The 144,179-nt window shown below is 30.2% G+C and overlaps 5 protein-coding genes across 5 annotated transcripts; all 5 read left to right on the top strand.

Moving 5' to 3' along the window:
• The first annotated feature begins 7,488 nt into the window (after positions 1 to 7,488).
• On the top strand, positions 7,489 to 14,357 carry LOC129963283 (cuticle collagen 144-like). Its single transcript, XM_056077550.1, has 3 exons — positions 7,489 to 7,630; positions 9,537 to 9,900; positions 13,813 to 14,357. Exons 1-3 carry the CDS (start codon positions 7,622 to 7,624, stop codon positions 14,121 to 14,123), a joined length of 684 nt encoding a protein of 227 aa, XP_055933525.1. The 5' UTR covers positions 7,489 to 7,621; the 3' UTR covers positions 14,124 to 14,357.
• Positions 14,358 to 51,457: 37,100 nt separating this feature from the next.
• On the top strand, positions 51,458 to 55,937 carry LOC129963694 (uncharacterized). Its single transcript, XM_056078200.1, has 3 exons — positions 51,458 to 51,616; positions 52,588 to 52,896; positions 55,565 to 55,937. The coding sequence occupies exons 1-3, from the start codon at positions 51,608 to 51,610 to the stop codon at positions 55,910 to 55,912; spliced, it is 666 nt and encodes a 221-aa protein (XP_055934175.1). The 5' UTR covers positions 51,458 to 51,607; the 3' UTR covers positions 55,913 to 55,937.
• Positions 55,938 to 67,294: 11,357 nt separating this feature from the next.
• LOC129963797 (histidine-rich protein PFHRP-II-like) lies at positions 67,295 to 70,804 on the top strand. Its single transcript, XM_056078358.1, has 4 exons — positions 67,295 to 67,529; positions 68,013 to 68,336; positions 69,181 to 69,514; positions 70,682 to 70,804. The coding sequence occupies exons 1-3, from the start codon at positions 67,521 to 67,523 to the stop codon at positions 69,499 to 69,501; spliced, it is 654 nt and encodes a 217-aa protein (XP_055934333.1). The 5' UTR covers positions 67,295 to 67,520; the 3' UTR covers positions 69,502 to 69,514; positions 70,682 to 70,804.
• Positions 70,805 to 95,340: 24,536 nt separating this feature from the next.
• On the top strand, positions 95,341 to 102,975 carry LOC129963796 (histidine-rich protein PFHRP-II-like). Its single transcript, XM_056078356.1, has 4 exons — positions 95,341 to 95,402; positions 96,787 to 97,110; positions 99,356 to 99,689; positions 102,825 to 102,975. The coding sequence occupies exons 1-3, from the start codon at positions 95,394 to 95,396 to the stop codon at positions 99,680 to 99,682; spliced, it is 660 nt and encodes a 219-aa protein (XP_055934331.1). The 5' UTR covers positions 95,341 to 95,393; the 3' UTR covers positions 99,683 to 99,689; positions 102,825 to 102,975.
• Positions 102,976 to 133,953: 30,978 nt separating this feature from the next.
• On the top strand, positions 133,954 to 143,880 carry LOC129963907 (NTF2-related export protein 2-like). The gene is made up of 4 exons (XM_056078497.1): positions 133,954 to 134,125; positions 135,392 to 135,478; positions 138,911 to 139,055; positions 143,637 to 143,880. The coding sequence occupies exons 1-4, from the start codon at positions 134,120 to 134,122 to the stop codon at positions 143,813 to 143,815; spliced, it is 417 nt and encodes a 138-aa protein (XP_055934472.1). The 5' UTR covers positions 133,954 to 134,119; the 3' UTR covers positions 143,816 to 143,880.
• Positions 143,881 to 144,179: the final 299 nt, after the last annotated feature.

Below are 144,179 nucleotides of genomic sequence, written 5' to 3'. Positions count from 1 at the left end.
CATAATTTAAAAAAAAATTACAGATTATTCTGCAATTCATTGGATTAAATTATTGCAATGTACCTGTCTGAGTTGCCGTATTTTTTTCTTCCTGAATGTTTATCATAGCATACGTAAAACATTAGCCTTGTATGTGTATGGTTGAATAAATGATTTTTTAGATAAACTTATTAAAATTATTTCCTTGTCTTTGCCAAGCAATCTAATCTTCGACTGGCCAATATAACCAATGTTAATGTTAAAATGAGCTATTGCTCTCGAATACTACCAATCATTTTCATCTATTATCACATGTATAATTTCTTAAAAAACTGAAGCGGATAGTTTTTGGTTTGAAGTGCCATCGTGCAGACCTATTCTGAAGTGCTTCCAAATGCGGCTGAATTGATGATTATCATTTGTCACGCAAATATTTTACAAGCAAATACATTAAAAAAAATGAATTATTATAGTTATCGTGGAATTTTGTTACCATCTTTTCTTAAATTCAGTATCAGAAAGTTGAGTCAAAATAAGTCGAATAATAATTAAAAAATCGAAATAAGTCTTCCAAATAATAATTAAAAAATCAAAATAAGTCTTCCAAATAATAATTAAAAAATCAAAATAAGTTTTCCAAATAATAATTAAAAAATCATAATTAAATCAAAAATAAATTTTTAAAAAGGTGACTACACTGCCCTGCAAAATTCCAACAGCATTCTTCGGGAAGAATATCTCCTTCTAGTATACTTTCCATTCTGGATTCAAATATGTAAATAGCTCATCTCCATCATTCATAGATGATTTTTTGTCTCACTTAAATTAAATGAAAATGAAATATGTGCATTTACAAGTGTTCAATTTACATACAGCGATGCGGGTGATTTTTTTTTTAATGTGTGACATTTGGAAATGTTCTTCTGCGATGTCCGGCCGACTTTCAATGTCTTTCATCCCGTTCACTCAGCAGTTGTTCCGAGGAATGCATTGAGAGAACATTACGACTAAGAATTGAGGGGGATATGCGAATTTATTTTTTTGCTTCTTAATGCATTCCAACCCAATGCTTTTTGTTTTGGCGCAAAGGAATTTCTCACCATTAATCAAACATCGTACTTTTGGATCTAAAAGAATCCCATCCTTCATTCTTTAAATTCGTTTACATTCGTTTTTTTTTTTTTTTTTTTCATTCAGTTAATGAAATCCAGCTAATTTTAATCCATTAACATAACTAAGTATTAAGAAATCCGAGCTTAATACAAATCCATAATTTTGTCAGATTTGATTAACGAAAGATGAGGAATATATTTCCCCCCCCATCCCGCACATTCATTCTTAATACAATGATTTTTCTAGTTCATAATCTTTTATTTGCTCAAAAAAAAAAAAAAGCATAACCGAGCTGCAAACATATTAATAAAGCAACGACTTTTAAGTAAAATAACATCCCAATAATACTTATCATACTGAATTTTTATTATTAAGATTTTCACATGTTTCATTCACGATGGTATATATAGTACCACTCTGAAAATTAATTTTTGATGAATCTGTGAATAGTGCCCATTCTGTTCAGGAGCTGAGAGTTTCATCATGAACCAACTATCATCACAAAAAGTTAAATCATTTTCTGTAGGAAAGGAATATAATCTTCTTTAAAAATAATTCTAATAATTCTAATTTTAAAAAAAAACAAGCTTTCCTCTTTATACGAACGATTAACTTGCTTTTTTTTTGTTTTAATTTTCTTGTGTATGAAGTTCATACAAACAAACACAAAAATGCTTTGTCATCGTCAGAAAAATTCAACCTCGAGATCTTTCGTTTTCAGGCTTTCCCTAATTCGGGGGAAAAAATATTTTTAGAATTAGCTGTAAAAAAAACTATAAACCCAAACATAATGAGCTACATATATGTAACTGAGTGTACAGTAATTATATAAATAGCTACTATCAATCTGTATGAAAGCCATATACGTAAAGTTTGTTTATGTATTTGTTAATATGTCTACGTGATGGCTCAGAAAAGCAAAGAAATTAGGTTGATGATTATTGACATGCGGTTTTATCATTGAAATTCGGGATTCAACTGAAATTTGGATCAAATAAGACAAAGGGTTTCCCGCCTGTCATTTAGTCTGTTCGTGTATTTTTAAAGGCGATGATTCAAAAGTACAAATGGCTGTGTATAAGAAATTCGTTCGTAATCTTGACGCCAAAATTTCAGATCTGTATGAAAATATCCGGCTAAAGAGCTTGCAATGTGCTAGCTCGATTTTCTTTAATATTCAACACTGCAAAACCTAAAATGAACCACTTTATGCCAGGCAGCAAAAGTATGAACTCTCCCAATGGTTTACCAAACGCAATTGTTTTTGAAGTGAAGAGTACCAACACAAAACCACCGACTGCAGTTCTCTGCAACTCTGTGGAAAATATGCTAAAACATAACGATGACAAGAGAGCAGTGGCATGAATACAATATCATTTCCAAATGAATGCCTCCAATTTTCGTAATATGATCTTGTTTCACCAAGTTACACTCTTGGAAAGTGATTGCCACACTTTAGAGTAACGGGGCTATTTCGTCTGCAGAAAGGGCGTGTCTGAATGACCCTGCCCTTTCGGCCCGACAAAATGTGTCATGACCCACGAGCCAGACACTTTCTGCTAATCATCGTTCGATGAAAAGGTCTGCACTCGCGTCCACGCCTTACCAGGACCCTCGGAATTGAGTTCGTCATCTAGCCGAAGGTTTTGTCAGACTGGACGGAAATGGGTCGAAACACTGTCCGTGTATCGAATATCATTTTCAAAAAAAGCTTTATTTGTTTTTCTAAAATTTGCATTTCATACGAAAACAGCTCTAGAACAGGAATACTACAATGGTGTAAAACGTTGAACTGTCCATGAATGCAATGGCGTAAGCTAGTGCAAATTGAGTCCGGCACATGCGAAAGGCCCGATTTAAATTTGGATTCACAAATCTGCACTAATGTTTCATCCCTAAGAACTTTCTGTCTTGGGAATCAACACATCTTTAAAAGCATATTTTGGTACTTTCAGTGCAACTACTAAGTGATATCGATCTTCTCTGAAAAACAGAAAAAGTACTTTGCTCTCTTCATTTACTCTAGACGGTGTACCCCTTCCTTATTTCAATTACGATATAATAAGAAAACAAATTTGAAAAAATCTGTTGACCCGGAATATGCACTAATTCATAAACAGCGGGATTCAGCAAAATTTGAATTATGGAGACATTTCAAGGATGACTCTTTTGGTAATGATAATATTTTCACTTCGTTCATGAAAAAATAAGAATTTAAAGGTAAATGGTTAGATTTAACCCTGTTACTGAACGTCCGGAAATTTTCATCGGTCAATTTATCTAAGTAACCTCCGCAGACTGCCCTTGAATGTTATTTTACATTTTTACTGTGAGAATTCACAAAGAATTTCAAGTTGAAGGGGAAAAAAAGAGAAATATATAAGAGCGATGCTTGCGAACACAATCTATATGGTGAGACTTCAGAAAAAACGAACACGAATTTCATCAGATCCGAATGAGTGTATCTTAAAGTCTGCGAAAAGCACAGTTTGGAAATTCTTTGAGACACACCATATTGCATAAAGACCATTTCCCTATAAAACAGTTCTTGCAATCTATGAATCATTCCGAGAAATAAACATCCGATAGAATGTTTGTATTAACACATAACTTAATGAAAATGCTTTCACTAGGACATTGTTTCTGCGCATCTCTTTTATCCATGATTTTTTCTTAAAGACCAATTGAGTAAAAAAAAGTGTATGCAGTAAAATAAAATAAAATATTTACAGACTTTTTCCAGTCTTCTATCATTTGAATAATCATGAAAATATAAAAATATTTGGAAATTTTAAAAAGACAAAATCTTTTTTTTAATTCAAATTGTTACAATAAATTGTTCCCTTACAGCTGAAATCTTCGTGTAATTTTCAGCAAAATATGTATGTGTAATGTGGAACTTCATCTTTCGCTCAGCACTGTTAAACCTCAGATTATGATGCACAATTAACTCACCATGAATATAAACTTTTCTATTGTAGAAATTTGTCGCTCGTCTGCGGGATTGTAGAAACTACTCGAGAATTTAGATATTTAATGTTGAATAAAAAAAAAAAAAACATCGTATTCGAATTTTAAATTATTCGAAATGAATCAGCGAATTAAAAATTTACTGATTATTTTCCCACCAAAAGCACATAATTATAAAGATCCCTATTGGTACACAATAATGTAGAAATTATCACACGCTATTTTTTCCCCCCTTGTTTAGATTTAAATTGTGTCTAGAGTTAAAACTGAACCAAATAGATTTCACAACCAAAAATAAATAATATTTTTCGAAACAAATTGCATCATATATCATAGATAACCTAGTTTATTAATAATTAAAAGAATGCTGAAAATGTTGCATTCATTAAACAAATCAGCCCGATTTCCTTCTACTAGCATTTCGGTACAAAAACATTTGAATTTCAGCTTCATTACCTGTCAGCTTTGTTTCAATCTGCCGGACATTCATTCATTAATAACAAATGTTTTTCCTACAATCTCGTGCAGCACCGAGAGATAATTATCCCACTGCCCAGAAGACGGACACACTCATCACTACGAGAGCAGACATGATCGCGTTGCAGATTTCTGGCTATAGGGCGATGAATTTTAGTAACAGCGTATTTTGACTGTGAGATTAATGTGCATTCATTCATTTATTGTTATTATTGTGTCTTTGCGATCCTTTGCAAGGTATTCATATTCATCTTGATTTAAAAGTAAGCTGAGAACACATGTGTGATGGAGAGATATGTTTTAAAATTGAAATCCTTTACTAGAAAGTTCGATTAAATCAACTAAAAAGAAAACTAACGATGTCATTTTCCAATTTTGAATTGAAATTTTAAAATATTTTAATACATATTTCAATACATTACTAATATAAAATGCCAATTAAAATTTCTTGTAAATGAATATGCATTTCAACTTCCACTTGCCAGGTACTGAAGCATGCTATTCTATCGAAAATGCAATAGATTTATAGATGGTTGCCCTAACATTTCGCCACCGAACAGTTTGCGCTAACATAAAAGCCACCAAGTGCTACTTAAAATACCATCCAAAATCATATGACTAAAGATAAAAAACGAGATAAAAGTGTATTTGTAATTAATATATTTATCTGTTATATTTTGCTGAAAATAGTAACAGTAATTTTACTTTTAATTCTCTCTTCACCAGTATTATCTCATGACCTGAAAAAAAGAATACATTTTATACTCATGCTGGTTTCCTTAAATATGCCTAATAAAAGTACGACTTCCAAATGCGTCATAGTTGAGTATCCCAATATTTTCCAATAACTGAAACGGCGACATTATTTTAATTCATTTCTTAACAAGAAACTGCAAAATAAGCTTAGTCATTCATTTTAAAAAAAAACTACAAATGTTGTTGCTATGCGAATTAACTTAATTTTGAATTGCGTCTCTAAAATATTTTTAATTATTTATACTGATTTGGAACGAAAAATATAGTGGTTTTCAAAATGTTTGAAAAATTATCCTAATGATTTAACACTCCTCGGCCAGCTTCGAATATATATATATATATATATATATATATATATATATATATATATATATATATATATATATATATATATATATATATATATATATATATATATATATATATATATATATATATATATATATATATATATATATACAGTACACTCTCGATTATCCGCGGAATTGGGTAGCGCGGCCGCCGCGGATAACAAAAATCGCGGATAATCCGAAAAAAGCTAAAAACGGGTATAGCAAAAGAGAAAACAGTCATTCCAACTTTGAAAAATCGTTTTATATACAATAAAACGTAAAATAAACAGAAGGAAATGTTTAACTAACGCTTAATATTTAAGTATATCACTCAAAACTAACCTAAAGTGCATTTTGTTAATGAAAACAGAAAAGTGCTTTGTACTTACGAGAGGCGTCAAGGATACAGAAAAATTAATACATATGTACTGTTTTAATACAGTAATGTATTATGTAATTACAAAAGCATAACTGTAAAACTGCACCTTTTTGAAGAGATCAATCAAAAAAAAAAAGCTTTGTGTGGCAGGCGCGGATAATCGGGAGTCTACTATATATATATATGCAGGTGTCATCTTTTTAGAATGACCATAACAGTTGAGAGGCAAAAATGGGAAAAAGGCTAGATTTAGTTCTAGGGAGACTTATAGGGATTTCAAAACCACCCTTCCTCCTCCCCGCACCCAAAATCGGATTTTTTTTAAAAAATCTGTTTAATATATATATAAATAATTTGCAAGTAGCAAACATTACGATAAATAAAAATGTCTCAACATTAAATTGAAGATTGATTTCGATGGAGCCGGTTCAAATATCTCATGTGTGAAAAACAATAAAAAATATCAACAACTTTTAAACAATCTCGATTTTCTATCATAAAGTTTGCTAAGCTGTCGATTTGTGAAATGGATCGCACCTATCCTGAAATCAATTCTGAAAACAAAAGAAATACTAAGAATAATATTCTGAAATTTAAACGAATGTTAATTATAACTTGAACGTAACGACTCTGTAATTTTTAATGAACTTTTTCTAAAATCAATGTAAAAAAAATCTGGGGTCCTCTGTACCCCCAAATTTGAGGAGTTCCTTATCAAATCTCTTATTTATTACAGTCCGAGGTGCTTCAATCCCATAGAGAATAGAATCCCTTTAGAATTGAAAAATAAATAAAGTGTTGATTTAAATGTATAAATTATCACGCAGAGCGCGTAAACATCTCAAAGGACTGTTTTAATAATCAGTGATACTGATGTGTGTTAATTTTAATAACCCATACTCTCTGGTAACATCATAAGATTATCAACAAAATAAGTTTGAAAAAAGACTACAGTTACAATGATTATATATTGAAATAAATAAATAAACAAAGAAATGGATCGTTTTAAAAACACCCATCTGTATCCCTTGTTGAATTTCTTCCACGCAATGGGTAATTTAGACCCATCTGCCTCCATTCTAAAAACTTCGACTTCTGTGTAGGAGGACTCGCACACTTGCATTTCACTACACAAAAAAAAAAAAATGATGAACTTGATGACCTGCGCAATGAGTGACCGCACGATCCTTGAACATTTAATCTGGAACGAATGGCAGAAATCACTACCTTGGCACACATCAAAGACCATTATATCCCTCTTCATTGGTTATTTTAATTGCGTGATATTAAAATGTAATGATGAAGCGTTTCATCGCCAAGAGGCAAGAAACATTGCCAAGTATTGCAAGGTTGTGCAACCCTCTTACCTATTCCTAATTGCAGATGGAAATCGAGATGGGAGGGGGACCAACGCCAAACCGGGCAGTAATGACGCCAACGGGGTCAAATCTTTCACATTGGGGAAGAAAAAAAAAGAAAGAGTTTTCTTCGCGTGATTAGACTGGTATCTATAGAGGGCGGTACAGTCTGGGCGGCGTATTCTAATTCCCTATATCTGCCTTACTGAGATCAAAATTTTGTTCAGATATACTGCAGTGTACTAACTACTGACAACATGAACAGAGTAAGTGCTCATTTTTGTGGGTCTATGCCTCTTGTCACAGAGACATTCATTTCTCTTATATTAATGTTATTCAATTGAGTCAAGTTTTATTTTGTAAATGCTATGGAAGTGTTTTATACATTCTTCACGTCGATCTAAAATCATTCAATGAATGTATCTAACTACTCAATAGAAATCTATGCTAACAATAGTTTCCATTCAATCCATTTCTATTATATGTCTCAGATTTAAATTCTATTTTGAAACTTGATTTCATTTAAATATGGAATTTGAATTAGGAATTGGTTAAGTGAAAAATAACCCATGATGCCAAATTAAGTACGTATTACATATGCTCTATAATTATTTATACACGAGTATAAGTTTAAGTTCATCATTCATTTATTCACTCATTTGTCATCCTGTAATTACTTGAATCCAACAATGGTGGGGAAGGGGTTTTTATGTCAATGATTCAATATGTCAATTTTTTCCTTATTTTAATCTATTAAAAGTCAGTTGAAAAACATATCAAACTTCTTTCCTAAATGAATATTGTATTTTACTTCTTAAATTTCAAACTATGCATGCTTCTTAGAAATTAGATAGCCCGGGTTATGTGAATCTTTCTGAAGATTTGTTTTTCTGTTTCTAAAGTATTATTTATGTGATACTATTCATTATTTAACTATGTCAACATTACGCACTATAAATTTCGGTTTTGTCAAAACTTGAAATTTTTTGAAAATACTTTTCGAAAAGGGAAAATAAATTAAAAAAGGAAAATTTTAAATCATTCTTGACAGTGGATAGAATTGTAAGTGAGGACGAGAATAAATAAATTTAAACTTAAATGTTAGGCATTTAGCAAGTATTGAATTGAATTAAACAGTAAAAGGGTAGCCTACTTATCAGATTTAATAATATAGGCTGCCAAAAAATAGTCACGAATTTTACTTTGAAAAATTCATAATTATAAAATATTTTGCAGAAAGTGCAATCTTCGTAATATTTACATATTTTAGATTTGTAATTTAGCATAATTTTTATGCCAAATGAATCATTGCCGATCGGAGATAGTTCCTCACATGTGTGTGTAAATTATTAACAAATAAATGATACGTACAAATTCCTTCACTAAAGTCCTATTTCATATGCATGGCCATAGACATAATTTTAAAGTCTTCATTTCATCGATCCAGTATCAATCTGATCTTTTGTATGCTCTACCAATTAATTATGTATTATTTTTGGGTGTGAAGAAGTACTGGAAAATTTTCAACAAAAGCGTAGCATCTCAATAAAAGATTCCGGTAGCTTTTTTTATCCAATCTTTTGTAGACTTGACTCCCACTTACAATTATAAGTAGTACTATTTCTGGTATTAGATTTTGAAGAGTAGAGTTTAATACATTATGTAGCTCTTTTGTCCAGCATAAAAAAAATATCATTATTATTTATTTTTTAACTTATTTTTTTTTCTTATTTTCTGCTTTAAATTTTGTGTATGTGTGCGTGTGTTTGAAAATCTTTTTAAACGCCGTTTCTTTAAAACTGTAACTTTTTGCGCACAAATTTCAACGAAATGTTGCCTCATTACTATAGTCTAATGCCTGTTAATATTCTAAATGTTTCTAATATTCTAATGTTTTAATATTCTAAATTCTAATATTCTCTATTCTAAGTTAATATTCTAACGTTTTAATATTCTCTATTTTAAATTCTAAGTTAATATTCTAAATTCTAATATTCTCTATTTTAAATTCTAAGTTAATATTCTAAATTCTAATATTCTCTATTCTAAATTCTAAGTTAATATTCTAATGTTTTAAAATGTATACTTCAATAATTTATTTTCTTTAATAACTTCCATCATTTTTCTAATTCTCTTGTGAACATTCGTTCATTGTTCTCTCCGAACGCACAGCTGTTTTCTTGCGCAACGCTCCTCTGCGTCTTAGCGGTGACGCTCGCCTCTCTGCACGGCGACAACCGATACGGCGGCCATCAATCTGGAAACTCCCTCGGACACAGGAGCTACTCTTCAGGATTGCACTCTCGTGGGCCCTACGGAGGACCCTCTCGACCAGGAGCACCTTCCCACCCAGGAGCACCTTCCCACCCAGGAGCACCTGCTCATCCTAGGTCTCCAGCACATCCCGGTGCACCAGCAAGACCCGCCGCTCCCGCATACAGTGCACCCAGGCACTACGGAACCGGACCAGCCCCCTACGCCCCAGCACACCACGCCCCAGCACCCCGCTCTACCTACGGAGGACAAAGTGCCTACGGTAAGTTATTTTTACGCGCACATTTCAAGATATTACTTGTAAAAATATGTGCATTCCGTTTAACAAGTTAACAGAATTTGAGTAAGAATTGTGATTAAACAATTAAAAATAAAACACAATATTTTTTATATGAATGCATGAAATTCCTTGATTGGAGTAATTGTTTCTAAAATTATATATTATCATCATGAAAAAATAAATCGGCAACGCTTTCAGAACTTTTGTATCGGAAGTACAAAACTGGGAGCTATCTAATGAAGATATAAGATAATAAGATGGATCCTCTCACCACGCAAAAAGACATGTTTGAACAAAGCCAAAAACAATTAAATCCGCTATGAAAAAATTTGAACATCGTTGCGGTTGCTTTTCTTTCGGATTAATTTATTAAAGCGAATATGCTCTTTGTATTGCGGAAGTTCTAGGGGAAAGCCCTTTTTAATCATCAAACTTTCAAGGTAGATTTTTTTTTTTAATATGAGCTATTAACTTCTCACTAAAATATTAAAATATTTTAATTTTTTTTTTTTTTTTTTACCTATCTAAGATCAGCATCCGGGTCGTCTTCCCAAAAACTCTTCTCTTCTTGACAGAATTATTTTAGATTGTTCGCTATTAGCTTAGCTTTTACTTCTATATGGGGCATAAATTTACTCGAATAAACTCACACAGCTGTCGTATTTTCAGCCGAATATGTATATATAAACAAACTTTTAAAAAGTATGACCATCTCAAACAGAATGGACTTTAAATTCATATACATTTAAATACATATTTGTGCAATGTTTTATGTGTCCAGGGATCTTTCTAATCTTTTTAGATCGAATTACAATCCTTAAAACGCAAAATGAATGAAACTTTTGAATTAATAACTAAAAATTGACAAAAAATTGAATCGACAGTAACTAATGCATGTGCTACAAGCTGTAATAAATCGGAGAAATTCTTTTTATGAAACGAAAATATAGCTGCTTTATTTAACACGCTGGTGAAAAGAGAATGAGTAATCCATATCCTTATTTTGGATGAGGATTGTAAGAATCGTAAAACATTTGACTTTATTTAAAATACTGTATAACCAATAACTGTAGTTAATATTAATAAATATATGTAATTATTTGCATGAATGTATTCAGTGTCTTAAATGAATGAAAAGGAGATGAATTGTTTCCTATTGTATATTGTTTTATAAATAATATATGCCATATATCAGTTTTTAAATGTGCATTGCATTGCGGACATTTCATTGTAAAAAATATCGCCTCGTAATCAAGTTGTATTATTTTAGCGAATGCTTTTCTTTTCCCTCATACAATTTTGAAAATGAAATTTCTGGTTTTGAAATTTCTGTGCCAATGAACTATGGCACAGAAGCACTTTTAGAATATTTTTTATAAAAAATTCGAAAAGTTTAAAAATATAAAAATTCATAAGGTTCATTTGAAAATATAAAGGTTGGTACACAGTGGTATTTCTAATACCAATGGTGACGTATTTTTACCTGGTACTTATATTCTTTTCCCATGCCGACATTATTTTTTAGATGAAACTCGTCAAAACATAGTCAGATGACGATGATGCCATCTGAACTTGAACCCCTTCATTAAACTGTCGCACGACTCCATTTTGAAAAATTTTTGACGTCCAGTTTTGCACCCGTTTAATACATGAGAGTCTTTCTGTAGAATCAGATTTCGATCCTCCGGTATGGAAAAATAATTATACACCGATAGATTATTAGATCACACACTTCTAAATAACAAAAAAAAAAAAAAAACACCGGAGCATTTTGAATGGTTTGCTTTGAATTTCTTAGCAAGCACTTCCATTCTTGCACAGCCAATTTATGTTGTTGAATTTTCTATTTTCAAAATGTAAATAATTTTTATAAAGAAATGTTTTGTCATATCTTGTAATTTTATTCAAATAAAAACATGTTAATCTAATGCATATCGATATTAAAATGTGCTTAAAAACCCCATCTTTAATTTAATAAAAAACAGTTATAAAAACACGCTTCAAAAAGGAACTAAAATATAGATTTTTTTTTATCTCAATTATTTTTTTACACTTTGTTTATAAATTCATAAATGCAAATATTGCGACATTCTCAAACCATCTTTATTTTTTATGGTCTTCGGCAACAAATTGTTCTTTGATTTCATCTTTTGTGAGGTTGTGACGAATGGGTTCGACAAGTCACCCTTCACAACAACTATCTGGTCAGTTTTATTTTTGAACCAGGATCCTTTATAGAGGAAATCGGGACTAATAGAAAATCTTGTGAAGCACGCTTTTGTAGCGGTTGGTACAAAAGACGAAAAGTCGTTGTTTGTAAAGGGAGAAAAATCATTTTGATGCAAAATGTACCTCTTTAGATGACTTTTCTTTCCTCCTCCTGCATGCTTCTAGCTACATTTGTCTTAATCTTTGGAATATTGTCATCAAATAAGGATAGAGCAAGTTTTCGGGAACAAAATACCAAAGATGAACTGAAATTTTTTAAATAGTAACCCTATCTGAGAAAGATCTTTCGGCTCCAAAAATTTGTCATCCAGAAAGGCGCCCAGGGGAAAGGCATTCAGGGTTTCAAAAAGGAAAATTTTCAGCACAATGAACTTCGTAACAGGAATTAAGGTAAACAATGTAAATCCGCCGAAAATAAAAAAAGAAAAAAAAACTAAAAGATTTTTTTTTAAATCTGAAAAACGACTTTCCAGATGAAACTTCCAATACTTTATGGTCAATGAGGATCGCCTGGCATTTTTCTATTTGAGCTAAAATTTTACATAGATAATTTTTTGATACAACAGTTGTTTATTGATACAACAATAACAAAAAAAAATGTAGAATACACACTACACACACACAACACTTACACTAATGTGTCCATTTAATAGAAAAGCTTATATGTATTGTAACAAGAGAAAATTTTTTGAATCAGGAAAAAAAAATGTCTGTCGTTAAATTGCAGCCCAAAGCAAGTTACAACATATTGAATACGGTGTTAGTCCAATCATCAAATCCTTCTAAATGGCATTGTCAAAAAAATCTCACCAGAGGAGGTCACATAAATCAATAAGGAAACTTACGATTGCATGACTTCTGAGTGTCATGCATGCTTTTTTATTTCTCAGCCTAAAAAGTGAGTTGAAAGCCTAACGTGCATTTCACCTTGGATAGTTGACTGGAAGTCGGATGATTGATGGAAATTAGAGGATAAGGAAATTCACCCACATTTCTTAATGTATCTTTGCACTAGTTCGTTCGCTTGTTCTAAGAAAACATGCATTTTTGAATTCCATATTTAATTTTCTTTCACTTAGTTTTTTTTTTTTCACTTTTTACTATATTTGAAACATTCGTATTATAAGGAATTATTTTAAACCAAAATTGATAGTGAATTATTATTTATTTTATTGGCACTTATAACATAAAAAGTTAGCATATAAATACTTTTTCAAGGAATTAAAATGCATTTCAGACGTAATTCTATCGGAGGAATCATGGGATACTTTCGAGAGAAAGTCTTTCAGTTTCTGTTACTGGTGTTCGTACTGCTCCATAATTATAATGAAGAATAAATTTGAACACGTCTGAAGTAAATTTTACCCAAGAAATCTCAGACCAGGGTTTCCTGAACCATTGTACCAATCATCTTCATGATATATCTGTTTTTGTGGTGGATAAAGTTTATTTCTGTTTCTGTAATAATTAAAGTTTCAATTCCAGAAAGACTTTATCTTCGAAATATTTCATGTGTCAAGAATCTCGGGAATGAATGTAAAAAAAGCCAAGTTATAAAACTTACTAAATTCCATAACTTGGCTTATTCCTTGTTAAAGCTCTTGATCCAGGAATTAAAAGCTTCAGTTTGTGAGTTGAAATTGAAAAATCTCTCTCTTTTTTTAGGTTCCGGACCCTCCCATTACGGTCCCAAGCGCAGCGTTTACCAGCCTCAGCAGCAGCATTCCAGCTATAGCCAGAGCAGCGAGAGCAAGTCCCAGAGCCATGGGCGGGAGATGAAGTACACCATCAACGATCCCCACAGCCGAGGCACCACACATGTGACCGAAACCCACATCGTGAGCAACAAGGAGATGCATGGCGCAGAGGCAGAGGCAGCCATGAAGAAGCTCATGGGATCTATGGGAAGCAGCGGTTACGGACACGACGGCGGATTCCAAGACTTCGTCAAGGGAATGGGACTGCCCTTCTATTGAAAGCACCTTCTTGGACAATCTTAATTTATTTATTTTATTCTCGTTCAATATAGTTTATTCGTGACTGTGGCTTTTCTACATCTTATAGTATTTTTTTGTTAAAAAAAAGGGTAATTATCATAGAAAAATGTTTGTGTTATCTGTAATCGTTATTTTAATCTTATTTGGTTTATTTAATCTCATGGATATGTATCTGAAAGATGAATTGAAAGATGAAAAAGGAAAACCGAAAAAGTGTTCCGAGTCTTTTTTTCGCCTCTCTCTCTCTCGCACTCACCGAACGATCACATGTATTCATCTTATCTTGGGGCTAGCACTACTTATGCACCCCTAAACATGGTTCACTTAGTTTCGCGCAGTCTAATGGTACCAATAACCCGTAATTCGTAAATTTTGTTGAGGCTTAGTTGCTGCATTCACCATTCGAAATGCTTTCCAATGTAAACACTCTAAATATACGCACATACACATACACACAAAATGTTGCACTTTCGCAGCCAGACTTATTATTCTTGGAGTCAGCTGCAAAGCAGTGCGGCTAGACTTATGCCATTTGAAAAACCTTGTGTAGAATTTTCATACGTTTGAGATAAAATGATGTGTTCCCAACAGAATTTCTTTTTAAATATCAATTTTTGAATAACAGAATTACCGAATAACAATTCATCAGCAACCGGAGTTATAATGAAATATCACTATATGCTTTCAGTAACTTTGAGAAACATTAGTTATGTGATGGTGTAGTATTCTTAACACGGTTTGCATCAGTTTTTGTTGGTTGAGATTTTTCCCAACTTGATGCCAAAGCAATCAACATTTGAGTAATTACTTGAAACCGCTCCTCAGTAATTTAAATTTAAAATATACAAATCTAGTGGTTGCCAAGGCGGGTCAGGGTGAAAAGCAATTAAATCCTCTTTATTCAAATCCTTTTAACAAAAAAGTCGGTTGGTGGAGAACAATTGGAATATTCAAGATTCAAAAACATTATTTAAATACTCAAAATTGCTGCAAAAATTCTAATTAATTAATCATTTTTAAAATATTAAGAAATAAAATAATAAAATTTCCGCCAATGAAACTTCTTTTAGATAAATAGTTTTTTTGCTGAAATCGATTGTATTATATGATATTTTCAATAACAAGTTTTATTGTTTGAATAAATTGTGCATGTAAACGCATACAATTTAAATATTTTTTTTTATCTGAACACCGTTCCCGGTAATTTATGCATTAAGGTTCGGATATCTGTTGTTACTGTTTTTAATTAAAAACATTTGACAGTATGTATAAGCATATGAGTTTGAATAATACCTTTGTTATGATAGAATTTTGCATAAGGTTAAGACTGCACACAAAATTCTGCGAAAAATAAGGAAATATGTTTAGCTGCATTTTAATTAAATATGTTTCCCAAATTATCGAAATAAAAATAATTATATGAGACGAATGTAAACAGCATATGTGCGAAGGAAATTAGAAGCTTCCTGATTTCAAAGCTCATCCTGGCGTTACAAATTAATGCATAATATTTTTTACCAAATTTTTTCAAACGAACTATACAATTTTTAATCATATTAAAATTTTATATATATTTGATAAATTAAAAGTGATACAACATTGCTATTTAAACAACAAAATCACAAACTCATTAATTTAGGAATAATTTGATCCTTCATTTTCTTGGATTTCAAGTCATATTGAAAAAAAAATAACTGCATTTCAGTCTGAGACGAAGAAGAAGAAAGAAAACCCGACTGCTCTCTCCTTGACTTTTTTGCACAATAGGGCGCACTTTGTGTTAAGCGCTGTAGTACATTAACGACATTTCTTTAATGTGTTAGACTTACTCTTAGCTAATGGAGTTTCTGAATTTTCTACGTCCACATGCGCATGGATATAAAGGTCCGACAGACAATCCATTTCTTGCAGGATTTGTTTTAAAATATCTTACATAGATCCATTTCTAATGTACAGATCATATGCTAAAATTCGATTATCTAGTTTGTTTTGATTATAATTTGCCACATTTATATACTGATTAATGAAACAGATTGACAGATTTGTTTCTATGAATGATAGAGAGGTACACTGCCTTGCAGTAACAAAATCATAGTCATTTTTTCATATTTTTATTTATTTATCTTTTTATCTAGCCAATATCGCTTTAGAGTCATTACGTTCGTATGCATATGGACCTTTGTATTGACGCACAAATCGGAGAATTTTATTCAAAATATGAGATTATTGAATCGTAAAGACAGGACAGATAATTTCGCGTACGTGACTCAATATGTCTAAGAATTATGTGTTCTTTTTTTAGACTTTTTTAATTCAGTAAGGCCCGAAATATGAATATTCCCCGTTCTGATTCATGAAGAAATAAGCAGATTCACATTCAATTAAAGGTTGATTTTTTTATGATTATCGTGCTTTGTTCATGAGAAAGTAAAAATTGGGGAAAAAATACACCAGTTATAACTATAAAAAATACTATATGAGCACTCTTAAATTACATGGTGTGAGAATGATTATGACTTTTCATACAAACTTAACGATAAAATTTGCACATACACACACACACACATATATATATATACTCGTTGTTAAAATTAGTGAGAAATCGGCAAATTAAATGAGAATAAATTAATCAGTTGAACGATTGCCTGTCCGGAAAAAGTACTATGTTTTAACTTGCTAGATTCTAAATGAAAAGCTTGTCAACCTCATGCGTCCAAGACAATATGTGATTTCCTTAAATATCCTTTTGAATTGATTCGTATTTTTTAATGTTTCTTTTTGCCCACCCTTGAAAGCCGTTTCGCAAGTTATGCAATGCATTTCGAAATATCACAGAAATTTTGAGTTTTCATTGGATGTAATCTTTATTTAAACAAAACTGAAAGCGAGGCACGAAGGTCGATTTCGATCGTTATTAAAAAGGCTGTGCGCACTGTAAGCGCGTCAAAGGGAAGAAACGCATGTCTACAGAAACGCGTCTTTTTGTGTTCACTTTTGGTGGTTTTAAAATAGATTCATTACAAGTTAATGTTGTTAAAATTTGATAATACTATCATGCATTGTCGAATTATAAAAATTTATTAATGATCACAATTATTTATCTTAAATTCATTGCGCAGTATTCAGCAATTTCTTTTTGCGTAGAATTCTTCTTGAAAATTTGATTTAGGAATATATGATTCCCAAAACACAGAGTATGATTTCTGCAAAACCAGTACCTGTATAAAAAAATTTTTTAAAAATTCTCAAATGTGCCAGAATTGTAAGCTTCTCAACTCAAATAAATAATTTGTGGTTTCAGTGGATGCGAGCTTTCAAATAAAACTGTTTCAAGTTTAAAACAGCTGTAAACCAAGTGCAAACTTTTATCAGATATCACTGGCGTAGCAACAAAGGTGAAGGAAGGAGTATAGTAGGTGACCGGGGAGTCAGTCTTTGGAGGTGACATAAAGAAAAATGTGTGTGCATTTATATCACTTATTAAAGAAAATTTTGATAAAAGAAGATGAGTAATAACATATCATGGGGGGGGGACGCCCGTTAAAGTAATACCACTAATGATGACTTTGGGACGAGAAAATCACATAGTACTCTTGGGAACCATTTTTCATCTCCACTAAGATCTGCAACTTTTGACAAATATTGTTATGTATGAAACGAAACACTGTCTTTGCAGATTGCTTTGAGTGAAAAACTTTCGTGATTCCGTTGTCGGTTCCATCATTCGCCTTTAGAAACGATCGCTAAGAAATCACTGCTGTCAGCGCCATCTTACGGCTCCTATTATTTCAATATGTATACGTGTGTGCGTATAACAATTATGTACGAGGCACAGAAATCTCTGTTATTTGATACTGTCGAATGGCGACAGTTAAATTTTAACAAATCATTACGAAAGTGTCTAACTACTTCAGTGAATGTTTTTACAGTAGCACTCAAAGCTACGCTCATAATGAAGCTGAAAAATGCTCTGGATAAGACTGATAAAAAATTTAGACATTCAGAAGAAAGAAGGTTAAAAAAAACCAAAAAAAAAAAACAGGTGTTTTATCGGGTCTCAAAAGTAGGCTCCACCATTAGCAGATGAGTCATCGCCTATGGATATAGATTTAAAACTCAAAAAATAATAAACTTTAAAAAAAAGCATTGCTTTTAAACCAAAGCATACATTAAAAACATGATTGAAATTTATATTTTAAAAAGATGCTTTCTTTGGACATTAATTCTGAAGTAGGAATTTCACTTTCATTTCAGCAAAAATTACGGCATACACACTTCTTAACTTGCAAACATTACAATTTGTTGTTGCTTATTCAATTAAATTCATGTTTGTCGGTCTTGTCAAATAACTAAGTGAATTTTTTAAAAAAAATGCATTCCAAATCAATATTTAATAATAGCACTAGTCAACTTTGGCGACTAGTATATTATTGTCATTGTGGTTCAGATAATCAGATATTCTTGATGACTTAAGCTATGACTGCAATTTGCAAATCTAGATCCTTAGAAGTATCAAGCGAAGAGTCTTGAAGTGAGCTTTTAAAGTCGCTTTAGTCTACCACTTCCCTACAATAATATATTCTGAGCTTTTATCTGTAGTCAAAGAAACAGAGTTACAGGGTTTGAAGTTGTTAATTATGAATGAATGATTGCATATTATTCAAATTATGGAAAAAAGAATTTAAAATGTGTGATATAAATTTCGTTTATTCCAGACAGAATGGACAATCATTCTCAAAATTTAAATACAATAAATATCCGACTTTAAATATAAATATATATGGGTAAAATATATACAGTATCTTTAAATATATATCGGCAGTTCGTGAATAGCTTTTCGTCGGGGAATGTTCACAATATTGAAAATTATAATCAGCAATACTCAGTGAGCTAAAAATTTCCAATTTTTCCAATGCAGAACCTTTGACGACGAACCCAACTTTGTTCCGATCTATTCGCTAAATCTGCAGCAAAACGATTACAGAAATTTGCGCAAATTTGCTATTAATGGCTATCTGCTGATCGACAGCTATTCCAAGTTGCAGCAGTGCGAATGTTCAAACACGGATGCTTCTAACTAACAAATTCAGAACTAAACTGACCGATTGCTAGTTTTGCAATTCATTCAATTCTATATAAATCTGAATAGGATTACGACGCTTCATCTCCTCACATAAAAGTGAATGATTGGCCTCAAGAAATGTGGCGCCAAATTGAAATCATTTTGACAGTCCATTGACACCGATGTCTGTGGATTCATAAGAATACAAAAAAAAAAGTCTGTTATGAATTTGTATGCCTGTAGAATGGAAAGAAATTAAAATATGCACTTAAATACTCATAAACTAAAGAGTAAATTATTCTTTCGATGGATTTCACTAAAGTGCATGAAAAGTGAAATTTTAAAAAAAATGTTCCGATAACATGCATTAATATAAAATTATATATACGCCAGCCTGTAAGTAACAAAACAAAATTCGTAAACAACTTAAGCATAGTAAATTGTCACTTACTAAATTACTTGATTTCAAGTTCTTACAATATTTATAATAATCAGTTCTAAATAAAAGATTAAGAAGTAGAAAACAAGTACAATAAAAAAGGACATTATCATTAGATGAATAAAACAGTTCAATGAGATGATTAAATAATTCATTACTTTAAAAACCAATTGATTTACATTCCATTTTGAGAATTTTCTGTCATCCACGAGTCGGAAATCACAGCATTTCACAGATGCCGATTTCATATTTCTTTCTCAAGATTTCTTCAAATTTATTTGGAAGCGGAAATCTTAAAACTATCTATTTTTTTTTATTCCAATGTTTGAGCTTTAAAAAAGCTCAAACATTGAGCTTTTTTATTGACCATTAAAAATTAGTTTCATGAATAAAAATTTTACTTATTCGAATTTAAAAATAAAAATTCGTTTATGTAGGTAAAGTTCAAGACACAAAAATTGAATGAGTCAATTTATTGAACCGTTGTTCGATAATGAACTCATTTGTAATCTATTAAGAAAAAAAAATCTACTTTTTTTTTTCTAATCAACCAATTATATTACGAAATTTAATTTCATTCATTAAATGTTTACTGGATAGGAGATCGTTTACTATAGTTTTAATTTAAAAAAGTACTTCTTAAGGGGAAAAAAAGTGGCATCAGAAATAATTCATCTTAAGAATGAAACGAGGAAATATACGGCATTTTTTCCTGCTATAACTCGTGACTGGAGATGTCAAATCTTTTTTTTTTTTTTTTTTCTGTCAGCTTAGACAATGACCTTGGCTGTCTGAATTCTTCTTCGATTCCTTATACTTTTGTGAGAAAGCGCTGTGACTGTTGCCTAAAATAAATGGTTGTGAAGCGATAGCACAGTTTAGTGATAAAGTGAAAATGAATTTGCAAGTCAAATTATTTCTATTAAAAATTTATTCAAATAAATATTAACAAGTATGCTTATAATATTGCAAGAATGAATTTTATAAATAAAGCTTCGGTCAGAAGATGCAGCAATTCTTCGACAAAGATTTCATTACAAGTTACTTTTTATGAATTCGATTTAAGGAATCGTTATATACAACTAGCCAGTTTTAGCTAGTAGGTGATTTTTCTAGTTTATTAGTTTTTCAGTTAATGATTAGGGCAGTTCATTTATCAAAAAATTTAAACATTTGTGTTTAAATGAGTAGTAATTTTTCTTTTATTGTTTACTAGCTGGTACCCGGCGCATTGCTGCCGCAGAAGAAATAATCTTCGAAATGTCGTACGAAATTTGAGTTAGCTATCTTGTTTAATTAGGAATGATAAAAAGAATAGTATTTATGTTCTTGTAGACAGTGAATACATTCATTGAAATTGAATGATATATAAAGGAAAAATATAAATAACATTTATTCTTTTTTTTACTTTAGATATAATGTATTAATTGTACTAAGCCGATAATCTTCCCAAATGCAAGCAATAAGTTAGTAAAGTTTTATAGCAATCGGATGAACGGTACGACAGCACATGAAATACAAACAAACAAGAATTCATTTTTATATATTATATTTTCTGTTTGAATCAAACTTATCCAATGAAATAGCTTCCATCTGAAGTTTCCTAAAATTACTAGATAGTTCTAACAAATATAACCAAGTAAAATGTTTAAAATCTTGATAATTTTAGATTTTTTTTTAAATGAAACGATTAGTTCAAAAATAAAAATGAAAGTCAGAAGCATCAAGAATCAATGAACAAAGACAGATCATCTTTAGCTTCATCATTTCAGACTTCAAAATTGAAATTAATACAATAATCGCTGTCATTTCTCAAATACTGATTTAAATTTCTTGGCACGTTACTGAAACAGTTTGAAATGTATTTTAACTTAAAATAATATAATAAAAAATTATTATTATGATGATGAATTGAAATATTTCATTATTAATATTACAAAATAAATCTAATATATAAAAATCTCGTGTCACGGTGTTTGTGTTCGTAATCCTCCGAAATGGCTCGACCGATTTTTTATGAAATTCTTTATGTGTATTTGATAGGTATGAGAATAGGTCGTAAAGTATATTTCATAACGCTAGGTAATTAGGGTGTCCTTATCCACGTTCAACATACACTGATGAGATCAACGCTTGCTTGAAATCCTTGCCATTGTGGCGTAATGTTGAAAAAGTCCAGCTAAAAATAGGCATGCGCATCCAAATGGTACAATATCCATTTGCTGATATATTCTCGGACCAATTGTTAGATTTAGGCTATGGAAAATTTGCTGTCTATAAAAATACCGGATGCATAAAATTGCCCACTAAATTCTGCGCGGTCGTTGATTTGCAAAATGCTCTCAGTGACCACATATTTCCCGACGTAGGCGCACAATACCTAAATCATATGTGGCTGGCAGAAAGAGCCATTTTGGCAGCAAAAAATGTGAACGTCGACGATTTAAACTTCAAGATACAGCAGTCATTGCCAGGCGACTTGTTATTATATAAATCGATCGATACAGTTTGCGATGTTGACGAAGCTGTAAATTATCCAACAGAGTTTTTGAACTCACTGGATTTGCCAGAAATGTCACCACCAGAGGCGGCGGCAGAGATTTACCGGAGGGAGGCAGGACAAATCCGATAGGGGGGCAAGCACAATATCTCTAATTTGGCTTCAAAATAACTCGTAATAATTAATTTTACATTTAATTACAGAGAATAAAGAATTATTTAGCTTCTTTTTTATCCAGATACTGACCCTTTCTTTCATTGGTAAAAATTTGCAAAGATATTTGTAAAAAAAATGTTGTTCTCAGTTTCTTTTATTGACTGCCAAAATATCGCTAATATTAGAGCATATTTTTTATGAGACTCTTGAGATTTAATTTTAGAAAAAACATGGTTATATTTTATTCTAGGTTGTAGTATATAGATAGAAACATAGATTGCGCCAGAATAGCATTCTATGTTCCTGCAAACAAATGCATAAGAATATTCTAAGAAATGCATAAGAACATGCATTTGTTCATTCTAAATGAACAAATGCATGCTCTTATCTTGGAATCTATACAAAATGCATGTTGAAAGAAAAAATTGTGTAAAAAAAGCTTTTTCAGAAATCCAAAATAATAATTAATAAATATTCGATGTTTTCACCAAAACATTGATTTTTCAACGCAGTTCCCTACTTAAAATATTTGCAAATAAGGATTGCGACAACGAGCAAAGTTGTTTCGAATCTGAGGAGAATAAGTGTGCGTACTTAACAAAAATTGACTATTGTTCAGACACGAACAATATAGAATGGGAAAAGATGTTGATGACATGATGTTGATGAGATAGTGATGTTGTTTCTTAAGAAGACTGGACAAAATATTTTCTAAATTTATGTATAAACTTACTATTTTATGTAAGTGAAATATGAAAAAGATTCCTATGAAATTTTTATGACTGTTTAAACGTTAGATACCCCAAATATTTATTTTTTCAATATATATTTAGGCTTAAAAAAAACAATGCATTTTATTTAAAAAACAATTAGATCTTGAATATGAACTCCTCTTTCTTCATTTTTAGCCACACGTTCTTATGATTAAGTACTTTTTTAATTCGAAGTTATTCCAAACTAACACTCCGCTCCAAAACGTGAGTTTTATCCCCTCAGTTGCATGCATTGGTTTTTCTTAACCTCTTTGCGAACGGCGAATCTGACTCGCTTATGGAATTAATTATTGAATTTTAAATTTTAAATCTGAAATTAAGTGTAAGCATTAAGTAATTTAAAATGCAAAAATCACTTGAAAATGCATCATTACCTCAAATGTCCTTATATTATTCTAAGGATTAAAATAACAATAATTGTCCCAAATATGATCTATCGTCTAATTAGGAAGTTAAGTAAATCCGTATTTCAAGAGGTTAATGTGTTATTTATTAATATTCTAAAAATAACTATTTTAATCATCTTTTTACCAAGGCATCTTTATTCAAAGTCTATTAAAAATTTAGAAGCATCTGAAATTATAGATTTTGCCGCGAATAGTAATTGAAAGAAAAAAATATATATAAAACGATACGTTCCCCGATTACATAGTCATAATATTGAATGGAGAGTTTGAAGCTAGGTAGTAATTTATTTATTTAACAAATTGAATGCATACTTAGGTAAACTCTTTTAGTGTAGCTAAAAAGTTATCATACCACAAATATTTATTTATTCTTGTCGTCAACTGTAATCGGTAATATTTCTTTAGTGTGATAATTGTAGCCGGATAAATGAGATTGCAAAAGAAAACAGATATTTTACTGTTAAATAAATTTAATTTACAATTATACAATTTACTTACTTTATTTAGTGATTTATAATGAATTCACATAATATGGCTTCAGCAAAATAATTCCATTTTCACAAGAGTGTCAAAAGAAAAGAACGTTTTATTAAATTTAGTTTAGCCATTAACCAGATTTTAGTCAGACCATTCTCATAGTGAAATGAATAAAATAAATTTACCAGTTCGTTACTGCGGAAGTAACAATTATATAAATAAGATGACGATTAATTTTAGAACTTGAATTTGAATGATGAATTATCGAAAACAACTCTATCGTCTTATTCATGAATAATATAAAAGCATCAATTTTTCTAATAATTCCACTCAAGGTAATCGAAGTGATGATTTTTTTTTTTTTTTTTGCATAATTTATGATAAAATCTTATCCGAAGGAAAAATATTAGTCAGAAAAAATGTGACGTCTTCATTTGCCAGCTTATTGATTATTCTACTAACTTTAGTATAAATTAAATGCTGACTGAACGTTATGACATTTAAATAAAATAACTGAGAATTGGAACTCGTCGACAATCATTCGCATTAAATTCTTAGTCGACCGATCAAAATTTTTTGACAAAATGGGATATATCATATGTCTTATTCACATGTCGTCTTGTCGGTTATATTGCCAAAAGTAGTGCAAATTAAAAGCTTGATGAACGATATTTGAATCAAATGTCTGAAAATCAGTGGATAGAATCTTCGACATTCATCACATACAGTTCATAGTCGATCGCCCAAAAATTGTTGGCACAATGCGATATCTTACTCACTTGTCTGATATATTGCCAAATCTAGTGTAAATTATAAGCTAAATGGACGACATTTCAATCAAATGTCTGAAAATCTGCAGATTTAACGTCTTCGGCATTCACCGCATTGAGTTCATAGTGGGGAGACCAAATATTCCAGCAAAATAAGAATATCACCTTGTTGATATTTTATTCACTTGTTACCTTGTCGGTTATATTGCCAAAAGTAGTACAAATAATAAGCTTAATGAACGACATTTGAATCATATGTCTGAAAATCTGCGAATTTAACATCTTCGACATCCATTGCATTCAGTTCTTAATTCGGTCTATCAAAAATTATCCGCAAGATACGGCATATTATTGGCCTACCGCCTTATTGATTATTTTGCCGAATCGAGTCAAAATACTTTACTTTGGGATACTTCGACTGTTTACAATATATTAGCTAAAGTGAATTTTAAATAATCATATTCGGTAATGTGCAACTCCCTACAACCATCCTGAAATGATGAACACTTTTGCCGACGAAACTCTCAGTCTCTCGCCGACGGGGGGGGGACAAGAGGCTGCCGACAGGCAGACAATTGTTTCCCTTGCCCTCCTGCTACCGCCGCCTCTGGTCACCACACCTTCTAAAACTGAAAGTTGGATCTCCGGTTATTTTACTTCGGAATTGGAACCCACCACGGCTATACAATGGCACGCTATTGGTCATTATAAAATTGATAAAAAACGTTATCGAAGCCACCACTTTGAATGGCAAATTCCGAACCGAAAATGTTTCGCTGCCACGAATTCCAATGATTCTCTCAGAAGTGCCAATTGAATTCAAACGCGTTCAATTTCTTATTAGATTGGCATTCGCAATAACAATCAATAAGTCGCAAGGCCAAACGTTGTCTGTTTGCGGCTTAGATTTGGGCACACCATGTTTTTCACACGGGCAATTATACGTGGCATGCTCTCGCGAGGACAAACCATCGAGCTTATTTGTGTTGGCTAAAGACGAACTGACAAAAAATATCGTACACTCAATTGCTCTTCGAAATGAATATTTTTTATTTCATTTTTATACTTTAGGATAAAAAAAATATATTACTTTTTTCACTTTACGTTTCACTTTTAAGAGATTAAAAAATGTATATCTTCGTTACGTTAATAAAATACATTGTATTGAGAAAATGAATGGTGTTTTTTTTTTATCGGCGATTATCGTCTACAGCGCTCCATTCCTCTTTCTGCCACAGATCCCATCCCCACACACTTACAATACATTCGTTATTTTTTAATTAACAACCAAAATATTCACTAGAAATAATTTATATGGCAGAACAACGTTTGCCGGGTCAGCTAGTATTTAATAATATTTTAAATACAATGAACATTTACATTTTCCCTTCCCAATTCTACCGCCTAACACTTTTTCACCCTACTTTTTTCTTCACAAGTGGCGTACTTAGATAAACAGGCGAAAAGGGAAAGTGACAAAACTGCGACCTTCCCTCTATTCTTTTTTTTTTTTTCTGATTTTTTTACCGAGGAATGCATAGACTGAAAATGAAATTGAGTCTAAGCAATAATGTATAAAATATTTTTGGAAATGAGACGGTAAAACATTTATACTACAAATAACTTCATAATGATTGTTTTCTATATAGACAAACTTTGAAAATGAAATATATCAGAAGAGTATTTCAAAAATTGTTTCGGAAATGAATTTTATAAAATCAATCTGAAAGCTTTATTTAAACGTGTACTGAAAATTCTCTCCTTTCTTATTTTAAAAATGTACGTAAGGCCTAAATAATAAAACACATAGATGTAGAGTGGAGCTTTTAATACAAATTAAAAATAATTTCCTTATATTAAATTTGAATATATATATACAGGGTTAACAAGGAATAAGTTACCCACTTCAGAGGACTCTAAAATGCGTTCTATTAGTTAAAATAAGATAAAATTTGAACTACAGATTATTCAGATGATGAGCTTTACATTTATTAATTAAAAAAAATATCTGGTACAAAAATTCACCAATGGAGGGCGCTGTAATACAAATGGCACTTATTTGCATATATTTAAAATGTGAAACATAATTTGAGTTACAGCGTTTGTCTATTACCAATTTTCTTTGGATAAAAAGAAGGCTGATTCTGCACGAACATTAGTTTCTTCTCTGTTCGTTATGCCTAATTTTGCAAGAAAAAGCGCTACTGCTGAAATTGTTCTACCAGAACTAAGAAAACTCGGTTGCAGCTCTAAAGGGATGAAGCAGATACGAAAAGGTCCAATGTATCTAGGTACCCTACGCAAAATGATGCAAAAATTTAAAAAAAAAAAATTTTAAAAAAACTGGGCAACTTCCAGATAGAAGACAAAAAAAAAAAAAAATCCCGTCTCCCAGCATCGAAAATGTTGCGACCGCGCTCGTTGAAGCCAGCAGTCAGTCGCCGCATAATAGTGCGAGTTTGCCAGCTGTTTCCCGTGTTCTGGATATGCAATATTCAACTGTACGAAAAATTGTACGGCAGATTATGCATTTTTATCCATACAAAATCAAGTCTGTGCACCTGTTGCAGGGTGGAGACTTGGAGGTCCGTAAAACTTTTGCACTTCAGTCGCTTGCTCCATCACAGGACAACGGTATAATGATATGTTTAGGGATTTTGCAATCCAAACTCTTCTATAGCGTGGAGGCCTTCAAGACATCACTTTCATGCAGGATGATGCACCACCTCATATTGATAGTCGTATAAAGCGATTGTTAATACAGCATTTTACAGTAGCGCGAGTTATTAGCCGGCCTCCCATAGCATGACCTACTCTCTCGCCGGACATCATCCCTTGCGACTTTTGGTTGAGGAGTTATTTTAAGGACAATATCTACCATCAAAGGTTATCATCTCTACCATATCTGAAGGACGACATTCGGCGCCATATTCTTAACATTCCGGCAGACTCACTCCGGTCGTCTATAGAAAATATGGTTCTCCGATTAGAGCATATTGTTGAAAATGAAGGAAGACTTATTGAGCAATTTTAATTTTACTTTATTTAAGAATTATAGACCATATTAAATATTTTTATGTGTATTACAGCGTCATCTAATGGTAAATTTTGGTATTAATTATTTTTTATTTAATAAATGTAAAGCACATCATCTCAATAATCTGTCATTCAAACTTTATCTCATTTGGTCATTTGGATCCATAGTATGCATTTTGGAGCCCTCTGAAGTGGGTAACTTATTTCTTGCTAACTCTCTCTCTCTCTATATATATATATATATATTATATATATACAATACATAGAGAAATATCATTGGGAATATAGTTGGAAATTGATATAAGAATTATATTCAATCAATAATTCTTTCGTGAGCTGTCGGTGAAAAAGTTACCCCAAAAGTCTACAATTGGCTTCATTTTTTATTAAATAAAACTTGAAGGCCAAAAAATAATTCAGAGTATCTATTTTCAATATCCAAAATATGCTCTAACCAAATTTGGTCTATTCAGTAATAAATAGACAGTCTTTTCGCTTTATTAGGATTTAAAGATTGCGAGGTAAAATTATGAGGCATTGTTTTAGAGTTGCAAATAGACATTATTGAAAAATTTTCGACCTACTAGCAAGCAAACTTAGGAACCATTTGAATAGAAAAATCAGTTTACTTATTTATTTTGATTTTATAAACGTATTATTTTAGTTTCGTCATTCTTTGGAAGTCGCAAGCAGTGGAACAAATGGAACAATGGGTTAGAGACACTTCTTGTTGTTATCGTGGAATCTTGAGAAAATTGAAAACATTTCATTCATGATTCTCATTGGAAATTAAAAATTTGAAATCTCAGGTGAATTTAAACATTGAATTGGGCAAAAATTATATGAGAAATGTCACCTCTTTTAGCAACTCCGTCATTTATAGTGCTTATGAAAATGATAAAAGAACCCATATTAAAATATTGACAGAACTGCAATGGATCATCAGAAAGGCTCAATGATCAAAACCCATTCTTACCTTTAAAAATTAAAAATTCTTTATGTAAAAGATCTTTAAAAATAAAAGTCAAAATCTACAAGAGATGGCGGAGCATATCTTCTGGTATCTTAAGGCGGACATTCGAGAACAGAACTCGAGATGATTATTATTTTTATTTTATAAGAAAATGAATTTGATATCAGCTATAAGCAAATACGTAAAATCGATTTGATTACATACTTGTGGCCACACACACATAAGGATAACATTAAATTCATTTAGTAGGCAGCCTTAATAAAAACTTTTCGCACATCTTAATTTGTGCACTTAGGAATTTCGTGAAATAGAAATGAAAATGATTGTTCCACATCAGATTTTGACCCTAATATTTGGTCAAGTATTCACATCATTCAAGAGCTCCACGCCCAATCATTTGCATAAACTCTTGAACTTTCATAACTGGAGGAATAACTGACCGTATACTAAAGAGTGTTTTAAAACTTGTATTTAGAAATGTTGCAAGGGATATTCTGAAAGGGATTCTTTTTTTTCGATGCCCAGTAGTAGCAAGTCGCTTTTACAGGAGACTTCAAAGCAATTATTAAACATTCATGTGCACAATTCAAATAACAAATGACACCTAAGAAGTAAAATTTAGACTCCTGTTTCTCTATTCGTTACTATTCTCCTTTGATGGCTTTGCCAAGACCATGGTTGTATTTCATTTCAGTGTCATTTCAATGCCGTGTAAAATGACTTGTCTTACAAATTTTTTCTCATAGTTTATATGAATCTTTCTAATGATGATCAGCACTTTAATATCATGACGCTACTAAAAGCGCAAATGTGAGGTTCATCTGTTTTCTAAATCTCACGGTATTGCTATTTTAAATATTTTTTTCGCATAATAATTTCACTTTGTAAACTACACAGGTCTCTAGTAATAATAAAAATGTGCGTGCGTGCAGACGTCTACGGGATAAACAGTCTGATTTAGAATTACCAAATTTGGCACAAATATGCATATGTAGCAACTCGAAGCGAAATTCTTTGAAAATTTTAATAAAGATATAGTTAATTAAAATTCAGTGAAATTTTACAGTTTTCCACAATAACTTCAGAAAATAGTATCGCACAAAATAGATTTTTACATCATTTTAAAATATGAAAAATTATCTTTTCAATAGTATCAATTTAATTATTGTATAAATTGTGCTAGAATTTCAGCAATTTATTAAATATATTTTTTAATAATTTTCAAAATTAGATTGTAAATCAGATAATCTGTCTCTTTCATTACTTCGTAAAAGATGCACGTAAAAGATGACTTCCTAAAAGGTGATGATATAATAAAAATAAGTAAGGATATTGTTGTTTCTTGAGAAGCTGGAAAAAATATTTTGTAAATATATGCATAAATTTATTACTTTATATTAGATATAAAATATGTATTTGTGAAAAATGGATTACTTAAACATTAGATTTCCCATGTATTTAGCCTATATTTAGGCTTAAAAAACCAATGCATTTTATGGAAAAACAATTAGATCTTGAATATGTACTCCCCCCTTGAATATGAGCTTCCCTATCTATTAATTATAGCACATGTTCTTATGGTTAAATATTTTTTTCCTTCAAAGTTATTAAAGCTTACTACTCCCAAAAAATGAGTTATATCCTTCAGTTGGATGCATAGTTTTTTTAACCCCTCGTATACAATGACGAGTCTGACTGGCGAATCGAATAGCTAAATTTTTATTTTTAAACCTAGAATTAAGTAAAAGAATTAAATAATTTAAAATGCAAAAATCACATGAAAATGCATCATTATATTAAATCCCCTTATATTATTCTAGTGATTAAAATAATAATAATTGTCCCAAATAAGTTGTATAGTCAAATTAGGAAGTTAAGTAAATTCGTATATCAAGGGGTCATTGTGTTATATATGAATATTCTATGAATAACTATTTTAATCATCATTTTATCAAGACATCTGTATCTAAATTTTTAATACAAATTTAAAAGCACTTAAAATTATATAGACTTTGTCAAGAACAATAATTGAGAAAAAAATGAAAAAGAAAAAAAAATTCGTTTCCCGATTACATAGTTATAATTCTGAGTGCAGAATCTGAAGAACTTAGGTAGTAGTTTAACAAATTTAGTATGTACTTCGATAAGTTCTTTTATTAGAACTAAAAAGCCACCATACCACATATATTAATTTTTTTGTCATCAGTTGCTGCCGGTAATATTTCTTTAATGTAATAATTGCATCCTGATAAATTAGACTGCAAAAAGCAGATATTTTACTGTTAAATAAACTTAATTTAATAATGTACAATTTACGTATTTCAGTGATTTCTATTGAATTCACATAATTCTTAATAATACTTCTTGGCATGAATATTGCTCAAGAATGTCGAGAGAAAAGAGTGTTTATCAAATTTAGTTTAACCATTAACTAGATTTTAATCAGAGAATTCTCGCAGTGAAATTAATAAAATAAATTGATTAATTAACTACCGTGAAAGTAAAAATTAGATGAATAAAACCACGATTAATTTTAGAACTATTATTCATTAAATTCTTAATTGGGGAAAATAATTCTAGCAATCCTATTCGAGTATAGTATAAAAGTACAATTCGCTAATAACAGGTAATTGAAATACTCGATGAGAACAATTTCTCTTTTCATAATTTTCATGACAAGACTTCAGCTGAAAGACAAAGAACGGAGGACAAAAATACGGCGCCTTATTCTGCTTATTATCTTATTGATTATTCTGCTAAATATACTGCAAATTTTAAGCTGAATGAACATCATTTAAATCAAAATCTGTGGATAACGTCGTCAACATCGATCCTTTAGTCGGTAGGCTCTAATTCACCCATAACATTGTCGGTTATGTGTCTAAAAGAAGTGCTCGTTGTAAGCCGAGTGTTAAATCAGATGGTGGAAAATTTACGGATTTAACTTCGCTGATACCCATCACATTCAGTTCATATTTGGGTGCCCAAAAATTGTCGGCAGAATGCGATATATCATTCATCTTTCAGATATATTGCCCGAAACTTGTGCAAAAAATTGCTAGCTGAATTAACGACATTTGAATAAGATGTCTGAAATTCTGCGGAGAGAGTCTTAGACATCCATTGAATTCAGTTCTTTTTCAGTCGATCAAAACTTGTCCGAGAAATGCGCATCTTATTGTCCTGCCAACCTATCGATTATTTTTCAAATTATAGTCAAATATAGTCAGACCGCTTTAACCGTTACTTGGATATTTCGATTGACTACAATATATTAACTGTAAGGTGACTTTTAAATTGTCCTATTCGATAATGTGCAGCTCTCCACAAGCTTCTTGAAGTGATGAAGATTTTTGCAGACGAAACTCTGCACTGCTAATCGTGTTGGAACTTTACTTACAAGAAACAGAATTGTTACAGTGCTTAATAACATCAAAATGCTTTATCCTATTTCAAATATTTTAAATTTAAATTGAAGTGCATTTCATGTTGCTATTTTAAATATTGAAATTTATCTTAAGAATTGTTTGATTACTATGTATATTCAAAGAGGGGGAGTGTATGATAAACTAAAATGTATTAAAATGATAAAGAATACGAGCGGGCTTTTGGGAGCATTTTGTAATTTTTCTTTTATTTATTTTTCTTAATGATTATTCGTAACGATTTTTGTAAAAAATTTATTTTTGAGAATAAATTTACAGTTGATACGAGAACCCCCACCCACCCACAATTTCGAATAATTTTATTTTCTGTACTCATTTTTTAAATAAAATGTATCATAGCAACAAGGAATTTTTTGCATTAGTTCAAGTTTAATCACTTCCATTTTTTTAAATTTTTAGATGAGATGACAGAAAATTAGAGAAATGCATCGCATCGTTAGCAGAGAATTGCAGACTTTTAATACATGTTACAGGCCGATTAAAAGCTAAAGTCTAAAAAAATACTGTGCTGAGTAAGGACAGAAAGAAAGCCTGCACAAAATATCCCGGCCGATCGCCAAAGTGTGGGTAGTAACACATGTGGAAGGAAATTGAATTTTGCTGATATTTCACCTGGATTATCATTGGACAGAATAATTAATATGTAGAAACATAATTTATTTTTATATCAGTAGACTTTCCTCTTTTATGTACTCATGCCATTATGAATGCCACACCTTTCATTATATACTATCTATCATATATAAAATATATCTATATATTAAGCAAATAATCATTTAAGCATATCTTAGCAGAAAAATTTCAAAAAGACTTTATTTTTTTTTACCATATACTACTTTCCAGATTGATTTACTATCTCATTAACGGGAATTTCTTATAGTGTTTTCTTAGTCATTAATTCAGACATTTGAGCTACAATAGCTTCATTTAGCTGAAGAAAGAAAACCCTCTTTAGTGGCCATATTAAAGTACATGAACTCTTGAATTCGGACGTATTGTAATAAATTAATTTAAAGGAAAATATGCCAAAAACGAATGAAAGCTAAGGCTTTTCGAATAATTAAGATTAAGTCTTTAAATTTTTGTAAAATGGAGAATTGATAGTATAAAGCCTGCTTTCTAATATGTTGAAAAATATTACTTTTTTCTATATTGGCGTTTCTCTTATAGCAGAAGAAATATTATTTTTTTCATGTTTTCCTTCATCTCTTTTTTTTATCTTGTTCGTCGCAATTTCTCTCTAATGAAACATAATGTGGAAATATTCTAAATCGACCTATTTTTTTATTAAAAGACTTTTCGGATTTTGCTAAATTACGCAATTGGTGATAATATCTGAAATGTTGCAACCTCTTCCGAAACTTATTATCATCAGTCATATAACTGGCGATCAAAAGATCATTGATCTACAGGTTTATATCACCTAGTCTTGTCCTTGAATGTAAGAGTCAGGATAACAATTTATGCGTTTTTAAATGTCTCGCTTTTTCGACATTTTTTTTTTCTTTTTTCTAAAAGACGATAACAATTTCAGGGATTCTGAGAGAGGTACAATAAAGTACACCTTTTTCAAAAGGAAAGTAATATCTACTTTATATAGTGATATTATATCAATGACCCGAAGACATAAGACAAGACAAAGAATTCAACATCTTGGTAAAAATCATCACAATGTGGAAATATACATAACAGGTTTATTGATTCAGTTGTTGGATTAGATATACAAAACTGTATCTTCCACGTAGGTAAGTTGTAATCAGTTTTTCACTTTTAAATAAAAGTCTACTAATCTGAGGAAGTAGAAAAATGACATCACAGCCGTCGAGACCGACTACGTAATGAGTTGTCGAACACTGAGGCAGTGTATGTAATTAGATCGGAATACAGTTTTAAAAATACTGCAAAATGTGGTTACAAATTTGTTAAAAATCGTGGAAAATATTGTGTTGCAATAAATTAGTATCACCAGAAAGACTTTTTTTATTTTATAATAACGTAAAAATAACTTTTATGGGATAGTCCTTGGATAATGGGATATTTGCCAATTTAGACATCTTTTTCCTACGGTCATCATGAAAATAACTTGTTTGGACGCTTGCGGTTACAATTTGACTCATAAGCGTTTACGTGTCCTAAAACAAGATGAATACGCAAGAATAACTGTTAGTGTTTGGCTCACCTTTTTTATATTAAAATTTTTATTTTGTTAGTTCATTTCATTTATCGATCATTTAATATAATAATAAAAAAATGCAAATATATTTTTACAGTTCAAAATTCCGGAAGGATTGAAATGAATTTGATCAGTTATGTAGGATTAAAAAAATACTGGTAACGCTTTCTCTCGTGAGTAACAAGTGTCAGTAAAATATGAAAGCTCTAAAGACATTTCCAATTACCTGGATGGATTATTTTGAAAATTTTGCTGAATTTGATGCAACTATTTAGTAAAAAGAAATCTCTTGGAACTTTCAGTAGTTAAAGACAATTTGAAGAGATGAAGAACATAATTAAAGTCGTTCGAAGCGATGTAAAGAGAAAGAGACAATAAAATATACTGCCCACAATTCTTTATCGCTCTTCTTTTTTTTCAATTTTTTAAATATTTACTCTTTCTATTGACAATGATTCATCTGTAATCCAGAACAACAATGTATTTAAATATCTTTACTTATACCTCCTTCCCCCCCCCCAAGTTGTCATTTGAAACATAATTGTCATATTTAACCCTGGAACTGCGATTATGTTGCATTACTGTTCCTACCTTCTGTGATGAAAAGAATACTCTAACTGTGAAAAGAGAAGGTCGTAAAAACTGTAATTGGTTATTTAAACTCTCCTTGATTAATTAAAGCGAATCGGCGGATCCAAGATTGGTTAATTGGGTTTTTTATTCAGCCAAACAAGTCCGTGCTTCACTTGAATGGGACACACATTCGTGAAAAGAAAGAGATTAGGTCAAACGTTCACTAAACGCTCACCAAGTACGCGGCCAAAGTGCTTTTGTTTTCATCTCACTAATATACACACCCCTGTAAATTTAAGCTAGTTGCTACGACAGTTATTCTCTTAGGTTTATGCATTTTTTTAATAATTTTAAAACAACTATCTTCCCTGAAATTGTAAAATATTTATAAAAAAGAAAATGTTTATATTTATGAAATCTTCTTCGAAATGAATTACTTGAATGTATTTTGAATCAATTGACATTGAGTCAATATTTAAAAACTATATCGAAAAAAAAATCTGCTTAAGTTAAAGAGTTTATTTAGAAAAACCTTAAGAGATTCAAACATTTGCTTTGTTATCGTATCGTTCCTATTATTAACTGTTCGTTTGGCGTGGTAGTCGTATGCCTCATACAGGCGCAATAATCTTTTAAATTACATGGATATTTTTTGCGAGCAAAATCACAATTTTTAATTCTTATTATTAAATACCAAAAGCATATTTATTTTTCTGCAGATAAGTTTATTTTCACAATGTTGCTAAGACACATTCTAGATGCCTTCAAATTGTTCCCTTCGCAAAGGTTTTATTTGTATTAAAGGTTGTCTGCTAAAAAAAATTAGTTGAATCGATTTTAGATTGTCACCCGCAATTTTTAAAAGAAATTAGCCCACCATGTTAAATCTATTTTATAATAAGCAATTAGCTTTATATACAAATTAAAATATATATCTAAAAAAATGAGTGAAAAAACTTGCAGTTTTAGTTGCTGAGGAAACAGAAGTCTGGCTTTCAGCGGAGGGAGATTAAAGCCGAAATTTCATTCATCCGCTCAAAAGGCGACGAAGATGAGAAAAGAAAGAAGGATGGCGAGAAAACTTAGGCAACTCTTTTCAAGTAAAAATGCAAATTACATCCAAGCGATCAAAGAAATCACTCAAAACAAACGGGCATCCGTACTACCAACAATGTTTCAAAAATAAAATCCCTTGAAGCAATCCGTTTATCGCTAGCGATGGTGGGACAACACCAAAACTTAGCCATACTATTTTTCAAATCGCGTTAAGAAAAAGTCCTGGGTGGCGTTAAAATATTATTTCTTTGCAGTAGGAAAAATATGATTTTGCTGAATGCGTTAAATTTTATTAACCGTGATCGAAGTCTTGCAACAGTGAAGATCGCGCACATGTGTGTGTGAGTGTATTGGCGCTCTAGATACCAGACTGCTGATATAAAACTATCAATTGTAACCCATGTACCTTGGAGGATGAAAATGCTGGATGATTTTTTAAAATTTTATTTAGAATTTTAATTAATTAAAAATGAAGCAAAATTTTGACATTTTTCCACCTTAAGTTATGAAAATATGATAACACAAAAATGTCGTTACCTGGAAATTTTTAAAAATTATTTTTAATGGTTCAAATTTAATAGTCATGCAAGTGTTTTCTAAATTGTGGCCATTTTTCACAAATATTTTTTGCTCAGTTTCGGAAAGTAGATTATGTTGCTGCTTTGAAATCCGAAACCGTTTTCATTGTTTTGTCAAATATATATTCGTAGAAATTTTCCATTGTTGAAAGCTAAAGAAGAGTGACTCTGTTAATTAATAAATAAAAAAGCGAAAATACTCTATAGCGAAAGCTCGAAGAAGAACGAACTGAACATTTAGATTTTTAATAGAGCAGTGATATCATAGGATTGGAAAGAGAAAGAAAGAAAAGAAAAGTTCATGTGATCAATAAACAAGCATATGTAGAATAATTCAATTAGCACGGCTTTAATGTCTGACAGCTTGGTGGAATCACGAACATGAAGTTATATCTGAGGAATTTTACAGAAATTAAACATAATAATTCTCCTTTGTGGTTATGAGTGAAAAAAGATATTCTATTACGAGCAAACAAACCAAAGGATCGATTTGAATGTCTGTGAATGGCAACCTCGCGGTCCCGAAACTCGCCATTCATTAATCCTTATAATACGTTTTGGCTTGCAATCTATTCCAGATAAGACTTGTTCGAAAGCATTGTCCGTAACAGATTTATATTCTATTCCAATTGTTTCCTGAATTTTTCATTTCTGCGGATAATTGAACAATTAGTATATTTACAATGCAGATGAGGATGGAGAATGCGATGAAGATGAACATATTTGAGGATGACTGTTGAAAATAATGGGCGCTTGAAGTGAAGAACATATTTGGAAGTTGGGGAAAGAACAATAGTGCCTGTCAATGGCAAATGTCTGCTTGTGAAACGCGTTTGATCAGTTCATAATCAAGTAATAGCTCTTAATTTTTCAACAGTTTTTGGAAACATTTTAAGAATTGAATTGAAAACATGTATGATTGTCACTTTTCATTTGTTAAACCATTTTAAGGATTGGACTGAAAACACCTTTGATTGTCACTTTTCATTTGTTACCATTTTAAGGATTGGATTGAAAACCTTCTATGATTTGACACTTTTCAATTGCTATCTTTTATACATTTTATTTCCAAAAAGTTATACTCTTCAAAATGAGAGGGAAAAGTTTAAAAAATTAAAAGAATCACATAAAGACAAAAATAATAGGTCAATTTCCACCTCTCTGAAAGTTTTTTATGTTTTACACATTTGAATGAAATTATTTCCAATCTCTTCGCCGGTTCCAACAGTAATCTGCAATCAGATGAGTATCCCGTATGCTTTTTTATTGGGCTTCCTTTTCTTGTTCATTTCTTTGTATAGTTACGGGCTTATGACAGGAAAAAAAATGAAACTTTTCCCTAATAAATTTTGTGAGACAATTCAATTAATCGAGAAAAAAGTTGTACTCTTGCAAATTGCAGTAATTTAATTAAAAATTAGAAATGAGGAGTATCAAATAAAAGTAAAATGAACAGTTGTTTTGCTACACTGCCAAACATTCTTTGTTTGACAAACAAATATCTTCACAATATCTTTGTAAATTCCAGAAGTTATTTTTTATCACATCAGTATCCATCTGCCCTAGTATCCTGGTGAAATGTCATTCGTTTATAATATTTTTTAGTATCGCCTAAATTTTCAGGAAAATGGCTATGAACCTTTATGCTCATGCTACAGTTTAAATGTTTGAAGCTATTGAGTTTGTTGTTTACAAAACCAAAATAATTTTCAACCCCGTGATTGACAATAAAATTCTTACTACATGAATTAAAATAAAATCCCTTTTAAAGAATTTTTTTTTATTTATTCCAGACACTCTCTTTTTTTTTTTTTTTTTTTTGAGTATCAAGAATTTATTAAGATGTTTCATTGATTCATTAGCTTTATATGCAGCAGAGACAGGATGAGTCTGTTTCGCCCGAATAAGTGTTTATGAATGGCATTACTTTCTCCAGTAATGATTTCCTGTCATTCTTCTTTGTTCCGATAGTATTGTTCAGCTTTTCTATTTCATTAGCATAAAAAGCGAGGTATCTTGTTTGGTGCTGATCAAGGATCATCCTCAAGTTTGCTCCGATCACCCACTGATGCTGACTGAAGATCATCTATGACCAAAGTTATGTGTCGCTTTGTTTTTCTGTACATTAAAGAACATTACTAAAAACTTTCTTTAATTTCTTATAATTATTCTGTTCGAGCAACAACTTGCTCTTTAAAGTTTTAATGTTTATTTTATAATTTAGCTACACTAAATCTCAAAAAAAAGTAGAGCTACCGTAAAAAATCTACTTCCATATTTAAAATCAACACATCAATCACACATTCAATTCTAGGCAATCACACATTCAATTCTAGGCAATCACACATTCAATTCTAGGCAATCACACATTCAATTCTAGGCAATCACACATTCAATTCAAGAAGCAAAAAAAAGAAAAAAATGTCTTGTGTAATGTTACTTTTCCGATAAATTATTTTTTCAGCTTCTTAAATATAAATGATTTCGAATACATCAGTCGAATTTACGAATACAACAGAGAAACAAAGAATTAATTTAATGCCTATATCTGTCATCGCATTTAACAGTAATCGTAAACAATAAAGGAAACATTCTAAAACAATACATATTCTTCATGCATTCTTAAAAAATACATAATAAATCATGTGATTTAAGCATTTGAAGTTTTCTTCAGTTCATTATTCTGATAACATCATATCAGATAAATGAGGTGAAATATCGGTAATTTTTAGTTTAAAAAAATTATATAAAATGTCTCAGTATTCGAAAATGCACATTCTTTGCTGGAACAGGAATATCCTTTCTCTTTTGCATTAACAATTTTTTCGTCGCTATCATAAGATGGCATGAAATTAAAATTTTTAAATCTGTAGTATCCAAAGCACGAAATGATATCTTGACACGACATGACTCAAAATTTGCTCTACAGATGTGAATGTATAAAGAAATTATTTACTTGACAATATGATGCAATCACAAGAAATGAATTATTTTTGTTAACTATTTTTGAATTCAACCCCATGTTTTTTCAACTAAATTTTTTTTCTTTTTTACAATTACATGGTTATTATCATTATGGCAGAATACATTATATCTTTTTCTTTTAAATAAAATATTAAAGGTAATAGAAAACATATTTATAAAAGCTTTTTAATAGTATTACTCCATTATTATTTCTAATGAAAAATTTTAAATATTAAAAATTAATCGTGACATCTGAAAGAAAATAAAAGTGTGATTGACTGTTATCAATCAGACAACATCAGGAATGTTACTGAGTGATCAGGAAGGTTATTGAGTGAGGGTATTAAAATTAGTTCGATTAATTTGAAAATCTTTTGCTAGAAGGCAGCTTTCAAAAGTAACATGGGTTGAATGTGAATTCTCTTGATATCTAATTATTTATGCAAATATAAAAGTAAAGCAACAAAAAGAAAAATTGGAATGAAATATATCTTTCAACTGGAATCATTTGTTTTCTGAACTGCATTCTCTGGGAAGTTTCTGCATTTATTCAGAGGTTCGGGGAAATTTTTGAACTTTCTATAACTTCTTAAAAAAGCTATGTGATATATATATATATATATTTCCATTTTACATTCCTGCTTAAAAATCCTTTTGTCGGGAAATAAAAAAAATAGTGATAAATTTAGTTTGCAACAAAATATTTTTTTCAAAAAATTAATGAGCCTTTTCTAAACCGAAAGCAAAACGAAAACGGATGGAATTATCAATATATTTCAATTCATCTTCCGAGTCACAATTGCTTATTTTTAGAGACAGCGAACAATGTCTTCAATAATTAGAAACCTGTTTCTCAATAGTTACAGCACCAGCGCCTATTAGTGTAATGTGGCTCTTTCACTAGTTGCTTAAAATTTCATTTTGTTGCCACACCTCTTCATGAGGCAAAAGCCAACAATGTAATGGTTCCCCGCAGTTGCATCAACACTGCATGCAGGAAATGTTGCAACATTTCACCTCCGTTCGGAATATCTCCTTCTGGACAAATCGCCTCTGTAAATGTGAAACGAACAGACATTGTGATTATTGCAAGTCAACTGAAGGGTTTGATTCTACAGTAAATATGCATTTGAGGAGAGGCAATTTTGAACGAGATTGAAAAGTGAGTTATTTGCGGACGTTCCATAGTCTGTTTGGATAAGTCGTGAAACTTTCCGGATGAAGAAACAAGAACATATGTATATTTTTTTTCATATGTAGCTAGTTGTATGAAATTAAAATGAAATTAAACCAGCACCAGAGCAGTTTCTACTTACTTATGAATACGAACTATTCAAAAAGAAAATATCATTATCTCGGCATCGATAATTTTAGGTTTCAGATCTTTCTAACTATGAAAAAACATTTTTGCAATTATATCTTTCTGTAAACTCAAAACTGAAACAGGCTTGGTGATATGTCTACCCAGAATTGTGTTTTCCCTATCAAATTTTGAATGGAATTTGTCTCTCTGCAATGCTTGTTTTCCACACAGTCATCCGATTGTATGGAACAATCATTTGGCGATATAATTAGAACTTTGTGAAATTTTGGAGCAAATCTGCCGATCGTCTATATAATTCGCGAGATTTTGAATGAAACTCAATCGCTCGTAGCCTCATTTTCTGTTCTTATTCTTTGTTTCATGTTAGCAAACCGCCAGCCATTTCAGAAATTCCAAATGTTTTGGGTTCCTAAATTTAGAAAGACATAATTAAAATAATTTCTTTCAATAATTATTCCAATATTATTTAGTAATAATTATTTCCAATAATTTATTTAGAATTTAATGTCACAGAAGTCATTTCTATATTTTGATTTTCTAAATATTCGTCTTTTTTTTCGTTAAAGGGCAATTCAAATACATTACATCGGAAGCAAGAGATGAAAAGAGTTTTCATTAATCTATTGATCGAAATGAAATAAATGCAATGCTACATGAACTGCGTGTTAATTTCAAAATTAAGACATTTGGGTTTCGAAAGTATTGACTTGAATTTCGGAAGTTAAAACATTTGAAAATAAAAAAAGGAAGAAAAAGGTTATTATTGAATGAGTCGAAGCGTCATCTGAACAGTTTCTACATACTTATGAATACATCCAGCAGAATTATTTGTTATTACAACATTTTGACTTCAATAGTCAAGTAATTAATAGTCTTCAGTTGTCATGTTTTGAATAATCAAATAATTTATTACTTTATTACTTACTTGCAAACTACGGGAAAGCTTGCCCTCGCGTGCAAGTTACTTCATAGTGGAGGACCTGGTAGTAAGGTCTCGGCTTCGGAAAAGGAAGGTTTCAGGTTCGAGACCCGATTCCACTAAAAACACTGGTTTAATGCACATTAAATCAATCGGGGCAAAACGTACTCCCGCCGCTGGCCTGGTGTGGAAGTTCGGAGAGAGGGGTGGTGACAGCTCACGTGTCGTCCTCTTCACCTGATCGCGGTTCAAAATTAGGTGGTATAAATTGCCCTATCGTTGCTTTCAAACGGGACGTTAATCAACTAAATAGGACGTTTTAATATAACTAAACTAAACTAAATTGCTTTTGTGGAGTATGTGCATTAGCGAATGGGGAGAGAGAAAATAGTGACCTCGAGGATCACGGAAGACAGTGACTGCAACTTAGAATAATCAGATGACTACGATGAGCGTTAAGCAATGACCAGCTCGGAAATGTTACATTAACTATTATTGAAACTTTAATATTTATGCATAAAGAGGTACATGATTACATGCCTTAAAAGTGATATATCAATCTGTTTTATCCTGGACACTAAAATTTCGATATCAGAGTTAGCTATACTTCTGACAATCAAGAATGAACCTCCTTTTACATGAAAATTCATTTTATAGTATTTAAAGATGCAAGTGTTCTTGATGGATGATAGTATCGTGTCTGCATTTTTTACTTGTACTGCACCTTCTCGATTTATTTATCAAGGAAAATATAACAAAACAGTTATATTGTGGATTAATAAAATTCAATGAAAACCCTCTAAATTTTACATTTTTATCAGGTTTGCAATTTGATTATTTTTGCATAGATTCAGAACTAAAAGTAGAAAATTACACAAATTTAGAGTTTTAATGAATCGAATTTTAGCTGTATTTCTAAAGCGAAGACGTTGATATAATTTGAAACCAACTATTGCTTTTGGCATTCTTTATTGTGAATTTTTTATGAAGATTTCACAATTTCAATCCTACTGCCCAAAAGAAAACACTAATTAATTGTGAAGTCATGTGTTAATTAATCCATATTATTATAAAAAAAGCTGCTGTTTTAAGATTAAAGCATTCTAATGAAATTAGTTATCACGTTTTAAATTATTCAGTACTGTTTATAGTGCAAAAAATTATTTTGGAGAATACCAACATTAGGATTTTTTTCTGCACATTCTGCAAAAAAAATTTTGTACCAAAATTTGTATTTTGAAGGTTTTTAATTACCTGCAGTTGTTATTTGCTTGAACTTTTGAATGTCAAAATTGGGAGATGATGGGTTTATTTTTTTGTAAAATATTGCAACTACCACATTATATTCAATCAAATAAACGCTATAATTTTAACAGCACATTAAAATATCGGGTAGCTATCACAACTAATTAATTAAAATTTAATCCAAACCTGATATTATTCATTCTTTGGTTGTTAGTAGCATATGAACAATATCTCTGATACGAAAATCATCGCGCAAATTGTCATCAGTATAAACATCCGACACTTCTTGATTTGAAATTTGCTTTTCATATAATGAATGTTTCTCCTTCTATTGTTCAGAAAAGAAGAAACTCGTCCAAGCGCAAAGAGAAACTCTTTATTCTAAGAAAACAAGGAAGATATTAACAAGAGAAAATGGTGTTTTTACTCGATGGACAAATTAAACGATGAGCATGTCAAACATCTAAGTTAAGTATAATTTCAGTACAATGGACGTTTAAAACTGAACCTATCTAATTCTCAGATCTATTGCTCTGAATGAATTTAATATACCGTTATAGTGGTTATAGTGCTGTAACAAAAATTAAAAATTCAGCAAAATGTATGATTAACATTTTTATTTATTTAAATTCATCACATTCTGATGGCATCCCGCTTTAATTTTGTTTTCAAAGCTTGAATGCAATCAAGTGAATTGTATCTTTCACACACAATTAACATAAAACGAATTCAACGATTTTGTTATTGATCTGAGGGAAAATGTTTGAGAAAACAAGGATATTATGTTGTCCCTTCTTAGATTCGTTTAAGATTTTGTTGAAATATTTAAATACATATGATTCCCAAATAATATTGCCTTGAATTCCTGCTATAGGAATTTTAGAGAGTTTAACAGAATTTAATGAAAACTAATGATACAATTAGTTACATATATGGAAATGAGTGTGAAACTCGAGAAGAAAGAAAAGAAGAAAAATTTGAATTGGCAGGAAGAAAAATTTGTTTACTACTTTAAATATTTCAATCGTCAGTTAGAAGATACACACCGAAAACATTTAGGTTGAAATCAAGCTATTAAAATTAGCAAGAAGAAGGATTAAGAAAGCTGCTTGGATACATTAGAAGATATCAAACGGTCAAACGTCACTATTATCAACATTCGAACATCATTTCAATTTTCCTCTTGGTAAGAGCCTGGAAAAAGAAAGGTTAAGCGTTCTGACGTCATGAGCACTTGAAGTGTTGCCCTCTGAAAGGACTAAATTCCTATCCTGTATAAATAAGTGAATATATTAGAGATATAATTTTGTATAGTTCGAAATATTCATGTAAATATTTCTCTTCAGTAGTTACATATAATGTAAATATTTTTTTACCATTATACGATAATTCTTTTCTTTGTGAAATTATATGATTCCTTTATATGAAGCTCACTTTCTTACAGTGTTGTTCACGATTCAGATAACTCGCAATGTCTCCTTCACAAATAATCACGTTCAGTTATCTGATGAGCCTTCAAACATGGAGAACTATGAAAAGAAATAATTAATTAATTAAATAAATATAATTTATTAAGTAATAACTACATAAATTATATAATAAATTATATATGAAAAAAATAAATACATAAATTATATATGAAAAATTTTACTAAAAGAATTATTCCTGTATTCTTTCTTTCAGTGACTCCTTTAGAACAAAGGATTTTTGTTTTAATTTTCTGTCACTAAAAATAATAATTTAATGAACAAGGCCGCAACTAATTTTAGCATGTGAAAGAAAATATTGATGTGGCTCTTCAAATAAGTGTGCAATATAATAAATGTAATTAGCAAGCATAACAGTTATTCTAAAATAGTTCTAAGAATATATTTAGAATCTTATTTGTATTAGGGTATTTAATTGAAAAACATTTTTTTCCCGAAAACTCTGTACATTCAATTTATCTATAAATGAATTCTCTAAAATAAGTCAATGTCTCCTTCAACACTAATGAATCTGTCATTGTTTCTTACTGCTCAAAAGTTGTGCAGATACTATAATTCATTAGCAAATCTAAATAATCTAAAAAGAATTGTCTGCACTGTTGTTTGAAAACATTATTTTTGGAAAGATTAAGCACTCGCGTTTCTACGGAATTTCAGAAATATTAGCTAATCAGTGCAGGCAAGTAAAGGTGCATACGCCAATGGCTTCGGCTTTGCATAACTCTTTCACTGAAGATCATGAAAAAACTTCTGACAAATGAGTAAAATAATACGCAGTAGTGGATATTAAAAATGATTCAAAGGGCACATACCCCACCCAAAAGTTTTAACCATCCCTCCAAGGTTCCACACCATCTTCAATCCGCAAACGACTGTAAATAACTAATACTCAACTTACCTGTCGCAGTACTATGCTTACCTGCAAAATAATTGAATTGAACCGTCACATCAACGGCCAGATTGTGTTCGAACACACTAATCCAGGTATCAGCATCAGTCGGAACCATGTCCATGGATCCAGTCTAATTTCTCCTCTCACAATGCATCAAGGTTTTCATCGACTGCGTATAGAGGCACTTCATGCCACAGGAAGCTCTCAAGTTCCCAGTGATCGCTGATGATTGTGGTTGACGCTATGTGCCTAAAAATTCTGTAATAAAAGGAAAGTTAGAATGAGAAGGGGGCCAATGCTGCTCTACCTACATACATTTTGAAGTATATGACAAGGTAAAGCAACAATATTTTGTTCAGTATTGAGGAAAATTATTCAAAAATTTAAAACAACAGTTTCTTCAAATCCAAGAAGTGATAAACTATCGAAATCAATTATAGATGTTCAGGGAGTAAAACTGTGTCTGCTGTGGCATGAAGTGTGTCACGAAATGTCCATCCAAACTAGCATTTCGTTCGGGCATATATGGAGATTAATGAGAATTATCTCTAGCTGATAATTCTGAATCTAACTGATAACTGATACCCCTGAGAGATTCTTAAGAATTTAAACCTGACGACTTCATCATTCATCAAAATCTTGCGTTGATATTCAATAAAGCTTCGATTAGCTTAGCACATCAAGCTTGACAGTGTTTTCTGGTGCGTGCAACTATAGTTGAAGATCAACGTGTATGTGTTTAACGGTTTCTACTTCAACTAAAATTTGTCTGGCGTATTTTGGAAGCTGATTTCTTATTCTGAGCCATTTTTTAAGGAAAGGTAATTTCATTATTTTCATATTAGTTAAATTAATTGATGTTATTGATAGCATTCTTATAATATAGCATTATTTTATAATTGCAATCACAACCAGCTCTGTACACAGTTAGTTATTTTTACCACGGGTTAGCGTATCTTGCTCAACTTATGCAATTGATGCTATGTTTAATGTTTGGGAAGAATGTCTACTCGATCGATCCTTCGTGTATGCATGAGATCTCTTAATGTAACACTTTATACTTTAAAGCTGAAGAAATTCTTTAAGTTAATAATATACCGATCAATGGTATATTGTCATTGTGGTTGAAAACTATCAAGCTTTAGTATGTCTCTACCCTATTACGTTACTTCATTCTGCCTGGCATTTGATTACTAGATGAGGCTAGGGATTGCAATACCGGGATACCGAATACCGGTATTTTAAGCCATTTCTATAATTTTGTAATACTGGTATTCACAAGTTTAAATAACGTTTTTTCGGTATTTACTGGAATTTTTTAAATTGTCTCCACTATATGTTCAGAAATCGCCAACATAGCAAAATAGTATACGTTTTTGTTTTTATGTTTCCCTAACGGGCGAAATTGATTAGACTGTGAACACAAAGTTGCATCGTACAATCAAGAGAAGTGATAAAATACTGTTTGACAATGGATTGTAAAACCCTCCGTGCTTTTGCACATGCGTTAGGATGGGTTTAATTCGACAAAATAGGGGTGAGATGAAAGAAGAAAGGAGGAGATGTTTACATTTAACAATGAAGACTCGCAGTTTTATGAGACATAAAACTTACAGATAATTAGTAATACAGAAGGAAAAAGGTGCTAATGCACAGTAAAATATTTCAGAGCAATTTTTATTTAATATAAGAGACATAAACATTAAATTATGAAGAATAAATAAAAAAATTTGGTTCTTAAAATTTGGTAATTTTTCTTTTTTTTTTTTTACAAAATAATAATGATCTTCTTTATATTAAAATGTTTCTCTTTTATATGTTATTAAATTTTTTCAGAAATACTTTAATTCCCCGTTTTCTGCTTCTTGGTCACAATATTTAATGATGTTATATAAAATTTTCTTCGTACCATTCCTGAAACTTTTTTATCACTTTTGGCTACACATATTAATATGAAATTTTGAACACAACACTCACATACACGAGAAAAAAAAGTATATCGCTCATTGCTAATAGTACCACAGACTAAATAGTTTATTTATGCTTTTTTGTGATTTAAATAAATAAGATTTTCCTTTACTTTTTTGTGATTCTTTATATACTTATTTATAAGTTACAGTTTATATTACAATTTATAAGTTACAAATTATTTTTTGTGATATTTACACTCTCTAATAAAACTTGCAAATAAAGCAAAGAAACTCCTGTGTTTTCATTCTTTTTCTAAAATTTCTACTTTTAGTCCGATATTGCAATCCCTAGAGGAGGGACAGCACCTTGAATAATTTTTGTTGAAACAAGGTTTGGCTGGGAAAAAAAATTACAGCGTCATCCGTTGGTAAACTGTGCGGTTGGTTATTGAGGCAGTAAAATTCAATTGTTTGTCAAAATTCCAATTTAATTTTTATTCATTAGTCACCATAGCCTCTTTTTAAAATTCTTCTCCATTTTCAGTTTTTCTGTCCGTATGTTACTTCATTAATTGAAATAATAATAAATAGATAAAAATGATAATAAAAAATAGAAAAATAACAATAAAAATTTGCATAGAACTAAGATTAACCATTTTTCTCAGTGGCATGATATTTTTTCATGATCAGTTTGTAACTTATAACTGTTGCAAGTAAATTCTGTACATGTTATTTTTACATTTCATCTGCACATTGTCGCTCTATGAAATGCCAGAAATACATCTCACTCTACACTCATTCGTCTTGATCATATGAGGTAGAAATATCACCATTCTACCTTTTAACTGCATTTTTAGAATTTATGTTTCACATCTCTTTCATTCCCAATATCTTCAAATATATATATATATATATATATATATATATATATATATATATATATATATATATATATATATATATATATATATATATATATATATATATATATATATATATATATATATATATGTATATATATACACACACACACACACACACACACATATATATATATATATATATATATATATATATATATATATATATATATATATATATGTATATATACACACACACACACACACACACACACACACACACACACACACACACATATATATATATATATATATATATATATATGTATATATACACACACACACACACACACACACACACACATATATATATATATATATATATATATATATACAATGAATTTTTGCTGTTGTTCGAAATGGAATGATTTCATTGTCGATTAATTTTGTCCAATTTTTGCATTTTAATGTCACATCGAAAGGTGCAGGAAAGTTTCAAGGCTAAATTCGTATTTCGCGTTTACTATTTTCGAAACCTCGTTCCTTAATTCTGAAATAGAATCATTCTTGTTATCTACTCACACATGTCAAACAAACGATCTTAAAGTTAGATTTGATTAATTTAAAGGTGCGAACACTAATATTCACAAAAAGTACCATACATTTATTTTATCAAGCTTTTGGGGCTCAAATGAAAGCAATTGTGCAATTAAAATCTATTTCGGTGTAAAATTTTTCCTACCTTTGTTGATCTGAGAAACCAATCAAACTGTGCAAGTTTTACAACAGGTTACTTAAAGTGACTGTTAATTTTGGATAAGGTGCAACAGTTGAATTTTTCCGTAATGTTTTACCAAAATAACAAAATAATTGTATCTAAAAATGTGCGCATTGGAATTGATTCCAAACTGCAGAATTTCGGCCAAACACCTGAAATTGGAAAACCTAAAAATACTTGAGTTTATTCTTTTTTTCGATTATTATCATCATAAAGGACGTAGTTTTTAAGAATGAGGTGTTCTAATGTTAAATTGATATTTCATTTAAGCGTATATTAAATATAAGATTATTTAAAAAGAAGGAGCAGATATAAAATATTTATTTCTAGCAAACTATAATCTGTAGAAATACATACGATACATGATTGAACCAAGGAAAGTTGAAAGTTTTATTCTATGTGTTCAAAATGAGTTCCTTTAATTATGGGACAAATATCGAAACTGAAGTTCATTCCTTGTCTCAAATGGTTACTGAATTCCCTGCTGTAATAATTCAGTCTTGTAGATTACTTGTAAGTACAGCAAGCACAGGTCTTAAGCGCAAGCTATACCCTGGTTGTGAAATTCCACTGCTGGTTTTCTACAGTTGCATTCGAAAGCAATTCGGATATTTCCGTCATTTTCATCCGGCGTACATGTAATCATCTTTCACAAATATTTGTACCTTGTTCATGACGGCTCTTTGGTTAACTCAAAACGAAATGCACTACAACAATGAATTCGTTCTTTGCATAATGCAGTAAGTAAAATAACTTCTGAAGCCTCGTCATTTCCTCGTAACACCGTTTTCACCCTTAATTATCCAAATAGAAAAAAAAATGAACTTTCTTTTATCCAATATCGTATAAGTGTCTCTATCTATTGTCGTTCATTAGAAATAAATATATAAATCTGCTCTTTCTTTTTAAATAACCTTAAATATTTCATTAAATCTATAACCTTATAGATTTCATGAAATCTATCTCACTAAAAAGGCGAGACAAAATCTTAAGAATTTATTTGTTTAAAATAATTATTTAAAAACAATTTTTCTAATTTGAAAATCGAACTATAATAAAACACACTTGTGGTAGCGTCAGGAATCATGGAGAAGGGCAACAAGTGAGACCATGCAGCTGGTTTGTTTGGATTGCTTCATTGGCGGAAATTCAGATGCAACGGAGAGTTGAACCTATTGTAACCTTCTGGCCCTTTCGGCTGTGTCAGGTCTTCGGAATAGGTGCGACTCCGTGTCTTTTCAATCTGATATTTTCTAATAATTCAATTAAATCGTTGAGAATTTTGCACAGCTCCTCGGCGTACTGAATCATCGATTGACTCGCGCTGAAAATTCACAGACCTTTTATTCACCATGCCCTCGGATTCACAAACGGAAGAGAAGCGATTTTGAAGTGCTATTATTATTATTTTTTCTCGTTTGAGGGGGAAATATCGCACGCATTTTCATTTATTGGCGCTGAGATTAAAAACGAATATTTTGGGAATCCCGTTTCTTCGACGAATACGGTCTCAGTGAAAAGTATCAAAATTACAAAATGGGAAATGAATAAATCTGTAGTAGGCAAGACATATAATTTCAGAAGACAAGTAATGAAAAAAAAGCATCTCGATTAATAATGTTTTCCCTCTATTCTGGAGGAAGGAGATGGAAATAAATGCAAGACTTTTCTATCGAACTTCAAACTTTAATATCCTATGTTGCCGAAAGTGGTTTGTGAACTTTATTTCCTGATCTATAACATTTGTTTGGACAATATCTAAGAAAAATACTTTTAGGATCCCTTTGTAAGCTTCCAATCCATCTCCCTGCTCTTTATCCTCAGAGTCACATTTCGTTATTTTTGCATAGGAAGAAATTCCCTGCAAATGAATTTATCATTTAAAACATATTCAAAGGAGCTAAATTAATACTTCAGTTTTGTTCCTGCAAATGAAAACAATCAATTTTTTCAAATTCATTTTTCAACACTCAAAATTTGGAATAATTCAAAAGTTACTTGTTTTGTCATATTTTCAGTCTTTTTTAAAAGTCTCACTCTCGCGCAAATCGTGGGTTGTGCATTCTTTTGAGTGAACCCTTTACAGATAGCTGAAGAATTAAGATTGAATCGTTCGTAACTGAAACTCTGTTTTGATGCCCTGAATCAATAATATCACGATTAATCTTTTTTCAACTTCCGCTTTCTTTCTGCCGTATCTGTCAGATCTTTCGCCGAATACTTTATCGCTTCACCGAAAAATTTCTCCCCAAACAATTTGTAAAATGTCCCCAGTAGACAAGAGTGAAAGGGGTTTTCCTCCTTGACCCTTTCATCTCAATCTCTAAAAGCCCATTTTCCTATTGTATGGGCTCTCTCATAATGGGTCCCTCACTCCGGAAAACTGACCTCCTTTAAACACAGATCAGATGGAGAGACAATTTGTAAACTCGGGTATTCGCTTTCGCCTTATCTCGCTCCGACCACGCCAAGCCATTGTTAAACACGCATTTCTTTTATTCCTTGTTTTGTTTTGTTTTTTCCTTAATTTATTTTATTTTATGTCCACATAACGCTTATTCATTCTTTCGCAAAGTCGGCCCCCGTTACATAACTATAAAAGCTGACCACTGGCCCGAAGCAACTTACATTGCAACAGGTGCTCTCTCTCCAGCCTCTCGACAAGATGAATGCGGTGAGTTGCTTTTAGTTTCAGGAAAGTGTGATCCTCTCGCTTTCGTTTGAAGTAATAGTTATTTTGCAGGACGGAAACAGACAACTGTCGGGTAGACTTAAATCGACGAAATAATAAGCTTGTTTTCTAGTATTCTTCGTCCTAGTGAAAATTTATTTTTAGAATTGAATAAGAAATAATCGAAAAGGCTTATTTTCCTTTTTTTTTTTTTTTTTTTTTTCAAATTTTTTCTCAGTTTCCAGTTAACTTCATCAAAAGTTTTAGAAGAAAAATTTCAACCATATTAAATTCTAAATTTTTAAAAAAAGTTAAATTATCTTTATAGCTGCGTTTTTCTTCCGCATTCGTGAAGTGTTTGAAAGAAGTATTTATGGCTCTTTTAGATGCAACAGTTCGAAAGAACTGAGATGTCGAAACGGAATCTTAAGAGAATTTCATGAAAATCATTTAGTATTTTCTGGCTCCCTCTGATTTGAGAAAGATTCTTAAGCTGAAATGACAGTTTTGTTCCTCATAAAAATAAATATTACAAGAAGTTGGGATTAACTTGAAGATATTGAAGAAAACCTAAATGGAATTCAAAATATTTGTCTTTGTTAACAGAATCGATAAACAAAAGTTCTACTTCAGCTGTGTGGCTTTAAAGGCGAAAAAAATGGACCTACTGAGGAAAATAAAAATTTAATATGAAATGGTCGTTAAGATAACCAACAATTCGTCTCACTTTTCATCTCGATTGAAACATTACAAAAAATATCTTGAAGCGTAGAAATCGATCGTTGTAGCGTGCTGTGATTTTTTATTTTAAAAACATATTCAATTCATTTAAAATTATTCATTTGTTCATCTAAAAACATGTGAAAAATTTTGTTTTAAATATGATATTTTCGTTTTTCGTACAAATCTAAATTTATGTCAACATTTTTGACACCTTAAACATGGTAATGACATTCGATTTATTTTTCCTTCAGCTCGTTCTTGCAAGTTTGCTCCTCTCGGTGGCCATCGGGGAAGCCCACCCCCTTCTCGGTCATCTCGGAGCCTCCTCCGCCCACGGTCACCTTCTCTCCGGACACGACGCCCATGGAAGCAGCGCTTATGGTGGTCAGAGTCATCACGGAGACGCGGGATATGCTACTCATGGCAACCACGCACTCTCATCCCATGGCGCTCATTCTGCTCATGGTGCCCATGGTAACCACTTCGGCAAGTACAAAAATGTTGGTGCGTACAGCCACGACAAAGGAGAGGGATACGAGAAGGCGTACCATTACGATAAAGTGAGCAGCTTTCTATGAAATTAGCAAATTTTGACTATTACCTTAATAGCGAATTTCTCTTAATCAGTTGTTACTGTCGCACGATTGTGGCTTGCAGATTTGCTACAGCAGATTTTTGATACTATTAGAATCTCCTTTCAAAGAATAATGAATGTACATATACCTATAGACAAGCTACAAAGGTTTTAACTGTGCATTTTTTTAAATAGCTAAAATTGAATTATTTCATATCACAAAATGTTTTCATTCTGAAGGCTAAATGAATGTGCTTAAAGCTAAATGAATGAAGCGAGGATGCAACATTTCATTATTTTAGTGCACTTTAATCTAATCCTTTTTGAAAATGAATTGTATGTTGTTCATCACTTTACACATGAAATATACTATAGCAAAAATTTAGATAAAATAAATAAAACAGATCGTAAATGCAACAAAAAAATCGATAAAGATTATATAAATGCTGATAAAGGCCATATCATAACAGGGAATTTAGAAATGATTAATTCCAGCTCTTTAAGAGAGTTAATGGAAAGGGGAACCAAATTTATATTGAGATAAAAAATAAACCATAAAAAATTTTAATTTCTATTGGTAAAAATTTGGATATTTGCTAAATTATCTAGAAAATACCATTGGCCTGCAGAAGATTTCGAAGAACGGAAAGTGATAATTTTGGAGGAAATGAACACAAAAAATTAATATAGATATTGGCAGAGCTAAAGGACGAGGAATTTTCTTTAGCAAAACATTAAAAAAAAAGAAATAAAAATTTTAAAAGAGAAATTTGTTATTACAGTAATATATAAATCAGCAAATAATTTCTGTTTAATGTGTAAATATTACTATTGAGAGCTATTAATTAATGAATATATCTCTAATGTAACTTACATTTTAAAGAATAACGGGAAAAAGGAATTAGATAAAAGAATGCTAGCTTTCGCGAAAAAAACCTAAAATTAAGACTTAACTAAAACTGTCCTTATTTGTTCCCAACAATAAAATTTCATTAAAAAAAGCATTAAAATTTAGATTTTTGACTTGTAGCACTGGCAGTTATAATTACTATATGGAAAAACATTTTTTTTAAATACTTGAAAATGATCCTGAATAAAATGAAAGATGAAGATAACTTTATAATTAATAGTAAAAAAGAAGTTTTGGATTTTCTTAAAGATAACAGCATTAATAAACTTGATACTTATGATTTTGAAAATTTATACACTAATCTGCCTCATGAAAAATTAATAAAAGTCTGTACTTTTATATATGACAAATATTGGAATGAAGATATTATTACAAAATATAACTTGCTAGAATTATGTAAATTTAATATTACAGAATATTACATTTTTAATGGAATTAATTTTTATAAAAAAATGAAGGACATTCCAATGGAAACAGCTTTCTCAAGTGCATTAGCCAATATTTTCCTACATTACTATGAGGAAAAAATAATTAAACACAATTTGATCAACGGATGGAGATATATTGATGACTTGCTTTTGTTGAACTTGGATGATAATAATATTGTTACTAATTGGTATCCAAAAGATTTAGTGCTAACTGAAACAAACAAAAAGCTACTACAACTTGAAGCTACCTTTCTGGATTTAAAAATCGAAATTTCTAATGGTAAAGCATTAGTTGGTAACTACGATAAAAGGGATGAATTCAACTTTAAAATAATTAAGCTTAGTAATTAACCATTCTAATCTAGACTCTAAAATTTTCACAAATTTAATTTTCTCACAATTTAATAGGATTAAAAAAGTTTGTAATAACAAAATTTCTTATATTGAAGTAACAAATAATCTCATTAAAAATTGAACTACTAATGAATTTCCCAGAAACTACTGCAATATAGAAGTTTTAATAAGAGAAGAATTGACATCTTACTGACTTACTTTCGGCAAGGTTAAAAATAGATTTTCAGTTACATGTCAACTAACTCAATAGATGGCGCTGAAACCTTCCAATTACTTATTGCTTTGAATGACGGGGCGTTTTTATAGAGAAAGGACGCTGAAAATGTGATAAAAGTATTTTTTGTTGAGATTTTACCTGCTACTGGTATGTTCTTTTGCTTTTGTTTCTATAATTGGTCGTGAGTGTTCTTTTATAGTTTATGTTATTATAATTTTCGCTTAAATTGGAGATTGTAATTTGTTGTTTTATTTCTGTAAAAAATGGTTTACCTCTAAGGCCTCAATTTCAGGAGATTTTCGGGTCACACGGGATCAAAATAGTTGGACAAAGTCAGACGCCTCACAGAAAAAATCCCTAGTTTGAATTCCTGCCTGCCCTTGAGAATGTCTTCAGGCCGGATTCTTAATTTCTTCATTTTTGAATCTATATTTATTCCTTTTCGCTATTACTGACTTGGTATTTTCACTGATTTTGGAATACTTTTAAAGCTTCTATTTGGCGTATGCGTCGTGTCATCGCTGAAACTTATTCACCGCTGACTTTCTCCAGCAATTAATAATTAAGCTGCAACAAAGAGAAATAAGCAAAAAACCTTTTGTGAAGGCTTTTTTTCTCTGTGTTCCCAGACAACTGCCATCCATTCAGACAAAAGTCAACCACTTTGAAATCATGGATCACTCAGCCACCCCTTAAATAATTCCCTCTTTGTCATAACATGAAATAATTGACTGCCATATTTCAGGTGTCAGGACACCACGACATCATCGCTGATCACGGTGGTCACCATGCCTCCTATGGCGACCATGGTGTAAATTCCTATCACGATTCTGGAGCCCACGGAGCCAGCGGACACAGTGATTACGGATCTCACAACAAACATAGTGGACACAATTATGGCACCCATGGATATCTTAAATCTGGTCATGGCGGACATGGTAGCTACACTTCTGGTCATGGATTGGGAGGATACACTGCCATACATGGAGGGTACCCAGCAAGTCATGGAGCCGGTTACAGTGCTGATTACGGAAGCAGTCACGGATACTCAAAAGTCTATTTTAAAGGACCCGGCTATGGCTACCATTATTGAAGAAAGAAAATCAACCCAGAGATAGGTAAAACTTTATGAATTCCATTTATCTGTTTCAAATCGTTTGCGTCTTTGAAAACTAAATCTAAATTTAATTTTATACTCGGAAGGAATATTAAATTCTTCACGTCTATAAAAATGAACAGATCCTTGAATAAAATGTTGGAATAAATTCTTCGAATGAGATACATATGAATAAATAAAACAAGAAAAAAACTTTTTCGGTTAACTTCATTCAAGAAAGAAAAGAAATGTTAATAAATGAAGAAACTTAAGAATAAAAGCATTATTTTCCTCTTTTAGTTTTTAGAAAAATTATCTGTTGTCTCTTTTTTACTCTCATCTAAAATTTTTTTTCTTAATATTAGAAAATATTAAATTTCTTTGAAAATACTGTAAGTTGATGAAACAGATATTGGTTGCGCACCACGTACCATTTCATTGTACAATTATAGTGTGGTTTAGAGGTAATGAATTAGAAAACTTTATCAAGTGCATTAAATAATGTTTTTTTTAATTAAATGATTCTAAATACGATTTCGTCGGTGATTTCGAAAGTAGAATCGCATTACACTATTTTTCATTATTTAAACTTTTTTAGGCAATCGCTATTTGTATTGTATATTTTAAATAAAGCATTAATTGTGCAAATATGTTACTGAGAAATTGATTCAACATTATCGAACTTAAGGATGTTTTTAAATTATCCCCAATTTTCTTTTCTCTTTTCAGTAAGAAAAACGGATCGAAGATTCATTGACAGCCAAAGGAAAAGCACCGTTCAGGCTGTGTATGAGTCCCTGAAGTTCTTGAGAGAAGGTGAAAGCACACTGTTCATATCAGAATCAGGTGCAATGTACATTTTTAAAAATAAATTTTTATTTATATGAATTTTATTGTTATGCTGTAATTTTTCTTAATATTGCAGTTTTCATGAAAGAAATTCCTTTTAAATGTTGAAAAACAATAAGCATTTTAAGGTGTTAATGAATGCATAATATTTATAAACAAATTCTCATACACACTTTTCAACGAACATCCTTGATAGAATTAACGATATATAGCAACAAATTTAAAAGAGCTTTAAGGAAATACAAAAAACGAAATTTGGAACGTCTTTGTGAAATGAAATGAAATAATTTTAAATAGTTCGTAACATAAATTCGTTTGAGAATATTAAGGAAAATAATATCATCTTATAAAATTTTTGATAATTTTAACTCATAAAACATTAAAACTTTAATGATTATTCCTTGTTTATACTTGTTTAATAATTTAAAATGTCAACCATGGTTGAAATGTTTGGGATTAACTTTTAACCTTCCAATTCAATCATATTAAGAATCATATATTGAATCATATTATCTTCTTCTTTCATAAATATTTTAGTAAAAATAAAATTACGTAAGAAAAGATAAATTACAACAATTAAGAAGAGTTCTTTCTTCATATTTTAAGAAAAAGGTAAATGTTTAAAATTTTAAGCTAATGCAGAAATATACCTGATTTCAGGCAAATTAAACTTTTGAGTGACTGACATGTAGTACATTAGAAATTAATAAATTCTCCTGCCATACAATTTTGTTTCTTCCATTGGCGAATGTTCAATTGATATATCGGAAAAGTTTCCTATATTTCAATTGCGGCTCAGAAAATGAGGTGGATTCACTTTTTATCTGCAATTCCAAAAAAATCTTCTTGCCTTGCTTTCTCTTTTTTCTTTTTCTTTCTTTATATCTCAGCTATTTGAAAATAAATAACTCGTTCTGAAATTGAATATAAGTTAGGCCATCATATGCTTTGTAAAATGATAGATGTAGAAAATAGGACTCAATAAATTTAAAAATAAATAAATAAACATGAAAAAGGCCTGCTTCTGTAATAGCCGAATGGTTTTCAGTTGAAAAAAGCAATTAACTGAAAACCACTTACTTGTTGATATATAATAATGCGCATTAAGATCGGCTGTTAATTGGAAAATTCTGTAAAACTAATCAGTTGAACCATTCATCTGCAGCTCCTAAGAAGCTTCATTCAGCAACAAATAATTAAATAAATAACAAATAAGATAGTTCTGACAAAAAAGATATTGAATGCATACATACAGAATTTTGAATAATTTTTGCCCTTCATAAAAAAGGGACCAATTTTAGCTTAGTTTTATATTGAGGGTAGATTATCCATCGTCTTTCAAAATTTAAAATTAAAATCAATAAATCAGATATCTAGAAATGACAAGAAAAGACCAGCGAATTTCGCGGAAAACGAAAAATTCGTTTGCATGATGATTAGAAAAGATGATATGATTCTGGAATACATCTTATAATCCTAATTTTTTTTTCAATTCTAAAAACAAGGATTCTTTAGAAGTTGATTCTTTGAGAAAAATTAGAAATTTAGGTCACTGATAGAATGTAGGTTAAAAGCTGGCGAGCTTACATTTCCCTAAAGTTTAAAAAAAAGAAAGCATATTGTATTATTTTATAAAATCCAAGTGGTCTGCTTAATAAATAAAACTAAATTAAATTAAATTGCTTAAATGATTTTTTTCTTGCAACTGCATCAAGTCTCTCCAGAAAGATAGGATAGCAATTTTTTTTTTTTTTTTTTTTTTTTTTTTTTTTACATAAGAGTAGACATTGACAAAACATTAACAAAATCATCTAACAGATGCTTCTAGAAACACTATCTAATATCTATCTAGAAGAACCACTGCCATTCGACGTAGACGAAGACTATCGATGCCGTATCTACAAATGGGCCGGGTATGACAACAGAAGAAACTTTACGGTATTTTAAAATTTCTAACAATGCAACTTTATCTTTATATAAAAAAAAAGTGATTAATAGAATAAAAATGGACTTATAAAGACAAAACTTTTTTTAAAAAATTTTATATACCGAATAGAAACAATTTTTAATTTTAGTGACAAACATCGGAAAGTATGAAGAAGGCAAAAGTGTTCAAAGTTTCATCCAATTTTGAGACCCTTCTTTCACTAGAAATCGATAACAAGTTTCTGGTTGATTATTTTAGGAATGAAAAAAATTAAACTCGAAGACAGCTGAATCGAAATAGTAATGCAAAATTTATTATTCCTTATAGTTTTTTAGGCTAATTTAAAAGCACTTCACAGGTTTTCAGTGACGACCAATGGAAGAAAGCCTTATGTAATAAACAAGATTATATTTATGTATGTATAAATAAGAATTATACAGAGTTTCATTTCATTCCGACATTTTCACGTTTATTTCTTTAAAAAAGAATGGGTTTACAACAAAACTTCTGCATCCAAGAATGCTCTAGCAAGTAAAGATATTGTATGCTTTGAGAACTTTCTGAACTGTGGATTTGGATCAGTGATATAACAATAAAAAATGACTTCAGGGACGAAGTAAAATTGTTTCGCTCCTCTTCTGTGATATTTCTCTTTTAAAATTGCCGTAAATGTACAAATATTTTGTCCACATATCGTCAACTAAGACTGGCCCCCGACCACTTTGCTCCCAGATCCTACCTTGTTCTGCTCAGTTCTTGGGATATTCTTTGCTTCGACATAGGAGGCCTCCGAAAAATTCTTCACATTCTCATTCCTAACGCATTACACCACTTCTCTGACGGCTGCACCTTTTTTTGCTTTAAATTTGTGATGCTACTCAACAATATTTGAACAAGAGAACGTTGCTTTCTTATGCTTCCTTCGATTACTTCGTTACATTTGAATATCGGATTTGTCTCAATAAACCACGTGACGCATTGACATTCTTCTCAAGAAGTGCCATTTTCAATTAATCTTTCAGTTCTTTCAAGTGCTATATGTGACTCAAAACCAACTGAAAAAAATATTTTTTTTTCTTTTTACTTATTCTGTCCATAGCTGCAAAGTTTTGTTGTAGATCTATTTTTTAAGAAGGAAAAGTTGAAAGTAGTTCGAAGGTACAAAAGGTGTAAAACGAATACATTATACCAATGATTTCTAAATTTTTTAAGAAATAATTTTACACAATCGTATTTACCTTGACATAGTTTCACGAGTGTTAAGACAGAATTTTGCAATCGAATTTTTCCTCTCTTCTTGGAGAGTTAAATTTTTGTGCACTTTCGTATTCTAGGTGATATAAAAAATTTTTAAAAAATTTCAGAACTTGATATTTGTTAATCTAATTAAATTACATGCTTGTTGCATCCTTGCAGGATCCTTGTGGCATCCTTGCAGGGCATTTGAGAATGAACCGATTTCAAAATATTTATAAGAATGAATTATAAATTAAAGCTAAAAACATTAAAACAATAATATGTCTGCTTTCTAGCTGATGAATACCAGTGCTTCAATTAAATTCGTTCTGCTGTTGTGGCTCATTCTCTTCCTAAAATCTCTATTGTACCACGACTCCTTCTCTGTAACACTTTAGTTCAACAACTGTCATTTGTTTTTAAAAGAATTAAATTCAATATAAATGCACGTAAAAATGTGTCATTTAAGTGCTTCACCTCTGTACTAATATCTCTGTCCAATAAATACATTTAGGTCTCTTTTTATGATAGATGATATGCTTCATTTTTTCCATTCACCCACCAAGTACCGAAAGCATAAAAAGAATCACAGCTCTTTTAAATTTCGAAACCTCGACAAGAAAGAGAACTCCTATTTTAGAGTGTGGCTTAATATATATGTGAATAAAAGAGCATTAAATTATATTGTTAAATAAAATGAATTGATAATACATAATTGTTTAGTTCATAAAGTATGAGGTGACGATGTTTTACGCAAATTAGCATGTTTGAAAATGCTCAATTTGTCTCGATTGTCGTGACGAATTCAAAATAAGGATCCCACATTCTAAATCTGTATACTTGTTTGAGAGTTGGAATTCATTCAGCGTGTTCAGGGTAAATTTTAGGGAAATTTAACACACATGTACAAAATTATGTTTAAAAAATAAAATTACTATAAAAAAATAACTAATAAATTATATATAAAATTACTTTTTAAACAAAATAATACTCATATTTGATCAAATGAGTAAGTAAACAAGAATTTTTAAAATTAGAACTAATGGAGCATTTAATTTAAAAGAGCATTTAATGAAGTTGTAGAGAAATCTATCAATATTAAAATATGTTATATTTATACACCAATAATTCTGAAAAATCCCTCAAAGCCTTTGGGGACTATCAGGGCTCGAATTCGAAAGGTCAATCGCCCACAATTTTGGAGGGTTTTAAATCGATTCATGAGAAAGTCCGTCTTCATAAGAGAGTCAATAGACATCGGCAAACATAGTTACGAAAGAATATATTAGAATGAGAGTTTTTTGACTATTAATCGCTGATATGGAGTTAACACAAGCATTCCAAAATCGGTTTTTGAATGCATTTTTTTCCGACTGATTGAAACCAAAATCTGGCGCACCACATTCCATCTATTTAAATCGCTGTATTTCTTTTATTTATTTATCGCCTTTCTTATGCCCGTGACAACGGACAGACAGGAAGGACGGTCTGGTCCGAATGTGGCATCGATCCGCACTTCAGCAGGTGCCGAATTCGCTCTTTTCTCGATCATTCATTCTCTGGAAAAATCATGTGTATTCAAAACTTGATCAAAATCCACCAATTTCTAATAATGACCGGATATAAAATTTCGTCTGCCAACGATAAGACGTCATGTTCAGAAATGGACACAATTCCAAAAACGTTCGACTCAGCAAGGACTGAAATTTGGATCTTCGTGAAATTTTCGAGATCCAAATCTTCGTGAATGTTTTCTTTTTGTATATGAGAATTTAAAAAGTCGAAAAATTAGAGGAATGACCATCAATAAAATATATATCGCGATTACAAACGAAAGTCCATTAAATTGTCAAATCACTCCATTCGTGCGATAGAAATTCTCAGAAATTTTAAGACAAGACTTGATTTTACCTGTTTACAAACATAAAATCAAATGAACCAAAATATAATTTTTTTTTATTTCACTTCTGAATTTATTTCAACAGACATTTTATGCATACAAGAAGTGCTCTGGTACCGATTGTGTTTGAACGAAATCGTATAGTCCTGAATCGACTATTTATGAATTTAGGGCTCTCTAGTGTGAACGTAATTCATAATGCAAAATGAAACCAACAGCAATCCGACGCACAATATATTATTTATTATATATTTTAATAAAAAATGTTATATCTTCACAGATATGCTTTGGAATCTTGCATAACTCAGCAATTTTTAAATAGAAATTCAGTAACATTTTTATATCATTTAATGCAGTAATAAGAAAAGGAAAAAAAAAGTAAGGTTGAACTTCGTTATTATAAGATCTGATGCTCTTAGAATGCGAAGTATATTTTATGTATTACAAGATCCATAATTCGTAAAGTATTTTTATTTGAAATTAACAGCTCAGTGCACGAAAAGTATTGACATTTAAATTTCTAGATTTGTATAACAAGAAGTAGAATGGTAAATTGCTAAGATGTCGCATTTCACTAATCCGTGAATAAAAAATTCGGCGAACTTTAAAAGTATTTTGAATTACGAATTTTAGTAAGATATATTAATTGCAAGTTTAATTCCAATGTCAAATGTTATAAGAGATTTTTTTTGATGAAATAAAACTTTTACATTGGCAGCCCTACCATTCATTGAATTGACTGACGTAAATTGATAAATGATTTTTTTAGCAAGAATTCGTTTGGAAAGAGGAGACGGAAGAAAAAGAAAGTTGTCAGGATATGAATAAGGTAATAATCTTGAATTTCGATTTTCAAATCAGCGAGTTATTTTTAAATGCAATTTCATAATTATTATTTTCAATTTACGGGAGTCAAATATGATATAAATTACAGTGATCTGTATAAAAAAGATGAATGGAGAAAAATTCTTTAATTTAAAGGAATGATGTTGCTTTTGATGGGGACCCTCTTTAGTAATCGCAGTGCTTCTAAAGAAAATCTCCAAATAGGGGAGGGGTCTGAAGTATTTGGTGAGACAAATGCGATAATCCTTCTGCAGTTATAGAAGATGATGAATAAATCCTTGCAATAAGAACCGCGGTGGCCTGGGCCCACCTTTGGGACCAGAGGACACCAGGTTCGAGACCCGATTCCAACTAATAGCCGCTTTGAAGATGGGTCTGGTGCTCGTTAAAATGTTGTCGGGATGAAATGAACCCCCTGGTGTGGTGACCGAGTTTGTAGAGGACGATGCCAGCTCTGGTACCATCCTCGTCATTTGTTAAAATTATAAGACCCACTCCAAAATGGTTCCAGTGTTACTTTAAAACGGGTTTCAATACAATTAAACTAAATCAAGGCCTTGAAGTAATTCCTCATCCAGGAGCTTTTTTGTGTGTGTGTTTCAGATTTCAATCAATATTACTAAGCTAGATCCATTCTATTCCAGGTAAAAAAGTTAATTAGTGGTTTTTTTCTCTCTTTAAGTGTCAAAAACTCTTTACAGACGGACATATCTAAGCTATTTATGAAGAATTATGTGGAAATTTTACATATATGGTGACAGTTGATACGATTTTTTTGTGAGTCAAAGACGGAAGCGTTAAACAAAAAAATTAGCACATAATAAACGAATTTATATGTAATACCATGGTAACTTTATTGCATCAATTGATTGCATATAAAAATACTTTCAATTATTTGATGAGAACATAGCTTAAATATCTTAATGTGTTTTTGTCTTTCGGTGATGTGATGTGTCATTCTTGCTATTAACCGTATAAACCATAGCAAAAGACTCTAAAAAAATTTCTGTTAAGCTAACATTTCACTAGACACTTGGATTTTTCACTATTCTTTAAACCGCTATGATAGCCCTATCTTTAAGGCCTTTCGCGCATTATGGTAAATCTAAACTGCACCGGATATACAATGCAAATATACAATGTGGATCTTTGACGGAAACAGACTTTGAACTTACGATCTTTCCACCAACTGGTCACCGATGTTCAACAAATTTAGAGATCATGGCCATCCTAAAATTCAATTTTAGCCCAGAACATTATGTGGACTTCGCGTGAAACAAAACTGAGGTTGGCGAAACATTACACCCACCGCTTCTTGCCAATTTCTCAGGTATTTACAAACAAGAATTGTGAAGACTGATATTGTGCCATGATCTTAAAACAATTGATTCGAATATGAAAAGTCACTATTTTACATTACAATTAGTTTCATAATGAATGCAATCATAAATGAATGCTTTGTTTGCACAACGATTTTCTTATTCCAGCATCATGGGAAAGAAAAGCAATCGACTGAAATGAAAAAAAAATCGACTGAAATCCTGGAAGAAAAGACTTAAGATTTCGATAGCGAGTCAATAACGTAACTCCAAAGCAAGAAATCGGTTTCACATTTTTTTTTTTTTTTTTTTTTTTTTTTTTTTTTTTTTTACCGAAAAGAATGAAGCGATTATTTTCTTAGAATTAGCTGACATTTTCAGTGTTTCGTTTCATTGCAATCATTTCTAATGGGAAAATAATTGACTAATCGGTAATAAAATCAACACTTTCTAAGCTAGCCTTTGAAAGCTTGTTAAATTCTAATTTATTTATTTATGGTGTTGGCAGCATCACCATTATAAATATGACCCAACGCCTCGTGCTCGTACTACAAATTTATTAAGAGAAAGCTTTGGCATACCCACAATCTTAAATCGGACATTTATGAATTCTCCGCAAGGAGTATCACACTGCAAATGGAATACATTCTTAAATCAATAAACTGGCCAGAATTAGACAAAACTTGGATATACAACTCTCTATAATTTTCTCTCGTACTTTTTCCACTCCGCCATTTGAGCCGCAGTGGCCTGGTGGTAAGGTTCCGGCTTCGGAACAGGAGGGCTTCAGGTTCGAGACTCGATTCCACAGAAGAATTGTCCTGTAAACGGGCCTCGTGCACGTTAAATCTGTCGGGGCCAAACGTCCTCTCGCTGGTGTAGTGTGGAAGTTCGGAGAGGGGTGCCAGTTCAGGTGTTGTCCACGTCGTCTGACTGTGGTTTAAAATTACGAAGACCGTCCCAAAATGACCCTAATGTTGCTTTAAAATGGAACGTTAATATAACTAAACTCCACCATTTAGCATAATCGCTCACTAAATGTGGGTGGGAACGGTGAGACTTCGAGTGTGGAGGGTGGAGAGCTTACGGCAACCATCTGTATAATATATTCTATCTCTGTTATTCAGCTATATCAACATCCGACTGTGTAACAACTCAAGCACTTTTTTGGAACGGATCTTGTAATTTTGAACCGATGGCAGATGATGAGTACGGCATCTGACCTCTCTAAACTTTCGCTTTATAAAATAAGCGGGTGGACAGTTGGCCCAAAACGTCATATTTCAAACACACCATGTTCACATACATAACGAATATTTTGTGGAAACAAGCTTTCAAACACGGAGTACACCGAAACTTTATTAAGAGGTCTCACCGATAGGCTTAGAATATAACTGGCATGGAGTGATAAAAAAACATGACCTTTGAATCTCTACTTAGAATATCTCGGATATTCGGTTACGAAAAGCACTTGATGACGAGAGAAGACATTAATAAAAGTGTTTCTCGCTGCTTGTTTTAATTGTCCAATGTTTCTCAATTTTTTCAGAAAAAACACAGATTTTTCTTCAATAGGAAGGAAAGTGGGTCGGGGTGGGGGACTTTCCAATCAACTGAACCAAAATATTCAAAACACAATTTGAGTAAAATTGTTGATTTGAACGCCAGCAAGCTTGAGTTTCAAACTTCCAAAGCAATGACACATCAAGAATAAATAAATCGTGAGAAAAAGAGAGATCCCGAGCCCGTTCATTGCATCAGTAGATAATGAGAAGAAACGCTCATTTTTGATGATTGTTTGGCGGCGGATTCGACCAAAAAAAAGGCCAAGGTCGTCTTGAAAGAGGAAGAAAGTCGCAGATTGCATCAACAAGGAAGATAACTCCGAAGTCTAATAGAAATGAAACACTTGCAGTACGTGATACAAGATCACAAACAGAAATTTCCTGTCTTTAAAATATTACTTGAGCGAGGAAGTTTCTTTTTTTGTAGTCAAATCACTAGAACCCGTTCTCTAACCAACATCGCATCCCTCGCCCAGCTCAGAATAAAGACGCTTTAATGAGAGGGTGGCTGATGCGCTTGATTCCATTGCTACACATACGAATCACGATCGGCTAATAAGGGCATTTTCGCTTAGCTTTTGGGTGCGCAGCGTGTGTCAGTTTCTTCTGTCCGTTTATTCTTTCAAAATCCTATTGGAGATAATGATTATATGCAGTAGTTAACAGTTGTCTTGTGTAAAATAAAGTACATTGAAATAAATGCAAAAAAGACTTCTCTCCTATTCCAATGACTGATTGTAGTGCAAAATTATAAATTATTCATTAGTCTATAAGGAACAGAGCTTTTTTTGGATTGTTCATCAATCAATACATTGTATGTTCTGTGAAGTACTGCTTTTAAAATCGTTCCTTTACCTTACTGCTGTACGTTGCTCTGTATCGAATAGTGCACTATCAAAGCCAGTCATGCACTGCATTATTTGTGAAATGAAATGACTTCTTAGCAATTGAGGCCCAATTCAAAAAACGCTATAGATGTTTCTTTTCAAACTGAAGGCACCAAAAATACATTTATCGACATAATTCGAGCATAAACATTGAATTCCATTTCGAGCATTTTCGAAGACAAATATTGGGAATCCGAGTGAAGAAAGGCAATTTTTTCAAATAGAATATCGAAAAGATGTTTTTCTGTTAAGTTTTCTCTTATTTATATGTGTGTGTGTGTGTGTGTGTGTGTGTGTGTGTGTGTGTGTGTGTGTGTGTGTGTGTGTGTGTGTGTGTGTGTGTGTGTGTGTGTGTGTGTGTGTGTGTGTGTGTGTGTGTGTGTGTGTAAATTTATGCATATATGTATATATATATATATATATATATAGATAGATAGATAGATAGATAATATGCATAAACACCTGCTGATGTAGAATTCTGAAAAGTTTATTTTTCAAGACAATATAGTCGATTTTTAATATTTTAACTAGAATTTAAATAAAATTTCCCACAATTTTCCAGTTTTTCTTTAACTTATGAATAAATAATTCGCTTAAAAAATTTTAAGAAATGATAGCTTCGATTCAAATTTGTTATGAAGAGTTCATCCACCCAAGTTTAATTTTCTATAAAATGCAGTCACCCTGTTTTAGTGTATAAAGGAAAGTCAGCATCTTGATTCACTTAAAATTCCTGTTAAATTATTATCAAAAGCTCCATTATAAAATGACCCGACTCATTTGGGTTAGACAAGAATTTGACCTCTCTCCTCCAAATATTCGCTCATTTCTGGGCAGTCCACCCGAGGCATTACGGGGGAAAGTATTCTGCCTCAGGGCTCAGACAGTCCCAGAGATCAGGGTCAGGTTTCGGCCCGATCAAGATCGAATCGGGAGCATGATCGAACTCCACCTTTCGTTCCGCCCTTATCCGAAGACAAAAAGTAAAATCCTTTCTGCTTTGGGTAGGGTATAAAAGCAGGCATCAGTTCAGGGCTGATCATTCAGTTCTGAACATCAGGAATCATTCCACAACCATGAAAGTGGTAAGTCCCTTTTGAATAGAGTTGATGTATCAAATTTGAAGGGATTATTTTTTCCATTTGTTCGATTTATGTAATCATATGCATGTGTATATCATACACCTAAACATGGAAATTTTAATTTTATTTTAACTTTAATGGTAGGAATAATATACTCAACTCTTTTTTTAATTGTGCTCAGGGGTGCTCAAAAAGGGGCAAACAAAGAAAAGCAAGAAGAAACGTATTTTAAAAGTTTCGAATACGAATATATTTCCAGAATCATACTTATTAGTAACCTAAATAATAACTATAATTTTATTAGCAAATTTTTATGTTTGAACGTAAATATGATAAATTTTGCAATTTACAATATCCACATTTTTTTTTTTCCTCTCCAATTAATTCGTTTTAAAAGCTTTGAATTTTTTTTCCCCTTCTGAGAAGCAAACCTTTTATATATGTTAAGCACGTGACAAATAATTGTATCATTACAAACTTTTGCAGATCGCAATCCTCGCTTTGTTGGTGGTTGTCGCAGTGGCCGAAGAGATGATGGCTGCAGAGTCCTACCCAGTGGCCACTTACCATCAGGGTCCAGCAGTCGCTGCCTCATCTGCCGGTCACGCCTACGGAGCTCACGGTGCCCACAGCCGAGGATACGGAGCCCACGGAGCCTCTCACTATGGCGACCACGGACGCTACGCCGACAGGGCCCATGCCGCCCACGGCCACCACAACATCGGAGGTCACCGAGCCTACGACGCCCACGGAGCTCAGGGTTCCAACTATGGAAGATACAGGAACGTCGGAGCTTACGCTCAAGATAAGGTGAGATGAGATTTTATAGCATCGGATGAAATAATGTTAATGCATTGCTAAGAAAATGCAATTCATTAATCTTAATTAATGGCGAAAATCATAATTTTCCCGATTAATAGAGTCTTGCAAAATTGATTGAAAAAATTGGAAATCATAGTAGCGAATATCTTTTTCAATCTACATAGAATTTCCTTTTTCGAAAACTGCTCCCATAGTAAAATCATTTTTATCCAATTTTTTTTAAAAACTGTCTTGAAAAGTTAGACCTAAATTCCACCATGATATACTTGTCAATATCAAATGTAGTATCTCTTAAATGGTGTAAAAATTCGGAAATGTGCTGACAATTTGGACAAATTCTTCATCGTTCACTTTTGATTCAAAACTATGAGTTCAGCTCCGAAGTAGTTCTTTAACATATAACAATCTGATTTTTAAAAAATATAAAATCCAGAGACATATATTTTGTAAACAGGACATTTTTGCTATCTTCTTAATTTTTCGGAACTTTATATTTTTTTTAATTTCAGAAAGGAAAACACTGCTTTTAAATCTGAAAGATGTATTACAAAAGCATTCGGGAGAAAAATAGCCTTTCTTGTTATGAAATTTTTCATAATATGTGCACCATTCTTGAAAAGGCATTGACAGTTTAATATAGGAAAGAATGGAAAGCATTTCCCCTCCCACCCTCTTTGATAAAATAATAAACTGTTTTGACTAGATAAAGAACAAAAGATAATAAAACAAAATAATTAGAGACTCAAAATTTTAAATCGCCCATCCCTGTTGATTCAAGCTATTTGAATTTTGTACGCAGAGAATTGTGATAATCATCCAGGACCTTTTTCAGGGGACCGGCTACGAGAAAGCTTACGCTTACGACAAGAAGGCCGGCCACCACGCCATCACCGCTGACCACGGAGCCCAGGCCTCCAACTACGGAGTTCGAGACAGGAGTGCCCACCACAACTTAGGGGCTTACGCTCGTGCCGGACACGACCGTTACGGAGGTCACAGCAGATATGGTGGTCAAGCTCATGGAGTTCGTGCTCATGACAACTCAGCTTATGGCCGATACGGTTCCGCCCACACCCAAATGTACCATCAAGCCCCAGCGGTCAGTCACACCACCTACCAAGCTCCAGCACATCATGGATACTCTCGATATTAGATTTATATCAAATGTAAGTATCTTTCATGCATTGAATCATAAACTTTTATTTAAATATAATACTGTGTTTTAAGCATAAAAAATTTTAGAAAGTATCTTTTTAAAAACAGTACAGAAATGCTCCTGAACTTTATTAATGAAAAACCTCTCACAAGCGATGGTTTTTTTTTTTTTTTTTTTTTTTTTTTTGAATCCAGACTCTAAGTTAAAGATTGATCTAAATGTATTAATAATAATTGGATTCTAAGCCAATTTTGGATTCGCTGGGCTATCGCTACAAAAGTGAGATAGTTTTTAGAAAAGGCTGCTCTTTTTTATGCAATAAGGATAGGAATTACTTTTTAAACGAGTAATATCATAAAAAAATGCCTTTAGATTTTTGTTAAAGCTTACATCTATTAGATACAATCATTTTTTAATCCGTGTGAAAAATGCCCCATCAATTTCGATTTCACTTATGAACGCCTTTGCGTAATGAATAAATTCATACCAGATAATATAAGAATCGATTAAAAAACTGCAATAATAATATCGAATCAAAAATCGTTATATATATATATATATATATATATATATATATATATATATATATATATATATATATATATATATATATATATATATATATATATATATATATATATATATATATATATATATATATATGTATATATATATATATATATATATATATATATATATATATATATATATATATATATTGTAGTTATGTGAGATGAGATAAATGTAAGAATTCTTAAAACAATATATAAAATTTCTTATAATATCTTAATACTAAAAATTGTCACAAACTTTTTCAATTACATTTGAAGAAATTCAGTTATATTTAAATCATAATAATGACCTTCCGTTCACCTTTGCACCCGGATGTCAAATAAAACACTCCGGAGTTATAAGAAAAAGCACATTAATTTTTCGAAAAAAAAAATGCAGCTCATACAATTATTTGTGTTGTTTCTGGAATTATAAAATTAGTCCTTGTATTCAGAGAATGAATATAAGTCTAATTAATTTTCCGAGTGCATGTGATTGATTAAACGTGAGTTTTGAAGTGGATTTTGAGAAGAAAAAATTTATATATATAAACTGTTATATAAAGTTTATATATATATAAACTGTTGCCTGTTAAATATATCTAATCAACTGGTTTCTTTCACAGAATTAGTTTCCATCCCATCCACCAGGCTTCGTGACGCACACAGGAACCAATGAACATCGTTTGCAGAAGTTTATTTATTGAAAGCATTTGTGTTTGTCCAAAAATAAAGTGTTTTGAAAAATGAACTGCAGTGCTATCATCATTCGTGAACATTCCACATCAAAAAATTAAATTATATCGCTTCTTTTATGTATTGGTCACTCGTTGTGATAGAAAGCGGATGGATGGCGGGACAAAATGTAGAGAAAGAAGATAGCAGTTTTTGAAGCTTATTTTTATTAGTAATTTTCGAGGAAGTAGATTTTTTTTTTATTTTAAATATTTTATATTTTTTAATATTTAAACTATGATCATTATCATAAATATTTGAGAACTTTGAAATGAATTTTTCTCCAATTTATTCTCACATGGTTTACCCACATAGATTTAACATTTAATGAAATTAATTGATCAATTGATCATAAAATTCTAAATTGTGTGGGTCCAGTGTCCATTTTTTCATTATGAAAATTTTTTCAATATCAATAAAATATCATGTTTTCATGTTTCTGAATAAATATCACCTTGCAGTTAAAAAAAATTAAATAGTTTAGGTACATTTTTTTTTAAAAAAAACGACAGTTTACAATTTTTTGTTTTTAAATTATCAAAGATTTAACTGGTTAATTTTTTTTATTTGTTAAAAAGTAGCATGGTTATTTGACTGTTTTTTTTTAATTAAGTGAAATCAGAAAACGACAGGGAGAAGATTGCAGCATCTTGTGGTTAAAAATATTCATTAGGTATTCATCGCGCACAATAAAAAATATTCATTTCTTAGATGAAATTAACTCATACATTGCAAACAAACTGCACTTTAAATTAATACTTTCAATAAAATTACCAGTTATTTAATAACGTATTTACAGAGTCTTCAAATAATAAAATGGAACACTCTGTTAGCAGAGCTTTCAATTAGAAACATGAAAATTACAATAATAATATTGAAGAAAACATTTTAATAAATTTATGAATCGCAGAAAAAAAGTGAAAGGTATTTCAACGATATTTAACTTTAAGTCACGACACAATTTATAAATATTTTGCAATAAAATTTCAAAAAAGTATTTTTTATAATTCAAATGATGAATATTTAAATAAAAGGGCTACATTGATGGCTGATCTTTTTTTTTTTTATATATATATATCATACAAGAAACTTAACCAAGAGTATGTATCAGAAAAATATCAAAATACTTTTTCTTCCATCCAAGTAACATCTCATTTAAAATATTGGAATAAATAATGCAAAAATTTCCTGTGTCAGAATTACATTTATGCTTTCGAATTTTATTTTGTACTGGATAATTTAATTTATTAACAACAGAAATAAATTATTTTACAGCCATAGTGTTGTCTTTCGTATTACATAAAATTATGTTTTCAATTATTATTGTTAGAACTAGTGAAAACTATGATTACATATGTTAACAAACACATAAAAATTTAATGCTGTATTGTCAAAAATTTTGAACCTATATTTTATTTACTAAAGCATGAAAGCTCAATTGCTCGTCTCTTTATATTTCCTGTAAAATAAAAAGTTGGTTAATTTGAAACCTGTAGATAAGATAATAGCTATATATTTTAAAATCACTCATTAAATCATGTTACTTTGTTTGGTACAATAATAGATGAAATATTTGTAGAGAATAAAGTGAGACGTTATTTTGAAATTTCATAACTGAAAAAATAAATGTTATATAGCCATTAGAAGAAGAACTGAAAATAAATACATAAAAGAACACAAAACAATATATTTTAATGCGCAGTCACACAATAGTACAATGAGATATATCATTCTATCTAATTAATTGCTGAACACTGCAATTTTATATAAGCTGATTATAAATTTAAAAAGTCAAATATAAAAAAATTAAAGTAATAAATAAAATTTCAAACATAAAGACTTACTATTCTGAACAGGAGAAGCAATTCTCGTGGTAATGAAAATAATAACGACATGATTACACAGGGAACAAGCTTAACTTAACAATAAATATTGATAGCTACAGAAATAAGAAATCAATTTTGATATTTTCAAAATATTCCGAAATGATAACATTAATAAAACCTTGATGATATATTCTTTTTAATACTTTCAAACAGAGTGGAAATTCCCACTGACAAAGCCTTATGTTTGAAATGTATTCCGGGAGGTTGCGTTTTATCCCAAAAAAAATCCCGGAAAATTTATCCATTTTGGAAAAAAGAGTTTTATTTTGTACTAATTCAAAATAAAATGCTAATTTATATTATATTAAACATAAGTCTGGTCCAGAATAAAATCTAATGTTTTTAATCTAAAATAATTCTCTTGGATAAAAAAAAAGCATAAAAGAATCTGCTTATCTAGTAATGCCGATCAAAGAAGTGGGTGTTCTTTTAACCTGACAGATAGTTACAAAACGATATCCCAGATGAAGATATAGCGGCTTTAATTTACAAGAAGAACGAGTTAAGGAACACGAAACTGCCTAATTTTACAGCGGAGGTTGATGAAATAAAGAATGAAGAGGACTACATCCTTTAATAAATGGTTGCAAAGTTTCTTTCCAAGTAACACTTTTAATTACAATGATATTTTTTGTTTAAGTCATGCATATTTTCTTAATTTGAACTATGCCTAAGAGTTGAGTTTAGTTATATATTAACATCCCGTTTTTTAAGCAACATTAGGGCTATTTTCGGATGGACTTAATTTTGAGCCACGGACAGCTGACAAGGACGGTATCTGAACTGGTGTCCCCCTCTCCAAACTTCCACACCATTCCAGCAGGAGGACGTTTGGCCTCTATGGATTTAAAGTGCAGCAGGCCGCTTACACGACGGTTCTTCGATGGAATCGGGTCTCGAGCCTGAAGCCGTCCGGTTCCGAAACAGAGACCTTGCCACCAACCGTGACTCCATATGCCTAAAAGAAAGAGTAAAAAGATATTTAGAAAGGAAACATTGCTGAAAGAGATTTTGCCATTCTACAATGTATCATTGACGTTGTTCCTCACCGCACGCATTTAGTAGCATTTTACTATACTGTGAAATGAAGACCTTTAAAAAAGTACATAGTAAGAATTTGAAGGCATATACTATTAAAATTTAAAATTTCTTGACTCGTAAAGTATAAAGATAATAAGGTATTTAATGAAATAAACTAGAAGACAATAACAGAAATATTTATAAGAATAATATAATACTTATTGCCTAAAACTTTATGCATTAGAGACATTGAAGCATTTGAGGCATTTCATCTGCTCAGCGAGCAATAAAGAAGGTCATGCAGCTGAATTTCTGAAAACTTCGTCTTTCCATTAAATGTTTTAGAACTAATTTATAAAGAAAATTGAATCTACGCTAAAGTTCCCTTTGATTATAAACGATTCTTCTTCATATGCTTCGAGTGAGGTCGAAATCTCTAAAATCATAATGTTTTCGCCTTAAATATTTTCATAAAGTGAAAATTTAGTATCTTCCATGATGTCATTTTTCTGCAATTTATCACATGAATTGCTTAGCAAAAATTTAAAAGTGCCAATTTTTGATGAACTAAAGCTCACCTAATCTTTAAGTGATAATGTATGTGTAATGATATGCAATGTTTAAGTGATAATTTAAACATTAGGTTCGTACGTCAACTAAAATAAATAACAAATGTATGTCTTTAATGCCGAATTTGATTTAATGGTAACTTGTTTTGGAGGTAGGTATATGTAATTGAGAGCGAATTCTTTTGATTAACTAAAAATCAGTTTTGCAAAAAATTTCCGGACATTTTTTTATCTCAAAGAAAGTGTTTGTGCCTTTTAAAAGTTTTAAAAATCCATCTTTTTTCTTTAAAAAAAAACACCAATTTAATTGTCTTGCAAATTTATCTTTCATTTCGACATGAAATGAATGCACAGCCTGTTGCAGAATATTGTACAATATTAGGTCATAATGTATTATATTGTTCATTATTTAACAATATTATGCAATATTTTGAATATTTAATATCATACATTATTGTACAACATATATGTGCTATTAGGGTTTCACCATCAGCAGAGATATGCGAAGAATTTTTTTCTCGGCAATGAATAACAAGTCGAATAACTCTTCAATACATCCTAGACAAATCTGATACTCTCTTCAAAAAACAAGTTGGTCGGCTGCAGCGTTCCCATGAATCTGCTTGAGCATGTTTGGAAATGACAGGCAACTGTCTAAATCTTGTAGATCTTTTTGTAACGGATTCCCTCAATGAACTCAAATTTCTTCTTAATAATGGATGGTTAAAAATGGAAAAAAAAATTGTCATTACTTTATTTTTTTTAGATTTTAAACCTTTCTTGTTAGACGGCGATGTTCATGTCTTTAGTACAGTTAAAACTGACATCCTCCTTCAGAGAATTTCTTAAAATAGAGCCGGCATTTAAATGCATCGGAATCTTTTTATTAATTTTTTTTTTTACGTGATAGAAAAATCGTGCTTTTTAAGCTGAAAAGTTCATCTAGCAAGCTTTCCCAAAAGAGAGGCACATAGCGACATCCTGCGACATACTACCAGAGTTTATCGCCGGAAGACTTCGCACACCCCATAACTCCATGCAATCACAAGTACAGAATCCTTAATCAAATTCTAAAATTTCAAACAACAATTAAAAGCCCAAACATAGGAAACAAAATTATTAAAAATTATAGCAACATTACGCAATGAATTCAAAATAATCTGCAATTAACTCTAGTTGAGACAAGTGAGTAAATGAGAACGAATGACAAGTTTTTCTCCGATTTTATGCTGGCAATTCAATAGTTCCGTAAATAAGGTGGATGACGTAATTCCGCGAAATTGCCGCGGAAGATAGTAATAATACAGGATTGTGACTAAACAAATATTGCCTCTAACGGCATGGCAGATTCCTAAACTCCTCCTTAAGAAGGTATGTTCCATCATCAACGAGTGGCCAATCAGCCATGCAAGGCTGTTATTGTTAAAAGCAAGGGAAGTGGGCTTCTCACACCCTAATTTGAAAAATCTCCTCTTCCGTGGTAGAAACAGAGCGAGTGTAAAACTATTCGAATAATGCGTCTTAAAATTTTGTATCACAAATTAGAGCTAAAAAATATTTTATTGAAGGAAACCATAAACATCAAGTTATGCATAAAAGACTTAATTTAAATTAAGCACAATCAAAAACCTCAATGAACGAACTTGTTGACGAAGACGGATAGATTTATGTCCTTTGCACACATACGTCAATTTCAGTTAGTCAGCAAAATTTCAGTCGACCGAATTCTTTAACGGAATTCGCAGATGAACAACAATGAATTTACTATGTATTGACATTATCAGTAATGAAAGCAACACGGAAAAGGCGCTTAACTTCGGATCACTTTGAACACTGGCACTCCAGTGGTTTCACTGTAGACGGCTCAGTAAGAACTCTTCATTCGACTAACAATAATGAATCTGTTTAACCTTCGTCGTACACTTCATTTCACTTAATCTGTTGGTCAGCAGCTTCTTTTGTAATGATCTCCATTTGAATTTGTTCATTTGTAAAAGCAGATTGTTCTGGACCTCTCTTGAACATTTTTAAAAAATTATCTTTTCTAAATTTAAATACAAATGAATCATTTTAAAAGCACGCAAATGAATATAAAACATCTCAATATATCATTCATTTGCAAAATCATTTTGAGACAAATTCCACTGAAAACCGTTGTTTCTTTCGGCGTTAACTGAGTTTGATATTCGCTCTTAAAACATAATTTGATATCCAAGAGAAATCATTTAAAATTTTCGTGTCCATTTTACTTTACAAGTTAAAAATTTAGGTTGAAGCTCCAGTATTTCAACTGTTCTTTTTAAAAAAGGAAACTACATTACAACAAGCGAAATATTCTGAATTCTTGTTAAAAGCTGAACGTTAATATAGGAGAAAAGAAATCCGATGTGCTTGGATAATTTCTCGAACTTTATAAAAAAGATTAATTCCGCGTTTAAAAGTATATTCTATGAATTAAATAAATTTTTTAATGTAACTTATCCGTTATCAAAATTTTGACAACATTTTCAAATAAAAACTTCTATTATAAAGTAGAAAAACCTATGCAGGAAACTCGAACATACTCTGAGACTGCTAGTGCCATCTATCGCTGAACTTCTGAAATAATTGTAAATTGTTCAGTTGCTGCAAGTTTTCGAAATCGGGAGTGGCAGGAAAACTTAAACAAAATGACCAAATTAACATGAAATTATCTAATAATAATTACGGATAATTAACATAAAATGTTACTTATTTATTACTGCATTAAACGAATTTCTTATTAATTGTGCGTAATCTTATCAAGGTAATGCGCAATCAGTCTTATACCTGTACGAACACCAATATGTATATCCGCAATGAAATGTCAATATACATCGCTCTGAGGTTTCACTTTAAAAAATCGTAAACAAAACAAAGATTTTAAGACTTTTTTTTTTTTTTTGCCTAAGTTTTTAAAAACTTTAAATAGTATACATTCTTATGGTATCCTGTATTTCCTTTGTATTTTGATAAATTTGCTATTTTTCGCATTTTATTTTTTCTTTACCTTTCTTGGTCTTATATTAATGTCTTTATTAATTCAAAACTACCATAAATTATTTTTCTTCTTAAATTTTATTGTCTTAATTTATGGATATCAGTGTATTTATTTTTAAGAAAAATCTTTTGAAAATCATCTGCGAATGAAGAAAAAGAATCCAACCATATTACGCATTAAAAAAATAATTTGACAATATTTTCTTTTCCCTTGTGGGTGCACAGCATTTGGGTGGCCCCTCTTAATTACACTTTTGTCATTAAAAAGATTTAAAAGAACCATTCCTCATTACGTTTCTTAAAAAAAAAAATAATGATAATTTACATACAAGGCATACAAAGTGAACAAGAAGTCTTTCCTTGGCTACAAAAATTCATTGTACCAAATTTAAATTTAGATTATTTTGCAGATTATAAAATTTATTTAGGATTATTACCTTAATCAAATACCCGCCTTCCTTTCTTCGTAACTCGAAGAATGTTAAAGTTTTCATTACGTGTTGTGCAGTATTTGTTCCGAACACGCATTTGTTATCCCAGGATTCCATTTCCGATTGTCACGACACTCACCTCGACAGCAATGAACAACTGGTTTTTGTTTGTTTAGTTATGTTAATGTGCCGTTTTTTAAAGCAATACTAGGGTTATTTTGGGACGGACTTCACAATTTTGAACCCCAGTCAGATGAGGAGAACGACACTTGAGATGGCATCCCCCTCACCAAAGTTCCATAATACGCCGATGGGAGGACGTTCGGCCCCGCCGGATTTAACTCTATGAGCCCAGCAAGGGTGAGAACTCCAGTGCCTTATAGTCCTGGGCCGTTTTTCGAGGACGAAAACAGAATGGAATCGTCTTTTCCTTCAGAGAGTAACAGAAGGGGGCACACCTACAGAGCTATAATTGAAATGTCATGTCAGTTTTTACCGCCTTGTCGTTTGGCGGTATGTGAAGGAAGGGATTTCTTAATTTGTTGTTTATGAATTTACACTCACATGTGTTTCGACGATTTTAAGTGCAATTTTTTTTTTTTTTTTTTTTTTTTTTGTATTTTATTGTTACTATAGAATTAAAAGTAAATTTTGAAAATAAAATAAGGAAAAATTAATTAAACAATAAAACATTATTATCTTTGAATCTCCTTTGACTTTTTTTCAAAAGTGCATTTTCTTATTTATGAAGTATGAAAACATACTATGATAAAAAATAATATTGGGTTTTTAAGTTCGTAGTTTAAAATTAGTGGGATTTTTTTAATTATTTTTTAAACCTTTATATAAAGCATATGAAAATTATCATGAAGCCTTCAAAGAATGGGAAACTATTTTAGCAACAAAAATTTTGAAAATTTAGCTTGTTTTTATTTTTTAATTATTAATAAAATATTTTAAATTTATTTATTAAAGTAAAATTGGGCAAGCTTTTATTTGCTTTATAACTTAAAAATAATATTTTTATTAACTTACTGCAATGTTAAATAAGGGATTGATGGCTTGAAAAACTGAAAGGAACCTAATGAAAAGGTTAAAAAAACGTATCGTTAAAATTCATTATTTGCCAAAATAATGCAAAATTATTTTGCGAATATAAAATTTAAAACGTCTCTAATTACCAAATATCAGCAGTAATATAGAATGCAGTTTGTTAAAACCTCTTCCTTTCTGCATTGTATATTTAATTTCATGAAAAACTAATGCAGTAAAGATGATCCTGATAAGTATCTTAACACAAATCTGTCTTCTTCTGAATCGATTCCCAAATGATCATTTTATATTTTTCTCATAAAAAAATTGTATTGCTGAAAATTGTAGAATTTTTACGGCAATTCAAATTAGTCTCTGAATTAAAATTAATATTCTTTATTTAATTTCATAATTAAAATATAACAAATTTTATTCCAAACAGCAAGATTTTTGTATAAAACTGAGTTTTTGACAAATAAGGTAATAAATATATTAAGATTATTTGTACTTTTCGCACGCATGTAGATATTTATCAATCGGATTATCCTTTTTCAATTATTTTCAGAAAGGCCCTTCAAAATTGAAACTGAATGCACCAAATTTTACTTTGTTTCTAAATTTTATACAGCAATTGACTTTAATTAGTAGTTATCAAATTTTTTTAAAATGTACTAATTGTAAAAAGCTGAGGAAAGAAACAGTAATTGTCGAAATTTTTATTTTACATCTAATTCGAGTTTTTTGGTAATGCAATAAATTTAGAAAAATCGATTTGTAATTAAATAAGGTATCAGAAAAGAAAACATGAGAAAACAGATTTCAAAAAAAAATTTGGATAATTAGTGTCAATAAAAATTAGTAAAGACGAAAGAAATAGATTTTTTAATTGAGAAACATAGTAAAAATCTTGATCATCTTATGCATAAAAAATACTGAAAAATTCATAGCTTAGTAAAATCCAACCACAGAATTTAGATCTTAACTGATAAATAGCTTCTCATCCCCTTAGTTCTTAACTGGTGTCCTTTTTCTTCGCACGTAGAGCATGATTCGAAAAGGCGGCCATTAATCATCGTCAGTATTAGCGGGCCGCCCATAGTGAGCATGCGGCGAGCTCGTCTCGAGATACCCCTTAAATTCACCTAACCGCCTCAAAGCCCCTGTTGGACGAAACGATCTCGTGCGAGTTGGGGCTCATAAGGTGCGCCAGACCGACCTACACTACGGTTCTTCGGTTGAATAGGGTCTCAAACCTAAAACCTTCCGGTTCTGAAGCCGAGACCTTACCAACAGGCCACCTCGGCCTCAACGAACGATTGGATTCCCGGTACAAAAGTGCTTTTTCCCATTGCTTATAGCATTCCGTTTAAAAATAATTAATACACATTTTCGATGATTAAAAACATTTTAGAGGCTGATGCACTAACATTTCGTATTCGAAAAATTCTTTCCTATAAACGCATAGAAAAAGGCCAACATGGAAGCATTGCATAATGTTACGCGGACATACCCATCATATTGGACACAGCATGTTTGAAACATCAGTAAATAGGAAAGGTATGTAGCGATTACCCTAATAATGAAGAGTCTCAAATTATAGAATTTAATGACATCTGAAAAAAAGGTTTTAGAATTGCAATAAATTTAAAATTTTAATTTTTTTCTACTAATATTATTATGCTACTTGAAACAAAAAGAAATATTTAGGAGTTACTTTTTTAATTAGATCTCACTTGTCTTATTAGATCTAAATCGCATTATATTATTGAGAAAGATAATGGAATTTTAGCATTTTTTTAAAGAATAAAATTGCATTATAGGCTAGATAATACCCAGAGAGTCCAATGTGTGGTATTTCAATATTTTTTTGTGAATTGTGTTTGATAGTATCTCAGCGATAACAGGGTCCATCCTAATCTCTCAATGTGCACGTGTTTTTAACATTTGATTATACTAGAACGTTATTCTTCGTTGTTTAGAGGTCGATCCAACCCACCCGTAAGGGCACAAGGCAGAATACGAAACAAATCAAATCTCCAGCATACACTGACACAGCTAAAATTTCTGAAACATTTAAAATAGAAACTAAATATTAAAATATCAAAAGCTTCATAACAAATTTATTAAACTAGAAATACAATTAAAATCACAATCAATTGGTCTAACATTTTCATAGATATCTAAAAACTCACAATGTTTCCAATTATGTTCCAATATACAGCTGGACTTCGTTTTCTAGAAGCAACAACACATAAAGAAACGGATAAAAAATATCAAAATCACGCTAACACTACAGTATAAAAGAGAAACAGTCCTTCCTATAAGTGTTTTTGATATTTTAGTCTCTTTTGGTAACTTGCTAATAGGCTGCATTATTATTTGCGAAAAAATCAAACTATTTTCTCGGTTTCAAAGACTCTCCCAGCAAAGCACTACTGAATTTCAATTTTTCATAGGTATGCGATTTGCATTGCATTAGAAGCCTGTTCTGTGCATTATGTCATGCATTTACTCAAGTCCGTCACCTCGTCTCATCGTCAAACTGTGAAACCAGGATCGGAGAATGGAAAAGGGGCTATTTAGATATATCATAAACCCTACAATGCTTTTTTTCACTTGGTTTTTGTATCACATTTATGGTTATAAGAGAGGCATATGGCAAAGGGTGGTTTTATGTAAAAGCATTTGCAATACTTTTGATGTTATTAATTCTTATGTTACTTGCGAAATACAGGAAAAATTTTGCATTTTGTTCAAATTAGAAGTCACATATTTAGTTCGCGTTTTAAATGAAGCAGTATGTAAAATTATTAAACTTCAGATTAACATTATTTTGTTACAGAATCGAAATATGCTTATAAAATGTATAAAATTAATAAGAGAATCGTCGGAGTTTTTTGGGTAGTACCAAATATGCTTTCCAATTTTAGTAATATAAAAAGTGTAGTTTTTATATTACAAAAATTTGATAGTTTCGACAAAAATATAGCGCGTTAATTACATAAAAATATTGCGTTACAAAATATATGCGCACTCAAAAATATTACGTTACAATTACAAAATTTCCAGCGTAAGGAACAATAATATTTTACATTATTATTGTTCCTAAAACATTGCATTGCAAGAAAAATAATAAAATAAATACGTAAATAAAATAGAATTTAGAAATGTCGAAATTATAAAAGACGTTTATTATTGCTTTCTTTTCAAAAGCTTTATATGTAAAAATTTTAGCTTTACAAACATGATTTAAAAAGAGAATTTATTTAACTTGAAAAACCAAGTTCATAATATCAATCATCTAGATTATCGGAAGAAGAATCTATGATGAAATAATTGCACTATTAATGAAAAAAGTCTGAATTTCATTTCAATATCAATAAATTTTGTTGAAAGATATATCTAAAAATATTTTGTTTTAATTTAGTAAAATAACAGAAAACAATTGTGCATTTGGTTACTAAATTACAAATTTTTGAGATTTCAGACAGTTAAAATCTATTTTAATGCAATAATATTTCAGAAGTATTAATGTTTATTTAATTTTTATTTAATAAAATTCACATTAAAGCTAGAAAATAATTCTGAAATGTATATTCTCACCTTCTAAAGCATATTTAGGCCAAATCTTTGTGTTCTAGAACACAACATCGAAGAGCACCAATAAAATTGCATAAAAACACTTTTTTTTAGAATATTTTGCTTCTATATATATTTTTAAAAATTTACTTGAAAAGAACAAATGAAACGGGAAAAAAAATGCTATATTGAACGACCACATAATTCTCTGTTCAAATTATTTACTCAGAAAATAATTTTCTTATAAAAACGAAAATTGGAAATTTTAAATTTGGAGAAACATATATAATAAACTTTGTTGCAAAAATATCCCCGTTCCTTGCCTCACCTCTTAAAATAATGTTAAATAAATGCATCATACATCTTTGGGGGCATCCAATTCCGCGACAATCTCCCCTCCAACAGACTTGTGGCTATAGTGACTAGTGTTTTGTTCTTGGGCAAAACTGCTAATGGCTACGGTTTGTTGCTTGACGTTTAGATAAACAGTTTCAGTGGATTTCTTTCGAAAATAACGATTATGTGGCCGCAATGGACAAGTCGGTTATCAGAATCGATGTTGCATCTGTTGGGGTTCGACTTTCATATGTTTTCATGTTACTTTAAATAATTTTTTTTTTTCACCTTCAAGTCACCTTCGAAGAACAGGAATCGCAAATATCATGTTTTCATGGCTAGTCTGAGAATGCTTCGCAGATGTCAGTTTTCCATGGTATAATTTTATAATAATTGTGTCTTTGGTACAATCAATCAAAAAATCAGTCATTGTTATAAAAGCCAATCATTGCTACTAATCATTAAAGTTAAATTGAAGGTAAAAAATGTCATCCTATTTGGAAAAATTTCCTCTTCCACTTTCTTCCTTCCTAAATTGCATTCATTATATCTCACCTACATAATTATTTTCCTATGATCTTTAAACTTTCCAGTTGCATCCTCTATATTTTTGATTTTTAATTGATTCTCAGATATGAAAGTATAGGAAATTCAGTTCAAAATAGCCGAGATTTAGGAGATATTTCAACTTGCGCTAAACAGCAAATACGTCAATCTTTTTGAACTTCCCTTTACTCAATTTAATTGAAAAAGAACGTAAATTATGTAGCCTTAATACAAAAGTATATTTAAAGAATCCAATGATATATTTGTTGTTCATATTTGCTACAATATTGCTAATAGCATTCTTACGCTTCTTTCTATGGTTGTATTAAGAAATTTGCTATATCACAAAGTTCACATGCACATTAATGGTCACTTGATTCTTTTATTTATTGCTTGCTTTATTCCTCTTATGGCTCTATACATGTTGCCCCTGTTTACAGATGAATATTGTTATTGAAAATATTAAAATAAAGAGAATGATGCTTTAATTACTTTATAATAATAATAAAACACGTGTAATAACAACACATCTTTTGGATAGGGTTTGATGGTTTTTCAAAACCAGTTTTTTAAAGTAAATTTGTCAAATTTGAAAACCGGTTTTTAAATTAAGAAAACCGGTTTAAAGAATTCATATTATTAAGTAAAAATTAATTTTAAACTTATTTGATTTGCTATTCATTCTATGCAACGGGCAGCAAACACATTTTTTGAACGTTGAGAGTTGGGTTCGCCAGTGCTTGTACATTGTGCACTGAGCAGCTGCACCTGCGCACATAGAAAAGACGTGCCTAACCGATTTATTTTATGTTAGTACATATACATATGTGCAATCCATTGAGAGTTAAGAACAGGTTAGCTTAATATTGTAAAGTGAAAACTGGAAACATATCTTAAACTGAATATCCTAAACTTTTAGAATATCATAAAGTCTTGGGACCGATTCGTCTAGCTGCTGAAGGCTCAGGGCGACGATATGCCAATTTATTAACAGGTGAAGGTACATTTGAATTCCTGTTAAATGCATTTTAAAATGTAAACACTGAAATAAGTTTGAAATTATTATATGCTTTAGAAGAACGAATTCAAGAAAGAAAAGTAGAATTAGCAACTCTTTTTGCTGTATCTGCAAAATCCGCAAAACATTTCTAGTTCAGCGAAGAAGTCTAGTGTACTTTCTTTAACTTCAAAAACCGAAATTATTAAGTTATCTGGAAAGATATTGTCTAGAATCTTCCAAATTCTTATGTGGAAATCGATTCTGATGAAGAGCAAATCGAAGAAATTACTCATCAGAGTAATAAGAGGAGCCATGGAAAAATCAATTCATAAGTTTCTTGAACACCCTGAAGAAAAACTTACAAATCCAAATACACTGAAAGCTGAATTTTCATTATTTGAGGTAATGACTAAAAAAACAAAAAACAAACAAAAAAAGCTTATATTTGTTATTTGATGCCATGAAAACTGTAAAAACAAGCTCAGTAGCTAGTGAACGAGTCTTTTCAATTTCAGGCATTATTGTGTCCAAAATAAGAATAAGACTTAGCCACTATTCAGTGGATATTTTTTATTTTTTTAAATCTTATTTTCTTAGGAGGAGAAATTAAAATTAAAAAAAAAATAATATAAATACTATTTGAAATTTTTATTTGAATTTTCGTTATTTTGTATAAATAATATGTATATGTAATCCTTGATTTTTTTTACATATTTTGACTTTATTATTGATTTCACTTTTTATTATTCTATATAAATTAAATAAAATATTTTTCCCTACTCTATTTTTTCGACAAAAATTCGAAATCGGCTAAAATCTGTTTTTTGGAAATATTGAATTCGAAAACCGGTTTTTGTATAAACTCTACTTATGGATATTAAATAATTGAATCTAAAAGTCAGCACGTGATTACAGCTTTAGAGTCCAAGATATATATTTAATTTCCAATATCTAAATTGTTGCATCGTTGGGAAATTTCGTTTCAATATGCTAGAGCTGCAGGCTAAGAGATAGTTAGTTTTTTGATAGAGCTAGTCAAAAATTTTATGCAGATCTTTAAGTCTTGTAATGAAAACCTTATGCCATATTTTATCCATGTAATCTTTTTTTGAGTTATCGTATAGGAATGCATGTGTTCGGATAGAGAAAATATTAGTTACCCCTTATTTTCATTTAGTTAAAACTTGATAGTTTACTGATAGACTACAAGTTTACTGTAAAGCTCTCATTAATGTTAGATTACTGTAACGCTCACATACGAAGAAACTTCATCTTTCCAATTTCGACCCAATTTTGAGTTTCCTTTTTTCGCAGACAGACGGACATAATTCCAAATAAATGATTTGTCAGGATTTTTTTTATCTTTTAATTTCATTTTTTATTCTAGGGAGGTCTAAAACTAGAAGTTTTAGTAAATTCAAAGGGTCAAATTATTAGAAGATTACGATGTTTTGTCTTATAATAATCATATAGCAGAAATAAAATAAAAATTTAATTCTAATGAAATAAAGGGGGGGGAATATTAATTCTGGTCATGAATTGCTTTATTATCATAAATTTCACCTCCATGTAGTTATTTTAACTAAATGACGGCAATTAAATTTTCTTCTGTGAATTGACTTTCATTTCTGAAGAAGGCCGCGGTGGCCTGATGGTAAGGTCTTGGCGCCGGAACCGGCCGCCGTCAGGTTCAAGACCTGCTTCACCGGAGAACTGCAGTGTAAACGAGTCTGATGCACGCTAAATCCATCGTGATGAAACGACCTCCCACCAGTGAGATGTGGAAGTTTGGAAAGGGAATTCGAACTCAGGTGTCATCCTCGTCATCTGACCCATTGTTTAAAACTACGAGGTCCGTCCAAATATAGACTTATGTTGCTTTAAAATAGGACTTTAATCTAATTTAACAAAACCAAAATAAATAATTTCTGTTATTTTAAATCATAAACTTACTAATTTATCTTACTCATCGTATTCATATGTTGTTGAAATCTGTTTAAAACGAAAATGTAAGGCCTTTATTATGAACAAAAAGTGCTTCTCAGTTTAATTAATTTCCTATCTGGTTAACAGTTTCTTCTGCCTGAAAATAATATTTCCTAAATAAAAGCTGATAAATAAATTGGTTTAAAATAACGTCATAAGAATCAGTTTATTTATTTATTTTTTTATACTAATGAAATAAAATTTCTCTTAGAATCATTGGAATCATTGCTTTTCATTCAAAATAAGAATTCCTGGGAGTTATTGAAATGCCTATGTCTTGATTGACCAGAGAGGCTGATACGAAAAATATTTTGAAAACTCATGAAATTCTTAAATTTCCAATAAAAAAAGTTATAAATTAATTGGAATTTGGAAACGAATGTTCATGCTAAAGTTCAATATGATCCATGCCTGGTTAATATTTTGGTATCGCAGTGAAATAAGACGAAAAAAGGCTTCTTTTGCTTTTAGCAATCTGAGATTTATTTAATATATGGTTCTTAGTAGATTTTCAACTGGAGTTTTAAGAGCATAAAATTAATTATATCTCAAAATCTAGAGAGAATTTCGGAATGAAATTTGAGACATATATAGAAAAGTCATACTCAATCAAATTATTTTTTTAAAAAATCTGGATTTCCGTAATAGCGAAATTCCGAGATACTAATTAATTAATTGTGTTGATTAATCCCTTCTTCGCTCTAAATAAGCACTGTCCCCTCTCTTTATTATCATCAACACCGATTTTGTGAAGATGCGATATTAAATAACAAAGATGTTCCATTATATTTTCTGATGACTGTGCGAGATAACATCAAGTTCACAACTCTGGAAGTATTCACCTCTCTTGTCATAGTTTTCCGTTGTCCGAGATCGATTCCACGAATAGTGAGTCAAAGACTGTTCGATATCTAAGTCACACACACAAGACTTCCTCAATTTTTTGACCCCTAGTCAACCACAGTGCCATATGCTTTTGAAGCAAAGCCTTTTACTCCATTTCTCTGGTGATTTTGTGTGAATTTAGATAAAGATACGGTCCAGAGATGAAATGCTCAATCCCTAATATATGTAACTACAAATCATACAAAAGGAAAACTTTAAAATCGCTTTAAATTTTGAATCAAACCTAACTTTGAATATCAATGCGAGGATTCTAATCCCTCGTAATATTTGGAAAGTTTTCATAAAATAAAAAAACGTCCATCAGGTCTCCATGGCTGTCCAGTTCTATAGTTGCAGAAAATTTAATCAGCACTTAGTTAGTTTTCTAAAAAATGAAGCTATTTTCAATCTGCCAACATTCAAAATGTTAATTTGTCTTTGATGTGTTAATTATGGATGTAATGATTAATTCTCCCTAACATTATTTTTGAGTAAAAGTTCCCAAAATTTTTTTAAAGCTAATGGAATTGACGATTTTTCTAGTAAATGAAGCTTCAACATGACAAAGTTTCCAAAATCTAGGCAGCCCGATGAGACAATCTCAATGAGTTCCCCAATCTATTTAACTTATAACTTGGAAAAATTTTCATAAAAAAATTTAGTTACAAAGACCGTCGAGCCACCCAACCCTTTAAGACCAAATTTTGCATAAAAGCTGCAAGAGAAATCCACACCCACCAAAAGGAGTATGATGAATAGTCTCCCCGGGTGAGGAATTCGCAAATTCTCTTCGAATAACGATGCTACTACACTGCTTATATAACCGTTGAAGGATGAAAAATTTTTCTCCAATCAATCTTCCTGATTTCATCTTATAACATTATTTTAGTTAAAATATGGAATATCTTAAAGTCACTGTTTAATCCACTTAAGATTCATTATTTTTCCTAATTCCTTCATTATTTTACCCAGTTTGCTAGCCACCATCCACAGATTTAAAATATGTGGAAAAACCAAAGAAACTTTCCCTTCGCCACAATCCCTTCGCCTGTACTATTTCACAAATTTTATTTTATACGAAATGACGAATTTTATACGAATGTCAGTGATCGTGTGAATTTCGTAGTCGGTACAGTTACTTCTCAAGGCTCATTTTAGAGAGACACCGCATCCTCTGTAAGGGGACTCAGACAGAATTCCCTTCATGTGCACTAGATGTAAATTCAATTTTTATTTCGCATAAAAATTCACAAACGTCATTAGGCTTTATCTACTCTCTCCATTTCTGAAAGATGGCGAAAGATTCCACAACAATTGAACCGGTGTCACCACTTTTCGTCCGATGAATTTCATCATTTTGCAGTTGTCTAATGAGAATAATCCATCATTATTTTACCGTCATAATTTCAATTTTATTTCATGAAAATTCATCAAAAAAACTGAAACCCTTCACTTTTTTTTCTCTGCTCCTGTTTTTGAAAGATGTTAATTCAACTAAGATTTCTTGAAACACTTGGGTTGTTTATGGATTCTATGTCTTTTAAATGTTGAATTACAATGACAGAGAATGATTTAATTTTGACTCATTGGTTAAAAATTTGGATCATAGTTCAGGGAATGAATGTCATTAAAAACGGCTAGTATTTAATAAGATTAATTGAATCTCGTCAGTGAACTTTGATGAAATATTGCTTGTCACAACAAAATAAATATGTTGCAATAATACAAGTAAAAAATGAAGAATAATGATACAGCATTCCGATTAATCAGCTACACTTGACGAAATTGTCTGGTTGGCAACGAAAAGCGGGGGAATTCTTTCCGTTGTACATGTTGAAAAATTTTGTTTTACATTATCTGTCGAAGTGTTGGAAGAGTGGAAAGTGATAGAATAACACTGATAATATATGGAAGGGTCATAAGCATTAATATGAAATAAAAAGTTTCGAAATCAGTTGAATGGTTGTGGCATAGAGACTATGCACAGGGCCGGGGCAGCCTAATTGGTAGGGCATTTGGTTCTCATCCTTTGGGTTGTGAGTTCAAACCCCGTCGGCCGAAGACCTTCCACGTCCGTGATGGCTGGTGCACGTATAAATCTGTCATAGCAGCAAAGTCCTCCGAGTCGAGACAATACCACTGAGGGTACTGAATCAGAGGTGATCGTTTTTTGATTCAGGTCTAAATTGCGATCTGTGGATAAATGAATGTAATATATGAATGAATTTCGTTCCATGGAAAGGACTTTGACGCATGATAGCTAAGACGTTCTCTTGGCTTTAGATGGTGCTACTGAAACAGGAGACGCTTTTAAAATCTCTGACTTCGTAAGAGGGTTTGTCTATGACATAAGCAACAACAACAACAGAAACTCTGCACAAGTTTCCTTCTGTGCAGAATGTGCATTGAAGTTATATATTTCGATTTCTCTTGAAGGAGGTGTAAGGAGGAGAGACGACTCTTGACGGCACATGTATGCGTAAAGAGAGGCGTCAATCAAGAGTTTTTAAAATCGGTTCGGGAGCTGTGGCTGTAGGGAGATTTTTTCCCACAGAGAATCACAGTTTCGTTTTCCAATTTCTCTCAAGAATAGAGGGAGAAGGAAAGTAGGCAACCCTAGAGGACACATCGGGAGATCATGAAATAACACTTTTTGAAACTGGTCATATGATTGGGATTGAGCAATTCGGTTATCTTATTATTTTAGACATGAAACTTATCAAAATTCCTCTCGTTTTATTATTTTAATTAATAAATCCAGAATTTTTGAAAACAAAACGTTCTTTAAGCCTAATTATTTTCCACTTATTTTTATGTGTTGCAAATAAAAACAGTTTCGTATGCATGCTAACTAAATCCAATTTGCCTGCTGAATTGACTGTTTGCTTTTTCTCCGATTCTTGTATTTTGAAAAGAAAAATATTAAATTACTAATCTTAAGCAGTATATGTTTTATTTTATAAATATTTTTTATCATGCATTAAGTTGCGGTCATCCACGAAAAAAGCAAGAAATAGCGGTGCTTTGAATATTTAAAATTTCTACCGAGCTATGGCGCGAAAACATCTGAAAATTTGCTCTACGATTTCGCTTGTCCGAATAAGATCAAAAACAGTTTCGTAAGTGCGTTGGTGAGTCACTTCTCGACAAGTTTCAAGAAGCAAATTTAATAATGAATTAAAATTATGAAATATTACTTGAAATTTGCAAGATGACCAGGTTTGATTTGTATTACTCAGCAGTTAAATGCAGTTGAAGAATTATTTTAGTTGTTCGTAATATTTACAAATTATGTTATATATAGAGAGACATATCGAAAAAATGACAAACATCTTTTTACCATCTGATATCTAAAATTCCAACGGTTCTTAACTCACTATACACTTTTGTTAAATAAAAATGTTTTTTATTTATTTCTTTTATTTATTTATTTAATGTAATCGCGTGCAGTCAATCTGCAGAATTTGTATCCTAAGTTGGGTGTTGCATATAAAAAAAATGAGTTATTTCAAATTTCATTATGAAGTTATCTCCCTTAAAATAAAAAATAAAAATTACACACTTTTTGACAGCAATTATGAATCCTCATAATAGTTAAGATGAACGAGCTATTATAATTCCAGTCCCGAGAAATGAGTGGCTGCGATAGCCTGGTGGCAACGACTCTTCGACGGAACCGGACGGTTTGAGCTTGGAGATCCAATTCCACCAAAGAACCGTCGTATAAGCGGGTCTGATGCACGTTAAATCCACCAAAGCTCAAACATTCTCCCACTTGTTTGGTGTGGAATTTTGGAGAGGAGGTGCCAGTTAAGGTGTCGCCCTCATCATCTGATCACGGTTCAAAATTAAGAGGTCAGTCCCAAAATAGCCTTAGTATTGCTTTAAGAAAACGAGACGTTAATAAAACTAAACTAAACTGAAGCTGAGAAACGAACAACTTAAAAAAAAAAAAAAGAGCTTTTGAATTAAAATCGTCCTTTATCGTAGCATCAGGTTCATTAGAGCAAAACATGAAAAGCACACATCGTAACCGCTTTATGCTCCGTACAATGCAATGAGCTGCAGAAAACGATCTATAAAAAGACACCAATGAAATTTCAATTATAAAACGGAGCTCTACTCATTCGTGACATTACTGAACACGATTGCATATCCCATTAAAAAGGCAATTCTGAACACCTTTGATAATCTATACTTATATAAAGCTCAATGTGTGTGTGTGTGTATGTTGGCGCTCTACAGGCCAGACCGTTTGACCTACAGCTACCAAATTTGGTGCATATATACTTTGGAGGTCGGGAATGTGCACCTGGGGTCCCTTTTTTTTAATTTTTAATTAGAATTTTAATTATTAATTAAAAACTAACTTTCCCGCCAAAAAAATCTTTTCATTTTCCCCACAGCCAAATGAGTAAGGCTTCAGTTTTTTCCCCACACTGATGAGGCTAGGCTTAACATTTTTCGGCCGATAATTTTAATTCTTAATGTGTGATGCATTTAAAATTAAATATTGTTAATTAATAGACCTTTCAGATTCATTCTGAAGCACTTTTGAATTAAAATAAAACAGAATAAAGGAAATGAAAAATTTCTAATCTGCATAGCGTTACCCCAACTGGAGTAGAAAATTCACGCATTTGCGTTATTACCATATTTGGCGTTGAAAATTCACTCATGCGCATTGTGTTCTGATTGTTGACAACGGATACGGACTTGGTTTTGAAGGCTGTTAGTTATATATTTATGTTAGTTATATATTTTTTTGCATCTGTTTATAGTTTTAAGTAGTTTTTTTTAACCTGTTTTTGACCGATTTTTTTAAACGATTCTGTTTATTTTCTTAGTGTTTGATGCATTTAAAATCAAGTATTGGTAATAAATCCATCTACTCATGATGAATCTGAGAAAATTTTGTTGTCAAATTCTTGAGATATTACAAAAATTAAGAAAGATATTCTTTAGTGCCCATAAAGTTTAAAAGCTCAGTGACTCGGTTTTCAGTAATCATATTATAAAAGAAAATGCTTTGTTTCAGTAAAAAATATTATTATATTAATTGCAGATTAATCCTTTCCACTATAATTTAAAGCATAAATTCTACGGGAGCTAACAGAAAATTAGAGAGATATATATTACGTTATGACTGAAGGCCTTAATAATATTATGAGTGAATTATATGACTATCAAAATTTGAAGTTTTAAAATATTTGATGAAGAAGTTATTAAAATAGGGATTGCATAAAATATTTAATTATTAAAATTTTAACGTGCATTAAGATTAGCGAACCGGCTGGTCGCCAAAGGCGGCTAGTTGTAAAATAAAAGGAATTAAATTCGAAGCTTATAATTATTCTTTATCTAGTATCCTTTGTCTGTGATGAAACAATTTACTGCATTTTGTGCATTTCATTTTATGAATCATTTCTCTTATTTTCATGCTAAAGTATCAACAATTAATAAAGTTAAGAAGCTAGTCTTTGATATTTTTATGCTACTCTTTGCGAAAACTAACGAAACGTAACACAAGCTCCAGCTTATGTTTTTAAACGCAACACTTTTGCTTTGCTTTATTTTCAAACAGCATAAATGTTTAACCCCAGAAAAATAATAGGAGCGTGGCTATTCCTCAAGTATAATGTTTTTAATGTTTCAAAAATATAATTCAGATCTATGAAAAAATCAACTTGTATAATCCGTGACTTCTTATAAATTAATTAGCTGTAGGAATCAAGAAGCGTCAAAATGGTGCACCGTATGGAAACAGCCTTTCGAAGGTTTATCTGCAAGCGTCATAACAAGCAATTTTCGATGCCGACAGAGAAGGTTGGTCACGCCCGTTTCCTCTCCGATTAACCTCCCAAGCCGACCTTGTGCAGAAAATGGAAAGGCCCAACAAAAATCCTTGACTGAATTAAAAGTTCAATTTAGAGAATATACATTTCGCAATCTCACAATCATTTAACCAGCATCTAATAAGAGTAGAAAATATGTTAATACTTTAATAATTTAATAATATAAAAGTTTTAATCCCTGCATTAAATTGAATGATTTATATTCTTAATCATTATGACAAAAACACATTATTATTATTATTTTGCACCATATCGTTTGGATAATCATTTTATTAGAAAAAGCAACAGTTTCTACCAACCTTTTAATAAATTTTTAAGCATTCTATACAGATGGGTGTGGTTGATTGCTCTATACGTCACTCTATACATCAGAAAATTTGACTAAACATGGCACACATATACTTTGGAAAGGGGAAATGTGCAATTTTTTTTTGAAATTATAATTAGTTTAATTAATTATAAAAGTGAAATTTCGGTATTTTCCCACTATATTTCCAGAAAAAAATAATTTTTACATCTTAAAGTTTTTTTTAAAAAAAATCTTTTTAGTGATATCTAATATTTTGCAGTATAATATTTTTTCATTTTTTTTAAAGATATCTTAAGTATATTTTCTGGCGATATATTTCACAGAAAATAAAATTTAACTTAAACGAGAACATTGTGCTTCCGGGGGGGAAAAAAGGGTTTTTATCAACGTGTTGCCATCACAATAACAAAAGCTCAATTAAAAGTTTAAGTTAAGTGTCACTGAAAGCCTCACGCAGAAAAGTATAATTTTTAGCATATGTCAAATGAAATAAATATAAAATATGATATTTTCTCAAAAACTGAATATAAGATAAGGAGTTTTTTGGCTTTTAAATTATCTGCCATATTAATTAAATTAATTTGTCTCATTTTAAGCAGACATAATTTAATATATACAAGGTAACCACTCTAACACGGGCCCAAGTGCTCATTTCTAATCCTTTCATAATCTAAAAGGAAAAATGATTTTAAGAATACTATTTTATGTAGTTTAGGCCAATAATTATTCTGACGCATTATGAATTTTATATTTTTATACGGACCTTTGTTCTTATGAATAATTTTTAGTACCACATTCCTGAAATAATAATATTTTAAATGAAAACAAAGGTCCGCTCTTTTGCTATTAAAATTAATTGAGTTATAAAAATATAAATATTAGTATTTTATAGAAACGTGCGAATCAAATCACTTCATTGATCTTTTCAGAGGAAATATGCCAATCAGTGCCCATAATTTCTCTAAGACTGTTTGATTATTCTCGAAATAACGATATTTATAACTTCATAAATCGGTCAGATTTGGTCTCATAAAAAAGAAGAAAAATTCAGTTAAAGGTTGAAATACCAGGAATATTTCACTGAATATAATTCCTTAGGACTCGAGGATTGTATAAAATTCGGACATCATAGTTTTCTCGAAAGTATATTTAATGACTAAAACAAGATAAAATATTATTATTTACGTCATTTAAATCCTCTCGAATGTGAAACTAAAAATAGAACTTTACAGTGAATCTTTTATTGAATGATTCTTTTGACATTTCATAAATTATATAAAAAAAAAATCGGTAGTGAACAAAAGACTTCAATGCTGAAAGATTCCGTTTCCTGCATTCCTTATAAAGAAACATTTTGCTTCAGAAAAAAGGTTTTTGTTTTATTATTAAAGTTAAGCTGCCTGAAAGTTAGAGAAATGCATAATACAATGAAGAAAAAAAACGGTCTAAGGATTCAATAATAGCAGGAGTTATATGATCATCAAAATGTGCAGTTATATAAATTTGCTGAAGAAACTGTAAAGTGACCAGATTATATAAAATATTCGAAATTTTACAGAGAATTAATTCCAGCGAAACAGCTGATCGTAAGGCGGAAATTCAATAATATAAATGAATGTTAATAATTTCAAAGAGAAGAACATTTATTCGTACATTTCAATTTGTTTTTTCAATCAAAGTAAATCATTGAACATCATTTTTGTGCGAACGATTCGCTGAGAAACCCTGTCGTTGAAGAGCCGGTGACCCGCATTTATTAAATGCCTCTATTCAAGGCTGGGAAAACTCCGACTTCACAATTAGTTCTTCGATTCATATTTTGAACTGACACCCCCGTCATGCGGTTACATTTTGAAACATAGCCTTCTCCACCCCAGCAAGGGCAGGGCCTTCGCGGTCAACGAATGAAGAATCATAGATTGTGCCCTCAATCTCCAAAATCGGAACATGCTCTGGACCGACTGGTTTGGACTTGTGGACGACGCCTAGATAACTGTGCGAGAAAAATTATGATATCATTTTTTTATTATTATTATTATTTTCGTCATCCTTTCACTTTCAGTCAAGACGCCCTCGTGGCCGTATAAATACTCTGTCCCCTCCGAGTGCAGAGCACAGCTCACTCAAGCAACTCCGCATCCATAGCCAAGATGAAAGTGGTAAGTTCGCAGTTTCTCTGTAACAATAGAGATAGGTATATTGTGCATACAGCGGAAAAGATCAAAATACTTCTGAAAATAAAAGTAATTTATGAAAATTCTTGAGTTCGAAATTATAAGATTGAAATAGTTTTAATTTTATAAAATATTGAAACATTTTCTAATTTCATTTTTGTCTGGGAGAAATTTTAGATATTCTAATAATAGTGGATTAGTCTCTTTGGGGAAAAATCAATACAAGCTTATTTAAAGTCGAAAAATGCGAAAACGATTGAGTAAGGAAATAGTTGATAAATGGTTATGATACTTAATATAAATTCTGCTCACAGAGTTTGCAGTTTTTCATTTTTTATCGATTTTTTTTCTCATTATTAGAAGATGAATTAAATTATTTAATCTTAAAATAAGCATCATGCTATAATTGCGAAGGTGATTTTTCTACTCATCATTGATAATCCAATGAACTCTTTGATGATCAGAAAGTCGGTAACAATGTTGGTAAATCAACTTAGATATTTAAAAGGAAAAAAAATCTCCATTAGAGAGCTCTACATTTTAATCGGTGAAGAAAAAATTTTAATTTATCGGAAGTTTAAGCTGATTAAGGTACATTAATGATTACTTATCGAAAATTAGAAATTTAGCAAAATGCAACTAAATTTTTAAAGTTTAGAAATTAATAGATAGCAAATAATGTAAAAGCTCAAACGGTGAAATTTTTATTGGTTTTTTTTAAAAGTCAAACTAAGGCATAAATGAACATCTTCAAACTTCGTTTTCTAACGTAAATCAAACAACAACAAAAAAAAAAAAAACAAGAATAAATATATAATATAAAGAGAGGAAACAAAATGTCAGTTTATGACTGTAATATTCGCTTGATATTGAAAGAAAAAAAACAGATATAAGTTTAAATGTAACTTTTTCAGAATTCTTCAAATCATCTCAAATTTCTGTTCAATCGACATTAGTTTCGAGAGCGGAAGCTCTATCTGTTTCATGTTTACAAAGATTTTTAATAGACTTTGCATTCCTTTTCCTGAAGTATCAGAGATTAAAATTTTACACCCACGTGTTATGGATTATGATACACCACTTTGAAATTTTCAGAACCTAATTCTCAACTAACTGTTCATTTAATAATATTTGAATTCCATGCGAGTGACGTCAACTGGCAGGAAATTTGAGAAAAAAATTTTATTTCAAGTTTACAAAATACTTCTAATAATGAACTTATAAATTAAAGGCTGTAAGGCAGAAAATATTTTAAAAGAAAGGTCTACTTTTTAGTCACATTAATAAAATTAAGATTTAAAAAAAAACGTTTTTATTCAACGGATTGTCAGCAAAAAGGAAGCGTATTTATACAATTATAATTTTTCAGTTTTTCGCCATCGTCACTCTTTTGGCCATAGCCCTGGCTGAAGACATGGAGACGGCTGAGTCCTACCCAGTGGCCACTTACCATCAGGGTCCAGCAGTCGCTGCCTCATCTGCCGGTCACGCCTACGGAGCTCACGGTGCCCACAGCCGAGGATACGGAGCCCACGGAGCCTCTCACTATGGCGACCACGGACGCTACGCCGACAGGGCCCATGCCGCCCACGGCCACCACAACATCGGAGGTCACCGAGCCTACGACGCCCACGGAGCTCAGGGTTCCAACTATGGAAGATACAGGAATGTCGGAGCTTACGCTCAAGATAAGGTGAGATGAGATTTTCGAACTGTTTCTTGATAACGATTAAAAAAATAACGGGTTGGATCAATCTATTGCTTAAACCATTCATTAAAACTTATTCACACTCAGGATCTTTCTAGGCTTATTTGCTTCATTACTTATTTTCGGTTATTCTTTATTTTTTCCTTCCCCTCTGTCTAAGAGAAACATAAATAATTGGAATCTTATTTAAGAATGTTCCATTTGTAGTAAATCGCTTTATTGGAGAAAGAAGATTCGGCTGTATAAAAATGGCTAATCGAAACAAAAAATAGTTTACTTGACCCTTTCTCTTGTTCCCAAAGTGAATTCTGGTTGATAGTATTTAAGATAAATATAATGTATTCATTAAATTTCGTATATTTCCTTTAGGAAGATAAAATAACTGTCGAATCTTTTGCACACTTTTTTTTTTCATTTTGTTTGTTTCTTGTTTATAAAGATGGAATTCTTTTTAATTGTATCCATCGATACAATTAAGCAGAATATCATTAATCAATTGATTTATTTAATGATAAGGGGCATATTCGAATAATGAAGTTCAGATGACATATTGAAGCGAAAAAGTAAAGGAGAATAAAAATGAAAAGGAAATCCTCTCTTCAAATTCATTTTGCTCAGAGATGCAGAAAAAGGAAAATTTTACTTCTTTTTCCATAGGTAGAAATGACAATTCGAAAACAGTTTTGAGGAATAGCAACCCGGCATTTAACTGAGAGGCGAACCATGGTAGTGGAACTTCTACAAAAATCTTCCCGAACAGGAGAATTATTGCAATAATGAGTCTCCCTGTAAAGAAGCTACTTAGTGTATTTTAAAAACACTCTTTTATAGCATAATGAAATAGAAGAAATAAAATTGTTTTATTTCACTGTGAACTAGCTGGTTCGCCATGAGTATTGGTTATATTTAATTCCAGATAAATCTTTCAAATATAAATTCATGTCTATGATTCCGTCAAAACTGATAGGCATGAACACCATTATGTACAAAAATCAAGCGATTCGATTCAATATTTAATGAAACAACTAAAAAACTTCGAATTTCAGGGCAGAACCTAAATAATCTATTATCTATCTCTATCTATCTAAATTAGACAATTTTTTTTAATTGCCAAAATTCAAAGAAAAATTGAAGACTGCTTAGTTGCCTTAGTCTTAGATTGCTTATTAGTCTTAGTTTCATTAAAAAAAGGCATTTTTTTAAAAAATTTCAAATGATATAATTGACATTTTCGGAAGTTATTGCAGAAAAATACAAAATTGAACTTCATTTGCAAGCAATTAAAATTTAATTATGATCTCAAAAAAAATTATTCCGATGTATTTCCACCCTCCGCTATATATGTCCCATGTTTGGAAACTTCCTGGTCTGTAGAATGCCAACATGTGCTCACATTCACCTTCCTTAATAAAAGAAACGCTTGAGTTGATGAACAAAATATTACAAGGTAACTAGAACGGTTGATTGTATTAAAGAAAAATGGATTGTAATTAAAATTCAAATTGACTTTGAAGATATCAACATCCATTGTTGATTTCCAGAATTTGGATTAAATAATGTATTTTCATTATTTTTGTACATTAATAAAGCCTGCTTTAAAAATATGATTTAATTTTAATAATTTCTTTACTATTGAACGAGAAGGATAATATTCATTATTTCTAAAAAATGTTTTGTTTTATTTTATTTTATTTATTTATTTATTTTTCCTTCTTCTTTTTTTTCTTCTCGCCATTCTAGAAGATCAAGACAAACTTCCTTCCATCGCTTAAAAATGATCAGATATGATCCACGAACACTTAGAATATTCAACTGATACTTAATTGAATTAATGAGGCAGCATATTCCTGAAACGGAAAGTGTCATATATTTAAAAAGAAGATAAAATAGTTAGGGGATTAAAGCTCAAGGCATAGTGTTCATGAAATGCTTTAGATCATCGAAGTAGAAAGGTGTTCAGAATTGGTGGTAATGAAGAATACATTTACCGTTAATTAAAAGATCTTGGGCCTAACTTACAGCAATCTACTATCCAACTAGTAATAACTATTGTGTTAATTTTCTGCACTTTCGTAGAGAAAGAGAGAAATTCTTTGCACAAGAAACTTTTTTCTGCCAAAAGTTCCCATTTTTAAAAGATACTTTGAAATTTTGTCCTCACACCATAAAGATAAGTAATGATGATTTATTCTGTGCAAAACAACTAACATCATAGATTATTCTTTTTCAGGGAACTGGTTACGAGAAAGCTTACGCTTACGACAAGAATGCCGGCCACCACGCCATCACCGCTGACCACGGAGCCCAGGCTTCTAACTACGGAGTTCGGGACAGAAGTGCGCATCACAATGTAGGAGCCTATGGAGCCGCTGGACACGCCAGATATGGAGCTCATGATAGATATGGCGCCCAAGCTTACGGAGTCAACGCTCACGACAATGGCGCTTACGGCCGATATGGAGCTGGATACGCCCAGATGGTCCACCACGCCCCTGCAACCTACCACAGCTACAGCGCCCCCGCCGCCCACTACAGCGCTCCTGCCGCTCACTACTAAATTTTAGGTGAGAACTCATTCGCTCTTTCGTGATACATTTGTGCAAGGGCAATTTATGTCTGTTTACATACCACATGTTTGCATATTTCGATGTGACACTCCTACGCTTTAAAATAATATCATTTTAAATCATACATTACTACTACGTTGTGTGTTTTTATACTCTATTTCGACAATTTAGATGCTTCGAGCTGAGATAACAAGCATTAACGAAAGCAATTTAGTATTCATCGTATAAATGAAAATGCGGTTGGATAATGTTACCCACATTAACAAACATGTTAAAGTTATATTAACATTATTATTGGATAACATAATAAAAGTGTTAATGTGGGTTTTTTTAACAAAAGTGCTTTAGACAGCATTATTGAATAAACATTCATTTTATCCCCCTTAACATATAAAAAGGCATAAAACTATAAAAAAAATTAATTTATTTCTAAGTTTCCAAGTATTAAAAATTAAAAAAAACTACATAAAATGTGATATTTAATATTAAATACATTTTTTATTCTCATTTTTAAGCCCTCTTTTTCTTTTCCTGTGAAAACTAATTTCTATATAAACTGTTTTGTCCACCTATTTTATAATTTTTCAAAACCTTTTGGAAGTGTGAACAAGAGGGAAGTATTCCGAACACTTTTCCCAACGCACTTGTCAACAGAAGATTGATATCGAACGGGATTCTTTCTGAAACATGTGTATATTATTTCGAAATGCAAAAAGAATGTAGAGATAGATAATTCTTTAAATCACTGATGATCAGTTTAAAATACCTTTTTTATGCATTTCAAATATCACCAAAATTAATAAATCTAGATTAATCTACTTAATTTTAATTAAATGCACGAATGCATTTGACAAATTTGATTATTTTCTTTAGCGACTAGCACAATTTGACGAACTTATAAGAATTTAGATGTTTAAACAAGAAGGACCTTTCAAAACAATAATTACTTTCTAAGTTTATGAAATACTTTATTATGTATTGAAAATGTTAAGGCTTAAGAGAATCATCGATATTGCCTATAAAAAAGAAGTAATTAGTTTATTAACAGTTCTAATACTACATACAATTTCAAATATTAAGTTCTTATTAATTCCTTCTGACACTGAACTTCTGCCATAGTTTCTTAAACAAGAACGATTTTGATTTTAATTTTAAGAATGGGAATGTGAGAAATCGACTGTATATCCAGTTAATCCTATCAAATCATACATATTTCAAAACAAAATATTTTAAAATTGCAGACCGTAATTAACAGTAAAAAACGCAAAGCGATTGCTGATTTTTGTTTGCAAATTCTTGAAAACTGTCGGGAAGCTATTTGCTGGGAGCAAAAACGTTTCAGATGCCCCGTTTAAATAAAAATTAGACTTTAAGGACTCGTTTTTATTGAATTAAATGTATGGAAATAAGGGGAAGTAATAATTTTTTCCATAGAAAAAAAACAAAAATTGAACCCTGACAAAAACATCTGCTCTTTCTTTTGAATATAATCGGTTTGTTACGCCAAATTGTATTTAGATCCATTGAAATTTGTTTTTCTTTCTAATTATGAAAAGTACAAAGTACAAATAAGTTTATTTAATAATCGACAAGTACTAGAAGCTCACTTCATCGCCGTATTCGCCGCCAGCTGTGCACAACATTCCTTCTCAGAAGTGTTAGCACTCTAAGCAAGCAATAAGCTTACTTAAGCCATAGTTATTCATTAAAATATCCTTTAACGAAATTACTCGTGTTCAAAAACTGGTTTTGATGATAAATTATAATCTGATTAATAAAAAGCAGATGAAGATTCTCAAAGGACCCGAATAACACGTGTTCGACAAAGTGTGCGAGGGAAAACGGTAGAAGTCAAAAGTGAATGGTTTCTTATTACCGGATGAAAACAAGTGACATTCGAAAATGGAATGGCTTTACATACTAAACTGAGTCATTTATATTAATGGCTATAGAAGTATGGCATTTTATATACACTGAAATTGCGAATTCACTATTCAATCTACTAACTGAAATGACAGCTTAGTGACAAGATTTTGTAAAGAATAGGTTTCACCCTCAAGCCAAAAAAATTCAGAGGGTCTTAAGTTAAATTATCTGGTACACTTTACATCAGGTTAATTAGAGCTAAATATGGGGTATAATAAATAGTATCTAGAACAATTTATTGTACTATGATATTAAAACAAAAATTACTTCACTTGGTGATTCTTGATGCACCTAGCCTATAATCGCGCCGCCCCCGTACGTTCGTGCATCAACGAAAGAATCATTACTCTCCTTCTCTACAATCGTATGCCTACACAGCATAGTTCGCTCAGTGCATTGTTGCAGGGGGAGGAAAAGAAATCAAGTTTTTCTTCCATGCTAATTAAAATCAAGCATTAACACACACCGACAATTTTAATTGTAAAGACCAATTTTCACTTATCTGGCCGCTGCGTTTTTACACTATCAAGTTTACGTACAACTCTGATTGTATGAGAGAAAGGCGTCAAAAAAAGTAAGCACTGGTTTTATAGAATAAGAAAATCCATTTTTGGCTGGTGACTTTTATAGATTTCTTCTGATTTTTATTTCGCAATATGATCTGAGGAGAAAACCAAGCTCATTTCAGTATTTTTCCGTGGTAGGTTTTTCTTGCATTCTTTATAAATGCGCGTCAAAGAAAAAAAATTTTGCACAACACAAATTCGTTATCAATTTTTTTTTCTCGGGCTTTCCTTCCCAATGGAATTATAATAAAAAAAATTCGACCTGAAACAATTTCCAGAAGAAGAAAAGAGAAAAATCATAAACTTATGCATCTTTTTAATCTGACAAAAAAAAAATCAATGTTCACTGGTGCAACCAGTAAAAAATATCTTACCTACATTTTAATTTTTTCCGTCTAAAGCACAACAGATAGTCGAAGATTTCGTAAATCGAGTTACATTTTTCACGTACTTGCTATTTTACTGTTGAATTTGTTCTCTCAACTTTGACTACTCTCAAAGTTTTTTAGCATCTATCGATTTATTCAGCTATTTTATTATCTAATATTTTAAGCTGTTAGATTGTGTTTAAACTAACATTAAATGCAAGGGTGGGATGATCATAGCATTCTAAAATAAATTTCGTTTCATTTTTTTACAGGGACATTTTCTGATGCTCAGGAAGTGAATCGATGCCAGATCCCAGAAAAATGCATCACTCGAGTGAATACTGAAGGATCACTTATTTATTATCTTCGTTTTTCGTTTCTGTGTAATGTACTAGAAAACAAATAAAAGAATTTGCACGTCTATTCGATCTTGCATTTGTTGAAGATTTGAAATTTTCTTCGGCAACTTGAAGTTTCTAATAAATCATCTAACTGCCAAAACCACACAACTTTAAATTTTCTTACATTACTGAGCAGTAAGTAAATAAAATAGGTTGTTTTTTTAGAAATTGTTAGAACATCGAACGATTTTGAAGAGATACAAAAAAAAAAAAAAAAATGTCGGGCCTAAAGAAACAAAATCCTTTAATGAAAACACTTCGGGTCTTCTCAAAAATCGAATGATACAAGATTTAAATAAACTTCGAGAGTGAAACGGCGTCCACGAGTGACAACAGTATCACTCCGCGAAAACACGACGAATGAAATTGCGGGTCAGCAAGAGATCCAGTCAGCATGCTTACACGCACCTTATATCTCTCTGCACTAGAAATGATTTCTGTTCATAAAAGTTATTCTTGCTGTATGACGAAAAGCTATTATTTGTTGAAAACTTGCTCGGAAATGAAGTTGCATTCTAACTTTCTTACTAAATTATTTCATAAAATTCAGGAAGGTTTGCACGAAATTGTATAAAACAATCATTAGTACCTTGATTTAGTTTATCAAGGTACTAATGATTGTTTCTATAGACATGCTGTATTTTGAAAATTTATACTATAAAATATTTAATATTGTTAGATTTAATCCTGTCAGTGTTTTTAGATCTAATCATGTTCATGCCAAGGAAATATCAGTGTAGGTGTCAAAAAAAAAAAAATAGCAAAAAAAAGTAAAGCTAAATTTTAATAAATTATGATTAGGTCAGTCTTCTTGTCTTTGAAGTAATTATGACAATGAAGTTTCTTCGACTTCAGAAATTACAATTCAAGCTTCAACTGAACAAATGACACAATTTTACAATAAAAATGTGGAAAGTGAAATTCATTGACGAACTGTATATTTGTACAAATATGATAGAATCAGATATTTTATGTTAAAACCGGACACAAAGGAGTTTTTGCTAAGAATGTTGAAGGTAGATCATTTTCCACTTAAAAAAAATGCCAAATGGTGGAACCCAACAACGCAGCTGGTTAATTTATTCAAAAACACCATATTTTGTTGTCTTTGTAAACTATTTTTCAAAAGAAGAGGAAATGAACAATCTACGTGATTTATAGGCGGCTAGAATAACTGGAAAAAGTTGCTAAATGTAATTCAAGATCATGTAAGTTCTATTTGTCACTTTAATTCGTTTATTGCTTGGGAAAATTTATTAAAGTGACTAAATTTATATTCGACTATTGATAAAATAAATCGAGTTACTATAAATAAGGAAACGGAACGACTTAAATCCATATTTCAAAGAATTGTAGATGTGATTCTATTTTTAGTATATAATACCCTTCCACTTCGAGGAGCCCATGAAATAATAGAAACGCCTAATAATGGAAATTTTTTTAAGTTTAATCGAATTATAAGTAAATATGACTCTAGGATAATAGATCAAATAAACAGAATAATGAATTCAAAAAATAGAATTGCGCATCATTTAGAACATAGATCACTAGAACAAATCATTTCTGCGTTAGGAAATGAAGTCATTAACGAAATTAAAGACGATATAATAGTAATATAATACCCAGATATTTCCCATAAGGATCAAACTTCAGTCATTATTATGCAAATTTTGAAGAGAAAGGATGAACTGAGTTATTTATAGAGTTTATTGAATTAACCGATGTAACTGGAAAAAGAGTAGCAAAGACTATTGAAAAAATTAAGAACATTTGATTTGGATATTGTAGAAAAATGAATTGGACCAGGCACACGGCTATGATAGCAGCATGGAAGGGAAATTTAAAGGTGTACAATCTAGAATAATTGCTCTAAATCCTCATATATTTTATGTGCTTTGCCTAACACATTCTTTTTATTCCTTAATTTGTGATGCCACTTTCAGCAATGTGTGTGTATATATATATATATATATATATATATATATATATATATATATATATATATATATATATACCGGGTGTCCCATAAATTTGTAAATACTTTAAAAATTCATAAAAATTGAAGGACTGGGTATATTTGAATGCGGTTTGCGAAACTATTATTCTCATGAAGGGGGATTTTTTTCGATACAGAAAAAAAAATAATAATAATTCAAAAATTTCTCAACAGAGGGCGTTGCACACAAGCAAATCAGTGGAAATATGCAAATTAAAATCTTATGGAAGGCAGAGTGAGCGATTGTCACATCATTTCTAAAGGTTTGCATAAGGTTTGTATTAAGATGTTGACACTGGTGGATAAAGCACTATTGGTAAAGTTGTTTTATGTTAGCAACGAATCGGTGGCTGAAGCCTTACGAAAGTTTAGGACCCAGAAAAGATTGAAGAAAGGTTCAGGTCCGATCACTCCTGCTGGACTTGTTTCCCTAGTACGTCGTTTCGAAGAAACTGGAAGTTTGTGTCATTGGCCACGCAGTGGTGCACCTCGTTTAACAACAGTCCGTACCTCCGATGTCTCTTCGCAAATGGACACGCTAAGGGAACAGTCTACAAGTGCAGTCAATAGCGCACGAGAAGTGGCACGAATAACTGGTATACCAAAGATTTCGGTGTACCGTATCCTTCATGGTGTATTGCAATTGTACCCATACAAATTGCAATCGCTACATCAGATCTTACCAAATGATACAGCTAAGAGATTGGAATTCTCAAATTGGGCTTTGGCGAAAATTGAAGATGATCCGCGATGGCTGCTGAAAATATTGTGGGCAGATGAGGCTCATTTTGCTTTGCATGGAGCAGTTAATACCCATAACTGTAGAATATGGGCACATGAGAATCCACATGCTTACACTGAGAAGCTCCTGCATTCACCACGGGTTACTATTTGGTGAGGTTTCACTGCATCCATTATTGTTGGCCCTTTTTTCTTTGAAAAGCCCTGTAAAAAAGCAGGATGGAAGACATGTTCAGTTAATGGAACAAGTTACTTGGAAATGTTACAGAAGGAAGTGATACCGTCCTTATTGAAACACGATGTCCTTGACACAGTGACATTCATGCAAGACGGGGCACCTCCTCACATCGACACAGAAGTGAAGACATTTTTGGGAAGAACTTCTACTGAAGAACGGATAATCAGCCGTCACTTTACACATGAATGGCCCCCACGCTCACCAGATTTAACACCCCTTGATTTTTGGCTATGGGGTTACCTTAAGTCTCGAGTGTACCGCCATAGGCCAACTTCGTTAGTGCAGCTAAAGGAAGCCATTCGCCACGAAATCTCATGCATTCATCCGGATATGCTGCATGATGCAGTTACCAGTGTTGTCTCCCGCTTTCAAACTGTTATTTGTGGTGATGGCAGACACATAGAACAAGTACTGTAGTACTGGTGTGATACGCATGTAAACAATTGCTTGCATGCAAATAAAAGTATTTTTACCGTAGAATTGTATGTTTTGCTTGTGTTTAGCGCCCTCTATCGACAAATTTTTGAACTTTTTTTTGTATAAAAAATCCCTCTTCATGAGAATAACAGCTTCGCAAACCGTATTAAAATATACTCATTCCTTCAATTTTTATGAATTCTTAAAGTATTTACAAATTGGACACCCGATATATATATATATATATATATATATATATATATATATATATATATATATATATATATATATATATATATTTGATATTGCAACGTTTATATGGCTTATTTTTTATATCTACAAAAGTATGGGAAATTTTACAAAAATATTTCTCTTAAACCATTATGCGACACTCGTTGGAAAGTCAAAATAGATTCTATTAACCCTTTCTAGGGCCGTGGGAAGTATGCTTCCCACCAAATTTATCAATATTTGTATGAAATTATGTAGGTTGGCATAAGTTCTGACAATTTTTTTTACAAAGACAGAAACTTAGATTCTTCAGTTCTTTATCTTACACAAAATGATGTGTCTTGATTTGTTACTTAACTATTAATTAACCAAATTAATTAATTAATCAAATTAAATTTATCTAATAAGCTAAATGAATCCCTTTTCTTATTCTAATTTCAAGCCTAAAAATATTTTAACATAATATGACTAGAAAAAAAATGACCCTTTAAAGGGTTAAAGCAGTGTACACACAGTTTGAACAAACTTGAAACGCCTTAAAAAAATTTATTGATGCAAATAACAATGATACAGCGGTTTCCGAAACTATAAGTCTATTGGATTCAATACAAGAAATGCCATTATTTTCTGTTTAATAATCTGGTTTGTAATGCTGTACAAAATTAACACTATCAATAAACTGTTTCAAGCAAATCTAATTGTTATTGATTGATTTAATTTTATTTGGTGAATAAAATAAAAACTGAAATCCAAAATTTAACACAATTTTAGACGAAACAATGCAATTTGAATATTTCAGAACATTTTCTTGAAAAACGAATTCGTAAAAGAAAAAGATTTTATTCCAAAAGAGCTGAAGATGAAGTTAGATAAAACCAGGTAGAGAATAGATGTTATTTTTAGCACTGTAATTGATACTGCTATTGTACAGATAGAAAATAGATTTAAAGGTATTTTAAATAAATCACTGATAAAAAAAAACTTTAAAAAAACAGAAATTAGAAAAATGTTTCAAAAACTTTATAAAGTTTTATAACAAAGATGTAGATGAAAACCTAACCCAAGAAATTGGTTTGCTAGAGAATTACATATCGAATTAAAGGGATGCAAATAACGCACAAGACATTAATACTCACTCAATAATAATTATAATGAGTTATTTCTAAATATATTAACTGCGTTAAAACTTTTCTTTACAGTACCAATTACTATAGCAAGTGCTGAGCGTTCTTTCAGCAAATTAAAATCAGCAAAGAAATATCTTCGATCAAGCAAAGTGCAGAAGCTTCGGTACAGAACGCTTAAATGCACTTGCTGTATTAAGCATCGAAAAAGAAATTGCAAAAAATTGTAATTTTTCTGAAGTAATTACTAGTAAAAACAAAATCACGCATTAAATAAACATGCAATAGTAATATATATTCGTTTTTTTTTTTTTTTTTTTTTTTTGCTTTACCAAAAAATTTAGGGTTCTAATTGGTTTCCTGCGCCCGGGCCACTTTATAAAGAAGACCGGCTCTGGTCGCAGGGGATAATATCCGGTAAACGAAGTGGCCATATTAGTGAAAAATAACGGCAGATCACCTATACATTTATGAAGTGCCGAATTTACAATTATCTCTTTGAAAAATACGGTCCATTGATTTAAAAAAAAAAAAAAGTATTAAACCACACTTTTTTAGAATGCAGCGTCTGTACCTGAATAGTGTGAGGGGTTTTCGTTGTTCAAGTTGTGTGTATTAACTTCACACACAATCTTTTCACATCGTTTGAATAATAGAGTCTATTATGTCATTCAGTTTGTTTTTTTTCGATCTCGATAATTGACGCATTTGCTTTGATGGCTATAGATGGATGTTGATTGATTAGAAAATCTACGCGCTTCACTGTAATTTCGATACTTTAGTTCCAATATTTGCTGTTTTTTAAACATATAAGGAACAAACTTTCGTTTAAGCTGGGTGTACATCTTTATAATTAATACATTTTTGGTGACTCTGACATTTACCATCATGAGATGTGCAGCACAGGTGACAAACTTTAGCTTCATCGCAAACTTTTGTCAGGTGGATAAAGCTGAAACATTTTGTACATTGCTTTGGACGGTTGACAGAAGGTTCGGTTTTTTGATTTATGAAACAAGTTTTCAGTGAATCTGGCAAGAAAGTTCCAAGGATGGTGATACGGATAGGTGAAATTTCCCGAATCTCATTTTGTTCGCAATTCGGTGATTTTCTACATCATTATGTTTACTTAATCTTCTGCTATTTCTTCAAGTGGCAGTTTGTAGGCATAGCAAATAAAAGAAAACGAGACGTTATGTTCGTCCATATTGTGTCCGTTGTAACAGGTATATTCATGATTCTTTCTAAGCTGAACAGTTGCGGACTAGGGTGGAACGAAAATGACCTTTTTTTTTTTTTTTTTTTAAGATTTTAGTTTGGTAATAGTGCAGAAAATTTGCCTTTTAGGTTAAAAAACAATATTAAAAATTTTCTTTGCAATATTACATTATCTTGAGGTGCTGCAAAACGCTTAAAACTTGTAAAATAATTAAAAAAATGGAAATTTTAAAAAAGGGTTTTAAAATTTTTTCTTAGAATTTACTTTGGCAATAGTGCGTAAAAGTTACCTTTTAGGTTCAAACAACAATATTTCAAAATTTAGTTCAACAGTATTTTAAAATTTGGTTGCAATATTAAATTATCTTGAGGTGCAGCTTGAAATTTGTAAAAAAAAAAAGTGGAAATTTTTAAGAAAGGCCTTTAAAATTTTTTCTTAGATTTTAGTTTGGCAATAGTAGTAAAAAATTAGCTTTTAAGTTCAAAAAGAATGTTGCAATACAACAATATTTCAGGGTGCCAAAAAGAGCAGCTTAAAGTTTGTAAAAAAAAAATTGAAAAATTATAAACTTTGATAAAATATTTTTATGAATTTTTCGTATTATATCTTAATATATATAAATTACGTGTCACGTTGTTTGTCCGCGATGGACTCCTAAACTACTTAACCGATTTTAATCAAATTTGCACACCGTGTGCAGTTTGATCTAACTTAAAAGATAGGATAGTCCTTTTTTTGAATTTTTAATTAGAATTTTAATTATTAATTAAAAACTAACTTTCCCGCCAAAAAGATCTTTTCATTTTCCCCACCGCCAAATGAGTTAGTTTCCAACTAACTCATTTGGCGGTTTTTCCCAGTTTTTTTTCCCAACAGTCATGAGGCTAGGCTTAAGATTTTTCGGCTGATTATTTGAAACGATTCTATTTATTTTCTTAATGTTTGATGAATTTAAAATTAAACATTGTTAATTAATCGATCTTTCGGATTCATTCTTAAGTACTTTTGAATTAAAATAAAACAGAATAAAGGAAATTAAAAATGTCTAATCTGCATAGTGTTACCTCAACTGGCGTAGAAAAACTCACACATTTGCGTTCGTAACTGGCGTTGAAAATTCACGCATGCGCAATGTGTTCTGATTGTTGACATGACAACCATTATCAACGGATGATTTAAATTATTTTTAGGTTAGTTGCATGTTTTTGTAATTAAATTGTATTTATGTTAGTTATATATTTTTTGTATACGCTTATAGTTTTAGTACATCGTTTTTTAAGTAGTTTTTTTAACCTGTTTTCAACCGATTATTTTAAACGATTCGTTTTATTTCCTTAGTGTTTGATGCATTTAAAATTAAACATTGTTAATTAATCGTTCTGGTCATGATGAATCTGAGAATATTTTGTTGACAAATTCTTGAAATATTACATAAATTAGGAAAGATATTCTTTAGTTCCCATAAAGTTTAAACGCTCAGTGACTGTTTTCAGTAATCATATTCCAAAAAAATACTTTGTTTCAGTAAAAAATATTATTATATTAATTGCAGATTAATCCTTTCCACTTTAATTTGAAGTATAAATTCTACGGGAACTAACAGAAAATTAGAGAGATACATATTACGTTATGACTGAAGGCGTTTATAATATTATGAGTGAATTATATATCAAAATTTGAAGTTTTAAAATACTTTGATGAAGAAGCTATTAAAGTAGGAATTGCATAAAATATTTAATTATTAAAATTTAAACGAACATTAAGATTGGCGAACCGGCTGGTCGCCAAAGGCGGCTAGTATATATATATATATATAATTTTTTTTTTTTTTTTTTTAGATTTTATTCTCACAAGAGCCATGGTGTTGACTATGCTGCGCCAAATTGTATTTATTCTAGGATTAAAATATATAATTTCAGCCATAAAATGCAATTTAAAAACATTTGAAAAAGATGAAGAATACTTAAATATGGGGATAAAAACCTACTGATTTCAAAAAAAGCAAAAAGATTAGCATGTGGTATTCTATCAAGCAAATGTGAAAATGTGGAGTTGTTAAAATGATATAACCGTTGAGTACTAAAATTTGGACATTCACTGAGAATATGGTAAACAGACATGATGCAATTGCATTGGGAGCACATTTGTGCCTCTTCTCCAAAAAGTAGATGGCGATGAGTGAATCTAGTATGACCTATGCGCAAACGAGTTAAGATAATGTCGGCTTTTCTATTTGGAAGACATGGCCAAGATTCAATACGAGGTTTAAGACTATGAAGTGTGTTTACTGTTAACAGATCCCATTGCGTCTGCCATTTTGAGAGGTAAAGCAAAGTTATGTGTTTTTTTAATCACTCACAGGTATACTAATATTTGCTGTAGTAGTAGCCGATTTGGCGACACTGTCTGCTTTCTCTATAATGTTACAAAAGATGATTTTAAATACATATATAAGCATTACAATTGGAAAAAATTATTGATTACAAAGTATAATAAAAATATTTTTATGTCCAATTTTTTATTTTTTTACTTCTGTATCCTTAATGATTACAAATGTCACAGCTACAAAATGTTTGTTTCTAATTCATTGCCACATTAAACAGTTTTTTTAAATTAAAGTTTGGCATATTCACACGAGAGTCAATTTTTGCTCTTATGTATCCTTCTCATGCGATTGAACCACAAACATTTTGAGCCGATTCGAGCTCTTTCCACCGCTTGACAAGGAAGCAAGGTAAAGTCGATACACGAGTCCCCTGTACTATTTGGTTCAGCTTCAGTTGCCTTCTGTATAAAGTGTTAACTTAATATTAAACCGCACAGGCACTTGGTAGTTTCTTCGCTTCTTGTCTATTTGATGGATCTGGTTGGCTTGGCTCTTTGCAACGAGCATTGTTGTTTTTAACCGTTGTCATTGTCACCAGTAGTCGTTTCTGATTCACTAATATTTTTTACCCGTTCTTGATTAAACTTAACTATAACCATTTTCCTGTTAGAGCATTGATCGTTTAAAGCCTTTTATTCCATAACTGGCATTTTTTTATAAGTCAGCAATATCAAATATACGTCTAGCTTCTTCTTTAAATTCTGTGAATTTGGAATTAAACTTATCTGAACATTTACTGCTTTTAAACTTTAATAAATTCCTGTATTTAGCAGTATAAGCTTTTATTATTTGTAAAATTCTTTTGCTAGAAGTAACAGGAAAAGAAGCTCTTAGCCATATTTGTTCTATTATGGGAACTAAAATGTCTCATATTTCACTTACACAAGGATTCCTCTCTGAAGCAATTTTGAGGTTATCTATACTTATATAAAGCTCAATGTGTGTGTGTGTTGGCGCTCTACAGGCCAGACTGTTTGACCTAAAGCTACCAAATTTGGTACATGTATACCTTGGAAGTCGGGAATGTGCACCTGGGGTTCCTTTTTTTGAATTTTTAATTAGAATTTTAATTATTAATTAAAAACTAACTTTCCCACCAAAAAAATCTTTTCATTTTCCCCACCGCCAAATGAGTAAGGCTTCAGGGTTTTTTTCCCCCAATAGGAATGAGGCTAGGCTTAACATTTTTCGGCCGATTATTTCAATTCTTAATGTGTGATGCATTTAAAATTAAACATTGTTAATTAATAGACCTTTCAGATTCATTCTGAAGTACTTTTGAATTAAAATAAAAAAGAATAAAGGAAATGAAAAATTTCTAATCTGCATAGCGTTACCCTAACTGGCGTAGAAAAATTCACGCATTTGCGTTACCATAATTGGCGTTGAAAATCCACGCATGCGCATTGTGTTCTGATTGTTGACAACGGATACGAACTTGGTTTTTAAGGCTTAATATGTTTTCGACAGATAATTTCAAAAGTTTCTGTTTATTTATTTAGTGTTTGATGCATTTAAAATCAAGCATTGTTAATTAATAGATCTGTTCATGATGGATCTGAGAAAATTTTGTTGTCAAATTCTTGAGATATTACAAAAATTAAGAAAGATATTCTTTAGTGCCCATAAAGTTTAAACGCTCAGTGACTCAGTTTTCAGTAACCATGTTATAAAAAAAAATGCTTTGTTTCAGTAAAAAATATTATTATATTAATTGCAGATTAATCCTTTCCACTATAATTTAAAGAATAAATTCTACGGGAGCTAACAGAAAATTAGAGAGATACATATTACGTTATGACTGAAGGCCTTAATAATATAATGAATGAATTATATGACTATTAAAATGTGAAGTTTTAAAATATTTTAATGAAGAAGCAATTAAAATGGGAGTTGTATAAAATATTTAATTATTAAAATTTTAACGTGCATTAAGATCGGCGAGCCGGCTGGTCGCCGAAGGCGGCTAGTATCTAATATAACAATAGCACTAGTTTCGTCATTAGTGTAATCAACTTCAAGCAAATCACTAAATTTCCTAAAAATAGAGCCCTCCGATATTTGTCTTGTCTTCACAAATTTAGAATGATCCATTTTACTCACAGCAAAGCACAAACTAACAAATCAGTTACACAATAGACGGAGGTGAGATGCCAACTCAACTGAACTCGACAAAACTACTGATTTGAAACCAGCTCTGTCCTTGTCATCGGATGCAAACAAATCTCCGCCTTACTCAATAACAACTGCTCCAGTGCAATGGTAAAACTGTTTTTACACTTTTATTCATGACAATGCCTAATTAAAGTTTTTAATTTCATAATCGAGGCACGCAAAAATATTTAAAAATCTTCAGAAGGTGTGTTTTTATGAAACTTTAACGTCCATGCAGCACCTCAAGATATAATTTAATATTTTTTATAATGTTTATTTATCTTATCTACACCAAAAGACAACTTTTCCGCGCTATTACAAATTAAAAATCAAAAGTTGATTATTCCGTAAAAAAAACTTTAAAATGTGTCACGAATTTCAATTTTATGAAACTTTAACGTCCTTGCGGCACCTGAAGACTCACTACAATATTTTTCATAATTATAATTTATTTTATCTAAACCAAAAGGCAACTTTTCCGCTCTATTAAAAATAAAAAATTGATTTTTTTGTTCCTCCCTATTGCGCACCATAGACTAGATCTTGCGTCGTAAAGATCATCTTCCCTCGTCGGGTAAATTTCATATTTGAATGCCGTTCATTTTTTTCCATAATATATGCTTGCAATAGAAAAGGAATCATTTGAGGACTTAGCATCAGAGTTAGATATAATATTTATTTCCTCGAATTACTTTTGGCCCAATCTTAGAACAAGTTCGTTTGTGGGTTAGTATTTTTAAAAACATTTTAATAACTTGCGGATGCATGTTAAATTTATCACTGACTGAATTCAATGAGAGTAAACCATTATCAAGATCTTTTACAGTCTCAATTCTGTGGCTCAGCTTTGTAAAAAAAAAAAAAAAAAAAAAAAAAAATTAAAAAAAAAAAAAGGGATAGATTTTACCTGTTTTCTTCAAAAAATAAATAGGAAAAGAAATCTAGAAATGAAAAAGAAAACAGTAACAAAGTCCTTTGCAGTAAGGATAAGTAGATTCGAAAATTTCGTTTATCAGTAAAAATAACAAATAACCGAACTACCTCTCAGCTGTCTTTCAATTTCCATTTTATTTATGTTTTGAACTGCGATTACCTATACAATGTCCATTGGATCTATTGACAAATTCAATACTTCATATCCTATTTCATGAAATAATTATGTAAAACATTTTTTTTTTTTTTTAATTCTTGAAACTAACGAAAGAAGTAATACTGAAACGAAGAGGCGACTCATTAGATATGTGCATTAGGGTGGAACGAAAAAATCAATTTTTGATTTTTAATTTGTAATAGCGCGGAAAAGTTGCCCTTTGGTGTAGATAAAATAAATTGCAAATATGAAAAATACTAGAATAGGTCTTGAGGTGCCGTTTCATAAAATTGAAATTTTTGCTACTTCAACTTTTGATTTTTAATTTATAATAGCGCGGACAAGTTGCCTTTTGGTATAGATAAGATAAATAAAAATTATGAGTATATCTTCAGGAGCCGCAAGAACGTTAAAGTGTCATTAAAACACATTTTTTGCAACTTCTTAAGGATTTTTGCGTGCCTCGATTATGAAATAAAAAGCTTTTATTAAGCATTGCCATATAAATAAAAGTATAAAAAAAGTTTTACTATTGCACTAGCATGGCACCGAGTCATCGCAGAGCGGTTGTTATTGAGGTAAGGTTTAGATTTGTCTGCGTCCGGTGACAAGGACAGAGCTGGTTTCAAATCAGTAGCTTTCCCGAGTTCAGTTGAGTTGGCGTCTCCCTTCCGCCTAATATGTAAATGATTTGTTAGTTTGTGCTTTGCTGCGAGTAAAAACGGCTCAGTCTAAATTAGCAAAGAAAAGAGAAATATCGCAGTGTTTGTTCTGTTTTTGGGAAATTTGCTTGAAGTTGAACACACTATTGACAAATCTATATTATATTAGACATAATCTCAAAATTGCTTCAGAGAAGGATCCTTCTGTAAGCGAAATATGTGACACTTTAGTTCCCATAAAAGAACAAATATGCTATTCCCGTTGCTTCAAGCAAAATAATTTTACAAATGATAAACGCTTATCATGCTAAATACAAAATTTATTAAAGTCCAAAAGCAATAAATGTTCAGATAAGTTTAATTCCAAATTCACAGAATTTAGAGAAGTTAGATGTTTATTTGATATTGCTGACTTATATATATATATAAAAAGTGCCATTTATGGAATAAAAGGTTTTAAACGATTAATGCTCTAACAGGAAAATGATTAAAGGTAATATTGATATTGCTACCACAAGTTCTCTGAGGGAAAAAAAGCAAGAAAGTGTAAAGAACTACAGAAAAGTTTAATCAAGAATGGGCAAAAAATACTAGTGCATCAGGAACTATTACTGGCGACAATCACAACGCTGAAGAACAACACTGTTCTTTAAAAAAGGGAACAAGCCAACCAGATCGTCAAATAGACAAGAAGCAATAAAACTAACAAGTGCCTGTGTGGTTTAATATTAAGTTAAAACTTCCTACAATAGGCATCTGCTAGTTTGCTGATCAACTAGTTTAAGGGACTCGGTTATCGCCTTTCCCTGGCTTTCTTGTCACATGCAAGCAGCGGAAACAGCTGTGACACTGGTGGCCAAAGCGCTCAAGATATCTGTGGTTCAATCACAAGAGAAGGATACATAAGAGCAAAAATTAACTCACGTGTGAATATGCTAAAATTTAATTTTAAAAAACTGTTTAATGTGGCAAAGAAGTACAAACAAACATTTTGCAACTGTAACATTTGTAATCATTAAGAATACAGAAGTAAAAAACGCAAAATTTGACATAAATTTTTTTTCCAATGGTAATGCTTATATATGCATTTAAAATCATCATTTGTAACATTATATGAACGACAAATTCATAAAAATATTTTATCAGTTTATTATTTTTCAATTATTTTACAAACTTTAAGCTCTTTTCGGCACTTTGAAATATTGTTGTATTGCAGCCAGAATTTTTAAAAATTCCTTTTGAACCTAAAAGCTAACTTTTCACAACTACTGCCAAACAAAATTCTAAGAAAAAGTTTTAAATGCCCTTTTTAAAAATGTTCATTTTTCAATCTTTTTTTTTTTTTAATTATTATTTACAAATTTCAAGCTCTTTGCGACACCTCAAAATAATACAACCAAATTATGTAATATTACAACCAAATTTTTTAATATTGTTTTGGAACTTAAAAGGAAACTTTTCCGCACTATTACCAAACTAAAATCTAAAATAAATAAATAAGGCCATTTTCACTACACCCTAAACGCCTTCAATTAAATCTTTTGATGATCTAGTAAAAGGTTTAAAAAGAAATTTTGCACTTAGTTCTGAAATGTATTGTCTTCAATTTCATAAACGTATGCAAACAAAACTGATACATCTTATCTTTAGGGAAACCAACTGGGTGCAAAAAGGTCAAGTTTCTACTAAAAATGATTTTGGAAGCATTTAGAATTCTGCTGTTCTTAAAATCATCTATTGATTCTTTGCAAATTCTAAAAAATAAATAAATAATCTCTTTAAATATTAAACCTACTGATCCTTATTTTTACTGATCTGAAAAAAACTGACATGTCACTGGAAGCTGAAGCAAGATTTGGATAAGTTAAAATGCATAATTCTGAAATAAAATATCAACGCTCTGTGTTTGGCTTTGTAATCACTTGAGATTTACATTGAAAGCAAATGCAAAATACTAATCACAGATTTATTTATAATTGTAGCAAAAATTGCATCAAGTTGACAACTTGAATCAATAAGGAAACCAATTAACACCTGGTCATCTTCAATTGTTAAACCTTCCCTCCTTCAAGTATCAGAATGACTTTCTAATTGGAGAGTGGAATAAAAAAATACAATTTGAAGGGCACTTTGCAGCAATGTTCTCCAAAAATATCTTAAAATTAATTGCACAAGTTAAAGATGAAAATATGCCCATTGCAAAGTGGCTAATTGGTAGTATATCTGAAATATTTTTTAGGAAACATCAATTAAGGGTAATTAATGTTTTATTACCTACTGATAAAATAAGATATGTAAGAGATACAAGTGTTCTTCACAAAAATTATTAGATTTTTCTACATGCAAAATGTATCACTATGATTTATTAATAAGGGATACTTGTGTTTTAAGAATTAATGTTATTAGATCAATAAACAATCATTTCTTACTATAATGTAATATTGCATATATAAATATTTTGGACCGACCTTAAGATTTCAAGGTTGGTAATGACAAGAAATTAGTAATTATTTTTTTCCAATAGGTGTGAGCAGGACTTATTATATTACTGCAAATTTTATTCTAATTGAGATATAAACAATGAAGATGAAATAAACTGTTCATAATTGGCTTAGAAAATATACTATTTAAAGAAATTTACATTATCTAATATTCAGCAATTCATAATACTGAAAATGAATATTTAAAACATTATTACACTTAAAATGCTACTTTTAAATTTCCACATACCATACAACAATTCCATCTACAATATTATGCATCTTTTTTACTGATTTAAAAATGATATACAGAAATAATTCATTTTTAAAAGCATAAGCATATTCATTTTTAAAAGCCTCTCTTCTAATAATTTGTTGCTATAAATCATTCGCAAATATAATTTTAAAAATCCATATATAAAACAGTAATGTTCACAACTTTAAATGAATTATGTGATTACAAACTTAAAATTATTCATTGGAGAATACATTGATAAAAAAATCCCCAGGAATACAGTATATATAGATTCCACAAAGTGTTTATTATATGCATTAAAAATGTTTCAAAAACATAAAATACATATAAAATTGTTTATTTGCATCATACAAACAATAAAAAAAATCACATTTTCTACTTTAAACATTTATCACAATTTTCAATATGTATATGTACACATATATAATTATGAATAAATAAAGGGTTATTTTTTAAAAAAACCATCAATAATATATGAGATTCATAAAACTACTACAACAGAATAAAATAATATCAGAATTTAAGCACATATGATGATGGAATGATGAGGACAAAAGAAAAAATAAATGTGAAATAATGATACATGTAATATAAATAGAGTATAATTGATTTACAATTTCTTTTATACAAGTTACCATTGTGAGGTTGTGAAAAAAATTAAACAGTATTTTTTATAGGGCAAGATTTTAATAATTCTTTTAAAAATGAAGAATTTATTTGTCCAGTGAGATGTGCTTTAGCAGCCTTATTTTAACTGAAAATAAAATTTTAAAAAATTAATATCATTACTGATACTATATTAGTGTATTTTAACAAAAGATAGTCATGTTGCATCAGTGTATTTTAAAGATCAATGCATTCATAAATAATAACACTTTAGGTGAAAGGAATTTGTCCATGCCCCTCCCCTAAATCACCTTAAAATATGTACTGATTAAAAAATATATATACTTCATTTCACATACTAGTTCTTAAGAACATAATAAAGTAATAGCAAAATAATAATAATAGTTAATTAGCCCTTAAATGCAATGAGATACTTTTATGATAATTCATTTCATTAAAATTCATTTCAAAATAAATGAAATAAAATTTTCAAGAAATAATTAATACATAAATTTTGATTCCAATCTAGAGGAAAATGTTTTGCTCTTCTAAGAAAGATGCATTTGTAAATGTCATTCTGAAATTCTTTAAACTTGAGAAATAATGTTGAGAAATAACATGAAACGGCTTCAACAAATAAAGGCATGCTTTTCCCCTATTTTCTAAATTGCAAGTGCATAAATCAGTGGTGTGCATCCTGAGACGAGCTGCAAGATTTTACATAATTTTTATAATTCATTTATATTTTTAATCTAACTATTTATTTAATCTCCTAATTAGATGATACATCCTATTTGGAACATTATTACTCCAATCTTGATATTAACATAAAGAACACTCAAGATATTGACGCTTTACCAAGTGATTTTTGTGTTTTAAATTACATAATACTTTTACTTAATCTCTGATATAAATATTAAAAATTCAATAATTATCCATTGCATGTGTCAGACATATCATTATAAAGCAAAAAGTTAATTTCACAGAGCTGACATCAAACCTAATTGGTACAAACTAATCAGGTAATGGTTTTTAAGAGGTCTACTTGAAGTTATGTACTTTGTGTTCATATAAACCGTTAAAGATGTTTAAATATGAACAACTGCAAAGATCATCTGCAATTCAATTTCCAATTGCTTCTGCCCAATTTAATTTCCAAATGCTCAAACTATAACATTTTTACCAGAGTACCATTTGCTGGCAGTGGTTTGTAATCTGTTCTATTATAGAATTGGGGAAGAGAATGAAATGGAATTGGAAAGATATCAATTTGATAAGGGAAATGAGAATAAAAAAAGTTTAAGAAATGATGACGTTGAAATAAAAACATCATATTCAATGAGAAATTCAAAAGTTTGATTTACTTGCCACAGACACTCGAGTAAATACACTGTTCACAAAAATTTTGCTACACAATGGTTCTGTGTACCTTCTATACATCAAGGTACATTCTTGATCAGCAGTGTTTGAATTCTGTTACAAAATCAAAATAGTTTATTTAGAAATCTAAATAACAGCAAGTAAATATACCTATAAACCCCTATTCTATTCACATACCCATACCCATACCAGAAATAAGAAATAAACATAAAATCAAACATTAATTCAAGAGTTATCTTTAAAACTCTATCATAAATATTAAGCTCAATATCAGTTCAAACCATTCAACCACCATTTTTTTTTTCAATACAAATTTTACATATCATTTCTTGCAATAATTAAAATAAAATGGTTTCAAAGAAAAATTATTTCAAAAGTTGCAGAAAGAATTAAACTTGCATTCACAAGATGAAAAAGTATTTACATTCAGGATTTGATTTTGGTGGCAAATTTGGAAAATGGTCATGATCATATAAAAAAAAAATCTAAATAACACATATACAAATTCTTGAATTCATTTACATTTTTTTTTTTATTCTATTTAAATTATTCACAAAAAAGTATTCCAATAAGCAATTTGCACTTACCAATGTACAGTGATAATAACTGAAGAATAGGTAACTAGAACTTAATTACAATGGAAATACTGCATCCAAGCGCAACATCCTTTTATATCTTAAAAAAGAAAACTGTTCTCATCTTTGATACTGAGGACAAAAATGGCACAATAAGTCGAATTTGGACAGTAAAATAAACATCTTACTGCCAAACTTCCTAGCTCTAAAATTTTTAAATGAACTTTTTATAAGACTGATTAATATTTAAGGATATCTTAACACAAAAATATCTTTTATACTTACATTATTTAACACTTACAATTTGTTTTTGAAACAAAAGATAAGTGAATGTGAATAATAGAAATTTTTATCCACCTTCCTAGACTTTTTACTGTGAAGTCATTTCAAAATGATTAATATGCTATATAAATTAGTTTATTTAATTGAGTTAAGAGATTAGATGATACTTCTGATCAAATGGATAGATGAAAATAATGAATTTTATAGTCAGTTCCAGAATAACAATAGAGCTATATGTCCAAATAAAGCATATTAAAATATTTCATAATGAAATAAAAAAAATTGCAAAGAAAATCAGTTCTAACCTATAAAATCAACAAGTGAATTAAAAACATCTAAAAAAATTATTTAAATGTTAATAATGAAATATTACTACTCAAGGTTTCTTTTGAGATTTAAAAAGATTATGGTTAAATAGACCCATTAAATTTTAATCAATCATATGATGACTAAAGAGATAAGAGGTTCCTTTATTAGATAATTCTTGGCAAAAAAAAATTGTAAACTTCTTTCTTATATCAATTTTTTAAATTCAAGATTGAAAAATTACATATATGAAGTAGTAGCACATATGACCTAATGCATTCTTTATAACTGACTACTAAACATGTATATTTTTATTGTGATCACTCCATATAGCAAATTTGAATACAATCATACCTTTGGACGGAATTTCAGTGAAATAACAATAACCTTCACCATTTCAACAGACACCATAACAAATTTGAGCAAAACAATGAAAGAAGAAATAAAATCTTTGATCCTGAAATACTGCCAGCAATATTACAGCCATCAGAAGAGCATGTATACACACAGGATCTATATTCTCTTTCGTCTCCTGGGCGTCGAACATATTCACAATAATTTCCATGATGCCTGGAAGAACAAAATCGCCGGGTTCCAATAGTTCCTAAAATTGAATCAAACACAAAAAGTGTAGAGTTTATAAATACTCCTTAAAAAAAAATAGAGCACATAATATATAATTGCGTGGAACTGCAGCAGGGTGTATAGATAAATTTTATGTTATATAATTCAAATAGAACAATTTCATATTTTTACATTGGAAACATTTACAAGACTGTAACTTGATGATAACCCACATCTGTTAAAAAGGGGACTAAAATAGGCTGACCATCATAAATTTATGGGCGAGGGAAATTCAGTTGTAAAATCACTCGATCCTCTCAGCTCCTATTGACTAAATACCTCAAGCTGTTACCAAGAGTTCAAGACAAATTTCCTCAAAACAGTTACTTTCAATAGAAGCAGTTACAAGATTGAGCTAAAAATACTACAACTTGTATAGAAGAACTAAACCTGTTTTGTATGAGGTGAGTAATATTCCACTTATTATTTAATTTATAGGAACATGATATCTTTTAACTATATCTGAAAAAGTTCTGCAAATATAAAGAACTAAACCTGTTTTGTATGAGGTGAGTAATATTCTACTTATTATTTAAGTTATAGAAACATAATATCTTTTAACTATATCTAAAAAAGTTCTGCAAATATAAATCCTTGTGGATGCACATATTAAAATACAAAAGTACATTTGTTATATTTGAATGCCTTAAAAATAATTTCGCTGATTTTATATGTATAATTTTAACATAATGTTTATGATTTACGTCAGTTCTTCTACTTTCTAATATGTTAAATTCCAGTGAATCTTTTAAAAATGATTATTTTAAAAAAGATAGCTTAGTTAATGAAACAGAATAGATCGTTAATATCTAAATAATAACCATAAATTGAAATGAAATGCTATGTTTTTCAGTTACATTATTTAAAATTTTTCAGATGAGAGTTTTATTATCTTACTTTAAATTCCTTGTCTTGAAATATATGCCTTTTACTTTATTTATAAATATATCTTAAAAATTTTTTAGTATTAAACTTATAATCAAAAATATGTTGATGCCTTTTATTAGTTCACGTTAGGTAATTTGGATAGTTGATTTTAATTATTCTACTTTATTTTTAATCTTTTCTGCATTGATAACTGTAAAGCTTTGCATCTAGAAATAAAGATCATCTAAACTCTGGCTATTATGGCCAGTAAAATGTTACTTGCAGAGGCAAATTGCTGTCCCCCCCCCCCGTCGGAAAATTGCTGCTGCCGCCTCTGGATTTTTCAGCAGTAAAAAGTTTTTAGGTTGTTGAACAAAAGCCTAAGCTTTATATTGAATTTCAGTAATTTTCTTTTCTAAGATATTTCTTTTTTCTTTAAAAAAAAATCTAACTTTATGCAATTAGCAGCTATTTCCTCACTTCATGTTTTAAATAGGCTGATGTTGCTGATATTCTCAATTCTTTAGTAATGTTTACTGAGTGGATTCCGCCTAAGTGCTTTATATTATCGTAGACTATACAGGGTGCCTCTAAAAAGTAGGGTGAATCGGAACATAAAATAAATAAAAAATAAAATAAACCATTAAAACAAAATACATATATTCTCTTTCAAACTAACATTTTCTAAAACGGCCATCAATTTTGTCAGTAATTTGTGTATGGGGTTGCAGTATCAGAATGAGTGAGTCTGAGTCAAAGATAAGGTTTAGATGCTTCATGCATTTTTTAGAGGAATGATGAATATTCATAATAAATAAAAACTAACCACTAAGAAATAATAAATAAAAAAAGCCTTTTTAAAAAGTTTTTATCAGAGCATGAAAGAGAAAAAATAATTTTTATTAAAAGTCTAGAAGTCAAAACAAAATTTGTGAAAGCATGAATTACAGAAACAGTAAGAGAAAGAGAAAAACACTATAAAATCAAAAATAATGTAATGAAAAGAAATTCCAGACATTCAATATATCATGTATTTTAATTTAGATAAATGTTATTACAATTCAATTTAGTTAATGCTTCCTTATCTGCACATAATGTTTTTACAATTTTTATTTTGAACTCCAGATCTTTGATTACAAATCATTTATCCTCTTTTTGCAATGATAGAAATTTTTAAACTTATATATATTAATTTATTGAATAATGTCCTAACTCAGATAATCTCATGGAGAATTCAAAAGTGCATTGAAAAGGTAATGAATTTTTCTAAAGAAGACAAGAATAATAAAAAGAAAATCACAAGTAAAATGTTTAGACAATCCTTGTCATGGTATGAATCAACAATTTAACTTAATAAATTATAGTAATTTAAAAGCACTCTTCAAAATTAACAAGATATATGTTGAATTGATTAAAGGATTTTAAAAAATGCTAATATGACTCAATGTTTGCAATGCAGGTGATAGAAATCATATAATCAATTTAAATATTTCTAAAACATTTAATATAAAATAAAAAAAAAAGGAAACTCTCATAAATAAACTATATATGTAGCAGTAGCATTACTCTATCTTCTCTTTTGGATAATAGATAGCTATGCCTGATTAGGTACCCATTTCAAAGTGCATTGTGATTGTAATGAAAATGAGATGATAGGCTTTTGTTAAGCTGCATGCGTGTCTTTGTGTTTGTTTAGAGTGTGAATGTGATTATTAAAGAAATGTTCCTGAAAACATATATCATGTTGCTTCCTGCACACATCATAATAATCTATATCCACCACATATGAACTTTAAGGTACACTTCACCAGTTTTATAAAAAATATGTAGAAGGAAATTGTCTAAATATAACTTTCAGCATATTGTTAAAAACGTGTAATTTTGCTTTCCAGCACGAATAGTATCATCATAAGAAAAACTGATTTACAGTCATACGTATTCGATGCTGCCGGATCCCGAGGCAGTGATCCCCGAGCTTGGCGACGAATTTTGGCGGCAAAATGGATAATGCTCGAAACTTCCAAGAATTTTGTCGATCCGTCCATTAGGAACTGAGATACGCTGATTGGTCTAGAAGCTTCTAGCCCCGCCTCCTGGGAACTATAAAAAGGCCGGCACTCTCAAACTGTGGTGTGTCGTCGAGAGTCGTCGTCGTGAATTGTAGTCGGAGTCGCCGACAAGTAACGAGTCTTTGAGAGGATAGCGAAGCAACAGCGTTGTGTGGAGCGAGTGCTGAATTGCTGTGTGCCGAATCCTGTTGTATTCTGTGGAGACAGCGTCGTATCTCGTGTGTAGAAGCCAGTTGTGAGAAGTAGCGAGTCGGCAGCTAAAGCGAGAAGTTCAGCCATTGAAGAGATCGTAGAGCGAGGCTCCAAGGATCCCCTCACCTGCTAGATTCTGTCTAATCGCGTCGAGTGCTGTGGACGATTACTACTTGTGGGTTACTGTTTAGTGTAGTGTGCTGTCCTGTGTTCGTCGTCTTTGTGTATTCGTGTAAATATACATCATTGGTTTCCACTGAGGCCTGCTGATTGTGTTCTCTTCACCATACATCCACTATAAAAAGAACCTGGGGGTGAGGAAAATCCGTAACAATATATAAGAAAAGGTAATTTGTCTTTGATACACTAATACAAGATATAAACGTCAAAGAAATGCTATTTAGTTTAAAATAGAATATGAAGAGCAAGGCAATAGTACTTCAAGATATAAGGGCACTGAGAAGAGTAAGAGCTATTTTTAATTCTCAAATTTAAATACTGGAATGCGGCAAATTCTCCTTTTATTATGTTATAATATATATTCAATTATTATATTTCACAAGACTCTTTAAATAATCAAAACTAAAGAGATAAACTAGTTAATATAAAAAAGAAATTCATTCTACTTGGGTATGAATCAATATATAACAGCTTGACATTCAGTGTACTTAAAACTAAGAAAGAATACAAGAATGTTTAGATAAATATTAGAATCCTGCTTCAATTTATAATAGAGTTTTCATGACTCATTATCAAAATCATTTTTAAATAATTTCATAGAACAAAAAGTAAAGAACATATTGAATCTTTTAAATAAATTATATATTTAAAATTCTAAAGTTTTAGTTTAAGATATAATATTTAGTTGATCAATAAACACTATGAAACTTTTTATTCAGTTTTTTTTTTTTTACCTTCATACATCCCAGTTGCTTTTATGCAGTATTTTGCTTCATGAATTCCATCACATACAGTGGGTTCCAAAGTTAAACCATCTCTGTTAAAAACTTCTGAGCAATATGTTTCTTCATTTGAATTGCACTGATAACAGTAAATGGCTGAAGCTATTGAAAAAAAAATTAAATTGGCTGAGCTATTTAAAGCAAATTCAAAATAATTTCCTATTAATGACCCTAGACATAATTAGTAAAACAAAAACAAGAATTCAACTTAAATACACAGTATCACATACAGGCAAAACAAAATTAGTATAATTTTAAAACCAGGTGGGACCTAATAGCTTTGTCAGTATCATAGTCCATGTTCTTATCTCTCATAAACAGGGGTTTTTTTTTTTTTTTTTTTTTTCCCCTTCTTAATGCTTTACATAAGCATTAACTGGAACATCGCAAATTTTATTTTAGGGTTTATCATAACTCTTATATCAATTTTGCTTTAATAAAATACAAAGCTCATATAGTTCAGCTTAAATAGAGAAAAAAAAAAAAATCTTACTGCATCAAAAAAAGTACTATTTTATAAAGCAAAGAATAAAATTAAAGAATTAGATTATAGTTAACTGAATTAATGTAAATTAAATCATTATTTACGCATCTATAAATAGTAATATGGCAAATACATTGGCTTGAATGGCACAAGAGCTAGACAAGATTATACTACATCTGAGATTTGGTAAAAAGGTAAGAAATAATTCTCTAAAAAGTTCAAAAATTATTAAGTCAATTTGAAAGTCACTTAAATTTTAATGGTAAAATTGGAAAACAAGATTGCATTGGAAACAATTAAAAAAATATTAAATAGAAAAACTAAATTGCTTCTAAAAATTAAAGATATGAGTATGCAAATTCTGGTGAGGGTGCTCCCCCAAACAGAATTTACATATCCAGAAATAAGGAATTTAAAAAACATGGAACAAGGAAAACCAAAATTAGGAAGCACAACAAAAAGATGAAAAGCTGTCAAATTTATTTGGCAACCTGAATAAGAAAGAGGTTAATCACTAAAAGATTTCTGCATGAAAAGAGTTTGACTAATACCCAGTTTAGTCAATCTATCATCAAGTTCATGCATTGGAAGAATGACAAGAAGTAACTGCTGATTTTATACAATGTAAATAATTATTGATCTCATAAATTCTTGCTTTAGCAAGCAAAAATGACATACAAATTAGTTATTTATTGATAGTGGCATTTCTCAATGCACAAAAACAAAGATGATGCTGTTTTTACAGTGTTATCTAAGGTGACCATTCGTACTGATTTTACCAGTACAGTACTGGTTTTCAGGGCATAAGTCCTGGTTAGTCATTAAACAAAACCAGTACACGAAAAGTACTGGTTTTAGATTGGAAAACATTAAAACAAAAGAAGTAATAAAATAAAAATAATAAAATTAGAACTGGCAACCCTGATAATTCCATGTGATATCGTCAGGTGTCGCAATCCTTGTAGATTGTCAAAAATAATTTAAATGCAACCTGTATGGAATTCTATGAAAATATACAGGAAAACAAAAATTTGTTAAAAGCAATTCATTCCTCAGAAAAATATAAAAAACAAACAAAATTAAATAACTCCTTATGTTTTATTATGTTATTATATTAGGTATGGCTTATCATGTTATTTTATGTTTATTATGTTTTATTTTTATATTGTAAAATCATATTTTAGTTTTCACATTTCTTGTGTTTAAATAAACGCAACATTTTTTGATATCTAAAAGTTTTTTTAATTTTCTTAGTTATACAGGTTGGCCGTTGGGTGAATTTTTGATAAAAATTTATAAAATTTGGGCGTGACTGGTCAAAATTCATGTTGTCCAGGTTTCAGGTTTAAAAAAAATGGTCACCTTAGTGTTATCCCGCCAACACATTTCTAATTATTCCAATATGAAAACCAGAAGAATAATATTTTACAATCCCTTTATTTTTTAGAGTCCTTAAAAAGCCAGAGATCGACAGGGTATTGGATTAAATTTGACTAGAAAAAATGGAAAATCCAAGAAACACATACTATAGATGTAAAGACAAAATTTGCATTCAGTACACAGAAATTGTTATAAGGGTATAGAAAATTGCAATTAACTTTAAGTAAGAATCATGCAGAGTATTGCATCAACAATTAGCATCGGCAAAATAATATAAATTAACCTTCTCTGATTACCATAATGCTGAAATATTAGATTCTTTTAATCCATAAAATTGATGGCTTATAGTCTGCATTTTTTCCAGAAATTGTAGAATTGTTCAAATCAAATCACATGCATGACTGGCAGTAATTGAGTATTTGTGTGTTAAAAACGATACTACAACTAAAATGAATAAACCATATGTGAAAATAACCAAATTAATTGGATATTGGCAGTAATGAGAAATAAATTTTTTTTGGAAAATAACAGGGACTAATGTTGGTAAGTACAAGTAGGATTTTATAAGCTAGTATAGGCTTTTTTAGCTGGTTCTTAGTGGAAAAATACATATCAAGGTAGATGCATAACAGGTTTCAAAGAAAAATTTTCCAGATTTTAAATTCATAGTTTTAAAAACAATGATGTAAAGTAACTACTGAAATTTAATGTAATTAATAATATTTAAATTCTAATATTAATAAAGAAATACAGAATAAGATAATTTCCTTCATATTTATCAGATTTTATAAGTCATTTTAATGAAATATATACCAAGGTTTTTTTTTTTGAAAATCTGCAATACACACTGCAAATTATAATTTGCTGTTAATAAAAAAAATGTTTAAGAATACAAAACTAAACTAACAAGAACTAGAATCTTGCTTACATTTATAAAAGAAAGATTTTTAATTTTTTTTCTTTTTAAAGGAACAAAAGGATCCAATTGTTGACAGGAATATCAATAACAAGTTTGTTGATGTGTCAATAGTTGGAACGAAGCAAACCAGTTATTAAGTTATTGATATCTTTCATGGTGTCTAATAAGAATCTTTAAAATTTCAGTCTTCTGTTAGAAGATGTAAATAAGCATTTCAGGTCTTTTATTTTTTAATTGTTAAGACTACTTTGAGAATATAAATAATCTAAAATTTGCAGTTTTGTTTATACCAATCTCTTTATATAGAATAGGTGACAATTTTCTTCCAATAACTCTTTCAGTAAGTATAGAAAACTATCTTCAATGTATATCAAACCAAGTTTTTTTAATGAGTCCATTAAATAAATAAACAGATGAAAAGTATGAAAGAAAAATGAATAAAGAATTCGACTTTCTTGGTAAACAAAATTATTGTAATTAGTCAAAACAGAAAAGATGCTTGCCATGAATTCTGAACAGGGGTTGAAAAATAAATCAGAAAGCTCATGAACACTCATTTGCGACCTAAACAGTTACACATAAAAAAATAAAATACTTACTATATAATAATTATAAATATTGCAATAAAAGTTCCTTCTGATTGTTTAAAATATATATTGCCAAACAAAAAGCTTTTAATAACTAACTGCAAAAAAAAAAGAAGTTTATTAAATTATTGGCAGATAAACCATCACCCAATCAAAAACCATTATTAAAATAAACAACTTTTACTTTTTACAAACTGCTCTTACGCAAAGATACCAAGTAAAAGTAAAATTCATATTCATGATCATAATTAAAACTATAAAAAGGGAGGGAGGGTTCAAAACTTTCACATTCAGAAACAAGGCATCTACTTACATTTCAATAATAAATATGAAATTAAATACCACACCAAACGTTTTCGGAAAGATCAAACAAAATGTCTGCAAAAATTAAAATTATCAAAAGGAAATATAAATGATTTTGATACTGATATTTAAATTTTGAAACAAATTTCATTAAGATAATTTTGGAGAACATTCAAAATACATTTATTAATCGATTTAATACATTTATGATACAAAATTAGCTTGAATCGACAACAATACATTAATTTTGATATAGTAAAATAAAAAAATATATAATAATATACTTTCATGAATTATGGCATTCAATAACAAAAATATCCCAATAAGCGGTACTTGTTCCATTTTCTGAGAATTTTCCGAGTACCTCAAAAAAATTAAATGATGTACACAAATTCATAAAGATAACAAAACAAAACCACGAAAACAAACAAGGCGCGGCTCTGACCAGAGGGTACTTTTTTATATATATGTAACTCACCGACCAAAGAGAGAAGCGGATAGCGAAAGAACGATCATACAATGTTAACGGACTTTGAAATTTTCTGAACAGGAATGAGTGTCTCTGCGCATGCTCCTATTTTACTGGAGAAAATAAGTAATATTGGTTCCTGATCGTTCTCTCGCTTTCCGCTTACGTCAGGAGCATCATCAAGATGAAGAATATTTTCGTGTTTAGAAAATCAAAAATGTTAAAAATATTTTATCATTTACAACTATTAAAAAAAGTAGGAACGTTTTTTTTTTCAACGTATTTTGAAAGTTAATTAAAAAAGTATTTTATAAATAAAATGTTTTATAGTTCAAACTTTAAAAATAGGGTTGATTTTTGGTTTCTTAAATATTTAATGAGACTTTCTGAAAAATGACAGTAAAATTAAAGTGTCTTAATATTAAGGATGTAAGTTGGGAAAGTATGGTTATGTTTTTTTCCCTTATATTTAAAGTAAAATAAAGGTTAACCTTATTTTTTTTAATTTTTAAATGCTTTATTAAAAAATATTAGTAATCAAATACCCATATATATGAACTTAATATAATAATTTAGAAAATTTAAAGAAATTTATTTTCCTTTGAGGAATTTCTGAGAATAACATTTGAAATCATTTTAAAAAGGGCTTTTGAGCAACAAGGAAGTATCAACCAGCATATTAATTGAAGCTGCTGTTTTTCTTCATATCTTCTTTTGTTGAGTATTTTAGTTAAAAATAAATTCTTCTTCTTTTTTTTTTAATTGAAAGATGAGCTGATAAAAAATTACAAATTCTAGATCGTATTTTTGTAGTAATTTGAAGTGAGAATAAAAAATACAATAATTATATATAATACTAAAGATTCCCTATCATAGTAATCCTAATTCATAAAAAACAGGATTATTTACATCATGTTTCCTAATTTTTCTAAGAATTTAACAAATCTTCCACTTAAAGATTCGATGTAATCAATCCAAATTCCATTTAATCAATGTATTTTTTAAGGAAATAATCCCTTTAACTATTTTTGCAATAAAAGTACTTTGTGTACATAATAATTTTAAATATAATAAGCTCTACATCCTATTAATGGAACAAAAATTTAATCTAAAACCTTTTTTTGTGCAAGGAATTTAAGGGGATATACTTCTACTGCTTTCAATCATTCCTTAAATTTTATTTCAGTCTAATAAATAATTGAAAAAATAATAATAATGAATTATAGTTTTGAAATTCAGTTCTGACAAAGAAAAAAAGCCATTTGTCAATTAACTGTGATAAACAAGAACTATTCTGCAGCTGCATTTTTTTATTTTTCCCTTCAGTGGCAAGGACTTTCTTTTAAAACATATACACCTTTTGTTACTGCATATACTTTGAAGTTTGAAGAGTACTTAAGTTTTTATTATGGTAGCATCAGAGAAAAATAACCTGAAAAAAAATCATCAGTTTAAATTAATAATAAAATGTTTATCAAAAGAGAAAAAAATAAAATTTAATAAGATCCCCTCCCCAAATTCTTTGGATTCTTAAAAATAAACAATATTTAGATAAAATTTAACATGACTATATAGTACTCAAAAGGGAGTCAATCATGGAATAACTATCTTGGTCATGTCTTGTTGAAATAGTTTTCTGTAGTTAGGCAAGTAAAATAAAATAGAAAATCTACATGTTTTCACCGCCATGATTGATATGCATTTATCAGAAACAAAATTAATCAATAATCCAAGAATAACTATTAACCATTTCTTCTTTTAAAAAAAACCTTAATAACTCATATGATTTCAACTTTTGTCCATTCAGGACTACTGGTGTAGCTGCCAAGATTTTTCAGCATTTTTTTTTTTAATTCAGAGAATTTAATTTATTATCTCATTCTTTCAGATATATTTAAATAATACAAATATGTTTTTAAAAATTTGATTTCTGAACATTTTAATTTAAATAAAAGTTTCAATATTTTTGTTTGAAATTATGAATTATAAATATTAATAATTTTATATTTTTATAAAAATCTGATAAGATATATTATGTTGCCATACCAAAATGTTAGTGTTTTTATAGAAAAATTATAAGAGATTTCTTATATAATCATATTCATTTTATTTATTTTAAGCAATAAATATTTTGATATTTTTACTTGACATTTTTCTAAGCTAAATGAAAGAAAAAGTGTACTGAAATGTAAAACTGAATGAGAATAATAAATTAGAGGAATTATAAACAATTTTGAAATTTTTATTACAGACATCAGAACTACAAAATGCATCCGATTACTCTTTACAAAATATAAGATGAATACTGCATTAAGTTATAAACATTTTTCAAATATCAAAATCACAAAACAAATTTTGAAATTATAAAGTAAATTATTATGAGTATAATTTAATGTAGAATTTACAAAAGTTTTATAATGTATAGGTAGAAAAGATAAAAATCAAGGTAGGAAAAAAAAGAAAATAAAAAGATTAATTCTCTAAAATGTCTGAAAATCTGAACATAAATATAATTGCCATTGTATACAAATTATAAAAATTAAAAACCATAACAAATTCTGAATCGTCTGGACTAATTAATAATACAAAAACTCAAACAATATAATTGAAGAGATTTTGAGGAAAAAAAATTGCAGAATAGTAATAGAACTCTAGATTGACAAGATAGAAAGTTCAAAATAAAGTTTACAACCAAGTATACATAAAATATAACATACATTGTGTCATTATTGAAAATCAATGCTATTTTTCATGAAGTAATCAGTAATACAAAAATTCAAACAACAATATAATGAAAATTTTAAATTATTTACGTTTAAAAAAATTGCAAAATATAGAGGGTTAAAGAAATACATGAGTGACTTGATAGAGAATCTAAAATAATGTAAAATTTATAAATGAATTTAAAATCATATATGTAAGATTATTATATTCCTTATGAAAACTTATCATCATATTCATAATGTTATAATTGAAAAAAAAGAACAAAAAAAAAAATATTGCTTTTGGATAGGCACTAATCAGAAATATATAAAAATGAAATAACAATGAAAGTGATATATGTAATTGTGAAAGTATGTGATTAATCAAGCATATATTGATAAATAGTACAAAACCATAAAGAATTTTATATGGCTGAAGCAACAAAAACAGTTTTAATATAAATCTTTATATATATATATATATATATATATATATATATATATATATATATATATATATATATATATATATATATATATATTTGCAGTTTCAAAAATTTGATAAAATTAATCACTCAAATGATTAAAATTTTAATTTAAATCACTGCATAGAATAATTCAATTAAAATTATTTATATGCCTATCTATACATATATATGCATAATTCTAGATAATGACACATTTAAAGTATTAAACAAAAATCTAAATCAAAGCAAAAAAATTACAGAATTAATAAAACAAATAGTCTAAAAGTATTTGCATACAATAATAAACTTTAAATAATATATATATGATCCAAGGTGAGTAGTGTGAAATGGATGCAAAAATTAAGCACTTTTAAGTACCTTAGCGAATTATTATCGATTAGAGCTGCCTGGTGGATATTTCTCACGAAAAAATTTTCTAAGTCCGTTAACATTACATGATCGTTCTCTCGCTATCCGCTTCTAGCAAAGAGTAGACACTTGAAGTTGGACAGTGTTTTTACCATAGAGACTGTGGTTTGTACTGGCCTTATATATTTCTGTCAGCTCATTCAAAACATAAACGTTAATGAAATGACATTTTTTATTTCAGATTTTTCAGAACACGCTTTTTTTTAATAAATAAATTTAGTAAAATGTTTCAAATAAAATTTATTACATATCTAATTTAAGTCAATCACACTTAAATTAAGCGATGATTATTATTATTAAAATTCTTTTATCAAAAATAATGAATTGTTTGTGGTTGAAATTACATTTATTTGGAACAAATAATAAAAATAAAGACTTCAACTTTAATCAGATAACACTTCAACTCAACTAAATTCATTCAATATTTAAGTCAATATTGTTATTTTTACCTTCTTAATCGCAACAGCGTCTCAATAGTTTACTAAACTAAGTAACATTCATATCAGTTGCTGAAGCAAGGACGTATTACATGAGCTATTTTTTCTTGGTCTTAAGGTGAATCTGGAAAGATGACTGTAAGTAACATAATTATTTTTTAGGTACATCAGGCGAGTCGGAATACCATGTTTCTTACCAAGACTGAAGAATCATTAGTGTTTGAGTTATAAGAAATGTGTTTTAGAGGAAAGGATAATGCATTTGATGCCGTAACGCCTTAAAAAGTTATAACATGCCGTACACCGTCATGTGTGCATTTTTTTTTTTTTACTTTGTTATTGATTGCTTCTGTTTACTTTGATAAAAAAAAGTTTTAGTAACTCATATATTTATACAAAATTACCATACCAACATATCTAATATGTATAACATTGAAGAAAAATGAAAAATCCATATTTTATATGATGGGAGGAAGATCAATATAAAACTTGCAAAGAACAGTGTTTGTCATTTTTACAGATTTAATTTTATTAATGCTAATACAATAAATGATGAAGTATACTAATTGGGGATAATGCAGTATTCGTGGGTGATCAGGATTTCGATAAATTTTGTAAACTGCGTATTTTAAGTTTCTCTAATGCTGTATAAAATAGAAACCTGTGTTTTGAAAATAAACATGTTAAAAACTGACACAAAGTTTCCCACTTTAGACAAATGATATAAATTTGTTTTAATAGTAAATATTAGGAATTGGATTTTTTTTTTATTACTATATAGAGTGTTTGTTTTAGTTAATATGGAGGTGAAACAATTCTCTAGAAAAAAGTAGCAATCTGTTTTTCATGAACAATATTGATAAAACTGTTGCAAAACAAAAATTTTATTTTGGTAATTTTAAGTCAAAATTAATGATATTTTGTTATATTTAAAAATATTTTTGCTAAAATTTAGGGGAGAAATGGTTGGCAGCTATGTTGATATCATAGGAAAGAAAATTTCCTGATTTTTAAAATTCTGTAAAAAGTATTTTTGTGTGATATTTCAAAAAAGAAAAAAATTTTAACGAGATATTAAAACATACTTATTATTTAATTTTTATTTAAAAGCTGTTCCTTGCTTTTAAATAAAAAGGTTTCTTAAACATTAGGTTTCTTAAAACATTAGGTTTCCTTTTTATAACATATAAAAAACATTTAATCTATTTTAAAATTTTAAAAAAAATTGGCAGGGGTCGAATTTCTATAAATTAACATCTAAAGTATACTAAATAAAAAATTAGTTATTGGACTATGTGAACTAATTAATGGCTTTCTTTCTTTTTTTTTTTTTTTTTTTGCTTATAATGGTTATATTTTCCTCATTCTCCATGTCTTTCAGTTAATAATTTTCTTATATTTCAGGATAAACGTAGTAAAGTAGATTTGAGTGGTCAATCTGGAATTGATTTTTCAAAATTGTTTTATGAAACAATGGATAAAAAACGACATGTAAGTCTGTGGTTCATTATTCATATGATAATAGTGTAGAATAAAGTATTTAATTAAATCATTTCAGATGTTAATAATAATAGTTTTAAATGTATTTATATATTTTTTGTTGGAATACAGTGTTTATTCCCTTTCTTATCTTCTAAAGTAGTTCATAGTTTTTCTGTAAGCTGTATTGCGCATGCACAATATTGAGATAAAATCTTATTTGGTGATTACGTGACTTTTGACATTGAATCATCAATAATGTTATGTGAAGAAGGAAAAAAACAATTTTCTTATATCATTGATAAGAAAATTGTTTTTTTTTTCTTTCTTTTTTTCCTTTTTGTGTCTTTTATAAAATCTTACTGCAAATAGATGCTTTTATTACTATTATAACATTTATTCATTTCACTAATCAACGTCTTCATACATATTTAATATTTATCTTTTAAATAGCTATCATCATATTTAATATTTAAAAAATAAATTGCTAATTTAGTACATTATAAGTTTATTTTGTAATGCATTTTAAGAAAAATTTAGCATTTTTAGCGCTTAATTGTATTTAATTATTTCATTCTAAACACTATATTTTTCAGTAATAAATTTGGAAAATAATGGGAAGATTTTATTTCCAGCTTTAAACAGGATTTTCATTTTAACTGGAGAAAAAGGAATTTTAATTAAAAAAAAAAAACTGGGTAAATGCAGGGAAATTTGACAATTTTTATAAAAGCTGGGAGAATACAGAAAATTTTAAGCTTCTAAGTTATTTTTTCCCATTTAAAAAATGCTGATCTCTAAAGATTGCAGGAATAAAAGATCATAGTCATAACTTCTAAAAATAAAATAATTCCATTTGCAATTGTGTATTGGAGAAACTCGTGCCTTTTCTCTTTCCTTTTTTTTTTTTTTTTCTCTGTATAGATAATTCCAGTTTTGATTCGTGAGACCATTCTTTTTCCCATTTCTGAATTGCAGCTATTGAACATGTACGACATTTTTGTAATTACATGAAAGATAGAATACATTTCTCTGAGTGGATTACCTACATTCAATCAGTAGAAGCAGCGCAGTGGTGTTTAGCCATATTTGAGTTTATTGAATGGTTTGTTTATTATTTCAGAAACTGTGAGCTTATTGAAAGTAGATTAAAGTAATTCTTTAGCAATCAGCTGCTGAAAATCCATATTTAATACAAATTAGACAGATAAAAAAACTCAATCCAGATTTTGCTCGATGGGTTGAAGAATTTCCACAAAATCTATTTTTTGTGTATTGCTCTCTTTGTAAGAAAATAATTAAGTAATTTTGGAAAATAGGCATTTACTTGTCATGCCAAAAGAAGAAAACATACAAGACTGTGTGCCAGTTCAAAGGTGTCATCATTGATGCTGAACTTAATATCTAAAAGGGATACAGGGAAAGATGATGCATCAAAACCAAAAATATCGTATATAATGTCCAAAAATCAAACTGATTTCAAACTTTTTAGTCCAAGAATAATCATTTAAGGCTGTACTTGTATGGGCTTTGTTCTCTGAAGTTCTGTTGACATATGTTCTCTGAATGTAAAATAGCTAAAAAATTTACTGTAGACCTTACAGAAATATTATTTCTGTATTGTTATTTGTTATTCTTATTTGTTAAGGATCAGGTCCATTAGCTCCATGAAACTGAATGCTGAAAAATTGATGCCCTAATACTTGTATTGGCAAATATGGATAATTAAAAAAAGTAATATTCAGGATTGCCACGCAACTGAGAAAACATGGGGAATTTAAAAATCAACAGACAAAAACAGGAAAATTTGAACATTTTAATAAAAAGGTAAAATTTAGGGAGTTTTAAGTTTTTTTTTGTTATTTTTTCTCATCTAAAAAATGCCAACCTCTAAAGATTGCAAGAATGAAAGATCATAGTCATAAGCTTCTAAAAATAAAACAGTACTATTCAGGCAATGCAAAAACTTGCCCTTTTTCTACTCTCGGCCCTTTTTTTCTTTAAGATTGCATCCAGTTTTGGTTTGCTCAATAATTTTTTTTTTTTCAATAAGTTTCCTGAATTGAAGCTAATAAACATGTTTAAGAATTCTTTAACTGTTTCAAGGAGTAGAATACATTTCTCTGCCAGATACATTCAATCACAGAAGTAATATGGTGGTGTTTGGTCTACCGTACTTGAATTTATCGAATGGTTTGTTTAATATTTGAGAAACTGTCATCTTATTCCAAGTAAATTTTAAAAAATTTAAAGCAATTTACTTCTTAAAATTGTTATTTAATATGAATCAGTGCAATAATTTAAAGTTGAATTTTGATGGGATTAAAATCTACTGTGTCACATTTGTCTTCTTTTTATGCATTCAATGATATATTGGATATATTTTTGCAAATGTTCACTAAAAGCAAAATAGCTAAAAAATGGAAATTAAGCCATACAAAAATATTGTACTTTATTTGTCAAGGATTAGTTGCATGAAATCGATGGCTGAAAAATCTACAAAAATTGATGCCCAACACGTGAATTGCAAAAATAAATAAAATGTGATTTTGCTTTGTAATTTTTTTTCTTGTTAAGTAATCATTAAATGTTTTGTATCATTTTGTATTTGATAACAAAATGTTTTTCATTTTATTTCGCCTGATTCCGTAATTTTGTTTTTTTTACGGTTAAAGAGCCTGAGAGATAATATATCCTCTCACCGTTAATATATTTTTCTCTTACAAAATTCTGGATAATAAAGATTTTTTTTTTTGTATGGAAATATAAACCTAATTTTAATATGGTATTATTTCAAATAATGTTAAAAATTGTTGCTTTTTTTTCCCCCATTCCTTAAAATCATATTGCATTATAACTAGCACTTGAGTTCTATTTGCTCATTTTCTCGGATCCTAGATATACATACATGGGAAAAAAAAGTGTGTGTGTTTTTTTTCCTTCCTTCCCCAGAATGGAGGGCAACCCTGATCTTACTTTGTAATATTTTTTGTTACGTAATCATTAAATGATTTGTATCATGATAACAAAACATTTTTGTATTTTATTTCATCGGAGTCCTTAATTTTGTGTGACTCGCAGTTAAAGAGCATGAGAAGTAATATATCCCCCTTAATATATAAATTTTGTCTTGTAAAAAGATTTAGATAATAATTGATGATAAAATTGTTTCTTATTTCTGTATGTAAATATAAACCTTCTTTTAATATGCTATTTCGAATAATATTAAATTGTTGCTTCCTATCCTTGCTTTTTCCACTCCTTAAAACTATATATATATATATAACCTTCCATCATAATTAGGACTTAAGTGCTAGTCACACATTTCTTTGTATTTTGAATATATGTACTGGACATTTTTTTTTCCCTTCTAGATTTCAGTAGCAACCCCTGTTTAAAATTTGCTGCATGAATTGGTATTTTAAATATGCTTTTAATTTATAGCTGGTATCTAACTTGTATTTGGACACGGCTACGCTTGTTTGGAATGGAAATCCTTATGTGGGAAAGGAAAATATTAACAAATTTTATGAAACACTTCCAGTAAGTTCTACTGATATCAGATCAGTAGATGCTCAGCCAATACTAGGTAAGAAAATATTACAAAATTCAATATAATGATTAATCAGTAAGGATATATCCAAATTATTTCTTTAAAATTGATATATTATCTGCAAAGAATCAATATAAGTCTATAGGCAATGCATTTTAACAGTAATTTATAAATTACTATTAAATGCAATCCATACAAACTACTTTTTGATCCACAATCTTTTTAGAAATTGCCATTTTTGATAGGGAAAGGGAAAATTTGTTTCCTTTATTGAAAGTTAGAGAATAAAACTAAATCGCTATTTTAAATATATAACAGTTGTAAAAAAAAAAAAATTTATATGTATTCAAAATACACTTTATATACTCATATAGCATTTTTATTCTATTATAGATTTTAGTTAAAATATTATCCTATGTTTAAAAATAATTTCCCTATTGAAATTTTTACCACTATTTGAAATCTAAGCATACTGTTTTGTAAGTACCGTGAAAAAGCTTACAATCTCATGATTTTTTTAAAGTGACATATAAAATTATTTAAAAGGAATTTATTAATTTTCATCTTAGTAGACTTTGGTTTTTTTTTTTTTTTTTTTTTTTTAAATCTTTCTGTAGTTTTTATTTAATGAATTTCTGTGGATAATAAATAGAAATATGCATTAAAAATTGCACTTTTGTTTTTAAATTTGAAAAAAAAAAAAGATTCAAAATACATACTTGGGAAAGACAATGCTGAATTTTTACCTCGTTATGGGTGTAAAGAAATATTTATTAGACCATATAGTAGCGAGAAAAAAAAGTTAAGCATGCCTAAAGGCATGCAATATCTCTAAATACTCTCTCTAATAAAATTTAACTAAATTTTAATCTCTAATAAATAATAACTAATCTCTAATAAATTTTCTAATTGTGTTGCTACATACTAACTACAAATATTGCGAAAGTGATATATCCTATTCCACAAGAATCATCCAAAATGAAATAAGAATTTTCAAATAAATACATTTATCATCAAATGTTTCATGTGAATACTTTTAGTTTTATCTTTAAAAAAATATTTTATGCCCTCCCTCAAAGATTTTTTGCATTTGGGTCCTTAATGGAATTGCCATATATAGCAGTTCAAGAAATACTCATACAGAGATAATATATCTATGAGAAAATCTCAAATTAATAATATGTATGTAATAGAAGCTACTTGCATTATCATTGATAAAATAAGTAGCTGCATGCTAATACTAAATATTATTATAGTACATCTTTATATTTAAAAGGTACTCTTTTGTTTCAGGAGGCAGTGGTTAAATATTTTTCACGAAATTAACCCCAAACACAAAATAAAGTGATAATACCAATTTCTGCAAACTTGTGAATCTCAACTTGAGTATGGACTTGAGTATATATATTGGTATTATAGTAATAAATTATTATTTGCACTTAATAATTTATTTTGTTGCATTTTTATGCCCCCCCCCAAAAAAAATTAAAAAATCATTATAGTTAAATTATTAATTATTAGTTCTACATCAACCTTTTAAAAACGCAGATGCTGACAAAGAAGCATGTGTAATACTGGTAAAAGCAGGTAAAAAATTATACGAGATTAAAAGAAAATTGTCATTTATGCTTTATTCATTTCCTATGCTATTTTATTTATTTTTCCTATGCTTCAAAACCTCCTAACCAAAACAACATATTCTCGCATGATAAAAACCAAAAAGTATCATTTAAAATAAGAGAACTAGTCCAAATCATTGGTCTGATTTCATCAATTTTTGTTTCTTATGAAAGCTCTTGACTTCTAGATACATCATATTGTACATTACCTTTCATTTCCATCATACTATCTATTACCTTCCAACATTCTTCAATTTATGAGAGAAAGTGAAAAAATAAAACTTTGCTGTACATTCTATATAGGATAATCCTGCAAGAGAATTGGCTAGCCCCACCATTGATTTTGAAAATTTTTATTTCTTTCAAGTGCTTATAATTCATTAATGGTTTTCTTTTTTCTTCCTATCAGTTTTGAGAAGCATTGCAAAATAAAACTTTAGCCTCAACAATGAGGTGGATTTTAACAATTTTGTCACTTTGAAGTGTAGCTAATCAATCGAAATGCTCTATCATTATTGTGTTATTTATATAATTATATTTTTATTATAAGTTTTTTATTATAAGATGTAGTTCAGAAACCATCTTATTAATACTAGCTGCTGGTAGCTACATATTGAAGGTATTAATATGATAGCTATGTTGATATAAATAACATAATATGGTATAGTTATGTTGATCTATTTTGAAGAAATTCTACCTGTCAAAACAATCATATTATTTTAAAATTTTGTGATTGTATGATAATAAATAAAATATTCTGGTTAGTTAACTATATTTGAAAAGTGATGAACTTGTCTAATTGATGACGAAGATTGACAAAATCCTGCTCATTAATTGAAGTCGAGTCTTTATATGAGTTTTATCTTTCAAAGTTTTCATCGAAAATGAAGGCAGGGGTAAATTACTCTTAAGAGGTCGTAAGGTTTTTTTTTCCCCATAAATTTTAAAATCAGTATATTAGGTATTGTATCATTCCACAAAAATTGTTACCTTTAAAGCCTAATAAAATTATGCTGTAATCTTAATTTTAATATATCGTTTTTTCCCCCTTTACAATCTCTAGTTCCTAGATCTAAGAGTAGAATTTTCCAGTAGTGGCTGATTAAAATTTTAATTTAAAAAGAATATATGCTTGCATTTGAAAGTTTTTAAGCCCATTAGTTCATAAGAATTCCTATTTTTAATACTTAGTTCCTTTTTTTATAGAGATATTTATGCCTTTTTTGTCCATTAAATACATTTATTTGAACATTGTACAGCTAACTAACTGCTTGTAAAAATAATTTCTGTGTATCTGAAAAAATGAATATATTTATCTTAACTCATTTTTGCTTAGCTGTTCCTTTGTTATGTTATTCACAAAATTCTTAGTTTTGTCTCTTAAATTACAGATAGTACTAGAATTTTTATTTTCTAAATTCTCCTAATTTGTTAGCTAACTTATATGAATAATTTTATATTGATATTGGAGTTATATTTATTAATGATTTAGTGCTATGACTGATTATCTTATCAAATACATTTGTCACTTTTTTTTTTTTTTTTTTTTACTTTTTAAAATAAGTTCAAAATGCACTTCCAAACTTAAAATCATTCTAAAATGTCTATAGATATATATGTAAATATTTAAGAAAAAACAAATTCAAGACTATCTTAAACAGAATAAGTGGTTTAGGGAAAAGAAAATACTGGCATCTACAAATGTAGATCTGAGAAAAATGTATTTAAGAGTTAATAAAAGCATTTAACTATTAGGTGTAATTTTTTGATGTATTCTTCCTAACTTATAATATGAACAAGAATATTATTTAACTTCAACATGATTGAATATATTTTTTTCCTGTTAAATTTTTTCCCTCATATCAATAACATTAGTTACAACAACAATAGATTGCCAGTTTGATCAAATTTAATAATTTTATAAATTTTGAATACAATACACTTCTAAATAATAATGATATAAATTAAAATAACCTGCATTTATGCATAAAACCTTCTAATTTCTAATCATTTCTAATTCATCTTTCCTCTCACCTTGAATTTGAAGAATTAAACCCATCCTAATGCATGCACAAAAACACGGAGGGTTTTAGAGTCTGTTGTCAAACAGTAATTTCATCTGTTTTTAATTTATGGGAAAATGATGACTTGGAGTATTTCGAAATTAATAATCTTTTAAAAATAAAAAAAAAAGATTTTAAATCAAAAATCTAATAATTAAATTAATGGAAGAAGGGAAAGAAAACATATTTTTTGTTATTTGCAAAATTTAAAAAAATTAGATATTTTATGTCTTTGATGTGTCTTATTGTCAAACTTGTATCTTATTTTTTTCTGAAGATTTATCAATATTGAATTTCAAAACAGTAATCTGAAATTGTTCATGGCAATTCATATAATATAAAGGCAATTTGCATTATATAATTCAGGTAAATATTATAATAAAGGCTTAGAATTTGCCTTTAGGTGAAAGTATTTGCAACAGTTTTGCTGTACATTTAAGAACCTATGACTATCGCTTTTGAATTATTTTATACTACCAAGAGGTCATTTGTAATTAATATGATTAGTGTATTTCTTTGTTAGGTGTTAATCTATGTCCCATTATCTGCGTCTTCTTTAAGCTACCACCCTTCTATTTATCCTTTTAAACTGTATTGTTTTTTTTATTTAAAACTTATGTATTTAATATTCATAATAACTATTTCTGTTTTACAGATTATCCACATTTGTTTTTCCACTTAGTTGTGCTGATAAATGTGTTTATAGTATTTGCCAAGTAAATGTAAACATCTTCTCATCCATCTGCTATCTCATTCTTATTTCGCTAAAATCAGCATCTCTTGGTGCATGTGCAAAAACACAGAGATTAAATATTTAAGAATTAGTGTACTTAATTTAATTTTCAATCGCGCATGTGTGTGTGTGTGTTTAATATGAGTAGAAATTTTGTACCTGGATAAATTATATTTAATAGACTATTTTTATTTATTTTCAGATGAATATGTCCAAGGCCAAACTACTGTACTAGTTTCTGTGTCTGGTATTGTAAAATTCACTGGCAGGTCATCAACTTTGTATTCTGAATCTTTCCTCCTCACTGCACAGCAAGGCTCATCTGGAAATGTGTGGAAAATTGTTTCAGATTGCTTCAGATTTCATGAAACTCTCAGCTAGAACTTACATTTTTATTGTATTCATACTTTGTAAATATGTGAATAAAAACTTTTAAATTTCTAAAATAGGTACTTAATCTCGTAATACAATTTTGGATTATACAAATAGGCTTTTTAAAAGGGATATACACATTTTCATGATTCTTTTCTTAAAAATATTGAGAATCACAGAAATTTCCTTCTAACGAATAAAAAAAATGGATAGTAAGCACATTGTCATAATATAATATTTGTAACTATTTTTAGGATTGTAATTAAAAATTGCTTTTTATAAGGCCTAAATATTATAATATTGATTTCAAATATATGGTATTCATATTAATTTGATTCATTTTATGAACACATGTCTGCAATTGAAGCATAAA

Source organism: Argiope bruennichi, chromosome 3, assembly GCF_947563725.1.
Source record: "Argiope bruennichi chromosome 3, qqArgBrue1.1, whole genome shotgun sequence".
Lineage (NCBI taxonomy): Eukaryota > Metazoa > Arthropoda > Arachnida > Araneae > Araneidae > Argiope > Argiope bruennichi.
Note: the sequence above shows the minus strand (reverse complement) of the source record. Positions and strands in the feature narration are given on the sequence as shown.

What these genes read in the sequence shown, in the direction of transcription:
- LOC129963907 (XM_056078497.1), top strand. An exon ending in CAATGGATAAAAAACGACAT is followed by an intron (nt 135,479 to 138,910) that starts GTAAGTCTGTGG and finishes TTTAATTTATAG; the next exon opens with CTGGTATCTAACTTGTATTT. An exon ending in AGATGCTCAGCCAATACTAG is followed by an intron (nt 139,056 to 143,636) that starts GTAAGAAAATAT and finishes ATTTATTTTCAG; the next exon opens with ATGAATATGTCCAAGGCCAA.
- LOC129963283 (XM_056077550.1), top strand. An exon ending in CGGAGGACAAAGTGCCTACG is followed by an intron (nt 9,901 to 13,812) that starts GTAAGTTATTTT and finishes CTCTTTTTTTAG; the next exon opens with GTTCCGGACCCTCCCATTAC.
- LOC129963694 (XM_056078200.1), top strand. An exon ending in AGGCGTACCATTACGATAAA is followed by an intron (nt 52,897 to 55,564) that starts GTGAGCAGCTTT and finishes GCCATATTTCAG; the next exon opens with GTGTCAGGACACCACGACAT.
- LOC129963797 (XM_056078358.1), top strand. An exon ending in GAGCTTACGCTCAAGATAAG is followed by an intron (nt 68,337 to 69,180) that starts GTGAGATGAGAT and finishes GACCTTTTTCAG; the next exon opens with GGGACCGGCTACGAGAAAGC.
- LOC129963796 (XM_056078356.1), top strand. An exon ending in GAGCTTACGCTCAAGATAAG is followed by an intron (nt 97,111 to 99,355) that starts GTGAGATGAGAT and finishes ATTCTTTTTCAG; the next exon opens with GGAACTGGTTACGAGAAAGC.